Source organism: Bombina bombina, chromosome 1 (genome assembly GCF_027579735.1).
Source record: "Bombina bombina isolate aBomBom1 chromosome 1, aBomBom1.pri, whole genome shotgun sequence".
NCBI lineage: Eukaryota > Metazoa > Chordata > Amphibia > Anura > Bombinatoridae > Bombina > Bombina bombina.
This window is the reverse complement of record NC_069499.1, coordinates 1,451,772,882-1,451,917,060: the sequence shown is the minus strand read 5'-3', so window position 1 is coordinate 1,451,917,060 and position 144,179 is coordinate 1,451,772,882. Positions and strand designations below refer to the sequence as shown.

The following is a 144,179-nucleotide window of genomic DNA, read 5'->3' as shown; positions in this document are numbered from 1 at the left end:
CGGTGGTGCCTAGTTCTTAGGACTGTCTTCCCTCCCTATTCATTTCGTGTCCCCAACAGCTTGGGTATTAGTTTCCAAATAGGTAATGAATTAATTTGTGGACTCTCACTGCCAAGAAAGAAAATAATTTATCAGGTAAGAATAGATGATGATGATATGGTTTCCTGTCCCTTTAAAGAACCAATGATGATGGGCAGAAAACATCTGACAATATGCATTTCCAAAATATACTGTGACAAATTAAAAAAAAAATGTTTCTATGATGCATAAAGCTGTGCACATGAACCTAGTCACGCTCGTAGCAGGTATGTAGTGATGCAATCAACCTACTAGGTGTGTGCACAAACCTGCACTCATCACTCCATGCACTCCTGTCTCCTTAATACACCTTTCCACATCATCAAGGCACTGGATATTTCCATTTGCAAAAACAGGGATATTAACAGCATTCCTGTCAAAAAACAATATCACAAATATAACGAAGTAGCAGATGTAAAAACACTAAATTAGCAATGATTTACTTCCAGATCTAACTGACCAAAGATGCTTTGCAAAAAAACTTTCCATAAACATTATGATCGTGCCCCAAAAGCCACTCTGCAAGGCAGTGTTTGTCTGTATAATAAATATTCCCTGCCTTGACTCCTGCCTTAGATGATGTAGCAAAGTTTCTGGTTTACCTGTAACCTTTTGTGAAAATGACAAAAGGAATAATAAAGAGACAGGAATGTTATACATAAAAATAAGCTAAATTGCTTTACTTTAAAGTGATGGCAAATCTTACCATTTCATTTTTTTTTACTGAAGTGACGTGTCCACCTCTTAGCCATTAGTCATGCTAGCATACTGCACAGTGCCATACGGCTAGTGCGGCTATTGGCTTATACACCACTTTTTTTAAAACTTGTGAATGAAAGTCACTTATTTTTGTGCTGGTAAATCATAGCGTTTTTGAGATGCTAGGATTTATCATCACTTTAAAAAGGGACAGTTGTACACCATTTCTAGACAGATACCAATGGCACTACCTAATTTATTGCTAGGACCTAATAAATCCTTATCTGTACATACAGTACATATTTACAGCACATTCTGGGTCCTATAATTGGTGTAAACACGTCGTTCAATTAAAACTTAAACACAAATCTCTTACATCTAGCTGATGTTACAGTGTAAATAATACAACCTGAGCTGCGCTTGGGATACATTATCTCTAGTAAGAGGTGCTAAGATTGTTATATAGATATTAATATAAACCGAGTAAGCACTGGGGGTTAAAATCACAAACCCCAAATTGCCGGCTCCAAATATTGATAAATATGTTGCAATTGTTTTATTGAACTATGGAGTATTATTGCCAAAAATTAAATCTAAATAAAAATGTGCCTTTAGGCTATAGCATACATAGTAGATCAATGAAACAGTAATGTACTTCCCTGTACATCACTGTTTTATTGATCTACTATATGTAGGCTATAGCCTAAAGGAACATTTTATTTAGAGTATTATTGCAGTGGGCTGAGTATTTCCATTTAAATGTAACAGTCCATCGTTCTCCCCAGGACCTTTAAAATGGGCACACCATCCAGCTAATTTTACTGCCCAGAAGGCTAAAATGTAAGCAAAAATTAAGTTAAATTTAGCTAATACTAAAATGCTTTATTGCACAAATTATCATTAATAAATTTATATAAAGTTATGCAATAAATTTGTGATTTGGATACCAGAAAATGTTATATTACAAAGTATTACACTGCCCCACCTGGCTACTTCATAATGCCACCAGACTGGCAACATTTTCTGGGTAGAACGCTGCAGCCATTACTTAAAGTGAATGTCAACTTTCATGATAAAGTGCCCGGTTTTTAAAAAAACTATTAAAAACAGGGACACCTCCATTCATGAAAGTTTACATTGCACCGGATTTTACAAATACTTACCTTCTTCTCCTGAAACGCCGGATCGCTGATCTCCCTGCCTGCTTCTTCCTGCTGTACTTACACAGCATTGACGAAACCAGCTTCCTCCAATCACAGCGTGGCCTCACCAGATGGACGCTCCTGGTGGGGTAAACAGGATTGGAGGAAGCTGGTTTCGTCATTGCCGACGAACTACAGAGGACCTGCAGGCAAGGGGATCGGCGATCCGGCATTTCAGGAGAAGACGGTAAGTATTTGTAAAATCTGGTACAGTGTAAACTTTCATGAATGAAAGTGCCCCTGTTTTTAATAGTTTTTTTTTTTAAAAACGGCACTTTATCATGAAAGTTGACATTCACTTTAAATTTTGCTTGCACTGAGACAGGTGAAACATACATACTCACCTAACGGCTTTGATATGCTCCCAGGAAGCTACAGCAGTTAGAGGACCTTTTTGCTCTTTTGTACGGCCATGGACTGTGAGCAACTGAAAAACAAAGAAAGTCATTACGTTAGAATAGCGATAACTTCTTCTACAGTTGGACAATGGACAGGATGTAAAACACACACCTGACAACCGGCTTTCTCCAACATCTTTGCATACTTCACAGTTTTATCAATTTCAGGAAAAACTCGGATTTTGCACGTAATGGGGACAGACAGTTTCTCGTGTGCCAGCTGAACTAGGAATAAAGGGTCAGCGTTAAACACTGAACAAACAAATGGTACGAAAATAAATAACAATGACACATACCCATCCTTTCCAGTAGATCCCATTCATCCTGTAAGAAAGCTCCATAATGACCTGAGAAGACAATTACAAAAATAAATTAATTTTAGAAGTGCTTAAAGGGACAGTAAAGTCAAAATTAAACTTTCATGATTCAGATTGAGCATGCAATTTTAAACAACTTTCCGGTTTACTTCTGTTATGTTTGCTTTGTTCTCTTAGTGTCTTATATTGAAAAATGAAACTAGGTAGGCTCATAAGAGCTCAGGAGTGTGCACGTGTCTTTAGTACTCTATGGCAGCAGTGATTTGCAACATTGTATAACAAAGCTACAAATAATGTTGCAAAACACTGCTGCCATAGAGTACTAAAGACACGTGCACACTCCTGAGCTCTTATGAGCCTACTTTGTTCTCTTAGTATCTTTTATTGAAGAGTAAACTAAGCACATTTGATAACAGAAGTAAATTGGAAAGTTGTTTTAAAATTGCATGATCTATCCGAATCAGGAAAGTTTAATTTTGACTTTACTGTCCCTTTAAATTTGTCTCCATTGAGCATTACTTACCTCTTTTTGCAATCATTTGTGGGCAACCCAAATTTAAATCAATTGCATCACAGTAATCCTGAGCCAGCGACGCTGCTTGAACAAACACCTCAGGGTCATTTGCACAAAACTAAGAGATCAACAGAAAAAAAAAAAAAAGATAAATATATATTAGCATAACGGCTTTTCGAATGAATTAACACCATTTTACCATTGTTTTCACCATCTTGTTAAATTTAACATTCAATATGTCAGTAACCAGGGCACATATAGAAGTCAGGTGTCTTTGGAAAGGTATTAAAGAGCTCTTTCAGATGAGATAGGAAAAACATAATTTATGTAAGAACTTACCTGATAAATTCATTTCTTTCATATTAGCAAGAGTCCATGAGCTAGTGACGTATGGGATATACATTCCTACCAGGAGGGGCAAAGTTTCCCAAACCTTAAAATGCCTATAAATACACCCCTCACCACACCCACAATTCAGTTTAACGAATAGCCAAGAAGTGGGGTGATAAGAAAAAAGTGCAAAAGCATATAAAATAAGGAATTGGAATAATTGTGCTTTATACAAAAAAATCAAAACCACCACAAAAAAGGGCGGGCCTCATGGACTCTTGCTAATATGAAAGAAATGAATTTATCAGGTAAGTTCTTACATAAATTATGTTTTCTTTCATGTAATTAGCAAGAGTCCATGAGCTAGTGATGTATGGGATAATGATTACCCAAGATGTGGATCTTTCCACACAAGAGTCACTAGAGAGGGAGGGATAAAATAAAGACAGCCAATTCCTGCTGAAAATAATCCACACCCAGAATAAAATTTTAATGAAAAAACATAAGCAGAAGATTCAAACTGAAACCACTGCCTGAAGTACGTTTCTACCAAAAACTGCTTCAGAAGAGGAAAACACATCAAAATGGTAGAATTTAGTAAAAGTATGCAAAGAGGACAAAGTTGCTGTTTTGCAAATCTGATCAACCGAAGCATCATTCTTAAACGCCCAGGAAGTAGAAACTAACCTAGTAGAAGGAGCTGTAATCCTTTGAGGCGGAGTGTTACCCGACACAACATAGGCATGATGAAATAAAGATTTCAACCAAGATGCCAAAGAAATGGCAGAAGCTTTCTGGTCTTTTCTAGAACCGGAAAAGATGACAAATAGACTAGAAGTCTTTCGGAAAGACTTAGTAGCTTCAACATAATATTACAAAGCTCTAACAGCATCCAAAGAATGCAATGATTTCTCCTTAGAATTCATAGGATTAGGACATAATGGAGGAACCACAATTTCTCTACTAATGTTGTTAGAATTCACAACCTTAGGTAAAAAATTCAAAAGAAGTTCGCAGCACCGCCTTATCCTGATGCAAAATCAGAAAAGGAGACTCACAAAAAAGAGTAGATAATTCAGAGACTCTTCTGGCAGAAGAGATGGCCAAAAGAAACAAAAACTTTCCAAGAAAGTAATAAAACGACCAAAGAATGCATGGGTTCAAAAGGAGGAGCTTGAAGAGCCCCCAGAACCAAATTCAAACTCCAAGGAGGAGAAATTGACTTAATGACAAGTTTTATACGAACCAAAGGTTGTACAAAACAATGAATATCAGGAAGATTAGCAATCCTTCTGTGAAAAAGAACAGAAAGAGCAGAGATTTGTCTTTCAAGAAACTTGCGGACAAACCTTTATCTAAACCATCCTGAAGAAATATAAGTCTTCCAGACTCTATAATATATCTCTCTAGATACAGATTTACGAGCCTGTCACATAGTATCAATCACAGAGTCAGAGAAACCTCTTTGACCAAGAATCAAGCGTTCAAACTCCACACCTTAAAATTAAGGTTTTGAGATCCTGATGGAAAAACATAATTTATGTAAGAACTTACCTGATAAATTCATTTCTTTCATATTAACAAGAGTCCATGAGCTAGTGACGTATGGGATATACATTCCTACCAGGAGGGGCAAAGTTTCCCAAACCTTAAAATGCCTATAAATACACCCCTCACCACACCCACAAATCAGTTTAACGAATAGCCAAGAAGTGGGGTGATAAGAAAAAAGTGCGAAGCATATAAAATAAGGAATTGGAATAATTGTGCTTTATACAAAAAAATCATAACCACCACAAAAAAGGGTGGGCCTCATGGACTCTTGTTAATATGAAAGAAATGAATTTATCAGGTAAGTTCTTACATAAATTATGTTTTCTTTCATGTAATTAACAAGAGTCCATGAGCTAGTGACGTATGGGATAATGACTACCCAAGATGTGGATCTTTCCACACAAGAGTCACTAGAGAGGGAGGGATAAAATAAAGACAGCCAATTCCTGCTGAAAATAATCCACACCCAAATAAAAGTTTAACAAAAAACATAAGCAGAAGATTCAAACTGAAACCGCTGCCTGAAGAACTTTTCTACCAAAAACTGCTTCAGAAGAAGAAAATACATCAAAATGGTAGAATTTAGTAAAAGTATGCAAAGAGGACCAAGTTGCTGCTTTGCAGATCTGGTCAACCGAAGCTTCATTCCTAAACGCCCAGGAAGTAGAAACTGACCTAGTAGAATGAGCTGTAATTCTTTGAGGCGGAATTTTACCCGACTCAACATAGGCAAGATGAATTAAAGATTTCAACCAAGATGCCAAAGAAATGGCAGAAGCTTTCTGGCCTTTCCTAGAACCGGAAAAGATAACAAATAGACTAGAAGTCTTACGGAAAGATTTCGTAGCTTCAACATAATATTTCAAAGCTCTAACAACATCCAAAGAATGCAATGATTTCTCCTTAGAATTCTTAGGATTAGGACATAATGAAGGAACCACAATTTCTCTACTAATGTTGTTGGAATTCACAACTTTAGGTAAAAATTCAAAAGAAGTTCGCAACACCGCCTTATCCTGATGAAAAATCAGAAAAGGAGACTCACACGAAAGAGCAGATAATTCAGAAACTTCTTCTAGCAGAAGAGATGGCCAAAAGGAACAAAACTTTCCAAGAAAGTAATTTAATGTCCAATGAATGCATAGGTTCAAACGGAGGAGCTTGAAGAGCTCCCAAAACCAAATTCAAACTCCATGGAGGAGAAATTGACTTAATGACAGGTTTTATACGAACCAAAGCTTGTACAAAACAATGAATATCAGGAAGAATAGCAATCTTTCTGTGAAAAAGAACAGAAAGAGCAGAGATTTGTCCTTTCAAAGAACTTGCGGACAAACCCTTATCCAAACCATCCTGAAGAAATTGTAAAATTCTCGGTATTCTAAAAGAATGCCAAGAAAAATGATGAGAAAGACACCATGAAATATAAGTCTTCCAGACTCTATAATATATCTCTCTAGATACAGATTTACGAGCCTGTAACATAGTATTAATCACGGAGTCAGAGAAACCTCTATGACCAAGAATCAAGCGTTCAATCTCCATACCTTTAAATTTAAGGATTTCAGATCCGGATGGAAAAAAGGACCTTGTGACAGAAGGTCTGGTCTTAACGGAAGAGTCCATGGCTGGCAAGATGCCATCCGGACAAGATCCGCATACCAAAACCTGTGAGGCCATGCCGGAGCTATTAGCAGAACAAACGAGCATTCCCTCAGAATCTTGGAGATTACTCTTGGAAGAAGAACTAGAGGCGGAAAGATATAGGCAGGATGATACTTCCAAGGAAGTGATAATGCATCCACTGCCTCCGCCTGAGGATCCCGGGATCTGGACAGATACCTGGGAAGTTTCTTGTTTAGATGAGAGGCCATCAGATCTATCTCTGGGAGCCCCCACATTTGAACAATCTGAAGAAATACCTCTGGGTGAAGAGACCATTCGCCCGGATGCAACGTTTGGCGACTGAGATAATCCGCTTCCCAATTGTCTACACCTGGGATATGAACCGCAGAGATTAGACAGGAGCTGGATTCCGCCCAAACCAAAATTCGAGATACTTCTTTCATAGCCAGAGGACTGTGAGTCCCTCCTTGATGATTGATGTATGCCACAGTTGTGACATTGTCTGTCTGAAAACAAATGAACGATTCTCTCTTCAGAAGAGGCCAAAACTGAAGAGCTCTGAAAACTGCACGGAGTTCCAAGATATTGATCGGTAATCTCACCTCCTGAGATTCCCAAACTCCTTGTGCCGTCAGAGATCCCCACACAGCTCCCCAACCTGTGAGACTTGCATCTGTTGAAATTATAGTCCAGGTCGGAAGAACAAAAGAAGCCCCCTGAATTAAACGATGGTGATCTGTCCACCACGTTAGAGAGTGCCGAACAATCGGTTTTAAAGACATTAATTGATATATCTTCGTGTAATCCCTGCACCATTGGTTCAGCATACAGAGCTGAAGAGGTCGCATGTGAAAACGAGCAAAGGGGATCGCGTCCGATGCAGCAGTCATAAGACCTAGAATTTCCATGCATAAGGCTACCGAAGGGAATGATTGAGACTGAAGGTTTCGACAGGCTGTAATCAATTTTAGACGTCTCTTGTCTGTTAAAGACAAAGTCATGGACACTGAATCTATCTGGAAACCCAGAAAGGTTACCCTTGTTTGAGGAATCAAAGAACTTTTTGGTAAATTGATCCTCCAACCATGATCTTGAAGAAACAACACAAGTCGATTCGTATGAGACTCTGCTAAATGTAAAGACGGAGCAAGTACCAAGATATCGTCCAAATAAGGAAATACCACAATACCCTGTTCTCTGATTACAGACAGAAGGGCACCGAGAATCTTTGTGAAAATTCTTGGAGCTGTAGCAAGGCCAAACGGTAGAGCCACAAATTGGTAATGCTTGTCTAGAAAAGAGAATCTCAGGAACTGATAATGATCTGGATGAATCGGAATATGCAGATATGCATCCTGTAAATCTATTGTGGACATATAATTCCCTTGCTGAACAAAAGGCAATATAGTCCTTACAGTTACCATCTTGAACGTTGGTATCCTTACATAACGATTCAATAATTTTAGATCCAGAACTGGTCTGAAGAAATTCTCCTTCTTTGGTACAATGAAGAGATTTGAATAAAACCCCATCCCCTGTTCCGGAACTGGAACTGGCATAATTACTCCAGCCAACTCTAGATCTGAAACACAATTCAGAAATGCTTGAGCTTTCACTGGATTTACTGGGACATGGGAAAGAAAAAATCTCTTTGCAGGAGGTCTCATCTTGAAACCAATTCTGTACCCTTCTGAAACAATGTTCTGAATCCAAAGATTGTGAACAGAACTGATCCAAATTTCTTTGAAAAAACGTAACCTGCCCCCTACCAGCTGAACTGGAATGAGGGCCGTACCTTCATGTGAACTTAGAAGCAGGCTTTGCCTTTCTAGCAGGCTTGGATTTATTCCAGACTGGAGATGGTTTCCAAACTGAAACTGCTCCTGAGGACGAAGGATCAGGCTTTTGTTCTTTGTTGAAACGAAAGGAACGAAAACGATTGTTAGCCCTGTTTTTACCTTTAGACTTTTTATCCTGTGGTAAAAAAGTTCCTTTCCCACCAGTAACAGTTGAAATAATAGAATCCAACTGAGAACCAAATAATTTGTTTCCCTGGAAAGAAATGGAAAGTAGAGTTGATTTAGAAGCCATATCAGCATTCCAAGACTTAAGCCATAAAGCTCTTCTGGCTAAGATAGCCAGAGACATAAATCTAACATCAACTCTAATAATATCAAAAATGGCATCACAGATGAAATTATTAGCATGCTGGAGAAGAATAATAATATCATGAGAATCACGATTTGTTACTTGTTGCGCTAGAGTTTCCAACCAAAAAGTTGAAGCTGCAGCAACATCAGCCAATGATATAGCAGGTCTAAGAAGATTACCTGAACATAGATAAGCTTTTCTTAGAAAAGATTCAATTTTTCTATCTAAAGGATCCTTAAACGAGGTACCATCTGATGTAGGAATGGTAGTACGTTTAGCAAGAGTAGAAATAGCCCCATCAACTTTAGGGATTTTGTCCCAAAATTCTAATCTGTCAGGCGGAACAGGATATAATTGCTTAAAACGTTTAGAAGGAGTAAATGAATTACCCAATCTATCCCATTCCTTAGCAATTACTGCAGAAATAGCATTAGGAACAGGAAAGACTTCTGGAATAACCGCAGGAGCTTTAAAAACCTTATCCAAACGTATAGAATTAGTATCAAGAGGACTAGAATCCTCTATTTCTAAAGCAATTAGTACTTCTTTAAGTAAAGAGCGAATAAATTCCATCTTAAATAAATATGAAGATTTATCAGCATCAATCTCTGAGACAGAATCCTCTGAACCAGAAGAGTCCAAAGAATCAGAATGATGGTGTTCATTTAAAAATTCATCTGTAGAGAGAGAAGATTTAAAAGACTTTTTACGTTTACTAGAAGGAGAAATAACAGACAAAGCCTTCTTTATGGATTCAGAAACAAAATCTCTTATGTTATCAGGAACATTCTGCACCTTAGATGTTGAGGGAACTGCAACAGGCAATGGTACATCACTAAAGGAAATATTATCTGCATTAACAAGTTTGTCATGACATTTAATACAAACAACAGCTGGAGGAATAGCTACCAAAAGTTTACAGCAGATACACTTAGCTTTGGTAGATCCAGCAGGCAGAGGTTTTCCTGTAGTATCTTCTGGCTCAGATGCAACGTGAGACATCTTGCAATATGTAAGAGAAAAAACAACATATAAAGCAAAATAGATCAAATTCCTTATAAGACAGTTTCAGGAATGGGAAAAAAATGCCAAACATCAAGCTTCTAGCAACCAGAAGCAAATGAAAAATGATTCTGAAATAATGTGGAGACAAAAGCGACGCCCATATTTTTTGGCGCCAAATAAGACGCCAACATTATTTGGCGCCTAAATGCTTTTGGCGCCAAAAATGACGCCACATCCGGAACGCCGACATTTTTGGCGCAAAATAACGTCAAAAAAATGACGCAACTTCCGGCGACACGTATGACGCCGGAAACGGAAATGAATTTTTGCGCCAAAAAAATCCGCGCCAAGAATGACGCAATAAAATGAAGCATTTTCAGCCCCCGCGAGCCTAACAGCCCACAGGGAAAAAGTCAAATTTTTGAGGTAAGAAAAATATGATAATTAAAGCATAATCCCAAATATGAAACTGACTGTCTGGAAATAAGGAAAGTTGAACATTCTGAGTCAAGGCAAATAAATGTTTGAATACATATATTTAGAACTTTATAAATAAAGTGCCCAACCATAGCTTAGAGTGTCACAGAAAATAAGACTTACTTACCCCAGGACACTCATCTACATGTTTGTAGAAAGCCAAACCAGTACTGAAACGAGAATCAGTAGAGGAAATGGTAAATATAAGAGTATATCGTCGATCTGAAAAGGGAGGTAAGAGATGAATCTCTACGACCGATAACAGAGAACCTTATGAAATAGACCCCGTAGAAGGAGATCACTGCATTCAATAGGCAATACTCTCCTCACATCCCTCTGACATTCACTGCACGCTGAGAGGAAAACCGGGCTCCAACTTGCTGCGGAGCGCATATCAACGTAGAATCTAGCACAAACTTACTTCACCACCTCCCTTGGAGGCAAAGTTTGTAAAACTGATTTGTGGGTGTGGTGAGGGGTGTATTTATAGGCATTTTAAGGTTTGGGAAACTTTGCCCCTCCTGGTAGGAATGTATATCCCATACGTCACTAGCTCATGGACTCTTGTTAATTACATGAAAGAAAAAGAACCTTGAGACAGAAAGACTGGTCTTAACGGAAGAGTCCACAGCTGGCAAGAGGCCATCCGGACAAGATCCGCATACCAAAACCTGTGAGGCCATGCTGGAGCTACCAGCAGGACAAACGAGCATTCCTTTAGAATATTGGAGAATACCCTTGGAAGAAGAACTAGAGGCGGAAAGATATAGGCAGGATGACACTTGTAAGGAAGAGATAATGCATCCACTGCCTCCGCCCGAGGATCCCGGGATCCGGACAGATACCAGGGAAGTTTCTTGTTTAGATGAGAAGCCATCAGATCTATTTCTGGGAGTTCCCACATTTGAACAATCTGAGGAAATACCTCTGGGTGAAGACCATTCGCCCAGGTGCAACGTTTGGCGACTGAGATAATCCGCTTTCCAATTGTCCATACCTGGGATAAGAACCGCAGAGATTAGACAGGAGCTGGATTCCGCCCAAACCAAAATTCGAGATACTTCTTTCATAGCCAGAGGACTGTGAGTCCCTCCTTGATGTATGCCACAGTTGTGATATTGTCTATCTGAAAACAAATGAACAACTCTCTCTTCAGAAGAGGCCAAGACTGAAGAGCTCTGAAAATTGCACGGAGTTCCAAAATATTGATCGGAAATCTCACCTCCTGAGATTCCCAAACCCCTTGTGCCGTCAGATACCCCCACACAGCTCCCCAACCTGTAAGACTTGCATCTGTTGAGATTATAGTCCAGGTCAGAAGAACAAAGAAGCCCCCTGAACTAAACGATGGTGATCTGTCCACCATGTCAGAGAGTGTCGTATAATCGGTTTAAAGATATTAATTGAGATATCTTTGAGTAATCCCTGCACCATTGGTTCAGCATACAGAGCTGAAGAGGTCGCATGTGAAAACGAGCAAAGGAGATCGCATCTGATGCGGCAGTCCTAAGACCTAAAATTTCCATGCATAAGGCTACCAAAGGGAATGATTGTGACTGAAGGTTTTGACAAGCTGATATCAATGTTAAACTTCTCTTGTCTGACAAGGACATAGACACTGAATCTATCTAGAAACCTAAAAAGGTTACCCTTGTCTAAGGAATCAATGAACTGATTGGTAAATTGATCCTCCAACCATGAACTTGAAGAAACAACACAAGTCGATTCGTATGAGATTCTTCGAAAATGAGAAGACTGAGCAAGTACCCAGATATCGTCCAATAAGGAAATACCAAAACCCTGTTCTCTGATTACAGAAAGAAGGGCACCGAGAACCTTTGAAAAAAATTCTTGGAACTGAGGCTAGGCCAAACGGTAGAGCCACAAAACTGGTAATGCTTGTCTAAAAAGAGAATCTCAGACACTAAAAGTGATCTGGATGAATCGGAATATGCAGATACACATCCTGTAAATCTATTGTAGACATATAATGTCCTTGCTAAACAAAAGGCAGGATAGTCCTACAGTAACCATCTTGAATGTTGGTATCCTTACATAACGATTCAATATTGATAGATCCGGAACTGGTCTGAAGGAATTGACCTTCTTTGGTACAATGAAGAGATAAAATAAAACCCCAGCCCCTGTTCCAGAACTGGAACTGGCATAATTACTCCAGCCAACTCTAGATCTGAAACACATTTCAGAAATGCTGAGCCTTTGCTGTGTTAACTGGGACACGGGAAAGAAAAAAATCTCTTAGCAGGAGGCCTTAACTGAAGCCAATTCTGTACCTTTCTGAAACAATATTCTGAAACCAGAAATTGAGAACGGAATTGATCAAAATTTCTTTGAAGAAAACGTAATCTGCCCCATACCAGCTGAGCTGGAATAAGGTCCGCACCTTCATGGGTACTTAGGAGCTGGCTATAGGTTTTCTATAAGGCTTGGATATATTCCAAACTGGAAATAGTTTCCAAACTGATACCGCTCCTGAGGATGAAGGATCAGGCTTTTGTTCCTTATTGTGAGGAAAGGAACGAAAATGATTATTAGACCTAAATTTACCTTAGATTTTTTATCCTTTGGTAAAAAAGTTCCCTTCCTTCCAGAAACAGTTGAGATAATAATTTATTACCCTGGAAAGAAAGGGAAAGCAAAGTTGACTTAGAAGACATATAAGCATTCCAAGTTTAATCCATAAAGCTTTTCTAGCTAAAATAGCTAGAGACATATACCTGACATCAACTCTAATGATATCAAAAGATGGTATCACCAATAAAATTATTAGCATGTTATAGAATAATAATAATGCTATAAAATTATGATCTGTTACTTGTTGCGCTAAAGCTTCTAACCAAAAAGTTGAAGCTGCAGCAACATCCGCTAAAAATATAGCAGGTCTAAGAAGATTACCTGAACATAAGTAAGCTTTTCTTAGAAAGGATTCAATTTTCCTATCTAAAGGATCCTTAAATGAATTACTATCTGCCGTAGGAATAGTAGCACATTTAGCAGGAGTAGAGACAGCCCCATAACCTTAGGGATTTTGTCCCAAAAAAACTCTAATCTGTCAGATGGCACAGGATATAATTGCTTAAACGTTTAGAAGGAGTAAAAGAATTACCCAAATTATTCCATTCCCTGGAAATTACTTCAGAAATAGCATCACGGAGATTAAACACTTCTGGAATAACTACAGGAGATTTTAAAAACCTTATTTAAACGTTTAGATTTAGTATCAAGAGGACCAGAATCCTCTATTTCTAATGCAATTAATACTTCTTTAAATAAAGAACGAATAAATTCCATCTTGAACAAATACAAAGATTTATCAGCATCAACTTCTGAGACAGAAACCTCTGAACCAGAAGAACCATTATTAGTATCAGAATGATGATGTTCATTTAAAAATTCATCTGAAAAAAGAGAAGTTTTAAAAGACTTTTATGTAAACTAGAAGGAGAAATAACATAGCCTTCTTAATGGATTTAAAAATAAAATCTCTTATGTTTATCAGGAACACTCTGAAAATTAGATGTTGACGGAACAGCAACAGGTAATGTAACAGTACTAAAGGAAATTTTATCTGCATTAATAAGTTTGTCATGACATGCAATACAAACAACAGCTGGAGAAACAGATACCAAAAATTATAGCAGATACACTTAGCTTGGTAGTTCCAGCACTAGACAGCGATTTTTCTGTAGTATCTTCTGACTCAGATGCAACGCGAGACATCTTGCAATATGTAAGAGAAAAAACAACATATAAAGCAAAATTGATCAAATTCCTTAAATGACAGTTTCAGGAATGGGAAAAAATGCCAAAGAACAAGCTTCTAGCAACCAGAAGCAAAGAAAAAATAAGACTTAAATAATGTGGAGACAAAAGCGACGCCCTTATTTTTTAGCGCCAAATAAGACGCCCACATTATTTGGCGCCTAAATGCTTTTGGCGCCAAAAATGACGCCACATCCGGAACGCCGACATTTTTGGCGCAAAATAACTTCAAAAAATGACGCAACTTCCGGCGACACGTATGACGCCGGAAACGCAAAAGAATTTTTGCACCAAAAAAGTCCGCGCCAAGAATGACGCAATAAAATGAAGCATTTTCAGCCCCCGCGAGCCTAACAGCCCACAGGGAAAAAAGAGTCAAATTTTTGAAGGTAAGAAAAAATGATTAATTCAAATGCATTATCCCAAATATGAAACTGACTGGAAAGTTGAACATTCTGAGTCAAGGCAAATAAATGTTTGAATACATATATTTAGAACTTTATAAACAAAGTGCCCAACCATAGCTTAGAGTGTCACAGAAAATAAGATTTACTTACCCCAGGACACTCATCTACATGTTTGTAGAAAGCCAAACCAGTACTGAAACGAGAATCAGCAGAGGTAATGGTATATATAAGAGTATATCGTCGATCTGAAAAGGGAGGTAAGAGATGAATCTCTACGACCGATAACAGAGAACCTATGAAATAGACCCCGTAGAAGGAGATCACTGCATTCAAATAGGCAATACTCTCCTCACATCCCTCTGACATTCACTGCACGCTGAGAGGAAAACCGGGCTCCAACTTGCTGCGGAGCGCATATCAACGTAGAATCTAGCACAAACTTACTTCACCACCTCCATCGGAGGCAAAGTTTGTAAAACTGAATTGTGGGTGTGGTGAGGGGTGTATTTATAGGCATTTTAAGGTTTGGGAAACTTTGCCCCTCCTGGTAGGAATGTATATCCCATACGTCACTAGCTCATGGACTCTTGCTAATTACATGAAAGAAAAAGTATTTGTAAGCCGTTGTAATCAATATTTGGGTGGCCATTTTTTCAAAAGAAGGTCTTTAATTGTTTTACTTAAAAAAAAAAAAAATGTTGTACATATAAACTATTACTCATTAAAGGGACACTCAAGTCAAAATAATCTTTTATTATACAGAAAGAGCAGTAGTTTTAAGACACTTTCCAATTTTATTCCATTATCAAATGTTGCAGTCTTTTTATATTCACACTTTCTGGGGGAACAAGATCCTACTGAGCATGTGCACAAGCTCACAGGGTATACTTATACTAATCTGTGATTGGCTGATGTCTGTCACATGATACAAGGGGCTGGAAAATGGAGGAAAAAAAATACAATATTTCAGAAAAAAAAAAAAAAAAAAAACTACTGCTTATTTGAAATTTAGAGTAGGTGTTAAATCATTGTCTTTATTATGCACATCTACTGCATTGAGTGGTCCATTAACTGTACCAAATTTAAAGATGGGCTGCCAATGGGATCAGGAGTTATGTTAGATTCAGTAAAAAAGGAAATCCCATTTACAGTAATCTTCTTAACCCAGACAAGTTTAAACATGTTCTGACTTTCATGTCACATCACAAATGTAAATTCTATTGTGATCGTTGGAGGGTGAAGATTGCTCCAGTGCTCCTTGAAGTGAATTTAAGCAATATAAGGGCTTCATTACTGTTACTATATGTGCAAGTGACTCAGAAATTAGTAGATTTTCTAGTGTTATAATACATTATAGGAAAGTCAACATTCACCTTGCATGATTCAGATAAAGCATGTAATTTTAAGACATTTAAATTAACTTCTATTTTGAAATGTGCTTTCTTCTCTTGATATCCCTTGGTAAAAAGAATACGCAAATAGTGGGAGCTAGCTGCTGATTGGTGCCTGCACGCACATATTTGCCAGTAGTGCAATGCTGTTCCTTCAGGAAAGGATAACAAGATAATGAAACGAATTTGAAAATAGAAGTAAATTGGAAAGTTGCTTAAAATTGTATACTTTATCCAAATCATGAAAGAAAATATTGGGGTTTGCTATCCCTTTAAGTAGTAAAGGACATGGTAATGTAAGAAATAATCTTATATTTGTTACACCATGGAGAAGAGAACTTTTCCCACAGTTACATGAAAATGCTATGATGCTTAGTTACACAGTAGTGTATAGTTAGACAAGTTTAATCATGTTCTGACTTGCAAATCACATCACAAACTAACATTTTCATATAATTTTGTGAAAAGTTCTCTTATCTATGATGTAACAGATCTAAGATTCTTTCTTAAAAATACACCAGAATCACTTCTATATGTGCCCTGTTTACCAAAATAATTACATGTTAAAGTTAACAATACGGTGAAAAACAAATTGTCAAAATTGCAAATTTTGTACCCCTATAACTGTAAATACAGAAGATATGGACCTGCAATTTCGCATTGACTAGTACACCTCAGGTGGCCCTTTCAGTATACCAATATATATATATATATATATATATATATATATATATATATATATATATATATATTAAAAAAAAAAAAAAAAAAAAAAAAAAAGGATTCTGAGGTTGAGGACCTTGTTGATTTGACATGGAATGACCCCAATGATGACAATAAGGTTGACACACTGGTAATAGCAGTGTAAAGTACAGCACTGGGAATCTGCTTACCAGTGAGGAAAATAATAAACAGGAAAATGATCCTATTTTCTTGTGGCGTGGCAAAAGCTCAGACATAAGTTTGGAATTGCAATCTGAGTAATAACCATGAAACCCAATGTAAAAAATACATAGAAGAGATTTATCATGGATTTGTGGAGGTACTGGGATGGACCCTGACACCTTGGTGGGAGAGAAAAGACAGTTAAGGACATCAGAACATAGTTATGGGTCTCACAATGGGAGAGGAACAATGCTGGGGTAGAGATTAAATGGACATGAAACCCAACATTTTTCTCTTATGATTCAGATAGAGAATACACCTTTAAACAATATTCTAATTTACTATTATTATCATCATCTAATTTGCTTAATTCTTTAGGTATCATTTGTTGAGTCAATAACACGTGGCTTGTGCATCCACCAATCAGATATGATTTTCAACAAAGGATATCAACAGAATGAAGCAAATTAGATAATAGAAGTAAATTGGAAAGTTGTTTAAAATTGCATGCCATTTCTGAATCATTAAAAAGAAAAAAACTGTGTTTCATGTCCCTTTAACATCTTTGTAAGAGGTGTATGGCAAAAATGACAAAGAGGACAAAACATGTAGAAAGTGATAAGTAATAGAGGAATTGTGCGAGGAGAAAGAGGAGGGCTGGTGAGTTTGTCCTGGCAAATTTAACATAGGACAAGGGTTGTAAAAGACAGTAAAGGCATAGAATGGTTTCCTATACAGATAGTTACCTGAACAATCAAAGGCCGATCTTCAGCGCACAGCTCACAGTACAGGTTATCCTTGCGGTAGTTGGCATCACGCACAAACACCTGGGCATGTAGCATTGGAGTGTAACAAAGCTGGGCCCCATGCCGACGGCTGAAGAGTCGCCAGGCCAGCTCACTTTGATCCACCATAGGAGCCAGCACATATCGAGCTCCCCGGAGACTCTGCTTCCAGAAGTCCATCCCCTGCAGCTTGGGCACTGAGCTCTGGCTGCCAGCAAAGCCAACGAGCATTAGATATATTAGTTATTAATTCATTCGAAAAGCCAGTATGCTTCTGCAGCTAGATCTGTTTTATGATTCTTATAAATATCAATATAAACACACATGCAAGGGATTAATTCATAACGCTCAAACAAGATACGTTCCTCCTCAGTACACTTGCGAGACACGACGCCCTAGCTCCCCACATACACCAAGAGCATTTTATATAATTTACAGAACGGATTTCTTTTCCCCATATGAGACACGGCATGCCACCCATATGAGAGGTTCACAGCTTCCCCTGGCTACAAAGCACCCCCGTCTAATATCATACAGCTCACCGCTCCGGTACCACTCACCTCCCGCGGTCACACATTTCCTCAGGCGGCAGCTTCATACCGAGCCTACCAACTCAGTGCTTACTGCAGGGACTGACAGGCACTTCCGGTCCCAATGGCTAGACTTCCGTTTGGTCCATCCCTATTCTCACTCCCCTGTATCTCACTATAAGGATCCTGTTGAGAAACAGGCGATAACTTATGTCAGGTCTGTGTGTGTGAAATGCAGGGTGAGAGCCGGAACTGAATCGAAGCAGCCTAAATTAAACAGGCTGTTTCACTGTTTAAACTTAATAGAAATCATTCAATATGTATTTAAATGGATTTAACATCTTATTTTTTTCAAATTTCATTTGTGCAATGTCTGTTGCTTCCTGTCACAGCCCTACAATGAGGCTGTGGTCTCTAGGGTGACCACATATCCAAACTGCCATTCAGGGACCCCCCCCCCCCCTAAAAAAAGGTGATTTTGATACCTTTTTATTTTTGTGCCAAATTTTGAAAGGGAAAAAAAATGGTCACCACTTTAGACAGGTATACACAATGTGCACCTGCTTTAACTAAGTCACTTCCAGCAGAGTACTTTGTAAATTACCCATCCATCCCATCAGGGACACATAGTTAGATTTATACATAATGGGCCAGATTACAAGTGGAGGGCTAATGAACGCTCCTGCTCGAACGTTAACTGCGCTAGAAGTAAGCTATTTGCATGCGTAAGGTTGTGCTCATATTATGAGTTGAAAGTAAACTGTTTTCGTGCAAGCGTAAAAAGCCAGACTTACAATATCGCGTGTGTGTTCATGTATTCCCCCATAGAAGTCAATGGAGAAAATAAAGTAGAAAAAACACACAAACGCCCAAACCTGATCGCATATTCTCATGTGCGCTAAGCCAACATGAAAATATGAATATTTTTCATTCCAATATTCTTCACATAGCAGAATATGTTCTATTTATTCATATAATAAATATTTATACCTATAAAGTCCAGCACTCACAAGCTCTCAACTAAGATAAAAAGCAGCAATGGAAGAGTTAGTTACCGCATCTGGCCAAATGGGAAAAGCCCAGCTACCTCGTCAAGGTCTCTTCCAAAAACCTGGGTCCCTAAACAGCCACCCAATGCAGGCTGAGCCTTCACTGGGTTTACTGGAATGCGAGAGAGAAAAAATCTCACAGGCGGCCTTACCTTGAAACCTATTCTGTACCCTTGTGAAACAATGTTCTGAATCCAAAGGCTGTGAATCGAATTGATCCAAATATCTTTGAAAAATCGTAACCTGCCCCCTACCAGCTGTGCTGGAATGAGGGCCGCACCTTCATGCGGATTTGGGAGCTGGTTTTGACTTTCTAAAAGGCTTGGATTTATTCCAGACTGGAGAAGGCTTCCAAACGGAAACCGTTCCTTTAGGGGAAGGGTCAGGCTTCTGTTCCTTTTTCTGACGAAAGGAACGAAAACGATTAGCAGCCCTGTATTTACCTTTAGATTTTTTGTCCTGAGGCAAAAAGGTTCCTTTCTCCCCAGTAACAGTTGAAATAATAGAATCCAACTGTGAACCAAATAATTTATTACCTTGGAAAGAAAGAGAAAGCAAAGTTGACTTAGAAGTCATATCTGCATTCCAAGATTTAAGCCATAAAGCTCTTCTAGCTAAAATAGCTAAAGACATATACTTGACATCAATTCTAATGATATCAAAAATGGCATCACAAATAAAGTTATTAGCATGTTGAAGAAGTTTAACAATGCTATAAGCATTATGGTCTGACACTTGTTGCGCCAAAGCCTCCAACCAGAAAGTGGAAGCTGCAGCAACATCAGCCAAAGAAATAGCAGGTCTAAGAAGATTACCTGAACATAAATAAGCTCTCCTTAGAAAGGATTCAAGCTTCCTATCTAAAGGATCCTTAAAGGAAGTACTATCCGCTGTAGGAATAGTAGTACGTTTAGCAAGAGTAGAAATAGCCCCATCAACTTTAGGGATCTTGTCCCAAAATTCTAATCTATCAGATGGCACAGGGTACAATTTCTTAAACCTTGGAGAAGGAGTAAATGAAGTACCCAGACTATTCCATTCCCTAGAAATTATTTCTGAAATAGCATCATGAACTGGAAAAACTTCTGGAATAACTACATGAGGTTTAAAAACCGAATTTAAACACTTAGTAGATTTAGTATCAAGAGGATTAGACTCCTCCATATCTAATGCAATCAACACTTCTTTAAGTAAAGAATGAATAAACTCCATCTTAAATAAATATGAAGATTTATCAGTGTCAATATCTGAGGCAGAATCTTCTGAACCAGAAAGATCCTCGTCAGAAACAGATAAGTCAGAATGATGGCGGTCACTTAAAAATTCATCTGAAATATGAGAAGTTTTAAAAGACCTTTTACGTTTTCTGGAAGGAGGAATAACAGACAGAGCCTTCCTAATAGAATTAGAAACAAATTCTTTTACATTAACAGGGACATCCTGAACATTAGATGTTGAAGGAACAACAACAGGTAAAGGATTATTACTAATAGATACACTATCTGCGTTAGAAAGTTTATCATGACAACTAACACAAACTACAGCCGGAGGAATAGATACCAAAAGTTTACAACAAATGCACTTAACTTTGGTAGAACCAGCATCAGGCAGCGTCTTTCCAGAAGAAGATTCTGATCCAGGGTCAGGTTGAGACATCTTGCAATATGTAATAGAAAAAACAACATATAAAGCAAAATTATCAAATTTCTTAAATGACAGTTTCAGGAATGGGAAAAAATGCCAAATAAACAAGCTTCTAGCAACCAGAAGCAATGAAAAAGTGAGATTTAAATAATGTGGAAAGAGGTGGAGACAAAAATGACGCCCACATTTTTGGCGCCAAGTATGACGCCCACATTATTGGCGCCAAGAATGACGCCACATCCTGTGACGCCGAAAAAACGACGCCCACATTTTTTGGCGCAAAAAAACGTCTGTAACACGTATACGTGAAAAATGACACAACCACGAACAAACTTCCGGCGTCAATTAGGGCGCCGGAAATGACAAAATTTTGCGCCAAAAAAGTTTGCGCCAAGAATGACGCAATAAATTGAAGCATTTTCAGCCCCCGCAAGCCTAACAGCCCGCAGGGAAAAAAGTCAAATGAAAATTTTTAAGGTAAGAAAAAAAAAAAATATTTATTCATATGCATTATCCCAAATAATGAAACTGACAGTCTGAATGAAGGAATACTGATTATCCTGAATCATGGCAAATATAAGTTTAAACACATATATTTAGAACTTTACATATAAAGTGCCCAACCATAGCTTAGAGTGTCATAAATAAAATAAGACTTACTTACCCTAAGATACTCATCTACATATAGTAGATAGCCAAACCAGTACTGAAACGAGAATCAGTAGAGGTAATGGTATATAAGAGTATACAATATACACTATACTGTATTATTTTGTATTTAGTTTTGTATTTAGTTCTGTGTAACAATCAGATTTGACAGTTTTTTTTATACCAATTATCCAAATAAAGTATAGTCCTAGAAAACTATTATATGCAAAACAATAAGTCAAGTAATGAATTTAAACAGCAGCTCTAGGCTAGCATCAAATTTGAAACATGCTACAGAATAATTTTACCAAAAATAACAGGAAAAAAACGAAATAACCGAAAATACCATTTTTGGCCAAAACGTTTCTGCAGCCGAAATTTCGGTGCATCCCTAGTATGTTTTATCTTAATCATTAAATCATTTTTTTCTTTCCTCTAACTCTCTTCAGCAATAATAACTTCTGTGTACAGATCATCTAGCATTTCACAAATTCCTCTTCCAGATTTAACATGTAGTGAGATTTTTTTTTTTTACTTGAAACAAAAAAGTTGTCTGAACTTAATTTCGATGCTTTCTAGATTTTATATTTAGTGTATTCTTATTAGAATTTGCAGGTTAACCCCTTATTTAGGTTCTGTGGGATTTTAATATGTTAGAGTATTTTATTATTGCAATATTACTTTCATATACCTATCCTGAGCAACAGTAATGCAATACTGGGAGCTAGCTGGTGATTGGTAGCTACATACATTTGTCTCTTGTCATTTGCCCACCATATGTGTTCTGCTAGCTTCCAGTAGTGTATTGTTGTTCTGGAGCTGACTTTAACTATGTATTTAATTCCTTTGCATGGGGCTAAACACATACTTTAATTATGTACAAGCAATAGTGCATTAAAAATGCTCAACAGAGTATTTTCTTTTTGCACCTTTATCTGTTCCACTTATGTTGGAATGCTTTAAATATATACCATGTTTTATCACTAGAGGGAGCCATTACCTTAAGGTTTTTCATATTTCTCATGGGCAATGCATACACTCAAGAATATTCATCAAACACAACAAAAATGTATTATCTACAGATTATTAATCTACACATTTATGCTATAAATACACATTTAAGAAATGATACTGCATTTTAGGTTTTAAAACCTTTTTTTACTGAACACTCAAAGTATAAAAATATTTTGAACTTGTTGCAATCACACTGATATGCGCTATTGTGTGTGTGTATATATATATATATATATATATATATATATATATATAAATATATATATATTTATATAAGAAATAAATAAGAAAGGCACTCTCCGTGTAAATAGTAATTTAACTTTTACTTAGATGAACGTTTTCGGGGTTGCCCCCGTCCTCAGACCTTACAAAACAAATGAAACAGTTAACTATTTATGTGATTACCTGGTTGTGATCCTGCCAGAGCGTGTAGCGTCCCCATAGCGCAACTGCGCATGCGCCAGGGTATGTACAGAGGCCCTGGAGGTTCAAAAGAGTCACCAAGTCAAACCACAAACAGAAAAAGTAAAAACAAGAATTATACAATTAAAATAAAAGCCCGGTACATAGCAACTATAGGGGTTACTGATAGAAGCAAAAACGTTTGTAAATGTTGCGTGTTGCAGTGTTAAATTAGATTAAATCTGAGATAATGTATAGAGTGGCTGCGTGTGAGGGAAGCATCAGTGATCATGACACCTTACAGTAAATACCACAATCATTAGATATATATTCATTTAATATGCCCAAACCATCACTAAGCAAAAAACTCCATCTACTAACAGTTAATGTCACTGTTACAGAGTCTATCCACAGTTGCTAAGCAACAATAAACAATCTTAGTGCACCAATCCGGTGCCCGCCATAATACAACCCCAATCGATCTATCTGTAATATTACCACTCATATTTCATATGTCACACTGTTAACAAACATGTTTTTAACAAATTTATAACAGAATATTAAAACTATCTATCCTCAGGAGGATAGATAGTTTTAATATTCTGTTTTAATATTCTGTTATAAATTTGTTAAAAACTTGTTTGTTAACAGTGTGACATATGAAATATGAGTGGTAATATTACAGATAGATCGATTGGGGTTGTATTATGGCGGGCACCGGATTGGTGCACTAAGATTGTTTGTCTAATTTAACACTGCAACACGCAATATTTACAAACATTTTTGCTTCTATCAGTAACCCCTATATAGTTGCTATGTGCCGTGCTTTTATTTTAATTGTATAATTCTTGTTTTTACTTTTTCTGTTTGTGGTTTGACTTGGTGACTCTTTTGAACCTCCAGGGCCTCTGTACATACTCTGGCGCATGCGCAGTTGCGCTATGGGGATGCTACACGCTCTGGCAGGATCACAACCAGGTAATCACATAAATAGTTCACTGTTTCATTTGTTTTGTAAGGTCTGAGGACGGGGGCAACCCCGAAAACGTTCATCTAAGTAAAAGTTAAATTACTATTTAGCCAGGTATATAAATTTCCAAGATAAGAAAAGCACTCACTGGACTGTGGACATCAGTGTAAATAAAGAATTTATTGTGACGTTTCGGGACTAGCAGCGTCCCTTCCTCTGACAAATAACAAGTGAAAAAATAAAACATTTATAAGCCTACAAACCACTCCCCCAGGTGGGCTGCCAATCAAAATGAGCCGTGTGCAAAACAAGCCTAAGCCTGTGTAATTAGTGAATTACTGATCAAAACACTGTGAAATATATGTAATATTTAGATGATGAAAGTGTGTTTTAGTATAATAGCCTAACTATAAAGATAAGAGTGTAACTGATGGCCCCCAAGTACGACCAGATCATATTAGTAAACTAGATTCGTTACAATCACTCATGCACATATGTGTCAACAAAGACCCTGATAGGCTAGCCTCCAGCACGCCTCTGAACCCTCATTGGATAATAAAGCACCTCTCGGCATGACACGTATGTCAACACTCCCGACTCACGTCCCTGTCATCTCCCACAACGGATCAAGCACTATGTTCAATCCACACACATGTCTCAGCAATTGGGTGTCTTACACCGTATGGGTAACAATATGATGCCCATTTTCTTCTTATATTTCAGCCCCGTCGGCGATAAACTATTAGATCAAGAATGATCCGCCCCCGACTCTGATTGGTCGAGAAGCACCCGCCCCACATGCATAGCTAGCACACGCCCCACCTGGACGCCTAGCCTGTCATTACAACAGTAATGTCATAACCTGCAACAAGCATATGTTGTTTAAGCATCAAACACACCATCACAACAGTGCTATGTGCGCAGTGTGCAACCGATAGCAATCTGACTGCCACAACCTAATAAGTAGCCTGCCCGACATCAACAATCTCTCATAATGTTATCGGAAGGTTGCCATAGCAACATATATAAACAGACAATAGAAGCGGCTAAATGACAAGAATGTGAAATTTAAAACATATCCTTAGTGTGAACATCACGCTACGCAGTGTGCAACAGACCTCAATCTGGATTCCTCATCGTGATAGTTAGCCTGCCCGACATCGCCAATCTCACATTATGATGTCGGAGGGTTGTCATAGCAACATGTATACATACACAATATAGAGAATAGTCTAGGAGCAACTAAATATCCAAAACAAATTAATTAAACATATCCTTGATGTAAACATCACGCTATATATACTACCCCATGTCTCTAGGATGTATAGATAATCGATAAAAAATTCTAAAAATTGAAAAAGCTATATATATTATATCCAAACCACCAACAGCCCTAACCAGCTGTCATAACCACCCCAACATGGTGAATTGTGTGTAAATAACAAAAGAAACCAACCTATAAAACATAGGAACTGGGGAGTAACTGTACAAACAGCAAACCAACAACACTACTCCAAAATAAATAAAAATAAAAATAAACAATTGAAAAACAAGTGAAAAACAAAAAACATCCTCTGGGATTCCAACCCTGTGGAGCTACGTCAGTCAAAAAGGTATGTTACCTAAATCTAAGTGATTACTGCTACATCAAATTCCATCACCATCCTGGCACAATATTGGTGTGTATTCATCAAATCCACATGAGTACATCCTATCATTACAAACAGAAATCTCAAACCACCTATATGCTCCATACATACCATCCCGTCGCCACAGAAGAAACAGCAAACCACCCTGTATGCTCCATAAATCATCTGGAGCCATCAGGATGAACAAACCCAGAGAGTACCAACCCTCATATCCTAATGTAACCTCAACCCTATATATAAGAGAGATCATGTAGCTTTATAAAAATAGAGAGATCATGTAACTAAGGTCTTGGGGGCACATAGTTCACAATTATCCACAAAATGTGTATATGTGCAAAAAAAATGATACAAAGTGTTACATAAAAGACATAACATAGTTAAAAACAAATTAAAATTAAACACACCTCATATGTCTTCCGTAGGGAAGAAATGTAACATAATTGTTAAAAACAATAGGACAACAGGGAACACATCGTGTGGTGAAATATATCAAATATCAACATATAGACCCTAAAAAGATATAGTTTAGATAAACACTATAACCTAAGAGAGACATACATATCGAAAGAGAGAAATGGAAGCATGGACTCTCAATCATATTTACATCACAACATGTAACAGATCAGTAGACTCTCAGATATTGGATCAATGAACTCTCATGGACAATAGGATGTCTTCTGTACTTTATAGAAAGTTCTGTCAGCCTGTCTGGATATTCAAGCCTCTTGGTGCCAGTGTACACAGTTCATGTATCCAACGTGCTTCTATCTTGAGGAGTATTTTAGCTCTATTACCACCTCTTCTTAGAGCTGGCACATGGTCGATGATTCTGAATCGTAAGTCACTCACAGTGTGCCCCGCTTCAAGAAAGTGACGAGCCACTGGATGTTCTGCCTTTCCTGTTTTTAAAGCCAATCTGATGTTAGAACGATGATTAGCCATCCTGACTCTGGCGTCATCGGTCGTCTTACCTGTGTAAAATTTTCCACAGGGACAATTAAGCAAATACACAATGAACTGGGATGTGCCCGTGAGGAAGAATTTGATCTGGTATCTTTTGCGGCAATCAGGATGTTGAAATGTCGTGCCCGTATGCATACTGTTGCATGTGACGCAACTAATGCATTTAAAGCAACCCGCTTTCTTTTTTAGCCATGGTTGTTTTTCGTTCTTTAAGGGGATGTCCGTCTTTACCAACAAATCCCTTAGACTCCTACCTCGGCGGTAAGCCAATCTCGATGCCACCCATTCAGTGAATGGTAATGTGGGGTCACTTTGGATTATTTTCCATTCATCTTTGACCGCTTTTGCAATGTGGTATTGATCTGGGCTATATGTAGTGACAAACGTGAGCTGAGGGTTTCCCTTGATGTTCTGAGCAGTCTGCTCATCTTGGGATGACAGGGCCAGTACTTGTTGTTCACCAAGACTCTTCTTGTTGTAGCCACGTTGAATAAACCTCTGTGTCATTTCTGACAGCTGTGTCCACATCAAATTCTCATCAGTATTGTTTCTTATCACGCGTAGGTATTGGGCTTTTGGAATCTTGCGAATTAACGCTGGTTGGTGGCAGCTTTTTGCGTGTAATATCGTGTTGCGGTCAGTTTTCTTTCGAAAAAGAGTGGTACCTAATCCATCTGAGGACTTAAATACTCTAACATCCAGAAAATCTACTCTGTCAATACTTGCAGTATGTTGAAATTTAATTGTACTGTCCATCCCATTAAGGGTGTTAATCCAGTTATCCAGAGTATGTTCACCATCACGCCAGATCAAAAATACATAGTCTATATAACGACAATAGAACATAATGGCTTTGGTTTCATAAACTTTCATATGTGTGGATTCATACTCAGCCATAAACAGATTTGCCAATGAGGGGGCCATATTTGACCCCATTGCAGTCCCTTCTGTTTGTAGGTAAAAGGTGTTCTCAAAACAGAAGAAATTATTCTCCAGACACATGGTAAGAAGATCCACCATTACTTCCTCCGGAGGTCCTTGTGGATTTTTGGTAGCGTGTAGATAATTGGTGTTATTGGAAAATCCCTTTTGATGAATTGATACTCCTGTTTGGTAATTAACTCCATGTCGCACCATCTTTCAAGTTTTTGATCAATAGATCTCTTTAATTGGTGAGTTGAATCACTTTGTAAAATCCTATAGGTCTTTGTGTCTGTTATCTGTCTCAAAAGTTCAGATCTATACTGATGTAAGTCCATCACAACCACCGCACCACCCTTATCTGCTGGGCGTATCACTATGGTCGTCGTATCATCAGTGTTTTGATCAGTAATTCACTAATTACACAGGCTTAGGCTTGTTTTGCACACGGCTCATTTTGATTGGCAGCCCACCTGGGGGAGTGGTTTGTAGGCTTATAAATGTTTTGTTTTTTCACTTGTTATTTGTCAGAGGAAGGGACGCTGCTAGTCCCGAAACGTCACAATAAATTCTTTATTTACACTGATGTCCACAGTCCAGTGAGCGCTTATATATATATATATATATATATATATACATATATATATATATATTTTTTTTTTTCCCGTTAGTTATCTCATTGATATAAATACATGCATAATTATTAACTTGCTCATTTTTTTTTTCCTAACATAACTTCTGGGCTGGCCTTTACACATTGCAAAACCCTATTTAAACAGATCTAATAAATTTTTTGTTTTCATTTGACCTCCCAACATTGCCTGACACCTATTTGGGAATAGGAAGCTTAGGACGAGTGAGTGATATTTGCAGCATAGGATAAACATAGTTATAAGCAAGCAAAAATGCAATGATATAATACTCTGACACACTGGAACATTTTCATTTTTGCACTTTTAGGTCTTTTTTTTAAATAATAATAAAAAAACAAAATGTATGCTTACCTGCACCACTAGAAGGAGGCAAAAGACCCCCCCCGACACACCAGAGCTTTAAATTCTTTCCACTTTCTCAGTCATACATATAGCCAAGTAGATGAGGAAAAAAGAAAAAAAAGCAGGAATGATAAAGCGGCAGAGAAGTCAAAACAAGTACTGCCACCACCTAAACAAAAACATCATGAATTAAATGAATTTATCAGGTAAACATACATTTTTTTTTCTTTTATCAGATGATGAGAGTCCATGAGCCTTCACATGTGGGAATCAATACCCAAGCCGTGGCGTCTACAAGACCACTATGAATAGGTGGGGACAAACATTGAAGGCAGAACATTCCTATTCAGGCACTATGGCCCGCAGAACTTTCCTGCCAAAGGCAGCCTCAAAAGGAGCATACAAATCAAAGTGATAAAACGTAGAAAAAGTGTGAAAAGAAAAAGTAGCTGCCTTACAAATCTGATCAATAGAAGTGTCATTACAAAAGACTCAAGAAGTAGCAACTGCTCTAGTAAAATGAGCAGTACAAAGCTGAATAAATAGCTAAAATACAAAGTACCTTCCAAGCTAAAAAGCTGAAGGTCCAAACCATGCTTTGGCTCAAAAGGAGGAGTTTGAAGAACCCTCAAAACCAGATTCTAAATTCCAATGAGGAGAAACTGGACAAATAATGGATTTATCCTTGTCAGCCTGGAATTTTAGCAATCTTCTTATAAAACTGAACAGAAAAGTAAATTTATGCTTACCTGATAAATTAATTTATTTTACGATATGACGAGTGTCCACGGATTTCATCCTTACTTGTGGGATATTAACCTCCTGCTAACAGGAAGTGGCAAAGAGCACCACAGCAGAGCTGTATATATAGCCCCTCCCATCCCCTCCACCCTCAGTCATTCAGCCGAAGGTATAGGAAGAGAAAAGGAAAGGCCAAAAGGTGCAGAGGTGACTGAAGTTTACAAAAAATATAAAGAAAAACTGTCTTAAAAAGAACAGGGTGGGCCGTGGACTCGTCATATCGTAAAAGAAATTAATTTATCAGGTAAGCATAAATTTACTTTTCTTTTATAAAGATATGACGAGTCCACGGATTTCATCCTTACTTGTGGGAAACCAATACCAAAGCAATAGGACACGGATGAAAGGGAGGGACAAGACAGGAACCTAAAAGGAAGGCACCACTGCTTGAAGAACCTTTCTCTCAAAAATAGCCTCAGAAGAAGCAAAATTATCAAATTTGGAAAAAGTGTGAAGGGACGAACAAGTCGCAGCCTTACAAATCTGTTCAACAGATGCATTGTTTTTAAAAGCCCATGTAGAAGCCACAGCCCTAGTAGAATGAGCCGTAATTCTTCCAGGAGGCTGTTGTCCAGCAGTCTCATATGCCAGGCGGATGATACTTCTCAGCCAAAAAGAAAGAGAGGTAGCCGTAGATTTCTGATCCCTACGCTTTCCAGAATAAACAATGAAGATGATTGACGGAAATCCTTAGTTGCCTGTAAGTAAAACTTTAAGGCACGGAGCACATCCAAATTATGCAACATTCGCTCCTTCTTAGAAGAAAGGTTTGGACACAAGGAAGGAACAACAATTTCCTGATTAATATTCTTATTTGAAACAACCTTAGGAAGGAATCCAGGTTTGGTACGTAACACCACCTTATCAGAATGAAAAATGAGATAAGGGGAATCGCACTGTATTGCTGAAAGCTCAGAAACTCTTCGAGCAGAAGAAATAGCAACTAAAAACAGAACTTTCCAAGATAACAATTTGATATCCATGGAATGCATGGGTTCAAACGGAACCCCTTGAAGAACTCGAAGAACTAAATTCAAACTCCAGGGAGGAGTAATGGGTCTAAATACAGGCTTAATTCTAGATAGAGCCTGACAAAAAGACTGAACATCTGGCACATTTGCCAAACGTTTGTGAAACAGAATTGACAAAGCTCAAATTTGTCCCTTTAAGGAACTCGCTGATAACCCTTTCTCCAATCCTTCTTGGAGAAAAGACAGAATCCTAGGAATCCTAACTTTACTCCATGAGTAACCCTTGGATTCACACCAATAAAGATATTTACGCCATATCTTGTGATAGATTTTTCTAGTGACAGGCTTTCTAGCCTGTATCAAAGTATTTATAACCGAATCAGAGAATCCTCGCTTCGATAAAATCAAGCGTTCAATCTCCACGCAGTCAGCTGCAGAGAAATTAGATTTGGATGTTGGAAAGGACCTTGAATGAGGTCCTGTCTCAATGGAAGTTTCCACGGTGGCAGAGAGGACATGTCCACTAGATCCGCATACCAAGTCCTGCGTGGCCACGCAGGCGCTATCAGGATCACTGATGCTCTCTCCTGTTTGGTTCGAGCAATCACGCGTGGGAGGAGAGGAAACGGTGGAAACACATAAGCTAGGCTGAACAGCCAAGGCATCTATCAGTTTGGCCTGAGGATCCCTTGACCAAGATCCGTATCTTGGAAGCTTGGCATTTTGTCGAGATGCGATCAAATCCAACTAAGGTCTGCCCTATCTGAGAATCAATGAGGCAAATACCTCGGGTGAAGTTCCCACTCCCCCGGATGAAAAGTCTGTCGACTTAGAAAATCTGCTTCCCAGTACTCCTGGCATGTAGATCGCTGACAGATGGCAAGAGTGAGCCTCCGCCCAACGGATTATCTTGGATACTTCTATCATCGCTAAGGAACTCCTTGTTCCCCCCTGATGATTGATATATGCCACAGTCGTAATGTTGTCCGACTGGAATCTGATGAATTTGGCTGAAGCCAACTGAGGCCACGCCTGAAGCGCATTGAATATTGCTCTCAGTTCCAGAATATTGATTGGAAGAAGAGACTCCACTTGAGTCCAAACACCCTGAGCCTTCAGGGAGTTCCAAACTGCACCCCAGCCCAGAAGGCTGGCATCCGTTGTCACTATTACCCACGAGGGTCTGCGGAAACAAGTCCCTTGGGACAGATGATCCGGCGACAACCACCAAAGAAGAGAGTTTCTGGTCTCTTGATCCAGATTTATCTGAGGAGATAAGTCCACATAATCCCCATTCCACTGTCCGAGCATGCACAGCTGCAGTGGTCTGAGATGAAAGCGAGCAAACGGAACTATGTCCATTGCCGCTACCATTAATCCAATTACCTCCATACACTGAGCCACTGATGGCCGAGGAATGGACTGAAGTGCTTGGCAAGTATTTAGAATCTTTGATTTTCTGACCTCCGTCAGAAATATTTTCATGGCTACCGAGTCTATCAGAGTTCCCAAGAAGGGAACCCTTGTCTGTGGGATAAGTGAACTCTTCTCTATGTTCACCTTCCAGCTGTGAGTTCTCAGAAAAGACAACACTGTCTGTGTGAGATTTTGTCAGATGATATGTTGACGCCTGAATCAGAATGTCGTCCAGATAAGGCGCCACCGCTATTCCTCACGGTCTAAGAACCGCAAAAAGAGACCCTAGAACCTTTGTGAAGATTCTGGGTGCTGTGGCCAACCCGAAGGGAAGAGCCACGAACTGATAAGGTTTGTCCAAGAAGGCAAACCTTAGAAACCGATGATGATCTTTGTGGATTGGAATATGAAGGTAAGCATCCTTCAAATACACGGTAGTCATATATTGACCCTCCTGGATCATTGGTAAAATTGTTCGAATTGTCTCCATCTTGAATGATGGAACTCTTAGAAATTTGTTTAGACACTTGAGGTCTAAGATGGGTCTGAACGTTCCCTCTTTTTTGGGAACCACATATAGGTTTGAGTAAAACCCCTGTCTCAATTTTGGAACTGGACAAATTACTCCCATAGTAGAAAGGTCTTTTGCACAGCATAAGAACGCCTCTCTTATCTGGTTTGCAGATAATTTCGAAAGATGAAATCTCCCTCTTGGGAAAAAATCCTTGAATTCCAATTGATAACCGTGGGTCACTATTTCTAGTGCCCAGGAATCCTGAACATCTCTTGCCCAAGCCTGAGCAAAGAAAGAGTCTGCCCCCTACTAGATTTGGTCCCGGATCGGGGACCACCCCTTCATGCTGTCTTAGGAGCAGCTGTGGGCTTTTTGGATTGTTTACCCTTATTCCAGTTCTGATTGGGTCTCCAGACTGACTTATATTGGGAAAAATTCCCTTCCTGCTTTGTGGAAGAAGAAGCGGGGGGTCCTCCTTTAAAGTTCCGAAAGTAACGAAAATTATTCTGTTTACCCCTCATTTTAACCGACTTATCCTGAGGTAGGGCATGGCCTTTACCTCCTGTAATATCAGAAATGATTTCCTTCAATTCTGGCCCGAAAAGGGTCTTACCTTTAAAGGGAATAGCTAAAAGCTTATGTTTTGATGACACATCAGCAGACCAAGATTTGAGCCATAATGCTCTACGTGCTAAAATAGCAAATCCTGCATTTTTTGCCGCTAATTTAGCAATTTGAAAAGCGGCATCAGTAATAAAAGAAATAGCTAGCTTGAGAGCCTTAATTCTATCTAAAATGTCATCTAAAGGAGTCTCAACCTTAAGAGACTCTTCTAGAGCCTCAAACCAAAAAGCTGCTGCACTAGTTACTGGAACAATGCAAACCGTAGGTTGTAAAAGAAACCCCTGATTAAAAAATATTTTCTTTAGTAGACCGTCTAATTTCTTATCCATAGGGTCCTTGAAAGCACAACTATCCTCAATGGGTATAGTAGTATGCTTAGCTAGGGTAGATATAGCTCCCTCTACTTTAGGGACCGTTTGCCATGAGTCCCGAATGGTATCTGATATGGGAAACATTTTCTTAAAATTAGGAGGGGGAGAAAACTGTATACCTGGTCTATCCCATTCCTTTCTAATAATTTCCGAAATTCTCTTAGGAACCGGAAAAACATCAGTGTAAGTAGGTACTTCCAAATATTTATCCATTTTACACAATTTCTCTGGAGGAATCACAATAGGGTCACAATCATCCAGAGTCGCTAAAAACCTCCCTAAGTAACAGGCGGAGGTGTTCAAGCTTAAATTTAAATGACATAACATCTGAATCTGTCTGAGGTAAAACATTCCCTGAATCAGAAATTTCACCTTCAGACAATAATTCCCTGATCCCCAATTCAGAGCACTGTGAGGGAATATCGGAAATAGCCAATAAAGCATCAGAGGATTCAGTATTTACATTAATACCTGACCTACTGCGTTTACCCTGCAACACTGGTAATTTAGATAATACCTCTGTAAGGGTAGTTGACATAACTGCAGCCATCTCCTGCAGAGTAAAAGAATTAGACGCACTACAAGTACTTGGCGTCGCTTGTGTGGGCATTAAAGGTTGTGACACTTGGGGGGAATTGGATGGCATATCCTGATTCTCTTCAGACTGAGAATCATCCTTAGGCACACTTACTTTATTTAAAATATGCTTTTTACATTGTAAGGCCCTTTCAGTACAAGAGTTACACAATGTTAGAGGGGGTTGCACAAAAGCTTCTAAACACATAGAACAATGAGAATCCTCAATGTCAGACATGTTGAACAGACTAGTAATAACACAAAAGTCGTTTAAACACTTATTTATTGCAAAAAATAAACATTTGAAAAAACATGTACTGTGCCTTTAAGAAAAGAAAAAGTGATCAATTTTTCCAAAAAGCTCAATTAACGTTAAATTACCTCCAAATTTAACTAAGATCGTTGGTTAATCCAAAAATTACTGCACCCAAAAGCAAGGGCAGAAATAAAGTTTTAAAGTACTTATATTCAACAACTAGTCAAAATATAAACAAAAAATACCCTCTGCACCTCGCCACAGCTCTGCTGTGGTGCCTACCTGCCCCAGGGTACTTTGAAACAAGTTTCCAACCCTTCAGACCAGCTATACAGTCCAGGAGCCACCAGAGTTACTGTTTGCTGCTGCTGAGCCTGAAGGAAGTGCGCATCTGAGCGCTTGAAAATAAGCCCCACCCCTTAAGGTCAATGCCGGAGTAGGCCCAAACACAACCACATGGGAATGCGGTTTTGCACCAAAGTTCATGCACAACACAGAATACAACCCCTCAAACCAAAAAACAAATACGTTTAAATGCCAAGAATAAAAAAACGTAATACTTCGTTTTTTAATAGTCTTCCATGTCACATGACACAAAGTCAACCAATGATAAATGTAATATAGGGACTCCAGTAATACCCCTCTTATAAAATAGGATTACTGCTTACCCCATTCCCATACAGGGAAATAATGCCAGCCGGTTCTGATACACCAAGTCTCCTCAAACAAAAAGGCTGCACATACCTTAATGCTGCTTGTAGCATGAAACTGGTCTCCACACTGAAGATGTCTCATGGTTACCTTCAGAAGTCTTGTGGGAACCAGCATGGATCTTAGTTACAACTGCTAAGATCATCAACCTCAGGGCAGAAATCTTCTTCCATATCCCCCTGAGGAAAATAGTATGCACCGGTACCATTTAAAATAAAAAACTTCTTGATTGAAGAAACTAAAACTAACACCTCACTTTACCATGTCTTCCTAGTATAACACAGGCAAAGAGAATGACTGAGGGTGGAGGGGATGGGAGGGGCTATTATATACAGCTCTGCTGTGGTGCTCTTTGCCACTTCCTGTTAGCAGGAGGTTAATATCCCACAAGTAAGGATGAAATCCGTGGACTCGTCATATCTTTGTAAAGAAAGCTGAAATCTGACCCTTCAGATAACTGACAGATTAACCTTTATGTAAGCCTTCCTGCAGGAACACAAGAACTCTAAAATAATTTCAAAGGGAACCTTTCTGAGAACACACAAAAACAGGGAATCAAACTTTTCAGAAAAAACCTCTCTGAAACCAGAATTAAACTGTTCACCAGCCATGCCATCTAATTCAGAGATTTGAAATCTTGATAGGGCCTTGAGAGAAAAAGATCCCTTTATGAGAGGAAGCCTCAAAAGGCAGGCACAAGGACAACTGCACCAAATCTGCAAATCATCCTCCTGCGACGCCACGCTGGAGCAATCAGAAGTGCTGAGCCTTGTTCCTACTTGATCATGGCCATCCACCCCTGGATAGCATTACAAATGGAGGAAACGCCTAAATCAGGTTGAATGACGAAGGGATCACTAGGTCATCTATCAGACTTGACGAGGGTCTAGAGACCTGGCACACTGCTAAGGCAGTTTTGTGATTCAAATGGGAGGCCATGAGACCTCTCTCTGGCAGACCCGAACACTGCCTCACAATTCAGTCAAAAAGTTTGTAATTTAGAGACCATTCCCCTGGGTCACATAGTCTGCTTCCCAGTTGTCCACACCTGAATTTGGATGGCAGAAATCCTTGCAATGCAGTGTTTTGCCCAATGATGATGCAGGAAAATTCCCTCATTGCTAAGGAACTGTGAGTTCCATCCTGAGATTGACATAAGCCCACTGCCTTAACATTGTTGAATGGAATCTCAGAAAAGATTTGTATCTGCGGTCAGGCGAACTCTGGAGAGCCCAGAAGATTGCACACAGAGTTCCAGAATATTTATTGGTAACCTCACCTCCTGTGGAGACCCAAACTCCTGTGCTCTCCAAGCCCCCCAGACTGCACCAACAACCCATCAGGCTGGCATCAGTGGGAAAATTACAAACCACACTGGATGAAAGAAAAGAGGCTCCCTGAACCAGGGACTGCTGAGGCTGCCACCAATTCAATGACTGCCTTGTCTTGACATCTAACAGAATCCTCAGAGATAGGTCCTTGTTGTCCCCTATTCCATTGATACAGCATCTGCAATTTGAGGCCTCGAAGATGAACCGTGGCAAATGGAACTGCATCTGAAGCAGCACCATGAGACACCACAAATTTCATGCACTAAGCTACGTAGGGGAGAGGATTAAGCTGCAGAAGAGCCCAGGCCTGTTGCAGCTTCAGTCTGTGCTGATATGTCAGGATAATGACATTGTCACAGAATTGATTTTGTACCCCAGAAAAGACACTAGTTTGAGGGGTTAATGAACTCTTTTGAAGATTTATTTTCCAACCCTGACTCTGAAGCAACTGAAGAACCATCTGAGTCTGAGACACAGCCAGATGAAAATAAGGAGCATGAACCAGAATGTCATCTAAGTAAAGAACGATAGATATTCCTTGAGCTTAAAACTACATACAAACTGAGAGCCAGACCAAAAGGGAGGGCCACAAACTGATAATTCTTGTCTAGGAAAGCAAATCTCAGGAACTTGACGCAATCCCTGTGAATAGGGATATGCAAATAAGCATCCTTTAGGTCTATGGTAGAGATAAACTGACCAAACTGCACTAAAGGAAGAAAAAGTGTGAACTGTCTCCATCTTGAAAGTAGGAACTTCCAGGAATTTGTTCAATATTTTTAGATCCAAAAATAGGCTGAAATGTACCTTCTTTCTTTGGTACTATAAAGAGATTTGATATAAAACCCATGGTTTAAATTGTGGAAGTGGAAACTGGAGCAATCACCCCCCATTAGGTCCTAATCTCTTACACAAGCCAAAAAAGGTTTGGCCCTTTAAAGGATCTCAAGGGACTAGAGATAGGAAGAATATTCCCCAAGAGGACTTGAACAAAAACCTAGGCCTAGTTTCCATTGAGGTGTTAAAGTGTGAAAACTGGTGGTAACACAAAAAAAGTCTCCATAGACTTTAAAATGGAGATAAATGTTTTCATCACCAGTTTCCACAATTAACCACCTCAATGGAAACTAGCCCTTATTCAGTACCCCCTGTGAAATGTTTAATACCTAAAACAGATCTCTCCCAAGCCTCCTGAAAGAACCAGGAACTGTTCTGGTATGGGGACCACACCTTCATGCGGTCTTGAGAGCTGGGGTAGACTTCTTGGACTGTTTGTTTTTAGGCCAAGAAGAGTTGGACTTCCAGGATGATTTTAGAGTAGCTAGAACTCTGAGCAGGGGATGGCATATTTCTGAGACTTAGATTGTCGAAAGGTACCTGCAGATCTAGGCTTACCTTTAGATTTGTTATCCTGGGGTAGAAAAGTTTCCTTACTCCCTGTGACTGAGACAATAATAGCATCCAGTCCATATCCAAACAGAGAAATACCCTGGAAGGAGAAAGCAGTCTGCGTTTAGAAACTACATCAGCAGACAGACTTAAGTGACAAAGCTTGCCTAGCTAAAACAAATAATGCAGTATTCTTAACATTAATGCAAATAGTTTCCACTGCTCCATCACAAATAATGGATTTTGATATTATCACAAGTTTAATATGATACTGAATCTCATCCAGAATGGTTTCCACAGAGAGATTGTCTCACCAGAAAGCCGTGGCAGCAGCGACACAGGCTACACTGACTGCAGGCCTAAACATGTTTTCTAGCTAAAGGATCCTTAAAAGAGAAACTATCCTCCAAAAGGAGTACATCTGGCCTAAGTGGAAAAGCTTCATCTTACCCAAGAAACAAAGCCTCTCCAAGTTTTAACAGAGAGGAAACATAGATTTAAATTTGGAACATGGAACAAAAGGAATACCTGGCTTTTGCAATTCCTTTTTTCCTAATTTCCGAAATTGAATCAGGCACAGGAAAAGAGGAAGGCTGCTTTGTAACTGCCCTAAAACAAATGTATCAATCCTTTTGACAGGTTGGTTATGCATTATCTATCTTTTTAAACAATACAAATTCTGGAGTAGACTGTCCCTTTAAGGTAAGTAGTTTCACAACCCACTCTGAGAAGTGGTTGTGGACTATACTATACACCTTAATTGTACCATAAACAAACTGTGCCAATTTATGTCTGCTTCCATTCTATGTGTTTTCTTTTAAGAGACAGTCTCTGTTACTATATTACATTACAATGTGGATGCAATTTAGCAGTAGTAATGTAAGCTGACTGTCACTAATTATCTGCTTAAAGTGCCATAAAACATGTTGAGATCTGTGCATACCCTAAAAGGGCTAATTAAGTAAAATTGTTTGCATACATTTAAAAAAAAAAAATTGCTGGCAAGTATTTAAAAAAATAAATAAAAAATAATAAAAATTACTTAGATAGCCATTGCTGTCTGGAGTAGTCTGATCCACCCCCTTATCAGTGTTTAGCTTCAGAAACACAGGCATTGTATGTCAACTGAGTTTCACAGCTGCTTATATGCTTCTAGGCATGCTCCAGTAGATATGAGTATACAAGCCTGCATTCTACCAAAGCAAAGGTAGATATAGATACAGCCATAGAAGGAAAATGTGTGGGGTTAGAGCTGTACAATTCGAAACTTAAAAAGAAAGGGTTAATGGCGAGGCACTGCAGTTTAAATTTGCAGTAAAGTAATTAAAGTACATATTATATTTTTGGTCTCTATCCCAACTTGTTTTATGTCCCTTTAAAGATAAAAAAAACCACTTCTAATAATGACTGACCATAAAGATCAGAATGCTCAGAAGGCTGAATTATTTTATGTTAAATAAAAAAAAATAATAATTCTCGGTACCATCTAATAAATGATTCTAGAAAGCAACTTCCAGGTAACATTTCTTCCCCCAATCATTTTCCAGTCTGTCTTTGCACTATTTTCAGTAGTTATGCAAAGATTATGATTTCACTGTCCTTGAAGAGCACGTGGTTTATCTTTCTACTCAAGCCCAGAATTTATTAGGATTAATCAACCTGGAGTGAACATGGTGTTTATGCACCAAACCTTTAAACCCGTCTCATTCTTCCTTTGTTAACCTTTCATCAAAATGGCCCTTGATTTATCAGCTCAGGTTTCATTTTACTCCATATACCATGGCTAATGGTCTAGCACTCCTGCTTATTCATGCAGTAGATTCCATTGGCGCTTCTTATCAGCCGTGCTCAACTGCCACTGGCATTGCACTCTCATATCTTATCCATTTTAGTTCAAGGACAGTGTGAAAGGAAGTTTTCAATAATACAGAAGAGGGGTGAGGACTTTTATATTATCTTATTGATAGGAAAAGAAATGGTTCTAATGAATATTCTTGTGTATCTAGACAGCAGAGAATATCTCTAATGAGGCCAATTAGACACATATGTGGCAGTGTTAGGCTTGTGTATTAAAGTATTAGATAATCATCTAAATTAATCTTTTCTGCTTGGTTTTTGACACTTTATAAATACACAGTATAATGATAATTAAGAGGTTCCTTTCTCAAACAAGAACACTTCCATGCACTACAAACAGTGATATATACTGCAAACCTCCAGCCCACCACTGATATTACTGTTACACCTCACAACTTATGTATGTGACATAAATGGCACAAGCCTCAGGTGAAATAAACGTAACTTGTATACAAATACACTGTAAATTTACTACATACTTTTTGTTCATTGATTTTGATCTTAGAATCATGTAACCATTTTTTACAGATTCATTGGCTATATAGACATTATATACAGTGCAAACAGAAGCAATGAAACATAAACCAGTATAGACATTTTTATTATTGTGTGAAATTTAAACCGTACCAGCAAAGCAGAAAAACATGAAAAAACAGCACATTTCAATATCTTTATTTTAATAACAAAAACATCCTAAATAAAAGCCGTTGCTGTCGACAGAGGGTGACTGAGTCCCTGCAGATTTCATGATTTTGTTAGTTTCAAAAAATATTTTTCCAAGACATCTTGCACAAAAATATCCAGGTTAATTTCTCTCAACAATTTGGAACTGGAATTGTGAGAAAAAAACGGTGTCTTGATATCTGTAAAATATATTTTGGCCCTAATTTATTTTTTATTGAAATAAGAAGCAAAAACTAATCAAAAGCAGATCTTACTGCTTCTTTCTACCCTTTGAAAAATGATTTAATACTCTTGAAACTTTAGTTTTACTTTTTGGTAGATGATGTTTAAAGACTCTATATTGGGTTAGAAAAGATTTGGCTCATTTTTTTTTCATGATTCAGATATAGAGCATGCAATTTTAAACAACTTTCTAATTTACTCCGATTATCAATTCAATATCAGTTCAGCACCTGGGCAGCGCTTGCTACATTTAGACACCAATCAGCAAGCGGTTTCCAAGGTGCTGAACCAAAAATCAATCGGCTCCTAAGCTTACATTCCTGCCTTTCAAATAAAGGTACCAAGAGAATAAATAAAAATTGATGATAGGAGTAAATTAGATAGTTGCTTAAAATTGCACGCTCTGAATCATAAAAGAAAAAAAAAAAAAAGATTTTTTTACAACACACCTGAGAAAAAAAAAGTGACTGAAACTACGTAAAAAAAAATAAAATATATATAATATATATATTAAATATATATATATATATATATATATATTTTGTTTAACTTTTTAGCTTAAAGAAGACATTAAATGTAAGATTCAAAAGTGCATTATATTGGGCCAATATTGTTTTTTTTGTACAAAATGCAATATTTTCTATAACCAACAATATTAAGACCCTCTGATACCCAGGATTTGTCTTAGTTTACTTCATGTAACCGCAGAGAGTCATCAGATCCCATCTGTGTCATAAGTGCAACATAATCTTCAGATTTCCTCTAAGGAAAAATGTATTTAACACCTGATGCTAACACAGGTCACTCCCATATAGTGCAACAGTATATTGAGCTTTCTTAGTGCCTTATTTATCCATTCAAAATGTTCCAACATTCCCTCTCTTAGGTGAAAAGACAGGATATGTATAAATAAATTGTGTGTACAAATGTCTGGATAATTTATTGGACACAACCAATACTATTTAAAGTGATAGTAAATTTTACATGTTTTATAATCAGGTCTGGAATCTAAGAAATATTTTACAGGGACTTCAGTTGATCACTTCTAATGAAGATGTGCTGTAACTTACTTTTTAAATCTAGCCGTGCCATTCTAATACCTTACGCTCCAAACTAATTTTTTGTGAGCTAACGGTTTGAAATTATTCTCCAATCGGCACTGAGCTACAAAAAAAGTGCCATACGGCTAGGGCACTGACTGGAGAACAATTCAAATTGTTAGCTCACAAATAATATATGAGTTTTAAAGTGGGCGGCCGGAGTGCAGGGTATTAGAATGGCACGGCTACAACACATCTTCATTAGAAGTGATCAATTAAATATAATATCGCTTAGATTCCAGACCTTATTTTAAAACATGTAAAGTTTATCACTTTAATTCATTTTCTCATCAAGGGACACAGATAACACTGCAAAAACAGATTCTAAATTAGTATCATGCTATATTATGCTGTATGTATATGCAGCACTTTACAGTCTTGATATAACAAATACAAAGATTATATTAAATGTTTTTTAACATCGGTATGGAGTCACTGCTCCTAGGCGCTTACCATCACCCTCCATAATAGTATCTTTTTTTTATTACTACAATTTAAAATTTATTGGTTTATTATGCAAAAATATTTGTTTTTTCTAATGATGAAAAGTACATGGGGAGGGAGAGAATTTATTTTACCTTCTACTTGAATGTTCTCTTATGATATAAAGAGGGTCAATCCCATCTTTTAAATACTTCCCATCTTGGTGTAGATAACATGCTTTCTTCAAGAGGAATATATAAATGGTTAACCTCATGCTACTCTGTAGAACTGTCAATATCAATCAAAAGATGCAACTTGCATAATAAAAATCACTAATTTAAAATTGTTGCAGTAGGTTTTAAATCTTTTTTTTTTGCACTTACTGGAATCCCTTAATGCTTAAATAGGTTTATTCTTACATAAAATAAAATGGCACTAATTACACATTATACTTTTCCATATTATCCCGTGCATTTCAAACCACAATTGCCATAGATCACAGGTTTATGTCTTTAAGTTACTGATCTGGATTTAAGTTGGAAATGGAATTAAATTATTGAATAAATATCACATTTTAAATCAATCTCCCAATGAAAATATGCAGGAAATGAATCTTCATAAACTCACTATTCATATTCACACGTAAGTGAGGTATCAGCTTTGCTATCATTTGACCTTCTTATCAAAAGAACCCGAAAGATTAACTTTCAATAAGATAATCCCCCCTTTCTGCCATATGAGAGTGACCAAATACATATTTTACATGGATTTTTAGATGATTGATACAATAAATACTCAACATTCAGATAAAAAAATAAAATTACAAAGCCCCAATGACAGTTTGACACAGACTCCTGTACACAGGGACTGGTGTCATCACCAGACCTTCACAACCTCGTCACAGGCTTGAGGAAGCCTCAGAAGAAAAGTCCTTTTATGTCTATCTATGGGGGACATGTTCAGTAAGTGCTAATGCCTTGGTTTAGGAATACTGATAAAAACAAGTAACCAGCTACAAAATAAAAATATGTTCCTAACCTTTGTAGAAGGCATGAAATTGTGTGCAATGTTTGGTACAACATAGAGCAGGAATGATAAGTGACTGAAGTTCCTACGTATGAGCACTGGTGGGTGGCCTACGCTATATACCAGATGCACCTTGCAGGATTTAAGATGTGACTGTGGTGTGAGGCCATGTTCTCCTTCATTTGAAGAGTCCGAAAGCTCATCCGACAAGGAGAAGACGGCACCACTTCACACTGAATGGGGCATCAGCAATAAGTTTAACCCTCCCGAACACTGGTGCGCGGTTCTGCCAAGGAGCTGTGGATAATGCCTGTGATGGATTCAACCCCAACTCCTTCCAAAAAGGTGCGGTGATCCCCTTCTATGACGTGGACAGACACCTTACCGTCACACACCTGTGGAATTGCAAAGACGTTTGTTATTACATTTTATAGGACCAAAGGTTTTAAATGAGCACCTAGTAATGGTAAACTCAAAGTAATTACCCATAAAATATTTAGTTATGCATAGCAAAACAGCCGTGTAATGTATTTTTCGTTATTTATCTATCTGCTTTGCAGAAATGTAAAATTGAGATGCTGGAGTGGATCTTGCACAATTCTGAACTCTAATCCAATAACATTTTACACAGGTGATTGCTTCACCAGTACAGTATCTCATTAATATCCGTCCTTAATTGGCCGTGGTAAAGATAAGATAAACAACTTAAGGGGACATTAAACACTTAAGTTAACAATACATGGGGACAGTTTTTAACTCTGAAAATTGTGGGATCTCCACATTCCCTAGATTTTCTATAAAGTAATGCCACTGCCATGTTAAAACCCATGTTTGCTTTATTTCACACAACCATTGTCTTCAGCAGAAGAGATGAGATAAATCAATTATGGGATCACAGTTATTTCTTTAACACAGGCTTGTTCACTAATTGAGCATGTATTAAAATTACATTAAAAGGGGCATTATCTTCTTCACTACCAGGACTTTCAGGGAAGAACTTAGCAAAAATGCTAGAAATTATACGGTACATTGGGGCATCTCTATTTAAACAAAGTGTGTGTTTTTTTTACTTACCTGTCAAAAAAAAAATAAATAAATTTTTTTAAATGTATATTTAATCTTTCAGTTAAAACATCCAAAATTTATTAGAGTATTAAAAAGATATAAAAATCCAACATGAAAGGTACCATATATACCGCATGAGGAGGGACTTAAGGCAATAGAGTATTTTAACGACGAATGAGGTTAATATACGTATTAGGAATCATCTGTCAACTATTGGTGCGGGAGAGGCCCCTACCCCTCTTGTCCAGCATTTTGCCAAGAAACACCAAAAATCTCTGGCAACCTTTTGATGGCAAAGCCATTGAAAAGGTATATACCCCCACCTAGAGGGGTGACAGTGACAAGTTGCTGAGCAAGAGGGTGATGTTTTGAATTTTCACACTAGGCAACAGGGTTCCCCATGGAGATGAATTCAGAATTCGATTTGATAAATTATTGGAAGTAAATACAGACTTTGAGCTTTTTATATTGTTGTATCAATTGTTATACATTGTATATAATTTTAATATTTTTATACCCCTTACAATACACATGTATATGGATAATATATATATATATAGATATATATATATTTCTATATATATATATATATATTATTACTATATTTGTATCCATATACATGTGTATGTAAGGGGTATAAAAATATTAAAATTATATACAATGTATAACAATTGTTACAACAATATAAAAAGCTCAAAGTCTGTATTTACTTCCAATAATTTATCAAATCGAATTCTGAATTCATTCCATGGGGAACCCTGTTGCCTAGCGTGAAAATTCAAAACATCACCCTCTTGCTCAGCAACTTGTCACTGTCACCCCTCTAGGTGGGGGTATATACCTTTTCAATGGCTTGCCATCAAAAGGTTGCCAGAGATTTTTGGTGTTTCTTTGGCAAAATGCTGGACAAGAGGGGTAGGGCCTCTCCCGCACCAATAGTGACAATGATTCCTAATACGTATATTAACCTCATTCGTCGTTTAAAATACTCTATTGCCTTAAGTCCCTCCTCATTCGGTATATATGGTACCTTTCATGTTGGATTTTTTATATCTTTTTAATACTCTAATAAATTTGGAAGTTTTAACTGAAAGATTAAATATACATTTAAAAAAAAAAAGATTTTTTTTTTTTTTTTTTTGACAGGTAAGTGAAAAAAACACACACTTTGTTTAAATAGTGATGCCCAAAGTACCGTATAATTTCTAGCATTTTTTGCTAAGTTCTTCCCTGAAAGTCCTGGTAGTGAAGAAGATAATGCCCCTTTTAATGTAATTTTTAATACATGCTCATTAGTGAAAAGCCTGTGTTAAAGAATAACTGTGATCCATAATTGATTTATCTCCTCTCTTCTGCTGAAGACAATGGTTGTGTGAAATAAAGCAAACATGGGTTTTAACATGGCAGTGGCATACTTTATAGAAACTTAGGGAATTGGAGATCCCACAATTTTCAGAGTTAAAAACTGTCCCCATGTATTGTTAACTTAAGTGTTTAATGTCCCCTTAAGTTGTTTATCTTATCTTTACCACGGCCAATTAAGGACGGATATTAATGAGATACTGTACTGGTGAAGCAACTCACTGTGTAAAATGTTATTGGATTAGAGTTCAGAATTGTGCAAGATCCACTCCAGCATCTCAATTTTACATTTCTGACAAAGCAGATAGATAAAGCGAAAATACATTACACGGCTGTTTTGCTATGCATAACTAAATATTTTATGGGTAATTACTTTGAGTTTACCATTTACTAGGTGCTCATTTAAAACCTTTGGTCCTATAAAATGTAATAACAAACGTCTTTGCAATTCCACAGGTGTGTGACGGTAAGGTGTCTGTCCACGTCATAGAAGGGGATCACCGCTCCTTTTTTGGAAGGAGTTGGGGTTGAATCACATCACAGGCATTATCCACAGCTCCTTGGCAGAACCGCGCACCAGTGTTCGGGAGGGTTAAACTTATTGCTGATGCCCCCATTCAGTGTGAAGTGGTGCCGTCTTCTCCTTGTCGGATGAGCTTTCGGACTCTTCAAATGAAGGAGAACATGGCCTCACACCACAGTCACATCTTAAATCCTGCAAGGTGCATCTGGTATATAGCGTAGGCCACCCACCAGTGCTCATACGTAGGAACTTCAGTCACTTATCATTCCTGCTCTATGTTGTACCAAACATTGCACACAATTTCATGCCTTCTACAAAGGTTAGGAACATATTTTTATTTTGTAGCTGGTTACTTGTTTTTATCAGTATTCCTAAACCAGGCATTAGCACTTACTGAACATGTCCCCATAGATAGACATAAAAGGACTTTTCTTCTGAGGCTTCCTCAAGCCTGTGACGAGGTTGTGAAGTCTGGTGATGACACCAGTCCCTGTGTACAGGGAGTCTGTGTCAAACTATCATTGGGGCTTTTGTTAATTTTATTTTTTTATCTGAATGTTGAGTATTTATTGTATCAATCAATCTAAAATCCATGTAAAATTATGTATTTGGTCACTCTCATATGGCAGAAAGGGGGATTATCTTATTGAAAGTATAATCTTTCGGGTTCTTTTGATAGAAGGTCAAATGATAGCAAAGCTGATACCTCACTTACGTGTGAATATGAATAGTGAGTTTATGAAGATTCATTTCCTGCATATTTTCATTGGGAGATTGATTTTAAAATGTGATATTTATTCAATAATTTAATTCCATTTCCAACTTAAATCCAGATCAGTAACTTAAAGACATAAACCTGTGATCTATGGCAATTGTGGTTTGAAATGCACGGGATAATATGGAAAAGTATAATGTGTAATTAGTGCCATTTTTATTTTATGTAAGAATAAACCTATTTAAGCATTAAGGGATTCCAGTAAGTGCAAAAAAAAAGAGATTTAAAACCTACTGCAACAATTTTAAATTAGTGATTTTTATTATGCAAGTTGCATCTTTTGATTGATATTGACAGTTCTACAGAGTAGCATGAGGTTAACCATTTATATATTCCTCTTGAAGAAAGCATGTTATCTACACCAAGATGGGAAGTTATTTAAAAGATGGGATTGACCCTCTTTATATCATAAAGCGAACATTCAAGGTAGAAGGTAAAATAAATTCTCTCCCTCCCCATGTACTTTTCATCATTAGAAAAAACAAATATTTTTGCATAATAAACCAATAAATTTTAAATTGTAATAATAAAAAAAGATACTATTATGGAGGTGATGGTAAGCGCCTAGGAGCAGTGACTCCATACCGATGTTAAAAAACATTTAATATAATCTTTGTATTTGTTATATCAATGTAAAGTGCTGCATATACATACAGCATAATATAGCATGATACTAATTTAGAATCTGTTTTTGCAGTGTTATCTGTGTCCCTTGATGAGAAAATTAATTAAAGCGATACACTTTACATGTTTTAAAATAAGGTCTGGAATCTAAGCGATATTTTATATTATATTTAATTTATCACTTCTAATGAAGATGTGTTGTAGCCGTGCCATTCTAATACCCTGCACTCCGGCCGCCCCACTTTAAAACTCATATATTATTTGTGAGCTAACAATTTGAATTGTTCTCCAATCAGTGCCCTAGCCGTATATGGCACTTTTTTTGTAGCTCAAGTGCCGATTGGAGAATAATTTCAAACCGTTAGCTCACAAAAATGAGTTTTGAAGGTGGGCAGCTGGAGCGTATGGTATTAAAATGGCACGGCTAGATTTAAAAGTAAGTTATAGCGCATCTTCATTAGAAGTGATCAACTGAAGTCCCTGTAAAATATTTCTTAGATTCCAGACCTGATTATAAAACATGTAAAATTTACTATCACTTTAAATAGTATTGGTTGTGTCCAATAAATTATCCAGACATTTGTACACACATTTATTTATACATATTCCTGTCTTTTCACCTTAAGAGAGGGAATGTTGGAACATTTTTGAATGGATAAATAAGGCACTAAGAAAGCTCAATATACTGTTGCACTATATGGGAGTGACCTGTGTTAGCATCAGGTGTTAAATACATTTCTTCCTTAGAGGAAATCTGAAGATTATGTTGCACTTATGACACAGATGGGATCTGATGACTCTCTGCGGTTCATGAAGTAAACTAAGACAAATCCTGGGTATCAGAGGGTCTTAATATTGTTGGTTATAGAAAATATTGCATTTTGTACAAAAAAAACAATATTGGCCCAATATAATGCACTTTTGAATCTTACATTTAATGTCTTCTTAAAGCTAAAAAGTTAAACATATATATAAAATTTATTTTATTTTTTTTTTACGTAGTTTCAGTCACTTTTTTTTTCTCAGGTGTGTTGTAAAAAATCTTTTTTTTTTTTTTTCTTTTATGATTCAGAGCGTGCAATTTTAAGCAACTTTCTAATTTACTCCTATCATCAATTTTTATTTATTCTCTTGGTACCTTTATTTGAAAGGCAGGAATGGTAAGCTTAGGAGCCGATTGATTTTTGGTTCAGCACCTGGAAACCGCTTGCTGATTGGTGTCTAAATGTAGCAAGCGCTGCCCAGGTGCTGAACTGATATTGAATTGATAATCGGAGTAAATTAGAAAGTTGTTTAAAATTGCATGCTCTATATCTGAATCATGAAAAAAAATGAGCCAAATCTTTTCTAACCCAATATAGAGTTTTTAAACATCATCTACCAAAAAGTAAAAACTAAAGTTTCAAGAGTATTAAATCATTTTTCAAAGGGTAGAAAGAAGCAGTAAGATCTGCTTTTGATTAGTTTTGCTTCTTATTTCAATAAAAAATAAATTAGGGCCAAAATATATTTTACAGATATCAAGACACCGTTTTTTTCTCACAATTCCAGTTCCAAATTGTTGAGAGAAATTAACCTGGATATTTTTGTGCAAGATGTCTTGGAAAAATATTTTTTTGAAACTAACAAATCATGAAATCTGCAGGGACTCAGTCACCCTCTGTCGACAGCAACAGCTTTTATTTAGGATGTTTTTGTTATTAAAATAAAGATATTGAAATGTGCTGTTTTTTTCATGTTTTTCTGCTTTGCTGGTACGGTTTAATATTTCACACAATAATAAAAATGTCTATACTGGTTTATGTTTCACTTGCTTCTGTTTGCACTGTATATAATGTCTATATAGCCAATGAATCTGTAAAAATGGTTACATGATTCTAAGATCAAAATCAATGAACAAAAAGTATGTAGTAAATTTACAGTGTATTTGTATACAAGTTACGTTTATTTCACCTGAGGCTTGTGCCATTTATGTCACATACATAAGTTGTGAGGTGTACAGTATATATCAGTGGTGGGCTGGAGGTTTGCAGTATATATCACTGTTTGTAGTGCATGGAAGTGTTCTTGTTTGGAGAAAGGAACCTCTTAATTATCATTATACTGTGTATTTATAAAGTGTCAAAAACCAAGCAGAAAAGATTAATTTAGATGATTATCTAATACTTTAATACACAAGCCTAACACTGCCACATATGTGTCTAATTGGCCTCATTAGAGATATTCTCTGCTGTCTAGATACACAAGAATATTCATTAGAACCATTTCTTTTCCTATCAATAAGATAATATAAAAGTCTCACCCCTCTTCTGTATTAATGAAAACTTCCTTTCACACTGTCCTTGAACTAAAATGGATAAGATATGAGAGTGCAATGCAGTGGCAGTTTGAGAACGGCTGATAAGAAGCGCCAATGGAATCTACTGCATGAATGAGACCATTAGCCATGGTATATGGAGTAAAATGAAACCTGAGCTGATAAATCAAGGGCCATTTTGATGAAAGGTTAACAAAGGAAAATGAGACGGGTTTAAAGGTTTGGTGCATAAACACCATGTTCACTCCAGGTTGATTAATCCTAATAAATTCTGGCTTGAGTAGAAAGGATAAACCACGTGCTCACACGGACAGTGAAATCATAAGCTTTGCAGAACTACTGAAAATAGTGCAAAGACAGACTGGAAATGATTGGGGGAAGAAATGTTACCTGGAAGTTGCTTTCTAGAATCATTTATTAGATGGTACCTAGAATAAGTACCTACCTTATTTTTTTATTTAACATAAATAATTCAGCCTTCTGAGCATTCTGATCTTTATGGTCAGTCATTATTAGAAGTGGTATTTTTGATCTTTAAAAGGACATAAAACAAGTTGGGATAGAGACAAAATATAATATGTACTTTAATTACTGTACCTGCAAATTTAAACTGCAGTGCCTCACCATTAACCCTTTTTTTTTAAGTTTCCAAATTGTACAGCTCTAACCCCACACATTTCCTTCTATGGCTGTATCTATATCTACCTTTGCTTTGGTAGAATGCAGGCTTGTATACTCATTATCTACTGGAGCATGCCTAGAAGCATATAAGCAGCTGTGAACTCAGTTGAAATACAATGCCTGTGTTTCTGAAGCTAAACACTGATAAGGGGGTGGATCAGACTACTCCAGACAGCATGGCTATCTAAGTAATTTTTATTATTTTTTATTTATTTTTTTAAATACTTGCCAGCAATTTTTTTTTTAAATGTATGCAAACAATTTTTACTTAATTAGCCCTTTTAGGATATGCACAGATCTCAACATGTTTTATGGCACTTTAAGCAGATATAATTAGTGACAGTCAGCTTACATTACTACTGCTAAATTGCATCCTACATTGTAATGTAATATAGTAACAGAGACTGTCTCTTAAAAGAAAACACATAGAATGGAAGCAGACATAAATTGGCACAGTTTGTTTATGGTACAATTAAGGTGTATAGTATAGTCCACAACCACTTCTCAGAGTGGGTTGTGAAACTACTTACCTTAAAGGGACAGTCTACTCCAGAATTTGTATTGTTTAAAAAGATAGATAATGCATAACCAACCTGTCAAAAGGATTGATACATTTGTTTTAGGGCAGTTACAAAAGCAGCCTTCCTCTTTTCCTGTGCCTGATTCAATTTCGGAAATTAGGAAAAAGGAATTGCAAAAGCCAGGTATTCCTTTTGTTCCATGTTCCAAATTTAAATCTATGTTTCCTCTCTGTTAAAACTTGGGAGGCTTTGTTTCTTGGGTAAGATGAAGCTTTTTCCACTTAGGCCAGATGTACTCCTTTTGGAGGATAGTTTCTCTTTTAAGGATCCTTTTAGCTAGAAAACATGTTTAGGCCTGCAGTCAGTGTAGCCTGTGTCGCTGCTGCCACGGCTTTCTGGTGAGACAATCTCTCTGTGGAAACCATTCTGGATGAGATTCAGTATCATATTAAACTCGTGATAATATCAAAATCCATTATTTGTGATGGAGCAGTGGAAACTATTTGCATTAATGTTAAGAATACTGCATTATTTGTTTTAGCTAGCAAGCTTTGTCACTTAAGTCTGTCTGCTGATGTCGTTTCTAAACGCAGACTGCTTTCTCCTTCCAGGGTATTTCTCTGTTTGGATATGGACTGGATGCTATTATTGTCTCAGTCACAGGGAGTAAGGAAACTTTTCTACCCCAGGATAACAAATCTAAAGGTAAGCCTAGATCTGCAGGTACCTTTCGACAATCTAAGTCTCAGAAATATGCCTCCCTGCTCAGAGTTCTAGCTACTCTAAATCATCCTGGAAGTCCAACTCTTCTTGGCCTAAAAAACAAACAGTCCAAGAAGTACTACCCCAGCTCTCAAGACCGCATATGAAGGTGTGGTCCCCCATACCAGACAGTTCCTGGTTTCTTTCAGGAGGCTTGGGAGAGATATGTTTAGGTATTAAAACATTTCACAGGGGTACTGAATAAGGGCTAGTTTCCATTGAGGTGGTTAATTGTGGAAACGTGATGAAAACATTTTATCTCCATTTAAAGTCTATGGAGACTTTTTTTTGTGTTACCACCGTTTTCACACTTTAACACCTCAATGGAAACTAGGCCTAGGTTTTTGTTCAAGTCCTCTTGGGGAATATTCTTCCTATCTCTAGTCCCTTGAGATCCTTTAAAGGCCAAACCTTTTTTGGCTTGTGTAAGAGATTAGGACCTAATGGGGTGATTGCCTCCAGTTCCACCTTCACAATTTAACCATGGGTTTTATTCAAATCTCTTTATAGTACCAAAGAAAGAAGGTACATTTCAGCCTATTTTGGATCTAAAAATATTGAACAAATTCCTGGAAGTTCCTACTTTCAAGATGGAGACAGTTCATACTTTTCTTCCTTTAGTGCAGTTTGGTCAGTTTATCTCTACCATAGACCTAAAGGATGCTTATTTGCATATCCCTATTCACAGGGATTGTGTCAAGTTCCTGAGATTTGCTTTCCTAGACAAGCATTATCAGTTTGTGGCCCTCCCTTTTGGTCTGGCTCTCAGTTTGTATGTAGTTTAAGCTCAAGGAATATCTATCGTTCTTTACTTAGATGACATTCTGGTTCATGCTCCTTATTTTCATCTGGCTGTGTCTCAGACGGTTCTTCAGTTGCTTCAGAGTCAGGGTTGGAAAATAAATCTTCAAAAGAGTTCATTAACCCCTCAAACTAGTGCCTTTTCTGGGGTACAAAATCAATTCTGTGACAATGTCATTATCTGACATATCAGCACAGACTGAAGCTGCAACAGGCCTGGGCTCTTCTGCAGCTTAATCCTCTCCCCTACGTAGCTTAGTGCATGAAATTTGTGGTGTCTCATGGTGGCTGCTTCAGATGCAGTTCCATTTGCCACGTTTCATCTTCGAGGCCTCAAATTGCAGATGCTGTATCAATGGAATAGGGACAACAAGGACCTATCTCTGAGGATTCTGTTAGATGTCAAGACAAGGCAGTCATTGAATTGGTGGCAGCCTCAGCAGTCCCTGGTTCAGGGAGCCTCTTTTCTTCATCCAGTGTGGTTTGTAATTTCCACTGATGCCAGCCTGATGGGTTGTTGGTGCAGTCTGGGGGGCTTGGAGAGCACAGGGAGTTTGGTCTCCTCAGGAGGTGAGGTTACCAATAAATATTCTGGAACTCTGTGCAATCTTCTGGGCTCTCCAGAGTTAGCCTGACCGCAGATACAAATCTTTTCTGAGATTCCAGTCAGACAATGTTAAGGCAGTGGCTTATGTCAATCTTCAGGATGGAACTCACAGTTCCTTAGCAATGAGGGAATTTTCCTGCATCATCAGTTGGGCAAAACACTGCCATTGCAGGATTTCTGCCATCCAAATTTCAGGTGTGGACAACTGGGAAGCAGACTATTGACCCAGGGGAATGGTCTCTAAATTACAAACTTTTCGACTGAATTGTGAGGCAGTGTTCGGGTCTGCCAGAGAGAGGTCTCATGGCCTCCCATTTGAATCACAAACTGCCTTAGCATTGTGCCAGGTCTCTAGACCCTCGGTCAAGTCTGATAGATGACCTAGTGATCCCTTCGTCATTCAACCTGATTTAGGCGTTTCCCTCCATTTGTTATGCTATCCAGGGTGATGGCCATGATCAAGTAGGAACAAGGCTCAGCACTTCTGATTGCTCCAGCGTGGCGTCGCAGGATTTGATTTGCAGATTTGGTGCAGTTGTCCTTGTGCCTGCCTTTGAGGCTTCCTCTCAGAAAGGATCTTTTCTCTCAAGGCCTATCAAGATTTCAAATCTCTGAATTAGATGGCATGGCTGGTGAACAGTTCATTCTGTTTCAGAGAGGTTTTTTCTGAAAGTTTGATTCCCTGTTTTTGTGGTGTTCTCAGAAAGGTTCCCTTTGAAATTATTTTAGAGTTCGAGTTCCTGCAGGAAGGCTTACATAAAGGTTAATCTGTGAGTTATCTGAAGGGTCAGATTTCAGCTTTCTTTTACAAAGATATGACGAGTCCACGGATTTCATCCTTACTTGTGGGATATTAACCTCCTGCTAACAGGAAGTGGCAAAGAGTACCACAGCAGAGCTGTATATAATAGCCCCTCCCATCCCTCCACCCTCAGTCATTCTCTTTGCCTGTGTTATACTAGGAAGACATGGTAAAGTGAGGTGTTAGTTTTAGTTTCTTCAATCAAGAAGTTTTTTATTTTAAATGGTACCGGTGCATACTATTTTCCTCAGGGGGATATGGAAGAAGATTTCTGCCCTGAGGTTGATGATCTTAGCAGTTGTAACTAAGATCCATGCTGGTTCCCACAAGACTTCTGAAGGTAACCATGAGACATCTTCAGTGTGGAGACCAGTTTCATGCTACAAGCAGCATTAAGGTATGTGCAGCCTTTTTGTTTGAGGAGACTTGGTGTATCAGAACCGGCTGGCATTATTTCCCTGTATGGGAATGGGGGTAAGCAGTAATCCTATTTTATAAGAGGGGTATTACTGGAGTCCCTATATTACATTTATCATTGGTTGACTTTGTGTCATGTGACATGGGAGACTATTAAAAAACGATGTATTACGTTTTTTATTCTTGGCATTTAAACGTATTTGTTTTTTGGTTTGAGGGGTTGTATTCTGTGTTGTGCATTAACTTTGGTGCAAAACCGCATTCCCATGTGGTTGTGTTTGGGCCTACTCCGGCATTGACCTTAAGGGGTGGGGCTTATTTTCAAGCGCTCAGATGCGCACTTCCTTCAGGCTCAGCAGCAGCAAACAGTAACTCCGGTGGCTCCTGGACTGTATAGCTGGTCTGAAGGGTTGGAAACTTGTTTCAAAGTACCCTGGGGCAGGTAGGCACCACAGCAGAGCTGTGGCGAGGTGCAGAGGGTATTTTTTGTTTATATTTTGACTAGTTGTTGAATATAAGTACTTTAAAACTTTATTTCTGCCCTTGCTTTTGGGTGCAGTAATTTTTGGATTAACCAACGATCTTAGTTAAATTTGGAGGTAATTTAACGTTAATTGAGCTTTTTGGAAAAATTGATCACTTTTTCTTTTCTTAAAGGCACAGTACATGTTTTTTCAAATGTTTATTTTTTGCAATAAATAAGTGTTTAAACGACTTTTGTGTTATTACTAGTCTGTTCAACATGTCTGACATTGAGGATTCTCATTGTTCTATGTTTTTAGAAGCTTTTGTGCAACCCCCTCTAACATTGTGTAACTCTTGTACTGAAAGGGCCTTACAATGTAAAAAGCATATTTTAAATAAAGTAAGTGTGCCTAAGGATGATTCTCAGTCTGAAGAGAATCAGGATATGCCATCCAATTCCCCCCAAGTGTCACAACCTTTAATGCCCACACAAGCAACGCCAAGTACTTGTAGTGCGTCTAATTCTTTTACTCTGCAGGAGATGGCTGCAGTTATGTCAACTACCCTTACAGAGGTATTATCTAAATTACCAGTGTTGCAGGGTAAACGCAGTAGGTCAGGTATTAATGTAAATACTGAATCCTCTGATGCTTTATTGGCTATTTCCGATATTCCCTCACAGTGCTCTGAATTGGGGATCAGGGAATTATTGTTCTGAAGGTGAAATTTCTGATTCAGGGAATGTTTTACCTCAGACAGATTCGGATGTTATGTCATTTAAATTTAAGCTTGAACACCTCCGCCTGTTACTTAGGGAGGTTTTTAGCGACTCTGGATGATTGCGACCCTATTGTGATTCCTCCAGAGAAATTGTGTAAAATGGATAAATATTTGGAAGTACCTACTTACACTGATGTTTTTCCGGTTCCTAAGAGAATTTCGGAAATTATTAGAAAGGAATGGGATAGACCAGGTATACCGTTTTCTCCCCCTCCTAATTTTAAGAAAATGTTTCCCATATCAGATACCATTCGGGACTCATGGCAAACGGTCCCTAAAGTAGAGGGAGCTATATCTACCCTAGCTAAGCATACTACTATACCCATTGAGGATAGTTGTGCTTTCAAGGACCCTATGGATAAGAAATTAGACGGTCTACTAAAGAAAATATTTGTTAATCAGGGGTTTCTTTTACAAACCTACGGTTTGCATTGTTCCAGTAACTAGTGCAGCAGCTTTTTGGTTTGAGGCTCTAGAAGAGTACAGGAGGTAAAGGCCATGCCCTACCTCAGGATAAGTCGGTTAAAATGAGGGGTAAACAGAATAATTTCCGTTCCTTTCGGAACTTTAAAGGAGGACCCCCCGCTTCTTCTTCCACAAAGCAGGAAGGGAATTTTTCCCAATCTAAGTCAGTCTGGAGACCCAATCAGAACTGGAATAAGGGTAAACAATCCAAAAAGCCCACAGCTGCTCCTAAGACAGCATGAAGGGGTGGTCCCCGATCCGGGACCAAATCTAGTAGGGGGCAGACTCTCTTTCTTTGCTCAGGCTTGGGCAAGAGATGTTCAGGATTCCTGGGCACTAGAAATAGTGACCCACGGTTATCAATTGGAATTCAAGGATTTTTTCCCAAGAGGGAGATTTCATCTTTCGAAATTATCTGCAAACCAGATAAGAGAGGCGTTCTTATGCTGTGCAAAAGACCTTTCTACTATGGGAGTAATTTGTCCAGTTCCAAAATTGAGACAGGGGTTTTACTCAAACCTATATGTGGTTCCCAAAAAAGAGGGAACATTCAGACCCATCTTAGACCTCAAGTGTCTAAACAAATTTCTAAGAGTTCCATCATTCAAGATGGAGACAATTCGAACAATTTTACCAATGATCCAGGAGGGTCAATATATGACTACCGTGTATTTGAAGGATGCTTACCTTCATATTCCAATCCACAAAGATCATCATCGGTTTCTAAGGTTTGCCTTCTTGGACAAACCTTATCAGTTCGTGGCTCTTCCCTTCGGGTTGGCCACAGCACCCAGAATCTTCACAAAGGTTCTAGGGTCTCTTTTTGCGGTTCTTAGACCGCGAGGAATAGCGGTGGCGCCTTATCTGGACGACATTCTGATTCAGGCGTCAACATATCATCTGACAAAATCTCACACAGACACAGTGTTGTCTTTTCTGAGAACTCACAGCTGGAAGGTGAACATAGAGAAGAGTTCACTTATCCCACAGACAAGGGTTCCCTTCTTGGGAACTCTGATAGACTCGGTAGCCATGAAAATATTTCTGACGGAGGTCAGAAAATCAAAGATTCTAAATACTTGCCAAGCACTTCAGTCCATTCCTCGGCCATCAGTGGCTCAGTGTATGGAGGTAATTGGATTAATGGTAGCGGCAATGGACATAGTTCCGTTTGCTCGCTTTCATCTCAGACCACTGCAGCTGTGCATGCTCGGACAGTGGAATGGGGATTATGTGGACTTATCTCCTCAGATAAATCTGGATCAAGAGACCAGAAACTCTCTTCTTTGGTGGTTGTCGCCGGATCATCTGTCCTAAGGGACTTGTTTCCGCAGACCCTCGTGGGTAATAGTGACAACTGATGCCAGCCTTCTGGGCTGGGGTGCAGTTTGGAACTCCCTGAAGGCTCAGGGTGTTTGGACTCAAGTGGAGTCTCTTCTTCCAATCAATATTCTGGCACTGAGAGCAATATTCAATGCGCTTCAGGCGTGGCCTCAGTTGGCTTCAGCCAAATTCATCAGATTCCAGTCGGACAACATTACGACTGTGGCATATATCAATCATCAGGGGGGAACAAGGAGTTCCTTAGCGATGATAGAAGTATCCAAGATAATCCGTTGGGTGGAGGCCCACTCTTGCCATCTGTCAGCGATCTACATGCCAGGAGTACTGGGAAGCAGATTTTCTAAGTCGACAGACTTTTCATCCGGGGGAGTGGGAACTTCACCCGGAGGTATTTGCCTCATTGATTCTCAGATAGGGCAGACCTTAGTTGGATTTGATCGCATCTCGACAAAATGCCAAGCTTCCAAGATACGGATCTTGGTCAAGGGATCCTCAGGCCAAACTGATAGATGCCTTGGCTGTTCAGCCTAGCTTATGTGTTTCCACCGTTTCCTCTCCTCCCACGCGTGATTGCTCGAACCAAACAGGAGAGAGCATCAGTGATCCTGATAGCGCCTGCGTGGCCACGCAGGACTTGGTATGCGGATCTAGTGGACATGTCCTCTCTGCCACCGTGGAAACTTCCATTGAGACAGGACCTCATTCAAGGTCCTTTCCAACATCCAAATCTAATTTCTCTGCAGCTGACTGCGTGGAGATTGAACGCTTGATTTTATTGAAGCGAGGATTCTCTGATTCGGTTATAAATACTTTGATACAGGCTAGAAAGCCTGTCACTAGAAAAATCTATCACAAGATATGGCGTAAATATCTTTATTGGTGTGAATCCAAGGGTTACTCATGGAGTAAAGTTAGGATTCCTAGGATTCTGTCTTTCCTCCAAGAAGGATTGGAGAAAGGGTTATCAGCGAGTTCCTTAAAGGGACAAATTTCAGCTTTGTCAATTCTGTTTCACAAACGTTTGGCAAATGTGCCAGATGTTCAGTCTTTTTGTCAGGCTTTATCTAGAATTAAGCCTGTATTTAGACCCATTACTCCTCCCTGGAGTTTGAATTTAGTTCTTCGAGTTCTTCAAGGGGTTCCGTTTGAACCCATGCATTCCATGGATATCAAATTGTTATCTTGGAAAGTTCTGTTTTTTTTTTTAATTTTCAAAAGAGCTTTATTGATAAAGAAAAGAACATACATATCATAAACTGAATAGTCAGTGAGAATAATACAATATAACTTGACAATGTAGTGCTTCAATATAAAAGTTGTGAAAGGCACATGGTGTACATCGAATATATCAGCTTCAACATATTAGATTACTCTCTTATCATCAGTGTATGTCTTACAAGGCCCAGTTTTAAACTATATGTACCTCTTATAAGTCATTATTTAATCTATTTGGGCATATGCGATTCAAGGGGTAAAGGGTGTGGATAGGGAGTAAGGAATAAAGGGAAAGGAAAAAAGAAAAAGCCAAAACTGAACTTGCTTAAAACTGGGTTGCTTGTAGGTACCTTTTTATATTTTATAAGTTACTTGTGACAGCATTTGCAAGGGGCATAACACATGCTGCTGTATATGTTTGAGACATTATCATTTTGTCTATTGCTATGCTATCTTTATGGATCTGCACCCTATGGTGCCAGCAAATATAAGATACTGCTGCTTTTCAACCTGGAGATTAATATGTAAACAAATTACAGTCCACCCTTCTCAGGCCCCGGCCGCTGGCCATGAGGGTGAAACAACGTATGCGACTCTCCACTGCTTATGTGCCACTGTGCATTATCCAGAGATTCTGAAGCTAACAGTAAATTCTAACATTACAGTCTATACGCTTATATAACTGTTGGGTTTTTCAATCATCATCTGCGTATTCATTTTAAACATATTTACAATTATCAGCATTCACGGTCATAAAGTATCAAAGACCCCTACTGTGTTTGTAAAACACCAAAACGGCTTAGATAGTTGTTGATGGCAATATTAAAGACATAAATACAAAGTTAAACGGGGAACTTAGTATAACCACTAAAATAAGGCAAACATAAACAATATTTCTAGGAGAAAACCGGCATAATTCCCCTGGCGGGGGCCAATGGTTCATGTGATCAGTCTCCAGGTTTTACCTGCTGCAAAGCAATGTTCTTTGTGTTGGCTAGCTCTTTATTTGAGCGGGGCAACATCGTACTGTGAGTTTGTGCGTTACTATGCGAGGGCTTAATGAAAATGTTCATACTCGGTATGTTCCCTGTGCTAACCTCAGCTAATGTCCCTGTCGGAAAGTGTGAGGCCTGCACCTTGCTGCCCATGCTATGGAAGTCCTCCTGTTGAGAGCTGTTCGCGTTAAGAAGGTCGTCTAGGGTGATGGCGGTAGAACCGGTCTCCAGAGTATGAGACGTATTGTGAAAACATAAGGTGCGCATCACCGTCTCAGCCATGTATAGTTGTTGGATTGCTGTCATCGGAGTTGATGTTCCCCTGGGTCTGTTGGTGGGTTGGCGCCATCGTAGGGGTGTGGGGGGGTCCCAGCTGAGATTCCATTAAAAGCTTGTTTGCTGTTATAATCCGAGTCGGTCTTTTAATGCCTTCCTCCATTTTCTGTTGCGTCTTTGCCGGTTCAGCTGCTCTCGCAGGGTTTGTCAGAGCCAGGCGCTCCACAGATAGTGCATGATAAGCTGGGCTAGTGCGGTCTCTGATCTCTACAGGCCCCGCTATGTATATATCAGCATGTTCCGATGTGGCTAGTTTAGTTGTAAGTGGAAGATCCGATTTGTGCATCGGTTGCTGCCATAATGGATTCTTCTGAAGCGGCAGTGTTTGATGTTTGTCTTCTCTCCAAGTCTTATTAGGTAGTGTTGTTGCGTAATTTGGGGATGTGGTAGGGTGAAGCCCTAAGTGAGGTATGTGTGGGTCCCGATCTGAATCCAAAAGCTGAAGCAGTCGATCATATGGGGCTTTGTGAATAAGAGAGTGCATAAGATTCTCAAATCTCTCAAAGAACATGTCCCACCTTGTTAGCTGGATTCTCCCCTCCATTCTCACAGCTTCTGCGTGTGTAAAGGCAAGTCTTCACGCTGTCAGCTATACCAGCGGGTTCAGTGTTATCCAGTTAAGGCTGAGTACCTCGGAAAATACCGAGGGGGAAGCGCCACCTGTGATGAGCCGCCGCTCCAGGCCCTTAACGTCCGATTCCGAGGTCTGGCGTCAAAAATACAGTCCCAAATTTCTTATTAGGCTCTAATAAGAGCAGAGTATTGATTTAGAGTTCAATTTCTGTAGGTAAACTGTTGGATGTTGCTTATAATCGGCGGATACAAAGCTTATCAGCCGGAGCTCTAGAGAAGTGCGACCGCTCTGGATCACTGTACGGACACGCCCCCCCGGAAAGTTCTGTTTTTAGTTGCTATTTCTTCTGCTCGAAGAGTTTCTGAGCTTTCAGCAATACAGTGCGATTCCCCTTATCTCATTTTTCATTCTGATAAGGTGGTGTTATGTACCAAACCTGGATTCCTTCCTAAGGTTGTTTCAAATAAGTATATTAATCAGGAAATTGTTGTTCCTTCCTTGTGTCCTAACCCTTCTTCTAAGAAGGAGCGTATGTTGCATAATTTGGATGTGGTCCGTGCCTTAAAGTTTTACTTACAGGCAACTAAGGATTTCCGTCAATCATCTTCATTGTTTATTCTGGAAAGCGTAGGGATCAGAAAGCTACGGCTACCTCTCTTTCTTTTTGGCTGAGAAGTATCATCCGCTTGGCATATGAGACTGCTGGACAACAGCCTCCTGGAAGAATTACGGCTCATTCTACTAGGGCTGTGGCTTCTACATGGGCTTTTAAAAACAATGCATCTGTTGAACAGATTTGTAAGGCTGCGACTTGTTCGTCCCCTTCACACTTTTTCCAAATTTGATAATTTTGCTTCTTCTGAGGCTATTTTTGGGAGAAAGGTTCTTCAAGCAGTGGTGCCTTCCTTTTAGGTTCCTGTCTTGTCCCTCCCTTTCATCCGTGTCCTATTGCTTTGGTATTGGTTTCCCACAAGTAAGGATGAAATCCGTGGACTCGTCATATCTTTATAAAAGAAAAGTAAATTTATGCTTACCTGATAAATTAATTTATTTTACGATATGACGAGTCCACGGCCCACCCTGTTCTTTTTAAGACAGTTTTTCTTTATATTTTTTGTAAACTTCAGTCACCTCTGCACCTTTTGGCCTTTCCTTTTCTCTTCCTATACCTTCGGCTGAATGACTGAGGGTGGAGGGGGATGGGAGGGGCTATATATACAGCTCTGCTGTGGTGCTCTTTGCCACTTCCTGTTAGCAGGAGGTTAATATCCCACAAGTAAGGATGAAATCCGTGGACACTCGTCATATCGTAAAATAAATTAATTTATCAGGTAAGCATAAATTTACTTTTCTGTTCAGTTTTATAAGAAGATTGCTAAAATTCCAGGCTGACAAGGATAAATCCATTATTTGTCCAGTTTCTCCTCATTGGAATTTAGAATCTGGTTTTGAGGGTTCTTCAAACTCCTCCTTTTGAGCCAAAGCATGGTTTGGACCTTCAGCTTTTTAGCTTGGAAGGTACTTTGTATTTTAGCTATTTATTCAGCTTTGTACTGCTCATTTTACTAGAGCAGTTGCTACTTCTTGAGTCTTTTGTAATGACACTTCTATTGATCAGATTTGTAAGGCAGCTACTTTTTCTTTTCACACTTTTTCTACGTTTTATCACTTTGATTTGTATGCTTCTTTTGAGGCTGCCTTTGGCAGGAAAGTTCTGCGGGCCATAGTGCCTGAATAGGAATGTTCTGCCTTCAATGTTTGTCCCCACCTATTCATAGTGGTCTTGTAGACGCCACGGCTTGGGTATTGATTCCCACATGTGAAGGCTCATGGACTCTCATCATCTGATAAAAGAAAACAAAATGTATGTTTACCTGATAAATTCATTTAATTCATGATGTTTTTGTTTAGGTGGTGGCAGTACTTGTTTTGACCTCTCTGCCGCTTTATCTTTCCTGCTTTTTTTTTCTTTTTTCCTCATCTACTTGGCTATATGTATGACTGAGAAAGTGGAAAGAATTTAAAGCTCTGGTGTGTCGGGGGGTCTTTTGCCTCCTTCTAGTGGTGCAGGTAAGCATACATTTTGTTTTTTTATTATTATTTAAAAAAAAGACCTAAAAGTGCAAAAATGAAAATGTTCCAGTGTGTCAGAGTATTATATCATTGCCTTTTTGCTTGCTTATAACTATGTTTATCCTATGCTGCAAATATCACTCACTCGTCCTAAGCTTCCTATTAGTTATCTCATTGATATAAATACATGCATAATTATTAACTAACGGGAAAAAAAAAAAATATATATATATATATATATAAGCACTCACTGGACTGTGGACATCAGTGTAAATAAAGAATTTATTGTGACGTTTCGGGACTAGCAGCGTCCCCTTCCTCTGACAAATAACAAGTGAAAAAACAAAACATTTATAAGCCTACAAACCACTCCCCCCAGGTGGGCTGCCAATCAAAATGAGCCGTGTGCAAAACAAGCCTAAGCCTGTGTAATTAGTGAATTACTGATCAAAACACTGATGATGATACGACCATAGTGATACGCCCAGCAGATAAGGGTGGTGCGGTGGTTGTGATGGACTTACATCAGTATAGATCTGAACTTTTGAGACAGATAACAGACACAAAGACCTATAGGATTTTACAAAGTGATCCAACTTGAAAGATGGTGCGACATGGAGTTAATTACCAAACAGGAGTATCAATTCATCAAAAGGGATTTTCCAATAACACCAATTATCTACACGCTACCAAAAATCCACAAGGATCCCCCCCCCCCCTATTGTCTCGGCGAGGGGATCGCTCCTACAGCCATTGGCTGAATTTCTGGATTTTCATCTACAACCTATGGTAAAGAGAATGAAATCATACACACAAGATTCCAATGCCTTTATTCGGTCCATTACCTAGCTGAGGGATATCCAACCGAGTGATCTATTGGTGACGATGGATGTGTGTAGTTTATATACGGTGATTCCCCACAAGTTGGGGATTGCAGCAGTGGTCAACCACATGAGAAGTACTCCATATGTGGGACCTCCGGAGGAAGTAATGGTGGATCTTCTTACCATGTGTCTGGAGAATAATTTCTTCTGTTTTGAGAACACCTTTTACCTACAAACAGAAGGGACTGCAATGGGGTCAAATATGGCCCCCTCATTGGCAAATCTGTTTATGGCTGAGTATGAATCCACACAAATGAAAGTTTATGAAACCAAAGCCATTATGTTCTATTGTCGTTATATAGACGATGTATTTTTGATCTGGTGTGATGGTGAACATACCCTGGATAACTGGATTAACACCCTTAATGGGATGGACAGTACAATTAAATTTCAACATACTGCAAGTATTGACAGAGTAGATTTTCTGGATGTTAGAGTATTTAAGTCCTCAGATGGATTAGGTACCACTCTTTTTCGAAAGAAAACTGACCGCAACACGATATTACACGCAAAAAGCTGCCACCAACCAGCGTTAATTCGCAAGATTCCAAAAGCCCAATACCTACATGTGATAAGAAACAATACTGATGAGAATTTGATGTGGACACAGCTGTCAGAAATGACACAGAGGTTTATTCAACGTGGCTACAACAAGAAGAGTCTTGGTGAACAACAAGTACTGGCCCTGTCATCCCAAGATGAGCAGACTGCTCAGAACATCAAGGGAAACCCTCAGCTCACGTTTGTCACTACATATAGCCCAGATCAATACCACATTGCAAAAGCGGTCAAAGATGAATGGAAAATAATCCAAAGTGACCCCACATTACCATTCACTGAATGGGTGGCACCGAGATTGGCTTACCGCCGAGGTAGGAGTCTAAGGGATTTGTTGGTAAAGACGGACATCCCCTTAAAGAACGAAAAACAACCATGGCTAAAAAAGAAAGCGGGTTGCTTTAAATGCATTAGTTGCGTCACATGCAACAGTATGCATACGGGCACGACATTTCAACATCCCGATTGCCGCAAAAGATACAAGATCAAATTCTTCCTCACGTGCACAACCAAGTTCATTGTGTATTTGCTTAATTGTCCCTGTGGAAAATTTTACACAGGTAAGACGACCGATGACGCCAGAGTCAGGATGGCTAATCATCGTTCTAACATCAGATTGGCTTTAAAAACAGGAAAGGCAGAACATCCAGTGGCTCGTCACTTTCTTGAAGCGGGGCACACTGTGAGTGACTTACGATTCAGAATCATCGACCATGTGCCAGCTCTAAGAAGAGGTGGTAATAGAGCCAAAATACTCCTCAAGATAGAAGCACGTTGGATACATGAACTGTGTACACTGGCACCAAGAGGCTTGAATATCCAGACAGGCTGACAGAACTTTCTATAAAGTACAGAAGACATCCTATTGTCCATGAGAGTTCACTGATCCAATATCTGAGAGTCTACTGATCTGTTACATGTTGTGATGTAAATATGATTGAGAGTCCATGCTTCCATTTCTCTCTTTCGATATGTATGTCTCTCTTAGGTTATAGTGTTTATCTAAACTATATCTTTTTAGGGTCTATATGTTGATATTTGATATATTTCACCACACGATGTGTTCCCTGTTGTCCTATTGTTTTTAACAATTATGTTACATTTCTTCCCTACGGAAGACATATGAGGTGTGTTTAATTTTAATTTGTTTTTAACTATGTTATGTATTTTATGTAACACTTTGTATCATTTTTTTTTTTGCACATATACACATTTTGTGGATAATTGTGAACTATGTGCCCCCAAGACCTTAGTTACATGATCTCTCTATTTTTATAAAGCTACATGATCTCTCTTATATATAGGGTTGAGGTTACATTAGGATATGAGGGTTGGTACTCTCTGGGTTTGTTCATCCTGATGGCTCCAGATGATTTATGGAGCATACAGGGTGGTTTGCTGTTTCTTCTGTGGCGACGGGATGGTATGTATGGAGCATATAGGTGGTTTGAGATTTCTGTTTGTAATGATAGGATGTACTCATGTGGATTTGATGAATACACACCAATATTGTGCCAGGATGGTGATGGAATTTGATGTAGCATTAATCACTTAGATTTAGGTAACATACCTTTTTGACTGACGTAGCTCCACAGGGTTGGAATCCCAGAGGATGTTTTTTGTTTTTCACTTGTTTTTCAATTGTTTATTTTTATTTTTATTTATTTTGGAGTAGTGTTGTTGGTTTGCTGTTTGTACAGTTACTCCCCAGTTCCTATGTTTTATAGGTTGGTTTCTTTTGTTATTTACACACAATTCACCATGTTGGGGTGGTTATGACAGCTGGTTAGGGCTGTCGGTGGTTTGGATATAATATATATAGCTTTTTCAATTTTTAGAATTTTTTATCGATTATCTATACATCCTAGAGACATGGGGTAGTATATATAGCGTGATGTTTACATCAAGGATATGTTTAATTAATTTGTTTTGGATATTTAGTTGCTCCTAGACTATTCTCTATATTGTGTATGTATACATGTTGCTATCACAACCCTCCGACATCATAATGTGAGATTGGCGATGTCAGGCAGGCTAACTATCACGATGAGGAATCCAGATTGAGGTCTGTTGCACACTGCGTAGCGTGATGTTCACACTAAGGATATGTTTTAAATTTCACATTCTTGTCATTTAGCCGCTTCTATTGTCTGTTTATATATGTTGCTATGGCAACCTTCCGATAACATTATGAGAGATTGTTGATGTTGGGCAGGCTACTTATTAGGTTGTGGCAGTCAGATTGCTATCGGTTGCACACTGCGCACATAGCAATGTTGTGATGGTGTGTTTGATGCTTAAACAACATATGCTTGTTGCAGGTTATGACATTACTGTTGTAATGACAGGCTAGGCGTCCAGGTGGGGCGTGTGCTAGCTATGCATGTGGGGCGGGTGCTTCTCGACCAATCAGAGTCGGGGGCGGATCATTCTTGATCTAATAGTTTATCGTCGACGGGGCTGAAATATAAGAAGAAAATGGGCATCATATTGTTACCCATACGGTGTAAGACACCCAATTGCTGAGACATGTGTGTGGATTGAACATAGTGCTTGATCCGTTGTGGGAGATGACAGGGACGTGAGTCGGGAGTGTTGACATACGTGTCATGCCGAGAGGTGCTTTATTATCCAATGAGGGTTCAGAGGCGTGCTGGAGGCTAGCCTATCAGGGTCTTTGTTGACACATATGTGCATGAGTGATTGTAACGAATCTAGTTTACTAATATGATCTGGTCGTACTTGGGGGGCCATCAGTTACACTCTTATCTTTATAGTTAGGCTATTATACTAAAACACACTTTCATCATCTAAATATTACATATATTTCACAGTGTTTTGATCAGTAATTCACTAATTACACAGGCTTAGGCTTGTTTTGCACACGGCTCATTTTGATTGGCAGCCCACCTGGGGGAGTGGTTTGTAGGCTTATAAATGTTTTGTTTTTTCACTTGTTATTTGTCAGAGGAAGGGACGCTGCTAGTCCCGAAACGTCACAATAAATTCTTTATTTACACTGATGTCCACAGTCCAGTGAGTGCTTTTCTTATCTTGGAAATTTATATACCTGGCTAAATAGTAATTTAACTTTTACTTAGATGAACGTTTTCGGGGTTGCCCCCGTCCTCAGACCTTACAAAACAAATGAAACAGTGAACTATTTATGTGATTACCTGGTTGTGATCCTGCCAGAGCATGTAGCATCCCCATAGCGCAACTGCGCATGCGCCAGAGTATGTACAGAGGCCCTGGAGGTTCAAAAGAGTCACCAAGTCAAACCACAAACAGAAAAAGTAAAAACAAGAATTATACAATTAAAATAAAAGCACGGCACATAGCAACTATATAGGGGTTACTGATAGAAGCAAAAACGTTTGTAAATGTTGCGTGTTGCAGTGTTAAATTAGACAAACAATCTTAGTGCACCAATCCGGTGCCCGCCATAATACAACCCCAATCGATCTATCTGTAATATTACCACTCATATTTCATATGTCACACTGTTAACAAACAAGTTTTTAACAAATTTATAACAGAATATTAAAACAGAATATTAAAACTATCTATCCTCCTGAGGATAGATAGATTTAATATTCTGTTATAAATTTGTTAAAAACATGTTTGTTAACAGTGTGACATATGAAATATGAGTGGTAATATTACAGATAGATCGATTTGGGTTGTATTATGGCGGGCACCGGATTGGTGCACTAAGATTGTTTATTGTTGCTTAGCAACTGTGGATAGACTCTGTAACAGTGACATTAACTGTTAGTAGATGGAGTTTTTTGCTTAGTGATGGTTTGGGCATATTAAATGAATATATATCTAATGATTGTGGTATTTACTGTAAGGTGTCATGATCACTGATGCTTCCCTCACACGCAGCCACTCTATACATTATCTCAGATTTAATCTAATTTAACACTGCAACACGCAACATTTACAAACGTTTTTGCTTCTATCAGTAACCCCTATAGTTTCTATGTACCGGGCTTTTATTTTAATTGTATAATTCTTGTTTTTACTTTTTCTGTTTGTGGTTTGACTTGGTGACTCTTTTGAACCTCCAGGGCCTCTGTACATACCCTGGCGCATGCGCAGTTGCGCTATGGGGACGCTACACGCTCTGGCAGGATCACAACCAGGTAATCACATAAATAGTTCACTGTTTCATTTGTTTTGTAAGGTCTGAGGACGGGGGCAACCCCGAAAACGTTCATCTAAGTAAAAGTTAAATTACTATTTACACGGAGAGTGCCTTTCTTATTTATTTCTTATATAAATATATATATATTTTTATTTATATATATATATATATATATTATATATATATATATATATATATACACACACACACAATAGCGCATATCAGTGTGATTGCAACAAGTTCAAAATATTTTTATACTTTGAGTGTTCAGTAAAAAAAGGTTTTAAAACCTAAAATGCAGTATCATTTCTTAAATGTGTATTTATAGCATAAATGTGTAGATTAATAATCTGTAGATAATACATTTTTGTTGTGTTTGATGAATATTCTTGAGTGTATGCATTGCCCATGAGAAATATGAAAAACCTTAAGGTAATGGCTCCCTCTAGTGATAAAACATGGTATATATTTAAAGCATTCCAACATAAGTGGAACAGATAAAGGTGCAAAAAGAAAATACTCTGTTGAGCATGTTTAATGCACTATTGCTTGTACATAATTACAGTATGTGTTTAGCCCCATGCAAAGGAATTAAATACATAGTTAAAGTCAGCTCCAGAACAACAATACACTACTGGAAGCTAGCAGAACACATATGGTGGGCAAATGACAAGAGACAAATGTATGTAGCTACCAATCACCAGCTAGCTCCCAGTATTGCATTACTGTTGCTCAGGATAGGTATATGAAAGTAATATTGCAATAATAAAATACTCTAACGTATTAAAATCCCACAGAACCCAAATAAGGGGTTAACCTGCAAATTCTAATAAGAATACACTAAATATAAAATCTAGAAAGCATCGAAATTAAGTTCAGACAACTTTTTTGTTTCAAGTAAAAAAAAAAAAATCTCACTACATGTTAAATCTGGAAGAGGAATTTGTGAAATGCTAGATGATCTGTACACAGAAGTTATTATTGCTGAAGAGAGTTAGAGGAAAGAAAAAAATGATTTAATGATTAAGATAAAACATAATAGGGATGCACCGAAATTTCGGCTGCAGAAACGTTTTGGCCAAAAATGGTATTTTCGGTTATTTCGTTTTTTTCCTGTTATTTTTGGTAAAATTATTCTGTAGCATGTTTCAAATTTGATGCTAGCCTAGAGCTGCTGTTTAAATTCATTACTTGACTTATTGTTTTGCATATAATAGTTTTCTAGGACTATACTTTATTTGGATAATTGGTATAAAAAAAACTGTCAAATCTGATTGTTACACAGAACTAAATACAAAACTAAATACAAAATAATACAGTATAGTGTATATTGTATACTCTTATATACCATTACCTCTACTGATTCTCGTTTCAGTACTGGTTTGGCTATCTACTATATGTAGATGAGTATCTTAGGGTAAGTAAGTCTTATTTTATTTATGACACTCTAAGCTATGGTTGGGCACTTTATATGTACAGTTCTAAATATATGTGTTTAAACTTATATTTGCCATGATTCAGGATAATCCGTATTCCTTCATTCAGACTGTCAGTTTCATTATTTGGGATAATGCATATGAATAAATTTTTTTTTCTTTCTTACCTTAAAAAATTTCATTTGACTTTTTTCCCTGCGGGCTGTTAGGCTTGCGGGGGCTGAAAATGCTTCAATTTATTGCGTCATTCTTGGCGCAAACTTTTTTGGCGCAAAATTTTGTCATTTCCGGCGCCCTAATTGACGCCGGAAGTTTGTTCGTGGTTGCGTCATTTTTCACGTATACGTGTTACAGACGTTTATTTGCGCCAAAAAATGTGGGCGTCGTTTTTTCGGCGTCACAGGATGTGGCATCATTCTTGGCGCCAATAATGTGGGCGTCATACTTGGCGCCAAAAATGTGGGCGTCATTTTTGTCTCCACCTCTTTCCACATTATTTAAATCTCACTTTTTCATTGCTTCTGGTTGCTAGAAGCTTGTTTATTTGGCATTTTTTCCCATTCCTGAAACTGTCATTTAAGAAATTTGATAATTTTGCTTTATATGTTGTTTTTTCTATTACATATTGCAAGATGTCTCAACCTGACCCTGGATCAGAATCTTCTTCTGGAAAGACGCTGCCTGATGCTGGTTCTACCAAAGTTAAGTGCATTTGTTGTAAACTTTTGGTATCTATTCCTCCGGCTGTAGTTTGTGTTAGTTGTCATGATAAACTTTCTAACGCAGATAGTGTATCCATTAGTAATAATCCTTTACCTGTTGTTGTTCCTTCAACATCTAATGTTCAGGATGTCCCTGTTAATGTAAAAGAATTTGTTTCTAATTCTATTAGGAAGGCTCTGTCTGTTATTCCTCCTTCCAGAAAACGTAAAAGGTCTTTTAAAACTTCTCATATTTCAGATGAATTTTTAAGTGACCGCCATCATTCTGACTTATCTGTTTCTGACAAGGATCTTTCTGGTTCAGAAGATTCTGCCTCAGATATTGACACTGATAAATCTTCATATTTATTTAAGATGGAGTTTATTCATTCTTTACTTAAAGAAGTGTTGATTGCATTAGATATGGAGGAGTCTAATCCTCTTGATACTAAATCTACTAAGTGTTTAAATTCGGTTTTTAAACCTCATGTAGTTATTCCAGAAGTTTTTCCAGTTCCTGATGCTATTTCAGAAATAATTTCTAGGGAATGGAATAGTCTGGGTACTTCATTTACTCCTTCTCCAAGGTTTAAGAAATTGTACCCTGTGCCATCTGATAGATTAGAATTTTGGGACAAGATCCCTAAAGTTGATGGGGCTATTTCTACTCTTGCTAAACGTACTACTATTCCTACAGCGGATAGTACTTCCTTTAAGGATCCTTTAGATAGGAAGCTTGAATCCTTTCTAAGGAGAGCTTATTTATGTTCAGGTAATCTTCTTAGACCTGCTATTTCTTTGGCTGATGTTGCTGCAGCTTCCACTTTCTGGTTGGAGGCTTTGGCGCAACAAGTGTCAGACCATAATGCTTATAGCATTGTTAAACTTCTTCAACATGCTAATAACTTTATTTGTGATGCCATTTTTGATATCATTAGAATTGATGTCAAGTATATGTATTTAGCTATTTTAGCTAGAAGAGCTTTATGGCTTAAATCTTGGAATGCAGATATGACTTCTAAGTCAACTTTGCTTTCTCTTTCTTTCCAAGGTAATAAATTATTTGGTTCACAGTTGGATTCTATTATTTCAACTGTTACTGGGGGTAAAGGAACCTTTTTGCCTCAGGACAAAAAATCTAAAGGTAAATACAGGGCTGCTAATCGTTTTCGTTCCTTTCGTCAGAAAAAGGAACAGAAGCCTGACCCTTCCCCTAAAGGAACGGTTTCCGTTTGGAAGCCTTCTCCAGTCTGGAATAAATCCAAGCCTTTTAGAAAGTCAAAACCAGCTCCCAAATCCGCATGAAGGTGCGGCCCTCATTCCAGCACAGCTGGTAGGGGGCAGGTTACGATTTTTCAAAGATATTTGGATCAATTCGATTCACAGCCTTTGGATTCAGAACATTGTTTCACAAGGGTACAGAATAGGTTTCAAGGTAAGGCCGCCTGTGAGATTTTTTCTCTCTCGCATTCCAGTAAACCCAGTGAAGGCTCAGCCTGCATTGGGTGGCTGTTTAGGGACCCAGGTTTTTGGAAGAGACCTTGACGAGGTAGCTGGGCTTTTCCCATTTGGCCAGATGCGGTAACTAACTCTTCCATTGCTGCTTTTTATCTTAGTTGAGAGATTGTGAGTGCTGGACTTTGTGTGCTATACAACTATATAGGTATAAATATTTATTATATGAATAAATAGAACATATTCTGCTATGTGAAGAATATTGGAATGAAAAATATTTGTTGGCTTAGCGCACATGAGAATATGCGATCAGGTTTGGGCGTTTGTGTGTTTTTTCTACTTTATTTTCTCCATTGACTTCTATGGGGGTATACATGAACACACACGCAATATTGTAAGTCTGGCTTTTTGCGCTCGCACGAAAACAGTTTACTTTCAACTCATAATATGAGCACAACCTTACGCATGCAAATAGCTTACTTCTAGTGCAGTTAACGTTCGAGCAGGAGCGTTCATTAGCCCTCCACTTGTAATCTGGCCCATTATGTATAAATCTAACTATGTGTCCCTGATGGGATGGATGGGTAATTTACAAAGTACTCTGCTGGAAGTGACTTAGTTAAAGCAGGTGCACATTGTGTATACCTGTCTAAAGTGGTGACCATTTTTTTTCCCATTCAAAATTTGGCACAAAAATAAAAAGGTATCAAAATCACCTTTTTTTAGGGGGGGGGGGGTCCCTGAATGGCAGTTTGGATATGTGGTCACCCTAGAGACCACAGCCTCATTGTAGGGCTGTGACAGGAAGCAACAGACATTGCACAAATGAAATTTGAAAAAAATAAGATGTTAAATCCATTTAAATACATATTGAATGATTTCTATTAAGTTTAAACAGTGAAACAGCCTGTTTAATTTAGGCTGCTTCGATTCAGTTCCGGCTCTCACCCTGCATTTCACACACACAGACCTGACATAAGTTATCGCCTGTTTCTCAACAGGATCCTTATAGTGAGATACAGGGGAGTGAGAATAGGGATGGACCAAACGGAAGTCTAGCCATTGGGACCGGAAGTGCCTGTCAGTCCCTGCAGTAAGCACTGAGTTGGTAGGCTCGGTATGAAGCTGCCGCCTGAGGAAATGTGTGACCGCGGGAGGTGAGTGGTACCGGAGCGGTGAGCTGTATGATATTAGACGGGGGTGCTTTGTAGCCAGGGGAAGCTGTGAACCTCTCATATGGGTGGCACGCCGTGTCTCATATGGGGAAAAGAAATCCGTTCTGTAAATTATATAAAATGCTCTTGGTGTATGTGGGGAGCTAGGGCGTCGTGTCTCGCAAGTGTACTGAGGAGGAACGTATCTTGTTTGAGCGTTATGAATTAATCCCTTGCATGTGTGTTTATATTGATATTTATAAGAATCATAAAACAGATCTAGCTGCAGAAGCATACTGGCTTTTCGAATGAATTAATAACTAATATATCTAATGCTCGTTGGCTTTGCTGGCAGCCAGAGCTCAGTGCCCAAGCTGCAGGGGATGGACTTCTGGAAGCAGAGTCTCCGGGGAGCTCGATATGTGCTGGCTCCTATGGTGGATCAAAGTGAGCTGGCCTGGCGACTCTTCAGCCGTCGGCATGGGGCCCAGCTTTGTTACACTCCAATGCTACATGCCCAGGTGTTTGTGCGTGATGCCAACTACCGCAAGGATAACCTGTACTGTGAGCTGTGCGCTGAAGATCGGCCTTTGATTGTTCAGGTAACTATCTGTATAGGAAACCATTCTATGCCTTTACTGTCTTTTACAACCCTTGTCCTATGTTAAATTTGCCAGGACAAACTCACCAGCCCTCCTCTTTCTCCTCGCACAATTCCTCTATTACTTATCACTTTCTACATGTTTTGTCCTCTTTGTCATTTTTGCCATACACCTCTTACAAAGATGTTAAAGGGACATGAAACACAGTTTTTTTCTTTTTAATGATTCAGAAATGGCATGCAATTTTAAACAACTTTCCAATTTACTTCTATTATCTAATTTGCTTCATTCTGTTGATATCCTTTGTTGAAAATCATATCTGATTGGTGGATGCACAAGCCACGTGTTATTGACTCAACAAATGATACCTAAAGAATTAAGCAAATTAGATGATGATAATAATAGTAAATTAGAATATTGTTTAAAGGTGTATTCTCTATCTGAATCATAAGAGAAAAATGTTGGGTTTCATGTCCATTTAATCTCTACCCCAGCATTGTTCCTCTCCCATTGTGAGACCCATAACTATGTTCTGATGTCCTTAACTGTCTTTTCTCTCCCACCAAGGTGTCAGGGTCCATCCCAGTACCTCCACAAATCCATGATAAATCTCTTCTATGTATTTTTTACATTGGGTTTCATGGTTATTACTCAGATTGCAATTCCAAACTTATGTCTGAGCTTTTGCCACGCCACAAGAAAATAGGATAATTTTCCTGTTTATTATTTTCCTCACTGGTAAGCAGATTCCCAGTGCTGTACTTTACACTGCTATTACCAGTGTGTCAACCTTATTGTCATCATTGGGGTCATTCCATGTCAAATCAACAAGGTCCTCAACCTCAGAATCCTTTTTTTTTTTTTTATATATATATATTGGTATACTGAAAGGGCCACCTGAGGTGTACTAGTCAATGCGAAATTGCAGGTCCATATCTTCTGTATTTACAGTTATAGGGGTACAAAATTTGCAATTTTGACAATTTTTTTTTCACCGTATTGTTAACTTTAACATGTAATTATTTTGGTAAACAGGGCACATATAGAAGTGATTCTGGTGTATTTTTAAGAAAGAATCTTAGATCTGTTACATCATAGATAAGAGAACTTTTCACAAAATTATATGAAAATGTTAAACTTTGTGATGTGATTTGCAAGTCAGAACATGATTAAACTTGTCTAACTATACACTACTGTGTAACTAAGCATCATAGCATTTTCATGTAACTGTGGGAAAAGTTCTCTTCTCCATGGTGTAACAAATATAAGATTATTTCTTACATTACCATGTCCTTTACTACTTAAAGGGATAGCAAACCCCAATATTTTCTTTCATGATTTGGATAAAGTATACAATTTTAAGCAACTTTCCAATTTACTTCTATTGTCAAATTCGTTTCATTATCTTGTTATCCTTTCCTGAAGGAACAGCATTGCACTACTGGCAAATATGTGCGTGCAGGCACCAATCAGCAGCTAGCTCCCACTATTTGCGTATTCTTTTTACCAAGGGATATCAAGAGAAGAAAGCACATTTCAAAATAGAAGTTAATTTAAATGTCTTAAAATTACATGCTTTATCTGAATCATGCAAGGTGAATGTTGACTTTCCTATAATGTATTATAACACTAGAAAATCTACTAATTTCTGAGTCACTTGCACATATAGTAACAGTAATGAAGCCCTTATATTGCTTAAATTCACTTCAAGGAGCACTGGAGCAATCTTCACCCTCCAACGATCACAATAGAATTTACATTTGTGATGTGACATGAAAGTCAGAACATGTTTAACCCCTTAATGACCGGACCATTTTTCAGTTTTCTTACCCTTAATGACAATGGCTATTTTTACATTTCTGCAGTGTTTGTGTTTAGCTGTAATTTTCCTCTTACTCATTTACTGTACCCACACATATTATATACCGTTTTTCTCGCCATTAAATGGACTTTCTAAAGATACCATTTTTTTTCATCACATCTTATAATTTAATATAAAAAATATATAAAATATGAGGAAAAAATGGAAAAAAACACACTTTTTCTAACTTTGACCTCCAAAATCTTACACATCTACAACCACCAAAAAACACCCATGCTAAATAGTTTCTAAATTTTGTCCTGAGTTTAGAAATACCCAATGGTTACATGTTTGCTTTTTTTGCAAGTTATAGGGCAATAAGTACAAGTAGAACTTTGCTATTTCCAAACCACTTTTTTTCAAAATTAGCGCTAGTTACATTGGAACACTGATATCTGTCCGGAATCCCTGAATATCCCTTGACATGTATATATTTTTTTTTAGAAGACAACCCAAAGTATTGATTTATGCCCATTTTGGTATATTTCATGCCACCATTTCACTGCCAAATGCGAGCAAATAAAAAAAATTGTTCACTTTTTCACAAATGTTGTCACAAACTTTAGGTTTCTCACTGAAATTATTTACAAACTGTTTGTGCAATTATGGCACAAATGGTTGTAAATGCTTCTCTGGGATCCCCTTTGTTCAGAAATAGCAGACATATATGGCTTTGGCGTTGCTTTTTGGTAATTAGAAGGCCGCTAAATGCAGCTGCGCACCACACGTGTATTATGCCCAGCAGTGAAGGGGTTAATTAGGGAGCTTGTAGTGTTAATTTTAGCTTTAGTGTAGTGTAGTAGACAACCCAAAGTATTGATCTAGGCCCATTTTGGTATATTTCATGCCACCATTTCACCGCCAAATGCGAGCAAATAAAAAAAAAAAGTGACATTTTTCACAATTTTAGGTTTCTCACTTAAATTATTTACAAACAGCTTGTGCAATTATGGCACAAATGGTTGTAAATGCTTCTCTGGGATCTCCTTTGTTCATAAATAGCAGACATATATGGCTTTGGCGTTGCTTTTTGGCAATTAGGAGGCCGCTAAATGCTGCTGCGCACCACACTTGTATTAAGCCCAGCAGTGAAGGGGTTAATTAGGTAGCTTGTAGAGAGCTTGCAGGGTTAATTTTAGCTTTAGTGTAGAGATTAGCCTCCCACCTGACACATCCCACCCCCTGATCCCTCCCAGACAGCTCTCTTCCCTCCCCCACCCCACAATTGTCCCCGCCATCTTAAGTACTGGCAGAAAGTCTGCCAGTACTAAAATAAAAGGTGTTTTTTTTTGTTTTTTGTTTTTTTTAATTATTCAGCTGTGATGGACCCCTGCCTTAACCCCCAACCTCCCTGATCCCCCCCCAAACACCTCTCTAACCCTCCTCACCTACCTAATTGCCACCATCTTGGGTACTGGCAGCTGTCTGCCAGTACCCAGTTTTCCCCAAAAAGTAAAGTGTTTTTGCATGTTTTATTTTTATTTTTTCTGTAGTGTAGCTGCCCCAACACCCCACCCCCCCCCACCAGATCCTGATCCTTTGATCCTTTATTTAAAAAATTCTGCCCCCCTCCCTCTTACCAAAATTCATTGGTGGCAGTGATTGCTGCGCACGCGTGCACGCAGCCCCCCGCACGCTCCCGGCATCCGGCGTGCACAATGCACTTAAAGGAACCGGATGCCGGGTAGCGATGGGCCGCCCACCCTCCTCCCTGTAAGCTCCCACCCACCAACGAACGGCCGCATCGCTACCGGTGCAGAGAGGGCCACAGAGTGGCTCTCTCTGCATCGGATGCTTTCTAAAGGGTATTGCAGGATGCCTCAATATCGAGGCATCACTGCAATACCCTGAGAGCTGCTGGAAGCGATTGCGATCGCTTCCAGCACTCTCTAAGACAACTGACGTACCAGGTACGTCCATTGTCACTAACTGCAAGTTTTTGCAGGACGTACCTGGTACGTCAGTTGTCATTAAGGGGTTAAACTTGTCTGGGTTAAGAAGATTACTGTAAATGGGATTTCCTTTTTTACTGAATCTAACATAACTCCTGATCCCATTGGCAGCCCATCTTTAAATTTGGTACAGTTAATGGACCACTCAATGCAGTAGATGTGCATAATAAAGACAATGATTTAACACCTACTCTAAATTTCAAATAAGCAGTAGTTTGTTTTTTTTTCTGAAATATTGTATTTTTTTTCCTCCATTTTCCAGCCCCTTGTATCATGTGACAGACATCAGCCAATCACAGATTAGTATAAGTATACCCTGTGAGCTTGTGCACATGCTCAGTAGGATCTTGTTCCCCCAGAAAGTGTGAATATAAAAAGACTGCAACATTTGATAATGGAATAAAATTGGAAAGTGTCTTAAAACTACTGCTCTTTCTGTATAATAAAAGATTATTTTGACTTGAGTGTCCCTTTAATGAGTAATAGTTTATATGTACAACATTTTTTTTTTTTTTAAGTAAAACAATTAAAGACCTTCTTTTGAAAAAATGGCCACCCAAATATTGATTACAACGGCTTACAAATACTTTTTCTTTCATGTAATTAGCAAGAGTCCATGAGCTAGTGACGTATGGGATATACATTCCTACCAGGAGGGGCAAAGTTTCCCAAACCTTAAAATGCCTATAAATACACCCCTCACCACACCCACAATTCAGTTTTACAAACTTTGCCTCCGATGGAGGTGGTGAAGTAAGTTTGTGCTAGATTCTACGTTGATATGCGCTCCGCAGCAAGTTGGAGCCCGGTTTTCCTCTCAGCGTGCAGTGAATGTCAGAGGGATGTGAGGAGAGTATTGCCTATTTGAATGCAGTGATCTCCTTCTACGGGGTCTATTTCATAGGTTCTCTGTTATCGGTCGTAGAGATTCATCTCTTACCTCCCTTTTCAGATCGACGATATACTCTTATATATACCATTACCTCTGCTGATTCTCGTTTCAGTACTGGTTTGGCTTTCTACAAACATGTAGATGAGTGTCCTGGGGTAAGTAAATCTTATTTTCTGTGACACTCTAAGCTATGGTTGGGCACTTTGTTTATAAAGTTCTAAATATATGTATTCAAACATTTATTTGCCTTGACTCAGAATGTTCAACTTTCCTTATTTTTCAGACAGTCAGTTTCATATTTGGGATAATGCATTTGAATTAATCATTTTTTCTTACCTTCAAAAATTTGACTCTTTTTTTTCCCTGTGGGCTGTTAGGCTCGCGGGGGCTGAAAATGCTTCATTTTATTGCGTCATTCTTGGCGCGGACTTTTTTGGCGCAAAAATTCTTTTGCGTTTCCGGCGTCATACGTGTCGCCGGAAGTTGCGTCATTTTTTGACGTTATTTTGCGCCAAAAATGTCGGCGTTCCGGATGTGGCGTCATTTTTGGCGCCAAAAGCATTTAGGCGCCAAATAATGTGGGCGTCTTATTTGGCGCTAAAAAATAAGGGCGTCGCTTTTGTCTCCACATTATTTAAGTCTTATTTTTTCTTTGCTTCTGGTTGCTAGAAGCTTGTTCTTTGGCATTTTTTCCCATTCCTGAAACTGTCATTTAAGGAATTTGATCAATTTTGCTTTATATGTTGTTTTTTCTCTTACATATTGCAAGATGTCTCACGTTGCATCTGAGTCAGAAGATACTACAGGAAAATCGCTGTCTAGTGCTGGAACTACCAAGCTAAGTGTATCTGCTATAATTTTTGGTATCTGTTTTTCCAGCTGTTGTTTGTATTGCATGTCATGACAAACTTATTAATGCAGATAAAATTTCCTTTAGTACTGTTACATTACCTGTTGCTGTTCCGTCAACATCTAATTTTCAGAGTGTTCCTGATAAACATAAGAGATTTTATTTTTTAAATCCATTAAGAAGGCTATGTCTGTTATTTCTCCTTCTAGTTTACATAAAAGTCTTTTAAAACTTCTCTTTTTTCAGATGAATTTTTAAATGAACATCATCATTCTGATACTAATAATGGTTCTTCTGGTTCAGAGGTTTCTGTCTCAGAAGTTGATGCTGATAAATCTTTGTATTTGTTCAAGATGGAATTTATTCGTTCTTTATTTAAAGAAGTATTAATTGCATTAGAAATAGAGGATTCTGGTCCTCTTGATACTAAATCTAAACGTTTAAATAAGGTTTTTAAAATCTCCTGTAGTTATTCCAGAAGTGTTTAATCTCCCTGATGCTATTTCTGAAGTACCAGGGAATGGAATAATTTGGGTAATTCTTTTACTCCTTCTAAACTCCTTCTAAACGTTTAAGCAATTATATCCTGTGCCATCTGACAGATTAGAGTTTTTTTGGGACAAAATCCCTAAGGTTATGGGGCTGTCTCTACTCCTGCTAAATGTGCTACTATTCCTACGGCAGATAGTAATTCATTTAAGGATCCTTTAGATAGGAAAATTGAATCCTTTCTAAGAAAAGCTTACTTATGTTCAGGTAATCTTCTTAGACCTGCTATATTTTTAGCGGATGTTGCTGCAGCTTCAACTTTTTGGTTAGAAGCTTTAGCGCAACAAGTAACAGATCATAATTTTATAGCATTATTATTATTCTATAACATGCTAATAATTTTATTGGTGATACCATCTTTTGATATCATTAGAGTTGATGTCAGGTATATGTCTCTAGCTATTTTAGCTAGAAAAGCTTTATGGATTAAACTTGGAATGCTTATATGTCTTCTAAGTCAACTTTGCTTTCCCTTTCTTTCCAGGGTAATAAATTATTATCTCAACTGTTTCTGGAAGGAAGGGAACTTTTTTACCAAAGGATAAAAAATCTAAGGTAAATTTAGGTCTAATAATCATTTTCGTTCCTTTCCTCACAATAAGGAACAAAAGCCTGATCCTTCATCCTCAGGAGCGGTATCAGTTTGGAAACTATTTCCAGTTTGGAATATATCCAAGCCTTATAGAAAACCTATAGCCAGCTCCTAAGTACCCATGAAGGTGCGGACCTTATTCCAGCTCAGCTGGTATGGGGCAGATTACGTTTTCTTCAAAGAAATTTTGATCAATTCCGTTCTCAATTTCTGGTTTCAGAACATTGTTTCAGAAAGGTACAGAATTGGCTTCAGTTAAGGCCTCCTGCTAAGAGATTTTTTTCTTTCCCGTGTCCCAGTTAACACAGCAAAGGCTCAGCATTTCTGAAATGTGTTTCAGATCTAGAGTTGGCTGGAGTAATTATGCCAGTTCCAGTTCTGGAACAGGGGCTGGGGTTTTATTTTATCTCTTCATTGTACCAAAGAAGGTCAATTCCTTCAGACCAGTTCCGGATCTATCAATATTGAATCGTTATGTAAGGATACCAACATTCAAGATGGTTACTGTAGGACTATCCTGCCTTTTGTTTAGCAAGGACATTATATGTCTACAATAGATTTACAGGATGTGTATCTGCATATTCCGATTCATCCAGATCACTTTTAGTGTCTGAGATTCTCTTTTTAGACAAGCATTACCAGTTTTGTGGCTCTACCGTTTGGCCTAGCCTCAGTTCCAAGAATTTTTTTCAAAGGTTCTCGGTGCCCTTCTTTCTGTAATCAGAGAATAGGGTTTTGGTATTTCCTTATTGGACGATATCTGGGTACTTGCTCAGTCTTCTCATTTTCGAAGAATCTCATACGAATCGACTTGTGTTGTTTCTTCAAGTTCATGGTTGGAGGATCAATTTACCAATCAGTTCATTGATTCCTTAGACAAGGGTAACCTTTTTAGGTTTCTAGATAGATTCAGTGTCTATGACTCTGTCCTTGTCAGACAAGAGAAGTTTAACATTGATATCAGCTTGTCAAAACCTTCAGTCACAATCATTCCCTTTGGTAGCCTTATGCATGGAAATTTTAGGTCTTAGGACTGCCGCATCAGATGCGATCTCCTTTGCTCGTTTTCACATGCAACCTCTTCAGCTCTGTATGCTTAACCAATGGTGCAGGGATTACTCAAAGATATCTCAATTAATATCTTTAAACCGATTATACGACACTCTCTGACATGGTGGACAGATCACCATCGTTTAGTTCAGGGGGCTTCTTTGTTCTTCCGACCTGGACTATAATCTCAACAGATGCAAGTCTTACAGGTTGGGGAGCTGTGTGGGGGTATCTGACGGCACAAGGGGTTTGGGAATCTCAGGAGGTGAGATTTCCGATCAATATTTTGGAACTCCGTGCAATTTTCAGAGCTCTTCAGTCTTGGCCTCTTCTGAAGAGAGAGTTGTTCATTTGTTTTCAGATAGACAATATCACAACTGTGGCATACATCAATCATCAAGGAGGGACTCACAGTCCTCTGGCTATGAAAGAAGTATCTCGAATTTTGGTTTGGGCGGAATCCAGCTCCTGTCTAATCTCTGCGGTTCTTATCCCAGGTATGGACAATTGGAAAGCGGATTATCTCAGTCGCCAAACGTTGCACCTGGGCGAATGGTCTTCACCCAGAGGTATTTCCTCAGATTGTTCAAATGTGGGAACTCCCAGAAATAGATCTGATGGCTTCTCATCTAAACAAGAAACTTCCCTGGTATCTGTCCGGATCCCGGGATCCTCGGGCGGAGGCAGTGGATGCATTATCTCTTCCTTACAAGTGTCATCCTGCCTATATCTTTCCGCCTCTAGTTCTTCTTCCAAGGGTATTCTCCAATATTCTAAAGGAATGCTCGTTTGTCCTGCTGGTAGCTCCAGCATGGCCTCACAGGTTTTGGTATGCGGATCTTGTCCGGATGGCCTCTTGCCAGCTGTGGACTCTTCCGTTAAGACCAGTCTTTCTGTCTCAAGGTTCTTTTTTCCATCAGGATCTCAAAACCTTAATTTTAAGGTGTGGAGTTTGAACGCTTGATTCTTGGTCAAAGAGGTTTCTCTGACTCTGTGATTGATACTATGTGACAGGCTCGTAAATCTGTATCTAGAGAGATATATTATAGAGTCTGGAAGACTTATATTTCTTCAGGATGGGTTAGATAAAGGTTTGTCTGCAAGTTTCTTGAAAGACAAATCTCTGCTCTTTCTGTTCTTTTTCACAGAAGGATTGCTAATCTTCCTGATATTCATTGTTTTGTACAACCTTTGGTTCGTATAAAACTTGTCATTAAGTCAATTTCTCCTCCTTGGAGTTTGAATTTGGTTCTGGGGGCTCTTCAAGCTCCTCCTTTTGAACCCATGCATTCTTTGGTCGTTATATTACTTTCTTGGAAAGTTTTGTTTCTTTTGGCCATCTCTTCTGCCAGAAGAGTCTCTGAATTATCTACTCTTTTTTGTGAGTCTCCTTTTCTGATTTTGCATCAGGATAAGGCGGTGCTGCGAACTTCTTTTGAATTTTTTACCTAAGGTTGTGAATTCTAACAACATTAGTAGAGAAATTGTGGTTCCTTCATTATGTCCTAATCCTATGAATTCTAAGGAGAAATCATTGCATTCTTTGGATGCTGTTAGAGCTTTGTAATATTATGTTGAAGCTACTAAGTCTTTCCGAAAGACTTCTAGTCTATTTGTCATCTTTTCCGGTTCTAGAAAAGACCAGAAAGCTTCTGCCATTTCTTTGGCATCTTGGTTGAAATCTTTATTTCATCATGCCTATGTTGAGTCGGGTAACACTCCGCCTCAAAGGATTACAGCTCCTTCTACTAGGTTAGTTTCTACTTCCTGGGCGTTTAAGAATGATGCTTCGGTTGATCAGATTTGCAAAACAGCAACTTGGTCCTCTTTGCATACTTTTACTAAATTCTACCATTTTGATGTGTTTTCCTCTTCTGAAGCAGTTTTTGGTAGAAACGTACTTCAGGCAGTGGTTTCAGTTTGAATCTTCTGCTTATGTTTTTTCATTAAAATTTTATTCTGGGTGTGGATTATTTTCAGCAGGAATTGGCTGTCTTTATTTTATCCCTCCCTCTCTAGTGACTCTTGTGTGGAAAGATCCACATCTTGGGTAATCATTATCCCATACGTCACTAGCTCATGGACTCTTGCTAATTACATGAAAGAAAACATAATTTATGTAAGAACTTACCTGATAAATTCATTTCTTTCATATTAGCAAGAGTCCATGAGGCCCGCCCTTTTTTGTGGTGGTTTTGATTTTTTTGTATAAAGCACAATTATTCCAATTCCTTATTTTATATGCTTTCGCACTTTTTTATCACCCCACTTCTTGGCTATTCGTTAAACTGAATTGTGGGTGTGGTGAGGGGTGTATTTATAGGCATTTTGAGGTTTGGGAAACTTTGCCCCTCCTGGTAGGAATGTATATCCCATACGTCACTAGCTCATGGACTCTTGCTAATATGAAAGAAATGAATTTATCAGGTAAGTTCTTACATAAATTATGTTTTTCCTATCTCATCTGAAAGAGCTCTTTAATACCTTTCCAAAGACACCTGACTTCTATATGTGCCCTGGTTACTGACATATTGAATGTTAAATTTAACAAGATGGTGAAAACAATGGTAAAATGGTGTTAATTCATTCGAAAAGCCGTTATGCTAATATATATTTATCTTTTTTTTTTTTTTCTGTTGATCTCTTAGTTTTGTGCAAATGACCCTGAGGTGTTTGTTCAAGCAGCGTCGCTGGCTCAGGATTACTGTGATGCAATTGATTTAAATTTGGGTTGCCCACAAATGATTGCAAAAAGAGGTAAGTAATGCTCAATGGAGACAAATTTAAAGGGACAGTAAAGTCAAAATTAAACTTTCCTGATTCGGATAGATCATGCAATTTTAAAACAACTTTCCAATTTACTTCTGTTATCAAATGTGCTTAGTTTACTCTTCAATAAAAGATACTAAGAGAACAAAGTAGGCTCATAAGAGCTCAGGAGTGTGCACGTGTCTTTAGTACTCTATGGCAGCAGTGTTTTGCAACATTATTTGTAGCTTTGTTATACAATGTTGCAAATCACTGCTGCCATAGAGTACTAAAGACACGTGCACACTCCTGAGCTCTTATGAGCCTACCTAGTTTCATTTTTCAATATAAGACACCAAGAGAACAAAGCAAACATGATAACAGAAGTAAACCGGAAAGTTGTTTAAAATTGCATGCTCAATCTGAATCATGAAAGTTTAATTTTGACTTTACTGTCCCTTTACTGACTTGACTTTACTGTCCCTTTAAGCACTTCTAAAATTAATTTATTTTTGTAATTGTCTTCTCAGGTCATTATGGAGCTTTCTTACAGGATGAATGGGATCTACTGGAAAGGATGGGTATGTGTCATTGTTATTTATTTTCGTACCATTTGTTTGTTCAGTGTTTAACGCTGACCCTTTATTCCTAGTTCAGCTGGCACACGAGAAACTGTCTGTCCCCATTACATGCAAAATCCGAGTTTTTCCTGAAATTGATAAAACTGTGAAGTATGCAAAGATGTTGGAGAAAGCCGGTTGTCAGGTGTGTGTTTTACATCCTGTCCATTGTCCAACTGTAGAAGAAGTTATCGCTATTCTAACGTAATGACTTTCTTTGTTTTTCAGTTGCTCACAGTCCATGGCCGTACAAAAGAGCAAAAAGGTCCTCTAACTGCTGTAGCTTCCTGGGAGCATATCAAAGCCGTTAGGTGAGTATGTATGTTTCACCTGTCTCAGTGCAAGCAAAATTTAAAGTGAATGTCAACTTTCATGATAAAGTGCCGTTTTTAAAAAAAAAAAAACTATTAAAAACAGGGGCACTTTCATTCATGAAAGTTTACACTGTACCAGATTTTACAAATACTTACCGTCTTCTCCTGAAATGCCGGATCGCCGATCCCCTTGCCTGCAGGTCCTCTGTAGTTCGTCGGCAATGACGAAACCAGCTTCCTCCAATCCTGTTTACCCCACCAGGAGCGTCCATCTGGTGAGGCCACGCTGTGATTGGAGGAATCTGGTTTCGTCAATGCTGTGTAAGTACAGCAGGAAGAAGCAGGCAGGGAGATCAGCGATCCGGCGTTTCAGGAGAAGAAGGTAAGTATTTGTAAAATCCGGTGCAATGTAAACTTTCATGAATGGAGGTGTCCCTGTTTTTAATAGTTTTTTTAAAAACCTGGCACTTTATCATGAAAGTTGACATTCACTTTAAGTAATGGCTGCAGCGTTCTACCCAGAAAATGTTGCCAGTCTGGTGGCATTATGAAGTAGCCAGGTGGGGCAGTGTAATACTTTGTAATATAACATTTTCTGGTATCCAAATCACAAATTTATTGCATAACTTTATATAAATTTATTAATGATAATTTGTGCAATAAAGCATTTTAGTATTAGCTAAATTTAACTTAATTTTTGCTTTCATTTTAGCCTTCTGGGCAGTAAAATTAGCTGGATGGTGTGCCCATTTTAAAGGTCCTGGGGAGAACGATGGACTGTTACATTTAAATGGAAATACTCAGCCCACTGCAATAATACTCTAAATAAAATGTTCCTTTAGGCTATAGCCTACATATAGTAGATCAATAAAACAGTGATGTACAGGGAAGTACATTACTGTTTCATTGATCTACTATGTATGCTATAGCCTAAAGGCACATTTTTATTTAGATTTAATTTTTGGCAATAATACTCCATAGTTCAATAAAACAATTGCAACATATTTATCAATATTTGGAGCCGGCAATTTGGGGTTTGTGATTTTAACCCCCAGTGCTTACTCGGTTTATATTAATATCTATATAACAATCTTAGCACCTCTTACTAGAGATAATGTATCCCAAGCGCAGCTCAGGTTGTATTATTTACACTGTAACATCAGCTAGATGTAAGAGATTTGTTTTTAAGTTTTAATTGACCGACGTGTTTACACCAATTATAGGACCCAGAATGTGCTGTAAATATGTACTGTATGTACAGATAAGGATTTATTAGGTCCTAGCAATAAATTAGGTAGTGCCATTGGTATCTGTCTAGAAATGGTGTACAACTGTCCCTTTTTAAAGTGATGATAAATCCTAGCATCTCAAAAACGCTATGATTTACCAGCACAAAAATAAGTGACTTTCATTCACAAGTTTTAAAAAAAGTGGTGTATAAGCCAATAGCCGCACTAGCCGTATGGCACTGTGCAGTATGCTAGCATGACTAATGGCTAAGAGGTGGACACGTCACTTCAGTAAAAAAAAATGAAATGGTAAGATTTGCCATCACTTTAAAGTAAAGCAATTTAGCTTATTTTTATGTATAACATTCCTGTCTCTTTATTATTCCTTTTGTCATTTTCACAAAAGGTTACAGGTAAACCAGAAACTTTGCTACATCATCTAAGGCAGGAGTCAAGGCAGGGAATATTTATTATACAGACAAACACTGCCTTGCAGAGTGGCTTTTGGGGCACGATCATAATGTTTATGGAAAGTTTTTTTGCAAAGCATCTTTGGTCAGTTAGATCTGGAAGTAGATCATTGCTAATTTAGTGTTTTTACATCTGCTACTTCGTTATATTTGTGATATTGTTTTTTGACAGGAATGCTGTTAATATCCCTGTTTTTGCAAATGGAAATATCCAGTGCCTTGATGATGTGGAAAGGTGCATTAAGGAGACAGGAGTGCATGGAGTGATGAGTGCAGGTTTGTGCACACACCTAGTAGGTTGATTGCATCACTACATACCTGCTACGAGCGTGACTAGGTTCATGTGCACAGCTTTATGCATCATAGAAACAATTTTTTTTAATTTGTCACAGTATATTTTGGAAATACATATTGTCAGATGTTTTCTGCCCATCATCATTGGTTCTTTAAAGGGACAGGAAACCATATCATCATCATCTATTCTTACCTGATAAATTATTTTCTTTCTTGGCAGTGAGAGTCCACAAATTAATTCATTACCTATTTGGAAACTAATACCCAAGCTGTTGGGGACACAAAATGAATAGGGAGGGAAGACAGTCCTAAGAACTAGGCACCACGGCTTGAAGAACTTTTCTCCCAAACAATGCCTCTGCTGAGGCAAAAACGTCAAACTTGTAAAATTTCGTGAAAGTATGCAATGAGGACCAAGTAGACGCATTACAAATCTATTCAACTGACGCCTCATTCTTGAAGGCCCAAGAAGAGGACACTAAATGGGTAGACTGTGCTGTAATTTGAGATGGAGGCTGCTGGCCTACTTCTAAATACGCCATGCGAATCACACTTCTGAGCCAGAATGATAGAGTAACAGTAGTGACCTTCTGACCTTTGCGCTTATGCAAGACAAACAAAGAAGATGGTTGACGAAAATCTTTGATAGCATGAAGATAGAATTTTAGAGCTCGAGCTGACCCTTAATAGAACTAGCTGACAGGCCCTTCTCTAAACCATCCTAAAGAAATTGAACAATTTGTGGAATCTTTAACCTGTGCCAGGGTAACCCTCTGTCTGCACACCAAGACGGATACATTTTCCACACTTTATGATAAATACGCCTGGTGACAGGCTTTCTGACCTGAACCAAGGTATTAATTGCCGTCTCTGAGAATCCTCTCAGAGACCAAACTAAACTTTCATCTCCATGCAGCCATCCTCAGAGAATCTAGATTTTGATAAAATAAAGGACCCTGTGCCAGAAGGTCTGACCTCCTGAAGTAACCGAGGAGCAGATGACATTTTCACTAGATCCGCATACCAAGTCTGGCGTGGCCACACTGGAGCTAGCAGGATTGCTGAAATCCCCTCTTGTTTGATTCAAGCTATGACTCGACAAAGGACAATTGGAGGAAAAAGATATACTAGATTGTATTTCCATGGTGCTGCTAATGCGTCTATCAACTCTGCTTGAGGATCCTTTGACCTTGTGGGCTGCAGAGTACTGCTGGTGAACTAATTTGCTGTAGTACAGGCATATCAGGGCTGTTAGATATTTGAGAAGCTGCAATGTTAGATAATGCTGAATACAGGCACATAAGCATCTGAGTACTAGGCTCCCCAGAATGAGAGCGCAGGACAGATGTAAGGCATTAATTACATAACTGTGCAGGGGGACATACCATGCTCAATTTGCAGAGCATACATTTATTGGAATCAATTAATGGGGCAGGACCTATATCGTCCTGACTAAGTTCAGAATCCTCCATATTTCCAAGTATATGTAGCCCAATAACAATACAGTATAAACAAATATTGACTAATATAATATTTTATACATTTTTGCAATCCCCTCTACAGCCCTGTTAGAAGTGTCTCACCACCTCCAGACAGGCTATTTCTCTAGCTTCCAACACTTGTTGAAGTGTGCAAAGAAGACCACGTGCTCAGAGGAAGCACGCCAAAAAAGTGGGCGGGAGCGCCGGCAAAATGAACTAGTAGTGGGGCCTATCAAAGCCAAAAACGGCAGGCACCACAAGTATGATTTTTAGTGAAGTTGTGATTGTGGCAAATATACCCTCTTCTATTTGGCTCCTCACGTTCAGTGGCAATGTCAGGGGCTCCCCCAGAGCCATAATTGCCATTCTTAGTGTGTATTGGATTGCTATGTTCTGGCCTTTCTCAGTGTTAGGTAATGCTGGTGCATACTTGTTCTAGCGCCACTACTTCAGTCTAAGTTATAAGAGCCCAAATAAAATGTATTTCCCTTATACCTCCACTGGAGTATCTCAAGGAATTAACCTCTTACCAGGGATCCCATCCTCCTTACTATAAAGAGTTCCCCTTCTTAGAGTAATTTAGAACTCATCTAGTCCCCCAATGTAGGTGACAAGCCATGTAAGGTGTCCAAGGAAGGGTGAAGGACTTACCAGGTCTTCTTCTAACAAAACAAATAATACTGTGTGCTTACCCAGCTACTAATAACGGCGGTGTCTGTGGTATGTCTTAAGTATCACACATGTCAAACACTGACCAGAATTAATCCCTTGTACAGTGCCGGAAGTCTTCTGTGACGACACTAAAAGCACTATAGTGGAAACAAGGTAATCCCTCCACACTTGAGTAGAGATCCCAAATGTCCAATAAAGATGAAATACAGGCAGCCTTGAAAGCAAGTTGATTTATTCAATCACAGAAACACACATCCAGAAGACCAAACAAAAACAATCATGGCTGAGGAACAGACTTTCTTTGCATACACGTTTCGACAATGCAGTGATCAAGTGCGGTTGGTTCGCACAAACACGTATGCATAGAAGGTCTGTTCCTCCTTCACGATTACTTTTTGTTTGGTCTTCTGGGTGTGTTTTTATGTGATTGAATAAATCAACTTGCTTTCAAGGCTGCCTGTATTTCATCTATATTGGACATTTTGGGATCTCTACTCGAGTGTGGAGGTATTACCTTGTTTCCACAAAGTCTTCTTCTAGTCTGGGTCCTGTAGTACAGATTAACTCAGTGTTACCAACACAACATCCTTGCGACCACCAGCAGCCAACAGACACCATACTCTACTAAGTGAATTACATGGTCTCTACCAGCTCCCCTGCCCTCTTGTAGGAAACAATCCTTCATGATACAAGGCAACAAACTACTGAGAGGGTAGGGGAAGTGGGAGGGATATGTAAATCCTTGTTAGGGGGTGCTTCCTCCTGGTGGCCAGGTGAAGTATTTCCCAATAGGTAATATATGAATCTGTGGACTCTCACTGCCATTAGAAATACATTTTCTTTCATAATTGTTATAGAACAACAATTTTAAACAACTTTCCAATTTGCTTCTATTATCAAATTTGCTTATCCTTTGCTGAAGAAACCGTATTGCACTGCTGTCAGCTATATGAACACATTTAGTTACAAATGTGTGCAGGGACCAATCAGCAGTTAGCTCCCACTAGTGAATAATATGTGTGTTTTTTCTTTTTCAACAATGGATACCAAAAGAACGAAGCACAATTAAAAATAGAAGTGAATTTAATTGTCTTAAAATTACATTTTCTATCTAAATCATGCAAGTTTAATTTTTGATTTTCCTATCCCTTTAATGCATTATTGTTTTGTTTACACTTTGTAATACTATAAATTATCCCACAACTCATGTAAAAAAAAGTGCGGCTGGTGCAAAAGTACTGCCTTAATTAAATGTGCCATTTAAATCCATATTATATTTTCATATACATATAGTGGGTTGTTTTTGTTTTTAAATTCATGACAATTAAGGTCACAGTGCATAACACAGTAATACGTTGCAGCATCTTTTGGTACTTTAGGGTGCAAACTTTACACCAGTATAATTTGTTATACATGTAATCTCTCTTTCCCCTAAAATCAACTTTGTTTCAGAGGGAATGCTCCATAATCCTGCCTTGTTTGAAGGGAGGTCCCCAGTGGTTTGGGAGATGGCGGATGAATATCTGGAGATCGTACAGCAGTTCTCTTGTTCCCTGTCCTTTGTTCGTGCCCATCTATTTAAGCTTTGGCATCACAGGCAAGTATTTGGTTATGCAGATAACCTTTACAAGCTATATATTTGTTGTTCGGCCTCTGCACAGCTATTTTGATTATAAACAAACTGTTAAATTTCAAAGGAAATTCAGGATAGGATTTTAAGCAGTGATTTTATATGGGAAAATGATTACATATTTTATTGACTTTGTCCTGAATTAGTTCAGCTATTATGTGTTTAGGATTTAAGGAAAAAAACTAATTTTAGGAGACATTCATTTCAATTATCTATAAAATGTTCTATTAAATGAAGTAAAACATTTTTGGATGGAACCTTTATTATTTAGTTTGCTCTTTTTTCCTGTAATTTAACTCTGAAATGTGTTGGTTATTTCACTGCCTCTGAGAAGGAAAATTGCATCCTTCAAGATTGAGGATTCTGACCATGCTACACGATTGCTTGCTTTCTAATTCACTAGAGCGTGCAGTTTTTGCATCGCTGACCCTAGATAATTATGGGGTTAATCATAATACTTTGGAAACGTTTGTTTTCTACAAAATTCATCATTAAAACCTATAAGGATTTTTGTTGCTAAATGATTTTAACCCCATAACGACCAAAAAAAGGTCCTTAACGACCAAGGAGGTACCCTGTACGTTGTTGATGTTTTAAAGCGGTGGAAGCAATCCTGATTGATATTGAGGCATCCTTCAATAACATATTTTAGCCATCCGATGCAAAGAGAGCCACTCTGTGGCCCTCTCTGCATCGATGATCATTGGTGGGTGGGCGGCCATCGATGGGAGGAAGGAGTCGGAGGGGGCTGGATCGCGGGCAGGTGTCACAGGGGCGCGGGGGAGGGAGTGGGTGGGAACGCTACACTATGGCACATTTCATTTAGTGCATACAGTGGGAGAAAGGACTGGGGAGTGTGGGCATTTCTAGCTAAGGGATTTGGTGGGGTTGGATATTGAGGGGGGCAGCTACACTACAGAAAATATTTAATTAGTTTGAGATAAAATATTTAATTAGTTTGAGATAAAATATGTTATTTTTTTTATAAACTGGGTACTGGCAGACATCTGCCAGTACCCAAGATGGCGCACAATAAGGTAGAGGGGGAGGGTTAGAGAGCTGTTTCGGGGAGGGGATCAGGGAGGTTGGGGGCTAAGGGGGGATCCTACACAGCAGAATATTTTTTTTGAATTTTTTTTTAAAACACACAAACAAAAAAAACTTTTATTTTAGTACTGGCAAACTCTGCCAGTACTTAAGATGGCGGGGACAATTGTGGGGTGGGGGAGGGAAGAGAGCTGTTTGGGAGGGATCAGGGGGTGGGATGTGTCAGGTGGGAGGCTGATCTCTACACTAAAGCTACAATTTAACCCTGCAAGCTCCCTACAAGTCACCTAATTAACCCCTTCACTGCTGGGCATAATACACGTGTGGTGCGCAGCTGCATTTAGCGGCCTTCTAATTACCAAAAAGCAACGCCAAAGCCATATGTCTGCTATTTCTGAACAAAGGGGATCCCAGAGAAGCTTTTGCAACAATTTGTGCCATAATTGCACAAGCTGTTTGTAAATAATTTCAGTGAGAAACCTAAAATTGTGAAAAATTTAAAGTTTTTTTTTATTTGATCGCATTTGGCGGTGAAATGGTGGCATGAAATATACCAAAATGGGCCTAGATCAATACTTGGGGTTGTCTACTACACTAAAGCTAAAATTAACCCTACAAGCTCCCTACATGCTCCCTAATTAACCCCTTCACTGCTAGGCATAATACACGTGTGGTGCGCAGCTGCATTTAGCGGCCTTCTAATTACCAAAAAGCAACGCCAAAGCCATATGTCTGCTATTTCTGAACAAAGGGGATCCCAGAGAAGCATTTACAACCATTTGTGCCGTAATTGCAAAAGCTGTTTGTAAATAATTTCAGTGAGAAACCTAAAGTTTGTGAAAAAGTGAACGATTTTTTTTATTTGTTCGCATTTGGCGGTTAAATAGTGGCATGAAATATACCAAAATGGGCCTAGATCAATACTATCGGTGGTCTTCTAAAAAAAAATATATACATGTCAAGGGGTATTCAAGGATTCCAGACAGATTGGTGTTCCAATGTAACTATCGCTAAATTTAAATAAAAAAAAAGTGGTTTGGAAATAGCAACATGCTACTTGTATTTATTGCCCTATAACTTGTAAACATTGGGTATTTCTGAACTCAGGACAAAATTTAGAAACTATTGAGCATAGGTGTTTTTTGATGGCTGTAGATGGGGGTCAAAGTTAGAAAAAGTGTGTGGTTTTTTTTTTCATCATATTTTATAATTGGTTTTTTTTTAGTAAATTATAAGATATGATGAAAATAATGGTATCTTTAGAAAGTCCATTTAATGGCGAGAAAAACTTAATATAATGTGTGTGGGTACAGTAAATGACTAGAAGTAAAATTACAGCTAAACACAAACACAGCAGAAATGTAAAAATACCACTGGTCCCAAACGGACAGAAAATGGAAAAGTGTTGTGGTCCTTAAGGGGTTAAAAGCTTTTCTAAATGATTGTGATCAACCTCTATGTGCTTCTCTTTTGAACAGGTGTTAAAGGGACATTAAACAGCTTTACGTTAACCCCTAGATGCCGTTAGGATGTTCCATGCCGTCCTTAAAGTGCTGGGCTTTTAACGCCTTTAGGATGGCATGGAACGTCTTAAAGGGACAGTCAACACCCAGAATTTTTGTTGTTTAAAAAGATAGATAATCCTTTTATTACCCATTCCTCAATTTTGCATAACCAACAGGGCTATATTAATATACTTTTTACCTCTGTGATTAACTTGTATCTAAGCCTCTGCAGACTGCTCCCTTACTTCAGTTCTTTTGACAGACTTGCATGTTAGCCAATCAGTGCTTACTCCTAGGTAACTTCACATGTGTGAGTACAATGTTATCTATATGACACACATGAACGAACGCCCTCTGGTGAAAAACTGTCAAAATGCATTCACATAAGACACTGCCTTCAATGTATAAGAAATTAGCATAGGAGCCTACCTAGGTTTAGCTTTTAACTAAGAATACCAAGTGAACAAAGCAAAATTGGTGATAAAAGTAAATTGGAAAGTAGTTTAAAATTACATTCCCTATCTGAATCATGAAAGTTTATTTTGGACTTGACTGTCCCTTTAACTTTTGCAGCATCCTGCCCCCCTCCTTGTGAAACTCTGGTGTATCCAACTAGGGGATGTGCCTAGCAACGCAGGCAGTCTCCCGGGAGCCAATTAGCACCGTTTGAAGTCACGTGATTGCAAAAGAGACTTAATCTGAAGGGGTTAAGTTTCTTTTGGATATTAACAATGGATATATACTACAATCCTTTATTTATAAAACAATTTATTTATCACTGTGTTAGATGAAGTCTTAAATTCAAGGACTCCAAAAATTCTTGTTAGCTCTTTATTAGATTTCTTCTGGAAAGATGTTATAGTGAGCGTCACCACTCTGGTTTCCCACACCTATTGACATTTACATAGTTTTGAAATGGTAATCACATTTTTTTCATGTTGATGTTATGATAAGAATCTTTCATCTTGTTCAGTCCTCTTCTCTGATTAATTTTCATTCCGTTTCCTAAGGACAGATCTCTGGAGACTGAATGTGATGTTTTTATGCTCTTCATATGAAGGTTTAAATAGATTCTGACTGAAGTTGAGTGTGCATATGTCTCCTTCCTGCTGTTGCTCTTGATGTCACAAGCTTGTTAAGCTGTGTGCTGTGCGGTTGAGCATTGTACATCCCGCTGTGTTTTCATAGACCTGTGTGTGCTGATTCCCCATCAATAAGGTGCTGTGTGTGACTTCTCTTTAGAGAGAAGAGGGACTCCCATACACGCCAAAATGTGATTCAGAAGGAAGGCAGCAAAATGCTGGGACTTTGTGCTTGACAACTCATTAGCAGAGTAGAGGACAGTGGGGGAAAATGCGTAAAAGTTAAACTCCAGAAAGTTCATCAGTTATGTAATGTGTTGCATCCCTGTTTGGCAGTCAGTGGTTTAAATGAGCTGTAACATTGCAGAGGTCTTTATTGCGCTTCTTTCTTTCCCAGATAGACTATACATTTGTACAAAAATTCTTGCTTTACTACATCACTCTGAATGGAGGGTGAGACAAGATTAGGTTGCCCTCTCCGATCTCTAGTTTCCAGAGACAATCAAGTTCTCTGTAGCTTGCTGCTTGGAGAGGCGCACCGGTGCACACAAATTTATCAAAACATTTCAAGTATTAATTTGCGCTGTTTAGAAGGATGAGCTGGGGTGGACTATGATGAATTTATCCACGAGAAAAAAGGAAGTTCTCTTGATTTATTATTTCAAACCCGTTTTTTTTTTTTTTTTTTTAAAGGTATTTCTCCAACATTGGTGTGTCCGGTCCACGGCGTCATCCATTACTTGTGGGATATTCTCCTCCCCTACAGGGAAAGGCAAGGAGAGCACACAGCAGAGCTGTCCATATAGCTCCCTCTCTAGCTCCGCCCCCCCAGTCATTCTCCTTGCCGCTCTGAACAAGTAGCATCTCCTCAGGGATGGTGAGGAGTTTGTGGTGTTAGTTGTAGTTTTTTATATCTTCTATCAAGAGTTTGTTATTTTAAAATAGTGCTGGCTTGTACTATTTACTCTACAACAGAAAAGTGATGAAGATTTCTGTTAAGAGGAATATGATTTTAGCACAAGTAACTAGAATCCATTGCTGTTACCACGCAGGACTGTTGAAACCAGAGAACTTCAGTTGGGGGTAACAGTTTGCAGACTCATCTGCTTCAGGTATGACTAGTCTCCTTCTAACAAACACAGGCTAATGCTAGATGACAGTCATTTTTCCCCTCAGGGAAAATGGTAAGCCATTTTTCTTTCACCTCAGCAAAAATGATAACAGGCTTCCCCTTTTTGATTTTTATGCTGGTAGACACTGTTAGGGGCAAAATCGATTGGTTTTTATTACAATATCATGGCATTTGAACTGTTTTATAAGCTCATATACACTTGGGAACGTTTTTTATTGATCTGGCATGTTTTAGACACCTAAATCTAGTCAGGAAGGCCCCTTCACTCTAGTGTGCTGAGGGAGGAAGCCTCATTTTGGTGCTTCAGCTGTGCAGTTGATTTCAAGGCAGTGCATGCAGTTTTCATGTGAGAGGGTCCTGTGACTCAGAAAGTGACTCCAGAAGGCTTATTTCTGTGGATGATTGACCCCTAAGGAAGGTAAAATGCTGCAGCAATACTGTAGCAGGGATTGTAGTGTATAAAAACGGTTAAATCCAACAATTAGCTCTGGTTTGCTTGTTTTAAGAGCTAGAGTCTCCATATTTGCTGTGCAATACTTTCTAAGCATTAAGACACTGGGGTCCAAATTTCATAAAAATCGGATATTGCCTTCATAGTTTTTTGAACATTCAGAAATAATAGATTCTATGGAAATGAAGATCTTCCTGACAGAAGTCAGAAAGTTAAAGCTTCTAAACGCTTGTCGAGTTCTTCATTCTATTCCTCAACCCTCCATAGCTCGGTGCATGGAAGTAATAGGACTAATGGTCGCAGCAATGGACGTGGTTCCTTTTTTGCTCGAATTCATCTAAGACCATTACAGCTGTTAATGCTCAATCAGTGGAATGGGGACTATACAGACTTGTCTCCCCAAATTCAAGTAGACCAGGTAACCAGGGACTCACTTCTCTGGTGGTTGACCCAGGATCACCTGTCTCAGGGAATGAGTTTCCGCAGACCGGAGTGGGTCATTGTCACGACCGACGCCAGCCTCTTGGGGTGGGGCGCGGTCTGGGACTCCCTGAAAGCTCAGGGCCTATGGTCTCGGGAAGAGTCGCTTCTCCCGATAAACATTTTGGAACTAAGAGCAATATTCAATGCGCTCCTGGCTTGACCTCAGCTAGCGAAAGCCAGGTTCATAAGATTTCAGTCGGACAACATAGCGACTGTTGCGTACATCAATCATCAGGGGGGAATAAAGAGTTCCCTAGCGATGAAGGAAGTAACCAAGATCATCCAATGGGCAGAGAATCACTCCTGCCATCTATCTGCTATTCACATCCCAGGAGTAGACAACTGGGAGGCGGACTATTTGAGTCGTCAGACTTTCCATCCGGGGGAGTGGGAACTCCACCCGGAGGTCTTTGCTCAGTTAACCCAATTGTGGGGCATTCCAGACATGGATCTAATGGCGTCCCGTCAGAACTTCAAGATTCCTTGTTACGGGTCCAGATCCAGGGATCCCAAGGCGATTCTAGTGGATGCATTAGTGGCGCCTTGGTCGTTCAACCTAGCGTATGTGTTTCCACCGTTTCCTCTCCTTCCCAGGCTCATAGCCAGGATCAAACAGGAAAAGGCCTCGGTGATTCTGATAGCTCCTGCGTGGCCACGCAGGACTTGGTATGCAGACCTGGTGAATATGTCATCGGCTCCACCATGGAAGCTACCTTTGAGACAGGATCTTCTAGTACAAGGTCCATTCGAACATCCAAATCTAGTTTCTATGCAGCTGACTGCTTGGAAATTGAACGCTTGATTTTATCCAAACGTGGGTTTTCGAATTCTGTGATAGATACTCTGGTCCAAGCCAGAAAACCTGTGACTAGAAAGATTTACCATAAAATATGGCGTAGATATATCTGTTGGTGTGAATCCAAGGGATTCTCCTGGAGTAAAATAAAAATTCCAAGGATTCTCTCCTTTCTCCAAGAAGGTTTGGATAAAGGGTTGTCCGCTAGTTCTCTAAAGGGACAGATTTCTGCTTTATCTGTATTGTTACACAAACGACTGGCAGCTGTGCCAGATGTACAAGCTTTTGTTCAGGCTTTGGTTAGAATCAAGCCTGTTTACAGAACCATGACTCCTCCTTGGAGTCTAAATTTAGTTCTTTCAGTTCTTCAAGGGGTTCCGTTTGAACCTTTACATTCCATAAATATTAAGTTATTATCTTGGAAAGTACTGTTTTTGGGTGCTATTTCTTCTGCTAGAAGAGTTTCTGAATTATCTGCTTTGCAGTGTAATCCACCCAATCTGGTTTTCCATTCAGATAAGGTTGTTTTGCGTACTAAGCCTGGTTTTCTTCCAAAAGTTGTTTCCAACAAGAATATTAACCAGGAAATAGTTGTTCCTTCTCTGTGTCCGAAACCAGTTTCAAAGAAGGAACGTTTATTACACAATTTAGATTTTGTTCGTGCTTTAAAGTTCTATTTAGAAGCAACAAAAGATTTTAGACAAACCTCATCTTTGTTTGTCGTTTACTCTGGTAAGAGGAGAGATCAAAAAGCTACTGCTACCTCTCTCTCTTTCTGGCTAAAAAGCATTATCCGATTGGCCTATGAGACTGCCGGACGACAGCCTCCTGACCGAATCACAGCTCACTCTACTAGGGCTGTGGCTTCCACATGGGCCTACAAGAACGAGGCTTCTGTTGATCAGATATGTAAGGCAGCGACTTGGTATTCTCTGCACACTTTTGCCAAATTCTACAAATTTGATACTTATGCTTCTTCGGAGGCTATTTTTGGGAGAAAGGTTTTGCAAGCCGTGGTGCCTTCCATTTAGGTAACCTGATTTGCTCCCTCCCTTCATCCGTGTCCTAAAGCTTTGGTATTGGTTCCCACAAGTAATGGATGACGCCGTGGACCGGACACACCAATGTTGGAGAAAACAGAATTTATGCTTACCTGATAAATTACTTTCTCCAACGGTGTGTCCGGTCCACGGCCCGCCCTGGTTTTCCTAATCAGGTTGAAATTTTTTTTTGTCTTTATACACTACAGTCACCACGGCACCCTATAGTTTCTCCTTTTTCTCCTAACCGTCGGTCGAATGACTGGGGGGCAGAGCTAGAGGGGGAGCTATATGGACAGCTCTGCTGTGTGCTCTCCTTGCCTTTCCCTGTAGGGGAGGAGAATATCCCACAAGTAATGGATGACGCCGTGGACCGGACACACCGTTGGAGAAAGTAATTTATCAGGTAAGCATAAATTCTGTTTTTTTGTCATCTTCTAGAAATCTATTACATTTGCGTTTTACATGGGGTAAATTTGCACATTACTTTTGGTGTGTTACTACAATACATTTTTACTTTAACTTTGTTATAATAATGACCCTATATAACTGTAGCACATTCAAATTGTTAATATAATTTTTGTTCTTTGAGGGGCATTTTTGCATTCTATATTTGGCATATGTATCTAGCTAGTACTCCATCAGAAATAGATGTGAACATGACACAAGCTCAAAGACATAATGATTTATAATGCTGTTCTCCACAGTACCTATGGAGAACTATAATACCTGAATTTGACAACTTTGCGCTTTTCAAAAATGATAAATTGGTAACTGGGCGTAATGCTAAGATGGGCTCTAGGAAATGCGACTAAAATGAGCAAATGTAACCCTTTTTAAGTGCACACAGTGAGAGGGATGTATAGTTGCACTTTGCATTAACAAATCAGGGGATTCAGTTGTATGCAGATTTACAGGTGTTTTGCTTTTTAATTTAAGTATAGGAAAAATTACAATCTAAATAAACATCGTGAAAGTTAAGAGGCAAAATAATGAAATTTACATTGGTGCATTGCGAATCACCTAGTGCTGCATCTACATTAAATCATTAATATAGATATTTGTTAGAACTGGTTTGTAGATCTATTGATTGTGAGTTTATATGGGTGTTGGAAGTGTAATCCGTTACATTTTGATAAGATAACAGATAAGAACATAATATGGTTCAGGATAACAGCAGATTTTGCTTCTTTACCAACTGTAATCTGTGACACTTATCATACTGCTTTTTTTCCCTTTTTAAATTCTTAATTTTCTTTACTTTTTAATTAATTTGCCAGTTAATTACTGATTAAAGGGTTAGTAGATCATTCTCTATAAAATGTTTGTGTAGTGAAACAACTTTGCAATTCTTTTGATTTCGGACTGAATTTGCTTTTTTCCTTCTGCTTCAAAGCCACTAGAGAAGCTGGAGTGCAGTCTGTGGAATGCAGAATCCTGACCCTCGTTTAGGCTGTACAGTGATTGGTGGATATGTGCAGGAGCTCATTTATATCTGTCCCAAAGTGGCCACAGTAAAAGAGTGGAGAATACAATATTCATGAAGCTTTTAAATTGGAAGGTGTCCATAGATTGCAAAACAATGCACATTTTGCTTGCAAAAGATAGTATTAAATGTGTTTTAAACCTTTGTTTTGCATACAGATCTTTTGCAATATAGTGATTGATTTCTGATGCGTTTATAAAAATGACTTTACTGACCCTTTAAAGGGACTCCTTTACTAAAAGAGTACTCCTTTAGTAAAAACAAATATGCTAAACCTAAAAAGAAACAGATTTTGTGAAAAAACATTAAACAAATTACTTGTTTCTTTGATGTAAGTGGTAAGAGTCCATGAGCTAGTGACATGGGATATACATTCCTACCAGGAGGGGGCAAAGTTTTCCAAACCTCAAAATGCCTTTAAATACACCTCCCACCTCACTCATACCTTAGTTTTACAAACGTTGCCTTCGTTGGAGGATGGTGAAGATAGTTGTGCTTGATTTTCTTCTGTGAAAGTCGCTTCTAAGCATTTTGAAGCCCAATTCCTCTCAAAGGACAGTGTTTGTCTGAGGGGTGTGAAGGGAGTATTGCCTGATGATGACATGTTTTCACCTATGGGAAATCTATTCTAAGGCTCTCTGTAAATTCGGTCGTGGGGATTCATCTGCCACCTCCCTTTACAGATCGACATTCTACTCCTCTACCATTACCTCTGCTGATATGTTTCAGTTTTGGTTGGCTGTCTGCTATATGGATGGGTGTCTTCAGGTAAGTATATATTATTTTTTAAGACACTCTCAGCTATGTTTGGCACTTTATATTTTAAAGTTTTAATATATATTGGATATATTTGCCATGAGTCAGGTCTATGTTTGTTAATTTCCCTTTGCAGCCTAACAGTTTCAGCATGGGAATTATGTTTTTGGGAGAAATTTAGTAATTTTTTTTCTTACCTGGGGTTCCAGCTAGTTCGGACTTTGTTTTTTTCAAATTTTCGCAGGCAAATTAGACCCGCGATGGCACAAAATGCTTCTACTTATTGCTTCATTCTTGGAGCAAATATTTTCGGCGTGGAGGTTGTGACGCGCGTCACGTCATCACTTGCGTCTTTGTTGAAGCAAATTTCTTTGCCGCAAAGTCGCACTTGTCACGCTAGTCGTGTCATTTCTTGTTAACTTTTGCGCCAAAAGTTTTCTCTGCATTTGTATTCTCCAATTTGTTTAGTCTAAAACGGTTGCTTCAAAGGCATCAAAGCACACCATATATAATACCTTGGGGTGTCAACATTTCAAAATAAATAAAAAATGTGGTATACGATAGGCTCCAAACTAATGATAGGCCTATCAGAAGAAATACTCTCACTTGATTTGAATGGAATTTTTTTTGGCTAAAACGGTTGCATCAAAGCACACATATACAATACCTTGGGGTGTCAGCATTTCAAAAATATACACTTTCATGGCAATAAATAAAAATGGGGTATGTGATAGGCCCCAAACCAAAGATAGGCCTATTAGAAGAAATACTCTCACTTTTAACTAAATTTACAAGTCATAAAATTGGAACAGAACCTTCCCAAAATCCTGGCAAACCTATGCATGGGGGGCATAGGTGTACTCAGGAGGTCTTGCAGAAAACAACCTGGAGTGTTTTTTTGCAATAACTTACAACAGGCTCTCCTAAATCATAGCCAAAAAGCAATGTGTGTGTAAAAATGAAAAAAATACCACCACACAATTTCTCCAATTTTTTTGGCTAAAACAGTTGCATCAAAGACATCTAAACACACCATATACAATACCTTGGGGTCTCAACTTCTGAAATATATGCACATTCATGGTGAACAAATAAATTGGAGCATGTAAAAAAAAAAAAGCTCCCCAAAAGAAGATAGTCAAAGAAGATATGTTAAATTTGAAAAAATCACAAACATGTCAGAAGTTTGGCATTGCAAACCCCAAGAAACCTATGCATAGGTGGTATCAATGTAATCAAGAGATCTTGCTGAACAAATATTGGGGTGTCCTTTGGCAGTAACACATAACAGGAACTGAGAATTCATGCCTAAAGTACAATTTGTGTGAAAAATAACACAAAATAATGACTACCCAAAAGTTTGACAAAGACTGGTGGTTGAATTAGTTAAAATACCAGCATTTGAAATACCCTAGGGTGTCTACTTTAAAAAAATGTTTTCATGGGGGTAAATTACATTGGCCTTCTTCAGAAATGACCTAAATAGAACATGGGTGCATGATGACAAATGTGAAAATTCCAAGTTGGAAAACTGGAATTTGCCCGCTAAAAAATAAGGCCTTTTTGCCCCCTGAGAACCTAACAAACCTATTCATGGGTGGCATCACTGTACTCAGGAGATGTTGTTGAACACATATTGAGGTGTTTTTTTTTTTGCAGTAACACATAACAGGAACTAAGAATTCATGCCTAAAGTATAATGTGTGTGAAAAATAACACAAAACAATGACTACCCAAAAGTTTGACAAAGACTGGTGGTTGAATTAGTGCATGGAAAGTGTTAAAATATCAGCATTTGAAATACCCTAGGGTGTCTACTTTTTCAAAAATATATGGTTTGATGGGGGTAAATTACATTGGCCGGCTTCAGAAATGACCTAAATAGGACATGGGGGTATGATGACAAATGTGAAAATTCCAAGTTGAAAAACTGGAATGCGCCCCCTAAAAATAAAGCCTTTTAGCCCACAGAGAACCCAACACACACATACATGGGTGGTATCACTGTACTCGGAAGATGTTGCTGAACACATATTGGGGTGTTATTTGGCAGTAACCCTTAACATTCTCAGTAAATGTATTCTTAAATTGCTATTTTGTCAAAAAATCACTTTTTTATTTTCTTCTTTCAAACTTTGGCATAGATTGGTGGTAAAATGGTTGCATGAAAAGAGTCAAAATACCCCAAGTTTAATACCTTAGGTTGTCTTCTTTTTTAAAATATATACATGTGAAGGGTTTTTCATCGATTCCTGACAGATATCAGTGTTCCAATGTAACGCTAATTTTGAATTTTGAAAAATGGTTTTGAAATAGCAAAGTGCTACTTGTACTTATTGCCCTATAACTTGCCAAAGAAACAAAGAACATGTAAAGATTGGGTATTTCTAAACTCAGGACAAAATTTAGAAACTATTTAGCATGGGAGTTTTTTGGTGGTTGTAGAAGTGTAGCAGATTTTGGGGGTCAAATATAGAAAAAGTGTGTGCGTTTTCCATTCTTTCCTCATATTTTATAAAAAAATTTACAGCAAATTATAAGATATGATGAAAATAATGGTATTGTTAGAAAGTCCATTTAATGGCAAGAAAAACGGTATATAATATGTGGGTACAGTAAATGAGTAAGAAAATAATTACAGCTAAACACAAACACAGCAGAAATGTAAAAATAGCCTTGGCCCCAAACGGACAGAAAATGAAAAAGTGTTGTGGTCATTAAGGGGTTAAGCACTTCAGTTACCTTTTTTGTATAAAGATTAAGCAACTTTAAAATAAATAACATTTAAAAAAAAAATTGTTATGAAGAAAGGGGCCCACAAAAGTCATAAAGCGGCCCTGGGGAGCACAAATAGGCTGCTCATTGCTAGGTGTTGGGAACATAGCTGTTTTATCAGTGGGCAAGATATATCATATTTTCAAATATTGTAAATTGTAACAGGTTTTTCACCTTTGTTTTCCATTAGTCTCCAGATTTATCAAGACCTACGTGAGGATCTGGCAAAAGTAAAAACTCTGGAAGGAGTCATTGCGGTTAACCAAGAATTGAAGCGTAGGTGTCAGGTATGTGAATCGTGCAGTATCGTAGTATTTACACAAGGAGATGGAATATTTCACATGAGATATATACACACACTCAATGTACTGTACAATTCTACTATTTTTGCTAGAATTAGAACCATTGTAAGAAATTATGACCCATGCATATTTTTACTTGTAATATTTCAGTAATCATATGTATTTGCTCTCTTCCAGGAAGAACAGCCCAATCAGAACAAAGGTGAAGAGGCCAAAGGAGCATTGCCTTTCCCCCATTGGATCTGCCAACCTTATGTTCGCCCACCGTAAGTGTCCAATCATTAATATAGATCTTATGCATGTGTAAATAGAATAAATACATTTTATACATTGCTAAATGTTTAGATCAGTAATGTAGAACTGGAAGCCACATATGGCCTTTGAACATTCACCTTTTGGCTACCATATGCTTTTTTATAACCGTTGCACTTCCTTTTGATTAGGAAGATAGATTTGGGGAGACTAAATGAGGTTGATGAGCTTACGTGATTCTTCTATTAATTATTTTATATATAAAGCACAAACCTATTGCACATGGCTATGATGATAGGTATGTAATAGCAAAGTACAATAAAGACTTATTATATGAACTGTGAAGTGTAGAGGACTGCATGAGTCACTGTTTATAGTAAATTACTTTTACGTTAGATCGTCTACAGGACAGATGGACTTAAAGGACCAGTAAATCAACAAGTGCATGATAAAAAGAAAATGCAATAGCACTTAGTCTGATTTTCAAATAAGTTGTAGATTTTTTTTTTTCCAGACTAATTTCATAGTTATGTCTATTTCCTCTCCTGTATCATGTGACAGCCATCAGCCAATCACAAATGCATATACGTGTATTATGTGAATTCTTGCACATGCTCAGTTGGAGCTTGTGACTCGGTGTAAATCTAAAAAGACTGTGCACATTTTTGTTAATGGAAGTAAATTTGAAAGTTGTTTTAAAATTGCATGCTTTATCTGAATCATGAAAGTTTAATTTTAACTTGAGTGTCCCTTTAAATGCTTTATTAGAAGACTTTATATAACTTCCCTGCTTGTTATATACTATAAGAATCCTTAATTCCTAAAATGTTTCCATATCTTAGATTCCTCTGACTTTATATTTGTGTCTCAAGGCCAAAGGATGTTATGAATGAGGAGAACAATGTGCGAGGGAAGCGAGTGCTGGATGAGGAGGAAGAAGGGAACACAGAGCTATCAAAGAACAAACTGAAAAAGAAACTGCGCAACCCAAATAAAAGCTTTGACCCATCTGTAAAACGTGAGTAATGTTCCTGTTATTTACTTTTGTAAATCAGTAATAGTTTGAAGCCGTAGACTTAAAGGAATAGTCTAGTCAAAATTAAACTTTCATGATTCAGATAGAGCTTGCGATTTTAAGCAACTTTCTAATTTAATCCTCTTAATTTCTTTCATGTAATTAGCAAGAGTCCATGAGCTAGTGACGTATGGGATATACATTCCTACCAGGAGGGGCAAAGTTTCCCAAACCTTAAAATGCCTATAAATACACCCCTCACCACACCCACAAATCAGTTTTACAAACTTTGCCTCCAAGGGAGGTGGTGAAGTAAGTTTGTGCTAGATTCTACGTTGATATGCGCTCCGCAGCAAGTTGGAGCCCGGTTTTCCTCTCAGCGTGCAGTGAATGTCAGAGGGATGTGAAGAGAGTATTGCCTATTGAATGCAGTGATCTCCTTCTACGGGGTCTATTTCATAAGGTTCTCTGTTATCGGTCGTAGAGATTCATCTCTTACCTCCCTTTTCAGATCGACGATATACTCTTATATTTACCATTTCCTCTACTGATTCTCGTTTCAGTACTGGTTTGGCTTTCTACAAACATGTAGATGAGTGTCCTGGGGTAAGTAAGTCTTATTTTCTGTGACACTCTAAGCTATGGTTGGGCACTTTATTTATAAAGTTCTAAATATATGTATTCAAACATTTATTTGCCTTGACTCAGAATGTTCAACTTTCCTTATTTCCAGACAGTCAGTTTCATATTTGGGATTATGCTTTAAATTATCATATTTTTTCTTACCTCAAAAATTTGACTTTTTTCCCTGTGGGCTGTTAGGCTCGCGGGGGCTGAAAATGCTTCATTTTATTGCGTCATTCTTGGCGCGGACTTTTTTGGCGCAAAAATTCTTTTCCGTTTCCGGCGTCATACGTGTCGCCGGAAGTTGCGTCATTTTTGACGTTATTTTGCGCCAAAAATGTCGGCGTTCCGGATGTGGCGTCATTTTTGGCGCCAAGAGCATTTAGGCGCCAAATAATGTGGGCGTCTTATTTGGCGCCAAAAAATATGGGCGTCGCTTTTGTCTCCACATTATTTCAGTCTCATTTTTCATTTGCTTCTGGTTGCTAGAAGCTTGATGTTTGGCATTTTTTTCCCATTCCTGAAACTGTCTTATAAGGAATTTGATCTATTTTGCTTTATATGTTGTTTTTCTCTTACATATTGCAAGATGTCTCACGTTGCATCTGAGCCAGAAGATACTACAGGAAAACCACTGCCTGCTGGATCTACCAAAGCTAAGTGTATCTGCTGTAAACTTTTGGTAGCTATTCCTCCAGCTGTTGTTTGTAATAATTGTCATGACAAACTTGTTAAAGCAGATAATATTTCCTTTAGTGATGTACCATTGCCTGTTGCAGTTCCTTCAACATCTAAGGTACAGAATGTTCCTGATAACATAAGAGATTTTGTTTCTGAATCCATAAAGAAGGCTTTGTCTGTTATTTCTCCTTCTAGTAAACGTAAAAAGTCTTTTAAATCTTCTCTCTCTACAGATGAATTTTTAAATGAACACCATCATTCTGATTCTTTGGACTCTTCTGGTTCAGAGGATTCTATCTCAGAGATTGATGCTGATAAATCTTCATATTTATTTAAGATGGAATTTATTCGCTCTTTACTTAAAGAAGTACTAATTGCTTTAGAAATAGAGGATTCTAGTCCTCTTGATACTAATTCTATACGTTTGGATAAGGTTTTTAAAGCTCCTGCGGTTATTCCAGAAGTCTTTCCTGTTCCTAATGCTATTTCTGCAGTAATTGCTAAGGAATGGGATAAATTGGGTAATTTATTTACTCCTTCTAAACGTTTTAAACAATTATATCCTGTTCCGCTTGACAGGTTAGAATTTTGGGACAAAATCCCTAAAGTTGATGGGGCTATTTCTACCCTTGCTAAACGTACTACCATTCCTACATCAGATGTTACCTCGTTTAAGGATCCTTTAGATAGAAAAATGGAATCTTTTCTAAGAAAAGCTTATCTATGTTCAGGTAATCTTCTTAGACCTGCTATATCATTGGCTGATGTTGCTGCAGCTTCAACTTTTTGGTTGGAAACTCTAGCGCAACAAGTAACAAATCGTGATTCTCATGATATTATTATTCTTCTCCAGCATGCTAATAATTTCATCTGTGATGCCATTTTTGATATTATTAGAGTTGATGTTAGATTTATGTCTCTGGCTATCTTAGCCAGAAGAGCTTTATGGCTTAAGACCTGGAATGCTGATATGGCTTCTAAATCAACTCTACTTTCCATTTCTTTCCAGGGAAACAAATTATTTGGTTCTCAGTTGGATTCTATTATTTCAACTGTTACTGGTGGGAAAGGAACTTTTTTACCACAGGATAAAAAGTCTAAAGGTAAAAACAGGGCTAACAATCGTTTTCGTTCCTTTCGTTTCAACAAAGACCAAAAGCCTGATCCTTCGTCCTCAGGAGCAGTTTCAGTTTGGAAACCATCTCCAGTCTGGAATAAATCCAAGCCTGCTAGAAAGGCAAAGCCTGCTTCTAAGTTCACATGAAGGTACGGCCCTCATTCCAGTTCAGCTGGTAGGGGGCAGGTTACGTTTTTTCAAAGAAATTTGGATCAATTCTGTTCACAATCTTTGGATTCAGAACATTGTTTCAGAAGGGTACAGAATTGGTTTCAAGATGAGACCTCCTGCAAAGAGATTTTTTCTTTCCCATGTCCCAGTAAATCCAGTGAAAGCTCAAGCATTTCTGAATTGTGTTTCAGATCTAGAGTTGGCTGGAGTAATTATGCCAGTTCCAGTTCCGGAACAGGGGATGGGGTTTTATTCAAATCTCTTCATTGTACCAAAGAAGGAGAATTCCTTCAGACCAGTTCTGGATCTAAAATTATTGAATAGTTATGTAAGGATACCAACGTTCAAGATGGTAACTGTAAGGACTATATTGCCTTTTGTTCAGCAAGGGAATTATATGTCCACAATAGATTTACAGGATGCATATCTGCATATTCCGATTCATCCAGATCATTATCAGTTCCTGAGATTCTCTTTTCTAGACAAGCATTACCAATTTGTGGCTCTACCGTTTGGCCTTGCTACAGCTCCAAGAATTTTCACAAAGATTCTCGGTGCCCTTCTGTCTGTAATCAGAGAACAGGGTATTGTGGTATTTCCTTATTTGGACGATATCTTGGTACTTGCTCAGTCTTTACATTTAGCAGAGTCTCATACGAATCGACTTGTGTTGTTTCTTCAAGATCATGGTTGGAGGATCAATTTACCAAAAAGTTCTTTGATTCCTCAAACAAGGGTCACCTTTCTGGGTTTCCAGATAGATTCAGTGTCCATGACTCTGTCTTTAACAGACAAGAGACGTCTAAAATTGATTACAGCCTGTCGAAACCTTCAGTCTCAATCATTCCCTTCGGTAGCCTTATGCATGGAAATTCTAGGTCTTATGACTGCTGCATCGGACGCGATTCCCTTTGCTCGTTTTCACATGCGACCTCTTCAGCTCTGTATGCTGAATCAATGGTGCAGGGATTACACGAAGATAAATCAATTAATATCTTTAAAACCGATTGTTCGGCACTCTCTAACGTGGTGGACAGATCACCTTCGTTTAATTCAGGGGGCTTCTTTTGTTCTTCCGACCTGGACTGTAATTTCAACAGATGCAAGTCTCACAGGTTGGGGAGCTGTGTGGGGATCTCTGACGGCACAAGGAGTTTGGGAATCTCAGGAGGTGAGATTACCGATCAATATCTTGGAACTCCGTGCAGTTTTCAGAGCTCTTCAGTTTTGGCCTCTTCTGAAGAGAGAATCGTTCATTTGTTTTCAGACAGACAATGTCACAACTGTGGCATACATCAATCATCAAGGAGGGACTCACAGTCCTCTGGCTATGAAAGAAGTATCTCGAATTTTGGTTTGGGCGGAATCCAGCTCCTGTCTAATCTCTGCGGTTCATATCCCAGGTGTAGACAATTGGGAAGCGGATTATCTCAGTCGCCAAACGTTGCATCCGGGAGAATGGTCTCTTCACCCAGAGGTATTTCTTCAGATTGTTCAAATGTGGGGGCTCCCAGAGATAGATCTGATGGCCTCTCATCTAAACAAGAAACTTCCCAGGTATCTGTCCAGATCCCGGGATCCTCAGGCGGAGGCAGTGGATGCATTATCACTTCCTTGGAAGTATCATCCTGCCTATATCTTTCCGCCTCTAGTTCTTCTTCCAAGAGTAATCTCCAAGATTCTGAGGGAATGCTCGTTTGTTCTGCTAATAGCTCCGGCATGGCCTCACAGGTTTTGGTATGCGGATCTTGTCCGGATGGCATCTTGCCAACCATGGACTCTTCCGTTAAGACCAGACCTTCTGTCACAAGGTCCTTTTTTCCATCCGGATCTGAAATCCTTAAATTTAAAGGTATGGAGATTGAACGCTTGATTCTTGGTCATAGAGGTTTCTCTGACTCCGTGATTAATACTATGTTACAGGCTCGTAAATCTGTATCTCGAGAGATATATTATAGAGTCTGGAAGACTTATATTTCTTGGTGTCTTTCTCATCATTTTTCTTGGCATTCTTTTAGAATACCGAGAATTTTACAGTTTCTTCAGGATGGTTTAGATAAGGGTTTGTCCGCGAGTTCTTTGAAAGGACAAATCTCCGCTCTTTCTGTTCTTTTTCACAGAAAGATTGCTATTCTTCCTGATATTCATTGTTTTGTACAAGCTTTGGTTCGTATAAAACCTGTCATTAAGTCAATTTCTCCTCCTTGGAGTTTGAATTTGGTTCTGGGAGCTCTTCAAGCTCCTCCGTTTGAACCTATGCATTCATTGGACATTAAATTACTTTCTTGGAAAGTTTTGTTCCTTTTGGCCATCTCTTCTGCTAGAAGAGTTTCTGAATTATCTGCTCTTTCGTGTGAGTCTCCTTTTCTGATTTTTCATCAGGATAAGGCGGTGTTGCGAACTTCTTTTGAATTTTTACCTAAAGTTGTGAATTCCAACAACATTAGTAGAGAAATTGTGGTTCCTTCATTATGTCCTAATCCTAAGAATTCTAAGGAGAAATCATTGCATTCTTTGGATGTTGTTAGAGCTTTGAAATATTATGTTGAAGCTACGAAATCTTTCCGTAAGACTTCTAGTCTATTTGTTATCTTTTCCGGTTCTAGGAAAGGCCAGAAAGCTTCTGCCATTTCTTTGGCATCTTGGTTGAAATCTTTAATTCATCTTGCCTATGTTGAGTCGGGTAAAATTCCGCCTCAGAGAATTACAGCTCATTCTACTAGGTCAGTATCTACTTCCTGGGCGTTTAGGAATGAAGCTTCGGTTGACCAGATCTGCAAAGCAGCAACTTGGTCCTCTTTGCATACTTTTACTAAATTCTACCATTTTGATGTATTTTCTTCTTCTGAAGCAGTTTTTGGTAGAAAAGTTCTTCAGGCAGCGGTTTCAGTTTGAATCTTCTGCTTATGTTTTTTGTTAAACTTTATTTTGGGTGTGGATTATTTTCAGCAGGAATTGGCTGTCTTTATTTTATCCCTCCCTCTCTAGTGACTCTTGTGTGGAAAGATCCACATCTTGGGTAGTCATTATCCCATACGTCACTAGCTCATGGACTCTTGTTAATTACATGAAAGAAAACATAATTTATGTAAGAACTTACCTGATAAATTCATTTCTTTCATATTAACAAGAGTCCATGAGGCCCACCCTTTTTTGTGGTGGTTATGACTTTTTTGTATAAAGCACAATTATTCCAATTCCTTATTTTATATGCTTCGCACTTTTTTTCTTATCACCCCACTTCTTGGCTATTCGTTAAACTGATTTGTGGGTGTGGTGAGGGGTGTATTTATAGGCATTTTAAGGTTTGGGAAACTTTGCCCCTCCTGGTAGGAATGTATATCCCATACGTCACTAGCTCATGGACTCTTGTTAATATGAAAGAAATGAATTTATCAGGTAAGTTCTTACATAAATTATGTTTTTCTTTGTTCTCTTGACATCTTTATTTAAAAAGCAGGAATGTAAGATTAGGAACTGAGCCAAAAATGGGGACGGCTCCTAAGCTTAAATTCTTGATTTTTTTAAATAAAGATACCAAGAGAACAAAGAAATTTATAATATGAGTTAATTAGAAAGTTGCTTAAAATTGCATGCTCTAAGTCATGAAAGTTTAAGTAGACATACAGGTTTAAAACTTGTGTAGCTCTAAATAAATTTTAAAGGCCAGACAAAATTATTGTTATATCAGCTGCCAACCTCATTTGTTAAAATTCTGAGAATTATGTTAATTGCACCTTCAACATTTAGCATCCAACTTGCAAGTAACTACCACAATAGATCATGTATGTTACACGAGAAGCCATGAAACATTGTTTGATTTCTTTCTTTATATTTCAGCTAAATATGCAAAATGTGACCAGTGTGGAAATCCCAAGGTACGTGTGCGTCTGTCTGTTGTTTTTCTCCTATTTTATATAATGTGCATAGAAAATGAGAGGAGTGCATCTACCACATAGCATACATTTAAAAGGGATTTTGAACTGGAAATAAATGCAAGAAAGAATCATTTATTTAGCCTGACAATAATATGTAATTTAAAAAAAAAAATATATTGGGTGTTTTAATATTGAAAATAGAAGGGTAATTTTTATAGTGTCCATAATGTAGTGCACACAGCAATGTTTTAAGCTTACTTTCCTTCTCTGCTGAGGCCAATTAACCCCTTAATGACAACTGACGTACCAGGTACGTCATGCATTAACAAGCAGTTAATGACAATGGACGTACCTGGTACGTCAGTTGTCTAACAGAGTGCTGGAAGTGATCACAATCACTTCCAGCAGCTCTGAGGGTATTGCAGTGATGCCTCGATATGGAGGCATCCTGCAATACCCCTTTACAAGCCTCCGATGCAGAGAGAGCCACTCTGTGGCCCTCTCTGCATCGGTAGTGATGGTGCCTTTGCCCAGTGGGAGGAGGGAGCGTATGCGCGCGCGTGCACGATGCGCACGCACACATGCACGATGCGCGTGCACGGGTGCGCGCGTGTATGCGCGTGCACGTGCACACATTACCACACTGACACCAATGAAGGAAGTGGGAAAAAAAAGTTAAATTTTTTTTTTTTTTTTTTTTACATATAAAAGGATCTGGGAGGGGGAGGGGGTGGGGGTATTGTGGGGGGGCTGCTACACTACAGAAATAAATTTGTATAAAAAATACAAATAAAAGTTATAAATAAAATTTAAATAGTTTGGCCAGTGGGGCCAAACTGGGTACTGGCAGACAGCTGCCAGTACCCAAGATGGCGGTAATTAGGTAGGGGAGAGGGTTAGAGAGCTGGAGGGGGGGATCAGGGAGGTTGGTGCTAAGGCAGGGGTCCATCACAACTAAAATATTTTATAATTTTTATTTAAAAAAAAAAAAAAAAACTCTTTTATTTAGTACTGGCAGACTTTCTGCCAGTACTTAAGATGGCGGTAACAATTGTGGGGCGGGGGAGGGAAGAGAGCTGTTTGGGAGGGATCAGGGGGTGGGATGTGTCAGGTGGGAGGCTGATCTCTAAAATTAACCCTGCAAGCTCCCTACAAGCTACCTAATTTAACCCCTTCACTGCTGGGCATAATTCACGTGTGGTGCGCAGCAGCATTTAGCGGCCTTCTAATTACCAAAAAGCAACGCCAAAGCCATATAAGTCTGCTATTTCTGAACAAAGGGGATCCCAGAGAAGCTTTTACAACAATTTCTGCCATAATAGCACAAGCTGTTTGTAAATAATTTCAGTGAGAAACCTAAAATTGTGAAAAATGTAACGTTTTTTTTTTTTATTTGCTCGCATTTGGCGGTGAAATGGTGGCATAAAATATACCAAAATGGGCCTAGATCAATACTTGGAGTTGTCTACTACACTACACTAAAGCTAAAATTAACCCTACAAGCTCCCTAATTAACCCCTTCACTCCTGGGCATAAAACATGTGTGGTGCGCAGCGGCATTTAGCGGCCTTCTAATTACCAAAAAGCAACGCCAAAGCCATATAAGTCTGCTATTTCTGAACAAAGGGGATCCCAGAGAAGCTTTTACAACAATTTCTGCCATAATAGCACAAGCTGTTTGTAAATAATTTCAGTGAGAAACCTAAAATTGTGAAAAATGTAACGTTTTTTTTTTTATTTGCTCGCATTTGGCGGTGAAATGGTGGCATAAAATATACCAAAATGGGCCTAGATCAATACTTGGAGTTGTCTACTACACTACACTAAAGCTAAAATTAACCCTACAAGCTCCCTAATTAACCCCTTCACTCCTGGGCATAAAACATGTGTGGTGCGCAGCGGCATTTAGCGGCCTTCTAATTACCAAAAAGCAACCACAAAGCCATATAAGTCTGTTATTTCTGAACAAAGGGGATCCCAGAGAAGCATTTACAACCATTTGTGCCATAATTGCAGAAGCTGTTTGTAAATAATTTCAGTGGGAAACCTAAAGTTTGTGACAAAATTTGTGAAAAAGTGAACTTTTTTTTTTTTTTTTTATCGTATTTGGCGGTGAAATGGTGGCATGAAATATACCAAAATGGGCCTAGATCAATACTTGGGATGTCTTCTAAAACAAAATATATACATGTCAAGGGATATTCAGGTATTCCTGACAGATATCAGGGTTCCAAAGTAACTAGCGCTCATTTTGAAAAAAAGTGGTTTGGAAATAGCAAAGTGCTACTTGTATTTATTGCCCCATAAATTGCAAAAAAAGCAAAGAAAATGTAAACATTGGGTATTTCTAAACTCAGGACAAAATTTAGAAACTATTTAGCATGGGTGTTTTTTGGTGGGTGTAGATGTGTAACAGATTTTGGGGGTCAAAGTTAGAAAAAGTGTGTTTTTTTCCATTTTTTCCTCATATTTTATCATTTTTTTTTTAGTAAATTATAAGATATGATGAAAATAATGGTATCTTTAGAAAGTCCATTTAATGACGAGAAAAACGGTATATAATATGTGTGGGTACAGTAAACGAGTAAGAGGAAAATTACAGCTAAACGCAAACACTGCAGAAATGTAAAAATAGCCATTGTCATTAAGGGTAAGAAAATTGAAAAATGGTCCGGTCATTAAGGGGTTAAAGGGACACTGAATCCCAACATTTTTTCTTTCATGATTCAGATAGACAATGAAATTTTAAGCAACTTTCTAATTTACTCCTATTACCAATTTGTCTTTGTTCTCTTGCTATCTTTATTTTAAAAGCAGGAATATAAATCTTAGCAGCCAGACCATTTTAGGTTCAGCACCATGGATATAGCTTGCTTATTGGAGTCTTACATTTACCCACCAATAAGCAAGTATAACCCAGGTTCTCAACCAAAAATGGTCCAGCTCCTTTGCATCACATTGCTGCTTTTTAAATAAAGATAGCAAGAGAACAAAGAAAATTTGATAATAGGAGTAAATTAGAAAGAATTGCTAAAGAACTGCATAACTGCATGCTCTATCTGGATCATGAAAGAAAAAAAATGGGTTTAGTGTCCCTTTAAAGGCAGCTATAAATGGGTCACTGGAATGTACAACCAAGAGCTGGAATATAGCAGTGTTAAAGGGGCATCAAATAAAACAAAATATTTTCTTTCATGATTCAGATAGAGCGTTCGGTTTTAAACAACTTTCTAATTTACTTCTAATATCAATTATTCTTCATTCTCTTTATCTTTTGTTGAAAAGCAGGTACATAAGCTCAAGAGCGTGCACGTGTCTGGAGCACTATATTGCAGGAGTTTTGTAAGAAAGCAATAACTTGCAAGAGCACTAGATGTCAGCACTATTTCCTGACCTGTAGTGCTCCAGACACCTACCTAGGTATCTCTTCAACAAAGAAGTAAATTGGTAACTTATGTAAAATAGTTTGTTCTGTCTGAATTACTAAAGAAAAATATTGGGTTTCATGTCCCTATTCTGGAGTTGGCCTTTCCACTTTTAACTGGAATTGTAAAGCCCACAATGTTCAGTATCACAGAGTAAGAGGACACAATAATAAATAAGTGTATTGCAATGTTTTTACTAAAAAGAACTAAACCTGTTATATTACAGTCCAAATTGTGTATTGTCCCTTTAAAGAGCCGGTGATGGCGAGCTAGAATATTGCCAGGTTGTAGTACCGTAACAAGTTTATGTGAGATGTCAAGCTGCCAGTCTGAAATCAGGGATACAGTGTTGTGCTGCAATGGTTTATATAGTGTACAATTAAAGAAATTGTATCCTTGGTATAAACTTCACATCTTTCCATGAAAGCATACTGATGTAGGGTCATAATTGTGCACGTTTCTTAAGCACTATATAGCAACAGTGTCTGGAGTACTGTTTTAGCCATGTTGAACATACAATGCGACACACGCTTGCTATCTGTAAATATTGATTATATTGCATATTTCTCCTCTGTCTTGGCATAGGGCCAGTATTTTTGTATCCAGAAATAAAGCCATGTGACTATATACTTAGATTTTGCAAAGGCATTTGATACAGTGCCACATGAGAGATTAATGCACAAAATTAAGGGACTGGGAATAGCTGAAAATGTTAGCTCATGGATAAATAACTGGATAAAAGATAGGGAGCAACGAGTAGTAGTAAATGGATCATACTCAGATTGGACAAAGGTAATTGGTGGCGTCCCCCAGGGATCAGTACTGGGCCCTGTTCTTTTTAATATTTTTATAAATGACTTGGAGCAAGGATTAAATAGCGACATCTCTATTTTTGCAGATGATACTAAGTTAAGTAAGGTCATTAGGTCAGAGCAGGACGAACTCTCTTTACAAAGGGATTTGCTAAAATTAGAACTATGGGCAAGTGAATGGAAAATGAGATTTAATACGGAAAAATGTAAGGTTCTACATTTTGGAAGTAAAAATAAGCAGGCTACGTATTTTTTAAATGGGACAAGACTTAGCCAAACACAGAAGGAAAGGGATTTGGGAGTAGTAATAGATAACAAGCTAAAGATGGGTGCACAATGCAGGGCAGCGCCTTCAAAGGCTAATAAGATACTAGCATGTATTAAAAGAGGCATTGATTCAAGGGAGGAAAGCATAATTCTGTCATTATATAAAGCCCTGGTAAGACCTCACCTTGAGTTTGGAGTGCAGTTCTGGGGACCGATTGCTAAAAAAGATATTGCAGAACTAGAAAAAGTTCAGAGAAGGGCCACAAAGCTAATAAGGGGATTGGAGAAATTAACCTATGAGGAGAGGCTAGCCAAACTGGGTCTGTTTTCTCTAGAAAAAAGGCGCTTGAGAGGTGACATGATTACTTTATATAAGTATATTCAAGGCCCATATACAGAGATGGCAGAAGCTCTGTTTATTCCAAGAAAATTGTTTCTGACAAGAGGTCATAATTTAAGGTTGGAGGAAAGGAGATTTAATCTCCTGCAACGGAAACGTTTTTTCACTGAAAGAGCAATAAAATTGTGGAACTCATTACCAAAGGAGGTAGTGAATGCCAATACCATAGATACATTTAAAAATAGTCTGGATAAATTTCTGTATATAAACGAAATTCATGGATATGATTGCTAGTATTAAATGGGTCACATTTTAATGGGGTTATTTAAGCTTAACTGGAGATTTTTGAAAGTATTTTAGATTTGTATAGGTTGAACTCGATGGACTTCAGTCTTTTTTCAACCTTATCTACTATGTTACTATGTTTAGTGCAGAAATAGAGTGTTCTCTTGAACATAAATATCTGGATTATTCTACGTATACAGCTGTGAAACAATCAGGTGCCATGTTGTGTTGCACCTTCGCACACAATGCATATGAATATATTGTCCCAAATGAAATCCGAACAAAAAGAGACCTGAAACCAGTACAGGTACTAAGGCCTCAGAGTACCCTAGTAAACTCAAACCTCTAGTCTGGGGTTTCATCTGAAGAGCAGCCACTACAAAGAATTTGTAGATATCAAAGAAATGTTCAAATGGTATTGGAAATTTTTAATGATACCCTGTGCTTCTGTATATAACAGAGAAAGGTGTACTGCATTCATATATCTGGTTGTTTACATTCATTCAGTACAGAGGTGGGAGTGCTTCTACCTATTATTATTTTTTTTCTTTTTTCTTTTCATTATTGTAAATATAGCTATTTACAAACACCCTTGTCTGGCTCCTAAATAATTCATAGCTTGCTCCTCAATACTCTCATATTAATGTTTATTAACGTTAAATACCTCTGTGTTAATGGATTAAAGGCCATGCCGTTTGGAACTTTTCTTGTGAACTGTGAGCTAAATTAGTAGCTTTCTATTAGCGTTTGTGCTAACCAATACTTTACGTCTTTATTCAAGTCCTTTATTTCACTAGTTTTAATTGGATACTCTGCTACGACCTGTGTACTAGAACACTATATGGTATGTTATATAATCTGCTAGGATGTGTGCTACTACACTATATGATATGTTATTATTATGAACATATTTGGTATACAAAATAACATTTACAGGGGTCAAGTGGGTTCAGGGCCCTGCCAAGAGTTGCACTGTTGTAGTCGGCTCTTATGAATGTGAACTAGGATCAGCTTGGCTCATAGGCTTACATGCTATGGGGTTTAAGGGGATAACAGTGGAGATAGGAAGGTTTGTGGAGGTTGTATGCATCCCTGAATAGTAGAGTCTTCAGGGAGCGCTTGAAGCTTTCAAAACTAGGGGAGAGTCTTGTGGAGCGAGGCAGAGAGTGCCATAAAATGTGAGCCAGTTGGGAAAAATCTTGTAAACGGGAATGTGAGGAGGTAACAAGAGAGGAGGAGAATAAGAGATCATGAGCGGAGCGAAGGGGACGGGAGGGAGGGAGAGTATCTGTAGACAAGGTTTGAGATGTAGGGGGGGTGCAGTGCAGTTTAGGGCTTTGTGTGCCAGAGTAAGAATTTTGTGTTTAATACTGGAGGCAAGAGGAAGCCAGTGAAGGGATTGGCAGAGAGGTGCAGTAGATAAAGAGTGACATGTAATGAAGATGAGCCTGACAGAGGCATTCATTAAGGATTATAAAGGGGCTAGGCGGTAGCTAGGGAGACCAGAGAGGACGCAGTTGCAGTAGTCGAGGTGGGAAAGGATGAGAGAGTGGATTAAAATATTAGTTGTCTTGTGTAAAGAAATGTCTAATTTTAGAAATGTTTTTAAGGTGGAAGGGGCAGGCTTTAGCCAAGGACTGAATGTGAGGTGTGAAAGATAGATCTGAGTCAAGTGTGACCCCAAGACATCGGGCATGTGGGGTTGGGGTAATGATGGAGTTATCAACAGTTATAGAGAAATGGGGGGGGATGGAGATTTTGGAAGAAGGGGGGAAAATAAGGAGCTCAGTTTTGGAGAGATTTAGCTTGAGGTAGTAAGAGGACATCCAAGATGAGGTATGAGAGAGACAGTGACAGGGGTTAGCAAGGAAGGAGATAGTTATGGTGCAGAGAGGTAGATTTTGGTGTCGTTGGCATACAAATGATAATGAAACCCGTGGAACTTTATTAAGTAACCTAATGAGGACGTGTAGATTGAGAAGAGGAGGGGACCGAGGACAGAGCCTTGCGGTACCCCAACAGAAAGAGGTAACGGGACAGAGGATACCACAGAGAAGGCTACACAAAGGTACGGTTAGACAGATAGGAAGAGAACCACGAGAGAGCTGTGTCGCAGATGCCAAAGGAATGGAGGGTTTGGAGCAAAAAAGAGGGTGGTCGACAGTATCAAAGACTGCAGACAGATCAAGGAGGATAAGTAGAGAGAAGTGGCCTTTGGATTTTGCTGTTGGTGACCTTAACAATTGCTGTCTCTGTGGAGTGTAGGGGACGAAATCCAGATTGCAGTGGGTCAAGGAGGGAGTTTAATGTAAGGAAATGGGATAGACGTGCATATACTAGCTTTTCAAGAAGCTTTGAGGCAAGAGGGAGTAGGGAAATTGGGCGATAGTTGGATGGGGAGGTTGGATCGAGAGAAGTTTTTTTTGAGGATAGGTGTGACCAGTGCATGTTTAAGAGATGAGGGAAATATACCAGTGCTGAGGGAGAGGTTGAAGATGTGTGTGAGTATAGGAGTAAGGGTACAAGAGAAGGAGGGGAGTAGCTGTGAGGGGATGGGGTCGAGTGGACAGGTAGTAAGGTGAGAGGACAGTATAAGGGCAGAAACTTCTTCCTCTGTAACAGGGGCAAAAGAGCTAAATTTTTGGCTTTGTAAGTTTTGGATGATTGTGAGCCTTTGGGGGGGGGGGGGACTGGTAGTATGTTGTGAGCCGATTTAATTTCTGATGGAGTAGATTTTGTTGAAGTAGCTGGCAAAATCTTGAGCTGAGAGAGAAGTTGTAGTGGGAGGTGGGGGTGGGCGGAGAAGAGTATGGAATGTGGAGAACTGACGTTTTGGGTTTGAAGAAAGAGTAGAGATAATAGTAGAAAAGTAATGTTGTTTATATAGATTAAGGGCAGAATAGTAAGAGTTCAAGATGAACTTGTAATGATGAAAGTTAGCTGAACTCAGAGATTTCCTCCAGTGTCGCTCTTCAGTACGGGAACATCTGCGTAGGTACCGTTTCAGATGAGTATGCCAGGGCTGAGGATGAGTGTAGGATTTCCAAGCTGTGGTAGGTGGGGCCAGATTGTCAAGGACCGATGTAAGGGTGGAGTTGTAGTGGCAGATTCATTAGGGCAGGAAAAGCAGAAGAGAGCTCGAGAGAACTAGTGAGCTGTTGCTGATCTAATGACTTAATTCTTCTGTAAAGTTTGGTGTGAGGGGTAGAAGGAGAGAGAGTTGTAGGGAGGGAAGTGATGTTACAAATGAGGAGGTGATGGTCAGAAAGAGGAAAAGGTGAGTTTGTGAAGTGTGAGAGAGTGCATCGATAGCTGAAAATCAGATCAAGGGAGTAACCATCTTTGTGAGTGGGAGAGTCAGTCCATTGTGACAGGCTGAAAGAGGAAGTGAGTTTCAGAAGCTGTTTTGCAGAGGAAGCAGCGGGATTATCAGCAAGGAGGTTGTTGTCACAAAGAATGAGGGCAGGGGTATCTGAGGAGAGAAAATAAGGTAGCCAGGGATCTAGAAATTGAGTTGAGGAGCCAGGGGGGCGGTATATGACTGCAACACGTATAGAGAGGGGAGAGAATAATGTGTGTTTCGAATTAAGAAAATGTGAGGGAAGAGAAGGGCTGTATTTGTTAAAAGGTGCAATGAGAGGAAAGTAAAATACCCACACCACCTCCTTGTCTATTGTCAGACCTAGGAGTGTGGCTGAAGTGAAGACCCTCATGTGACAGTGCGGCAGAGGAAGCTGTGTCTGAAGGAGAGAGAGCCAGGTTTCTGTGAGAGCCAGAAGATTGAGTGCGAGTTAAAGAGGGAATGGATAGAAGTGAGCTTGTTACAAACAGAGCAAGAGTTCCGTAGTGCACAAGTGAAGGGGGTGGCGGCTTTAGATGCAAGAGGAATAAGATTAAAGGGACATAAAACCCTTTTTTTTTTTCATTCATGATTTAGATAGAACATAAAATTTTAAACAACTTTCTAATTTACTTCTATTTTCTTCGTTTTCTTGTTATCCTTATTTGAAAAGCAGAAATGTAAGCAAGAGTGTGCACGTGTCTGCAGCACTATATAGCAGCAGTTTTGCAGCAATGTTATACATTAGCAGGAGCACTAGATGGCAGCACTATTTCCTGTCATGTAGTGCTTCAGGCATGTGCACGCTATCTACCTAGGTATCTCTTCAACAAAGAATAACATGAGAATGAAACATTTTTGAAAATAGAAGTAAATTGGAAACTTTTTAAAAATTGTATTGTCTATCTGAATAATGAAAAAAAGACAATTTTGGGGTTTAATGTCCCTTTAAGGTTACCAGAGTTTTGTTTTTGAAGTCTATTGCTGGACACACTTGGGTGTGCAGGGCAAGGAAGTTGTGGGGGGCCAGGATTAGGGGAGATGCCACCAGCAGTTAGTATGCGCAAGAGGAAGAGTGACATGAGATCCAGATTTGTAGTAATGTTTTTGTGATGAGGTGCAAGGGGGAGAGAGAGTCTTTCGGAATGTGTGAGGTTCATGAATTCAAAAGCAAGGTGAGGTTAAGAGAGATGGGCTAATGACCAGTGCAGGTGGTGAGGGTGAAGGAGTAATTGAGTAAAGTAGACAAAAGGTGGCAAAGAGGAATATAAAGATATTGGGCATTTTTACAAAATAGTCAAACAGTGGATAAAATTCAGTATTAAAACAGAACTTGCCTTATCCCTTGTCCAATCCTTGTTCAATTCTTGTATAATTCTTTGTGCCTCACTTATAAATGTTCACTTAAGAGATGTGAACAGATGATCTTACAATACTGCTATGTAAACCTGCATTGCTTCCCCTTAGCAGTGTTAAATTTATAGGCCAGAGCATTCAGCTGAATGCAATAAATTAGGTAATGACATGATCAAAGGCAGTCAAAAGGCCAATTGGGAAAGTTTGTTTCAGGGTGAGATAAGTAAAAAATAACAGACAATAGAATTTGGGGGAAGCTGGGGTTATACCATTAGTGAAATTAAAAATTTAGGAATTATAAAAAAGTATTGAAAAGGTTTGAACATCATATAGATAAAGACAAGATATCAGCAGAGTAAATACATAACTTATTACACAGACTACAGACACATACCAAAAGAGAGACTTGCAATACAAATGACACCAAACAGCGTTGGCAGGAGTTAAATGCAGGCACCCAATTCACATACCAAAGAGAGACTGTGTGTTAGATATTCTGCTAGGATCTGTGTGCTACTACACTATATGATATGTAAGATATTCTGCTAGGATCTGTGTGCTACTACACTATATGATATGTAAGATATTCTGCTAGGATCTGTGCTCAGGTTATCTAGATAGATTGGGGGCATAAGATACTCCAGTAGTTGTGTTCAGTTATGAAATTGCTATACACAGTATGGTGTCCACTATTTACTGGTATAAATGGTGGCAATTGCTTGATAAGTGCTGCTATTTTTGGTTCATAGCTGCAGCATTAATAAGAAATCTTCTGGGCATTTAAGAAAAATATTAAAATACTTTGTATGGAAAGAAAAATGTTCCTTTAAACACGGAGATTATTAAAGAAAAAAAACATTTTAAATAATCTGTGACTGCAATGATTATAAAGGCATCTAGTGATAATCTGACATAAGAATAATTTGCTTATCGATAATAAAAAATACACTGACCATTAGGTACAATTACAATGCACAATTACAATTCCTGTGTAGATTACAATGCCATATGCTATTGTAAGCTGAAAGAACATATCTGTGCAAATAAATCTAAGTAGGAATGCTTTGTGTGTCATTGTGTGCTTTACTTGCTGAACTTTATTCTGGATCTAGGAGAAAATCAAAAGATAGTCGTAATGTAAACGGCTGTAAAGGGAATTCTGTCAATATTGTACCCTGCAAAGCTATTTATAATGCTATTTTTTTCCTTTTTTAAAAAATATTAAACCCACTTATTTTTCAGTCATTTGTACATTTTAGTTCTATATTTTGCCTGGCTACAGTTGCACACTCTATAAATGATTCTGGAAATGCCCTACATAAATACAGATTTTGTGGGGGGGGTTTCTATTTACGTATGAGAAAATTATTTAGAAAATATTGGTAACAAGATTTATGATCACATTCCACAAAAACAAGCTAAACGGCTGTAGAAAAAAAAACGAATGGTGTTCCTTAGGGGTCAGTTCTAGGGCCTGTTTTGTTTAACATATTTATCAGGGCTATAGGGAAAAGTATGTCTGCTTGCAGATGATACAAACATTTGTAATAGAGTAGATGTCCACGGAGGGGGGCGGGTAGACAAAATGAGAAGTTTTATATACAACAATTGGAGGATTGGACAAATTACTGAAATTTAAAGTTTAACACAGCAAAGTGTAAAATTATGCATTTAAGGAAGAAAAATCCAAACGTTAATTACAGACTCAATGACACTTTACTGACTGTTACAAATGAGGAACAGGACTTGGGAATTATTATTTCAGATGATTTAAAATTTAGTAAACAATATAGTACTGCAGCGAGTAAGGCCAGCAGAATGCTTGGTTGTATTAGTAGATTTATTTGAAGCAGAAATAGTAAGGTTCTTATGCACTTTACAGGTCATTAGTTAGGCCTCATCTTGAGTATTGTGTGCAGTTCTGGAGATCAAATCTCCAGAAGAATATAAACAAACTTGAATCTGTGCAAAGGAGGGCTACCAAAATGGTCCAAAAATAAAAACGTATGAGGAGAGGCTCAATGACCTAAATATGTATAGCTTAGATTAGAGAAGAGAAAGAGGTGATATGATAGCAAATTTTAGGCTGGTGTTCCCCTCTTTAGTGAGCGGTGAGGGACCGACTGTTGGGCAACAGTGTCTCCTGGAGGATTGTTGGCTTAGTTGAGTCTGATTTTGCGGTCTCTAGCTAGGTTTCTGGACTATCTGCTGGTCAGTGTCCTTGGGGCCATTTTAGTTTGCATTTTCCATCTAAAGAGGAGGAGAGTCCACGGCTTCATACATTACTGTTGGGAATTAAGAACCTGGCCACCAGGAGGCGGCAAAGACACCAAAGGCTTAAATACCTCCCCCACTTCCCTCATCCCCCAGTCATTCTTTGCCTTTTGTCACAGGAGGACGGCAGAGAAGTGCTGAAGATCGGAGTAGTCTCTTATGGTGGGTAGTACTCTTCGCATTGGGACTAGAGTTTTGAATCGTCCTGTCAGCCTCTTAGTGAGAGCCTGGGCATGCAGGGAGAGTCTTGCTGCGAAACCATCCCGACTCATATTAACAGCTCTACAAGCAATCGGCGTTTCTCTGTCTGCTTTTTACACTCAAGTTTATGTCAGGAGCGAGGCTGCTAACCTGTCGCACTTGAAGGGCCGTGTTCCTGTTCCACAGCATAAATTCTGGTAAGATTGTTTCATTTTTTATTACATAATTATAACACGGAAGACAGGGTCACAGTGTGGCGCCTCTTATCTTTAAAGAATCAAGGTTTAATATTCATGGAAAGGGGATTATTGATCGGGGGGGGGGTTATACATGATATTGTTTGTGTCATTGCTGCGTTTTCTGGGAGATGAGGCTCTGGCAATGTGTGGAACTTTCAGGTGACTTACGGGAGTATTGTGCAGCCTTTTTTTGGCGCATTTTCTCCTTAGGCAGGGACGGTCCTGCCAGGCATTCCATGTGACAATGTGAGGCTATCTCTCTTCCTCTGTTGATCAGCTGCGCAGCAGACGAAACTGTTTCTGTAGTCTGGGTTATAGGAGGTGGTGAGTGCCACGGCCATTGGAGGTTATAAAGGTGCCTATTTATTAAGTTAATCTAGTCCGTAATAACAACGCAAGCTATGGAGGACTCTGACGCGTTAGAGGGTCCTTCCTCTTTAACAAGGTCTCATTCTTGTGTTTATTGTGAGGAGGTTCTGGTATAACAGCCTGCTCAACTATGCTCCACATGTCTTAATAAAATTACGACATCTAAAAGTATGTCTTACTACTGAGCCGTCCACCTCTGAGGGTTCCCCGTCCCGTGAGGTGCGTTCCCTGCATTCATCTCCAATTGCACATAAAGCGCCCCAGAGTCCAACCATTACTCCTGCGAGATTCGTTGGCCTTCAGAATTTGCGGATCAACTGTAAACGGCGGTATCAAGTGATCCATGCCTTACCATGTTCTGCTAAGCGCAAGCGTAGGGCATATCAAGGCGGCACGGCCCAGGGGTTGTCTACGCCTATGGAAATATCAGAGGCGTTATACAATGACGAGGCCCACTCCGACTCTTTGGAGGAGGCCCCTTCTGGGTCTAAGTCCGTCTCATCTAAACCTCCGGATTCACAGGAACCTGACTTTAGGTTTAGGATAGAGAATTTGAGCTAAGAATGAATGGAAGTGATTATGTTCTACCTTTTCCCCTTCTTCTTCCTTTAAGAAACTGTTCCCTGTTCCAGACTCTCAGCTTGAGCTGTGGGGTACTGTCCCTAAGGTGGATGGTGCTATCTCCATGCTCGCGAATTGGACAACTATTCCCCTCGAGGATAGTTTGTAGTATAAAGAGCCCATGGATAAAAAGTTGGAAAACCTGTTAAGGAAGATGTTTAAACACACAGGGTTTGTTTTTCAGCCGGCAGCAGCCATAGCTGCGGTGGCCGGAGCTGCAACATATTGGTGTGAATCCCTGTGTGAAATGGTCGAGGGGGAGACTTCCATAGACGAGATACAGGATAAGATTAAGGTGCTGAAGGTCGCCAATTCTTTCATCTGTGATGCCAATATGCAAATTATTCACCTGAACGCTAAGGTGTCAGGTTTTTCCATTTTAACTCACAGGGCTCTGTGGCTAAAGTCTTGGTCTGCGGACATGACCTCTAAATCGAGGCCATTGTCCCTGCCTTTTCAAGGAAAGATTCTGTTCGGTCCAGGATTGGATTCGATCATGTCCACGGTTATGGGAGGCAAGGGAGCTTTCCTACCACAGGATAAGAAGGCTAAGCCTAAAGGTTCTACTTTTCGTCCCTTTTGTGTGGACAAGGCCCAGCACCAACAGCCCGCCGCAAAACCGGACCAGTCCAAGGGAACTTGGAAGCCTGCTCGTTCTTGGAACAAGTCTAAGTAGAGCAAGAAGCTTGCTGAGACAAAATCGGCATGAGGGGGGCGGCCCCCGACTAATCAAATCTTTTTGTGGTTCCAAAGGAAGAGGGCATGTTCCGTCTGATTCTGGACCTAAAGTGTTTAAACAAGTTTCTGAGTGTTCCATTGTTCAAAATGGAAAAGATCAGATCTATTCTGCCCCTAGTTCAAGAGGGACAGTTCATGACAACTATAGACTTGAAGGACGCTTACCTTCATGTGCCAATTCACAGGGACCACTTCACGTTCCTAAGATTTGCGTTTCTGGACCAACATTTCCATTTTGCGGCCCTCCCATTTGGTCTGGCGACGGCCCCGAGTCTTCACGAAGGTTCTGGGGACGCTACTTGCAATGTCCAGAAGCATTGCTTTGGTGCCCTATCTGGACGACATCCTAGTCCAGGCGCCGTCGCTCAAACTCGCAGAGGATCATTCGAGGGCTCTTCTTCTTTTGCTCCAATCTCACGGTTGGAAGATCAACTCGGGAAAGAGTTCCCTGGTTCCCAGCAACAGGGTGGAGTTCCTGGGCACGATAATAGATTATGTCCATGAAAATATTTCTCACAGGAAGATTGCGTCCTCTTGTCTTACCCTTCAGTCCTCCTCAAGCCCCTCGGTGGCTCAGTGTATGGAGGTGATCAGACTCATGGTTTCCAGCATAGACATCATTCCATTCGCCAGGTTCCATCTCAGACCTCTTCAATTGTGCATGTTGAGACTGGAACGACAATCATTCAAATCTATCTCAGCAAATATCCATGGATGCACGGACTCGGAAGGATCCACCAAGAGGGAGATCCGGAGTAACTGTCCATGGGGACATCCTTCTTGAGACCATCCTGGGATATTGTGACCACGGACGCGAGTCTGGCAGGATGGGGAGCTGTTTGGGGTGCCAGGATGGCACAAGGAAAATGGCCCCGGAAGGAGTCTATCCTTCTGATTTAAATATTCTGGAACTCTGAGCAATCTACAATGCTCTGAAGGCATGGCCTCCTTTGGGGTCGTTCAGCTTCATCAGATTCCAGATTGACAGCATAACCTCGGTGGCTTACATCAACCACCAGGGGGTATGAGGAGCTCCCTAGCCATGAGGGAGGTGTCTCAGATCTTGGAGTGGGCGGAGTCCCACAGCTGCTGGCTCTTAGTGATTCACATTCCAGGTGTGGACAATTGGGAAGCAGATTTTCTCAGCAGGCAATCCTTCCATCCGGGGGAATGGTCTCTCCACCCCGTGTTTGCGGAGATTTGTCTCATGTGGGGATCGCCGGAGATAGATTTCATGGCGTCCAGATTCAATTGCAAGCTACCCCGATATGGGTCGAGGTCCAGGGATCCCCAGGCAGAGCTGATAGATGCCTTGGGGGTTCAGCCTAGCTTACATTTTTCCACCGTTACCACTTCTATCTCGTGTAGTGGCACGGATTAACAAGAGCGAGCTTCGGCCATTCTGATTGCTCCATCATGGCTGCGGAGAATGTGGTTTGCGGATTTGGTGGGGATGTCATCCTCTCTGCCGTGGAGGTTACCCTGTTGCAGTGATCTGCTGGAACAGGGTCCTTTTCAACATCAAAATCTCCAATCTCCACGCAGTCAACCTCAGAGAATAAACTCCTTGTCTTGGCCAAGAGAGGCTTTTCTGAAAGTGTGATTGATACGCTAATTCAGGCAAGGAAGCAAGTCACTTGTCGCATCTACCATAAGGTGTGAAGGACCTGCTTGTCCTGGTGTGAGAAGCATGGATATCCTTGGCATAAGGTGAAGGTATCCAGGATTCTGTCCTTTCTCCAAGAGGATTTGGAGAAGGGTCTTGCCGCCAGTTCTTTAAAGTGACAGATTTCGGCATTATCAGTTTTGTTGCATAGTAGACTCGTTGAGCTCCCTGACATACAATATTTTGTTCATGCTCTGTCTAGAATCAGGCCTGTATTTTTAGACTGCTCATATATGGAGCTTAATCTTGGTCCTTAAGAATTGCAGAAGGTTCCGTTTGAGCTTATGCACTCCATTGACATTAAGATTCTGTCCTGGAAGGTTCTTTTCCTGTTGGCCATTGCATCGGCATGCAGAGTATCTGAACTAGCTGCCTTGCACTGTTAGCATTCTTAGCTGGTTTTTCATGCGGATAAGGCTGTACTTCGCACTGGTTTGGGGTTTCTTCCCAGGGTGGTGTCTAACCGTAACATCAATTAGAAAATAGTTGTTCCTTTATGTCCTAACCCTTCTTCTTCTAAGGAGAGGTTACTTCATAACATGGATGTGGTTCGTTCCTTAAAGTTCTATCTTCAGGCTACAAAGGATTTCAGACAGTCTACATCTCTTTTTGTGGTGTATTCTGGGAAGCGCAAGGGGCAGAAAGCCTCTTCTATTTCTTTGTCCTTTTGGTTGAGGAGCTTGATTCGCTTGGCCTATGAGACAGCGGGACCTAAGCCTCCTCAGAGGATCACGGTTCATTCAACTAGAGCTGTGACTTCGTCTTGGGCCTTCAAGAATGAGGCCTCTATGGAGCAAATTTGTAAGGCGGCTACCTGGTCCTCCTTACACACTTTTACAAAGTTTTAAATTTTACGTTTTGAAGTTTTTGCTTCTGCGGAAGCTGTTTTTGGGAGAGAGGTTTTGCAGGCTGTGGTGCTTTTAGGTTAGGGTCCGCCTTTTACCCTTCCGGTTTCATTTAGTGTCCTCTAGAGCTTGGGTATATATTCCCAACAGTAATGAATGAAGCCGTGGACTCTCCTCCCCTTTAGATGGAAAACATAAATTATGCTTTCATTTCCATCGAGGGGAGGAGAGTCCACGGCTCCCGCCCGTATCTCTGATGGGTGGACCTAAATTTAATTAATCTTCTTGCACCATTTATACCCTGATGTTTCTTCTACTGTTCCTTGTTCCCTCTGCAGAATGACTGGGGGATGAGGGAAGTGGGGGAGGTATTTAAGCCTTTGGCTGGGGTGTCTTTGCCTCCTCCTGGTGGCCAGGTTCTTAATTCCCAACAGTAATGAATGAAGCCATGGAATCTCCTCCCCTCGATGGAAATGAAATTATCAAGTAAGCATAATTTATGTTTTATGTCACCAGTAGGCTGTAAGATTTATGTATAAAGAGTGTAGAATATACAATTTAATACTATTAAAACTATATGAAAGTACATTACAATTTTTTTTTAGAATCTGTTTAAGGGACACTGAACCCAAATGTTCATGATTCAGATAGAGTATGCAATTTTAAGCAACTTTGTAATTTACTCCTATTATCAATTTTTCTTCGTTCTCTTGCTATCTTTGTTTGAAAACGGCATCTAAGCTAAGGAGCCAGCTAATTTTTGGTTCAGCACTTGTTTATTGGTGGGTGAATTTATCCACCGATCATCATCAACAACAACACAGGTTGTTAACCAAAAAGGGGACAGCATCTAAACTTACATTCTTGCTTTTAGAATAAAGATACCAAGTAAATGAAGAAAATTTGATAATAGGAGTAAATTAGAAAGTTGCTTAAAATGTCATGCTCTATCTGAATCCCAAAAGAAAAAAATTGGGTTCAGTGTCCCTTTAAGAACCCAGAGTCAACATTTAGTCCAGAATTTAGTGAGTTGAAATGCATTATTATTTTCATTTCAAATGTTTTTCTTTCCATGAAATTTTTGAAGTTGCCTCTGAGAATCTTGATTTTGAGGTTTTGGATGGAGTGGTCAGGTTGGGTGAAATGATGACCAACGGGTACAGTATTTTGTTTCACAGGGATTTTTGATTGTGTAAGTTCATCCGAAGGTGCAATTCTGTAACTCTGGGGGAAAAGTTCTTATAAGGTCTCCCCATTTTTGACAGAAAGTGGAAAACTCGGTCTCCTATATTATATGGAGCATTAAACAGTTCTATTATAATTTTGTTCTTGAAAAGTTCCTTGAATTTTTTTAAACTTGGATATCTCTTAGATTTCCAACTTGAGAAAATTACATTACGACCGCATAAAATAACAAAATTAAAACATTTTACATTAGTGAGTCCTTTTTCATGGCCCTTTAAAAATATGTCAGATAGATTAATCTGAATTGGGGAATTCATTATTTTAGAGATACAATGCTTGATCATGACCCAGAATTTCTTGATTTTTGCACACAATCCAAAACAATGTGAGGGTTACATCTATAGCATGCGACTGTTCTAGCCTGATTCCATTTTGTGAGTTTGTCTGGAGTAATGTATGCAAAATTGATAAATTTCGAATGTGATTCACGCCATGCAGAGATAGCAGGGTGGCTTTATGGACTCTTTCTATGCTTCTAGAGAGTAATTATTCTCCTACTATGAGGGCCTCTTTTGCCCATTTTTCAGATCATATTTTGATTTTACTTTTTCCTTCTTTATTTAATATTAACCTATACCAGTAAAAAAATAAGAGGTAATACCCTGTTTAAAGAGGTTTATTTCCGTTTCAATATCCTTCCATTGCTCTGGCGTGGATTTCCTTTTAATAGAGAAGCAGTAATGTCTAGCTTGTAGATAGGCAAAGATATTTTTATTATGGATATTACATTGTTGTTTGATCTGATCAAAGATTTTTATTGTTCCCCAATTGGTCTCAAATAGCTGAGCAACATATTCTAACCGATGTCTCTTCCATAAAAGGAAGATATTGGAGTTCATTCCTTCTGTAAAGTCTGGGTTACCTGTTGGTGAAAGTAATTTAGAGAAATTGGGGGAAGACATCTAGTGATTTGCATACCTTATGCCATGCAATGATTTGGATTTTTAAAAACTATCTTTTTTATATTATCTGGCATTTTTTTCACAGTTCAATGTATTAATGCCTTTAAAGAAAGAGGGGGTATCATTTTCTCTTCAATGCTTTTGACTGCAAAATAATCCATCTCCAATATCCAGTTTGTCACCAGCTTAATCATACGCACCCAATTATATTTTTGTTTTGCAGGGAAGTTAAATCCAGCCTTATCCTGTGCTTGACTTACCAATATATTGATATTTTAGCCTTACCTTTTCCCCATAGTAATTCACAGAATCCTTTATGGAGATTTTTAATATGATATTTTAAAAATAATGGAAGATTTTGCATAACATATAAAAGTTTTGGGAAAGCTAGCATTTTTATCAGATTTATTTTGGCTGTAAGGGATAAGGGAAGAATCGCCCATCTCTTAAGATCCCCACAGATTTTATTGACAATTACTGGATAATTGAGTGCATACCAATTTTTTGGTGACCTGGAAATATTAATACCTAAGTACTTAATGTGGGATTTTCCTTATTTAAATATGCTACTGGAATCGGGTTGGTTGTTTATCCAGAGGACCTCTGACTTTTCTGTGTTTACTCGATACCCTGAGAAGGAACCAAAGTTTATAGAAGATTTTTGTAAGTAAAGGCATATTTATTCTTGAATTACTAGTGAATACCAGCAAATCATCAGCAAGGAGTGCTACTTGAAACTCTTTGTCCCCAATTTTAATTCCTTCTATATTTTCTCTGGTTGTAATCGCTAAATTAAAAAGGAGAGGGTATAATGGACATCCCTGCCTGGGACACTCAAAAAGAAATCCAATGTGAGAAGGACTTTTCTTATATTAGAGAGAGACTATCGTCTGGCCATGAATCCCGTTTGATCCACATGAATTAGTTCACTCATAAAGGTTTTCATTCTCCTAGCTATAATACCTGTTAATAGTTTATAATCTGTATTGAGGAGAATAATAGGGCAAAATGCACCAAGAGTTTCTGGATCTTTATTCTTTTTACAAATTATGATTTTGTGATGTATGATTTTGTGAATTCCTGCAATTTATTTTACCTTTTAATATAATACAAATTAAATAAGTCAAGTAATGCGACATTAATATGGTCTGCAAGAATTTTATAATATTCGGAGGGCCGTCTGGACCAGGCCTTTTTGCTTTTTGATTGCTTTATCAACTTCGTCTATCTCTATTGGTCTGTTTAAGTATTGTAACTTGTCTGAATCTGAGGAAGAGAACAGTTACCCCAGAACTTTCTTTTTTTTTGTTAATCTATTTTGTCTTCTTTATAGACATTTTTATAATAATCCAGAAATTGCATGGTGATTTGTTCGTTCTTTATATATATCTTGTTGCTTTATTAACAATAGCCTCTATTATGTTAGATCCTCTTACCTGCATTTGCTAAATATTTGCCCACTTTACCCCCAAATCTATAAAACTTAGCACTAGCCCGAAGTGAATATTGGTTCTAGATAAATTTCTCTTTCTTTTTTTGCCTGAACATATCTGTCCCAATTTTAATGGATTAGCTAAATATGTGTTTTATAAGCATTCCGTAAATGATTTGCTAATTTAGAATTTCGGTAGTTTTTTCCATTTACTTAAATAAGCTTTTATTTCCCCTCTTAGCACTGCTTTTGATGCTTCCCAATATATATATATATAATTTTTTTTTACTGAATACAGATTGAAATTTTTGTATTGCTGCCAGGCAGAAACTAGCCAATTTGTAAGCTTAATATTATTGAAAAGATATTTTGGGAAGAAAAAGCAGGGGATTGATTTATTGTGCGTAGAGAGATATTTAATGATAAGGGCAGTGGTCCGATATTATAATGGAATTAATGTTTGTTTTCAGGTCATGACCAAGCATTTTTTCATTAACCAGGAGCATGTCAATCCTGGAGAAAGATTTATAAGACTTAGATTTACATGTGTATTCTCTTTGATCTGGATTTTGGATCCTCCAGATATCTTTTAAATTAAGGCATGTTCTAAGTTTTCTAAAAATTGATTCCTCTATAGTGATTTCAATGACATTTTTTATTTTTATCTAATCTATTGGTAGCTGTGAAATTAAATTAAAATATCCTCCTATTATCAATTTATCATTCGTATAATCTGAAATTTCTTTTAATGATTTTATCCCAGAATAATTTATCTGGTGTATTTGGTCCATAAATATTGCATATACAATAAATTTGGCTTCCTATTTTAATAGATAATAAGCTATATCTGCTGTCTGGATCTATATCTTTTTTTTTTAATTATTTCATAGGTAAGTTCCTTGTGTAGGAGAATAGCTTCAGCTCTTAAGTAAGTTTCCTGCAGTAGTGCCACATGGGTTTTCAAGCTACCTAAGTGTTTTAAAATAAGTTTCCTCTTTATTGGTGTTACAATACCCCTAACATTCCATGAAATCAAATTTTAGTAATCAATATTCCACTTATGCCTATGATGAGCACACAAAAGTATATTTCCACTGCATATAGATAGTGACAGAGGGAGAGGAGGAAAATAGGAAAACACACAAGTAACTTGTAACCAGGCAACATATCTAATCTTTTATAGGTTTTTAAGAAAACATTTTGCTTCATCCACAGTGTTGAATGTGAGGGTCTCACCCTCTTTATTTTAACCTTAAGTATTGCAGGATATATTATATATGCTTTTAAACCTGCTTCTATTACATTGGAACAAATGCCAGCCATTTCTTTTTACAGAAGTCTTGTATAAAAAGTCTTTAAATATTATATAAGAATGTTGTTCTCTCCCAGTTTTTTTTTTCTTTTTTTTTTTTTTTTAATGGAACAGAATATCTAACTTATCCTGATAACTTAACAATTTTGATATTACTGGTCTTGAGACTTGGTTTGCTGTTTGGACCTTACCTATCTGCCCAATCCTATGAGCTCTTTCCACTCTTATTGAGGTTTATGCGCTTGGCATTTCTAACAGTTCAGGCAATGTCTCAGATATAAAATCACATAGGCCAGAAGAGTCAATCGATTCAGGGATACCAATAAAGCCTAAATTGTTTCTTCTTGATCGATCCTCAAGTTAAATTTTTGCCTGTAATTTCAATACTAGAGAATCTTGTTATGAATGTTCTTTATCACGTTTATTAACTCTATCTTCTATTTCTGAAACTTGTGATTCAACCTCATTGAGTCTCTTATTGAATTTATCTATATCACCAGCTAACAGAGACAGATTTGGAGTCAAATTATCAAGTTGGGCACGAATGCATTCCAATTCTTGTTTTAAAAAATCAAATTGTGGAGCTATTAGATCTGAGATTTCCCTTGCCAAGTTTTCTGAACCAGGTGCTGAATAGGAAGAATCCGTAAGGTCGGGTCTTCACCATTTACTTGTTGTAAAATGTTTGTGATATTTAATCTTTAAGAAGTCAGTTTCCTTACAATTAAGCTTCATCAAACAGCAGATCAAACCTACTATTTTGAAATATCCTGGAGTCAGGGTTTTCTTGCTGATCTTTTGGCTGGAGACTTCTTTGTATCCTCAGATGGACTGGTAATAACTCCTCCAGGAAGAAGGTTTCCCTTATGGAACAAGAGTTATACTGCAAAACTACTTTATCATTAACTTCTCTGAGATTGCTATAAAGTCCCCAGTGAAAAGGCCTGTAAGGCAATATAATTTCCTAGCTGTTATAAACTACACATTTGCACTTCTGATGGTGAAGCTTAAAGGGCCACTAAACCCAAAATCTTTCTTTCATGATTCAGATAGAACATACACATTTAAACAACATTACAATTTACTTCTATTATTTATTTTGCTTCATTTTTTAGATATCCTTATTTGAAGAAAAAGCAATGTACATGGGTGAGCCAATCCCATGAGGCTTCTATGTGCAGCAACCAATCAGCAGCAACTGATCATATCTAGATATGCTTTTCAGCAATGAATATCAAGAGAATAAAACAAATTAGATAATAGAAGTAAATTAGAAAGATGTTTAAAATTGCATTCTCTTTCTAAATCGTGAAAGAAAAAATGTGGGTATCATGGCCCTTTAATTCTAGGACAAACACAATATTAATTTAATTTGTGGTGAGATTACAGTGAATCATAGAACGCTGGGTAAAATATGCAGATGTGAGATGTATATCTCATTTGAATATATTACCCAGCATTCTCTTCTTCACTGTAATCTCATAAGTTATATTTAATATTATGTTTGCCCTGGAATTAAGTTACAATTATCAGCAAATTAAACCTATCCATAAAATGTGCAGTTTTAAAATGGCTGGAAGCTATGGTTTCCTGATGGCTTTTTTCCCCTGGGACTTTAAGGTGGCCTCTGAGGAACAAGTAGCAGCTTCTTTTCAAAGTGATTAATGTCATGGGGGATGGTGGTAACTCCTTTAGGGTAGAGCTACTTTTTCCTTTCTTGAATTCCTGTGCTTAATGTAGATCAGTGTTTATCAACTGCGGTCCTCTAGTACCCCCAAAAGGCCAGGTTTTCATTATAGCTTAACCTGTGCACAGGTGAATGAATCAGCTGATCAGTAACGCCATGGTTACTAACCTGCTCTCGCCCATCGGCTGATTATTTCCCCTGTGTACTGGTTCAGCTATAATGAAAACCTGGCCTGTTGGGGGTACTTGAGGGACCACGGTTAAGAAACAATGATGTAGAGGATGGTCCTCTGTATGTGCTGTCAGCAGAGCAGCAGGAGAAATTACACAGACGTTTATTTGTCATAGGGTACTTTTTAGGTACGTTGGGCAAAGTGATGGAACCGGTTAAACAATGTTCCAATTTACTTCTATTAAAAAAATTGCTTTATTATCTTGGAATCCTTTGTAGGAGAAACATCAATGCACTACTGGGAGCTAGCTAAAAACATTGGGTAAGCCAAGGACAAGAGGCATATGTGTGCATCCACCAACCAGCAATTTGCTTTCTGAAGTGCCTACCTAGGTATGCTTTTCAACAAAGGATATCAAGAGCACAAAGCAAATTAAATAACAGAAGTAAATTGGAAAGTTATTTTAAAATCATGGAAGTTTAATTTTGACTTTACTGTGCTTAATGCTGCCTTTTTGTTCTTCCTTTCTACTAATAGACTTGTTATGTAACCTGGACCCGGACCAGTGATCATGTTTTCTAGGCCATTAGGTGTGTAACATACTTGTCCTGGTGCATTTGTCATGCTCTGTTGTGTTCCCTAGGGGATTAAGTGTGTGTTCCATCTGTGTCGAAGCTGTTGCAAGAAAAAGGCATTCCGGGAGTTGGCTGACTGTGCAGGTGAGATGCCGGATCTGATCATATAGGGTGTGCCTGGGCATGCTGAGGGCAGAGGTAAATACGCGTTACATATTGCTGAGTGATACTAACTTTTTGTGCTTCTTTCTTGAGGTCATGGGCTTCTTTTTAAAACCAAATATGAGAAATCTCTTCAGTATAAAGGAGTCCTTAACACGGAGACCCCAGAGACAGAATCACAGCTTCTTCCTCCTCCACCACCAGAGCTCAAAGCTTGACAGCTCCGGAAAGAGATGACTTTTTGTTATTCCATAGGCTGCTCTTGCTGAATACTCAGGGAAATGGTCTCCAGGACTATAACAAAGCACGATACAAAACTTTGCACCTATGAACTGACAGATGTTTTCTGATTTTAAGAGTGATGGTTAAAGTTGTCTTCTCATTTTATTGTGCTCACAAAGAACTACTGGATTCTGACCGGTTTAACACTTGCCCATCAAGCAGCACTAAGTATAAACTGATCTGAGAGATGTGTATGGGTTTTATGGGCTTAAAGGGCCTGTTACCAATAAAGATGTCTGCTTTTTCTGGCATTGCACTGGGGATGCTGGAGGTGATGATTTTATTGTGCATGTTAACTTTTAAAGCTTCATGTTCCAGTCTAGTTGGTATATTGCACAATGTGATTACAGATATTGACGCTGCCTTACACTGTTTTATTAGGGGTTTGCTTTTAAATGAGGGCATTCAGCTATGTTTTAATAAAAAATAAAAAGTGACAGAAAGATGCTTCTCTGCTTATAAAAAAATTCAGAATATCAACAAAGAAAACACCTATTGAACATTATATCTCATTCAAAACATGACACTGCTAGATTATGTATGTGTGTGTGTGTGTGTGTATATATGTGTATATATATATATATATATATATATATATATATATATGTGTGTACAGTGTGTGTATATATGTATGTGTATATGTAGAGTGTGTATGTATATATATATATATATGTATGTATGTGTATATGTACAGTGTGTGTATGTATGTGTATATATATATATATATATGTATATGTATGTGTGTATAAATATATATATGTATGTGTATGTGTCTATGTACAGTGTGTGTATATATGTATGTATATACATCTTATATATATCCCCCATCTTGTGAAACTCCCTGCCTCGCTCCACAAGACTCTCCCCTATTTTTAACAGCTTCAAGCGCTCCCTAAAAACTCTACTATTCACAGGGATGCTTACAACCAACACTAACCTTTCCTAACTCCATTGCTTTCCCCTTGAACCCCTTAGAATGTAAGCCTATGAGCCCAGCTGTTTGCAGATCGCCTTCATAAGAGCCGACTACAACAGTGAAACTCTCGGCAGGGCCCTCTACCCACTTGATCCCTGCAAAAGCTATCCTGTATATTGACTATGTTTACAGCGCTGCGGAATCTGTTGGCGCTCTACAATAATGTATGTGTATATGTACAGTGTATGTGGGTGTGTATATGTACAGTGTGTGTATGTTATTATATATATATGTGTGTGTGTGTGTGTGTGTGTATATATATGTATATATATATATATATATATATATAAATACCTATATTAAGCAACTCCCTTTAAATAAATAACAGCCTGCCATCTAACAGCATTATATAAGCGTCAGTCTGTTGGAATATACAATATGTAGCTGCCGATGAGCCAGGCAACACCCTACTCATGAAAACGGGAAAAAACCTTAATACCCTACCACGAGCCACTAGCTTAATAACCCCTAATCAGCCATCCCTCACATCACAAACCACATAAATATTATCCTGTATACTGCCATTCCCCCACAATGCAAAGTAATAAACTATCATCTAAACCCCCTAACCTAACACCCCAAAACTTATCCCATATTAAAATACCCATAAATTAACTAAAAAAAATCCTACCTACCTTAAAACAAAAACTTACCTGTAAAATTAAATTAAAACCAAATCTTACCTAAAAAAAAAAATACATTTATAAAAAATCCTATTTACAAAAAAAAAAAATAATGAAATTATCGAATCAAAAATTTACTATTCTAACACCCCTTAATCTTAGTGGCAGCAGCCTCGGTCCTCCTCTTCAGACCTTCAACAGGGAGGTCCCCTAAATGCGGTCTACAGCCGCACACTTAATTGTGAATGCAAGGTACCCCTTTTATATAGGGGTACCTTTGCATTCCTATAGGCTGATTTGTATCTTCAAATTAGCCTATAGGATGAAAGCTTTTTCCTTTCATCCTATTGGCTGATTTGCATTTGAATATTTAAATCCGCCTATAGGAATGCAAGAATACCACTATATAAAAGCGGTACCTTGCATTCACTATTTAGTGTGTAGCTGGAGACTTCATGAAGGGACCTCATTGTTGGAGGTCTGAAGAGGAGAACCAATGATGCTGACAACTTCGCCGCCGCCACCGGGATGAAGATAGAGGATGGACTGCGTCCAGGATGAAGATGGAGCGCCACCCATCATCACCGGTGAGTACCAACTTTGGAGGTTAGAGTTATGTTTTTGGGGGGTGGGTAATTTTTTTTTTTATTAGGGTTTTTTTTTGGGCAGCAAGAGAGCTAAATGGGCTTTTCAGGGCAATGGGTAGTTTTTAGGATTTTTTTTTTTTTTTTTTGGTAGGGGGTTTCAATGTTAGGGGGTTAGTGGGTTTTTTTTTTGGTTTTTTTTTTAATTAAAGGCCTACAAAAGGCCCTTTTAAGTGCTATTGGTAGTTTATTTTTAGAATAGGTTTTTTTAAATATATTTTTATTGAGGTTATAAACAATAACAGGCAGATTGCAATATACAGGCGTAAATCATCAAGAGCGCAGGGTAAGAAGACATTTTTCAGATCAGAAAAACAGTTGTCATTTAAAGTTAGATTCAAATCATACATATTGTTTTTGCAAGGCACTTTGAGTAAAAACTTCATTTGTCTAAAAGAAAACTAAGCAAACCTCATTATTTTATATAAATAACACTCTGTGTCTCCTTGTCTATAGTGTTGATTTAAGTATATATCTTATGCTTGATGACAATTGGTGGCTACTTTTGGACCATCTAAACAGAGTTTGAGCAATAGGGGGTTACGAGGGGATAGTATATCAGTGTTAATTACATGCTGGTCAATAATAGGCACAGTTTTATATATCTCCTCAAAATATAATTAAACCTCTAGTGAGTTGTTATCCCCTAATAGTATATAAAGATCTCTCATTGGTGCATGTATTTGGGGGAGATGAGCAAAAATAAGTTTCTTTCATGTGATTGGCAAGAGTCCATGAGCTAGTGACATACAATCCTACCAGGAGGGGCAAAGTTTCCCAAACCTCAAAATGCCTATAAATACACCCCTCACCACACCCACAATTCAGTTTTGCAAACTTTGCCTCCCTATGGAGGTGGTGAAGTAAGTTTGCTTGATTTTCTTCTGTGATATGCGCTTCTCAGCATTTTGAAGCCCGATTCCTCTAAGAGTACAATGAATGTCAGAGGGATGTGAAGAGAGTACTGTATTGCCTATTGATTTTATGGTTTTCCTCGCGGGAAATCTTTTCAAAGGTTCTTTGTTATCGGTCGTAGAGATTCATCTCCTACCTCCCTTTTCAGATCGACGATATACTCTCATATTCCATTACCTCTACTGTTACTGTTTCAGTACTGGTTTGGCTATCTGCTATATGTGGATGGGTGTCTTTCTGTAAGTATGTTTTCATTACTTAGACACTCTCAGTGTCACACTCACACAAATTCGTAATTTCCAGCGTCTTAGTTGACGCCAGGTTTCCTTGCACAAGGTTGCGTCTGCCATGACGCGAGTTGCGTCATTTCTGGATGTTTCATTTTGCGTTGTGCACCATACTTGGCGCCAAATAATTTAATTTTTTTAACCCCACTTCCTATATGCCTATTGCTTTTTTTTCTATGCTCAGAGGGCTATGCAGTTTGCATTTTTTTCCCATTCCTGAAACTGCCGTATAAGGACATTAATAATTATGCTTTATATGTTGTTTTTTTCTCTTACATTTGCAAGATGTCTCAATCTGATCCTGTCTCAGAAACCACTGTTGGAACCCTGCTGCCTGATAACAGTTCAACCAAAGATAAGTGTATTTGTTGTAAGTTAGTGGAGATTATATCTCCAGCTGTGGTATGTAACAGTTGTTATGATAAGCTTTTACATGCAGAGAGTGTATCCATCAGTACTAGTACAATGCCTGTTGTTCCTACAAAATCTTATGTACATGATATCCCTGTGAATATAAAAGATTTTATTGCAATTTAGAAGGCTTTGTCTGCTATTTCACCTTCTAATAAACGTAAAAGGTCTTTTAAAACTTCTCATAAAGTTGATGAAATTTCAAATGACCGACGACATACTGTATTATCCTCCTCTGATGAGGATCTATCTGATTCAGAAGATCCTACCTCAGATATTGACACTGACAAATCTACTTTTCTCTTTAAGATGGAGTATATTTGTTCCTTGTTAAAGAGGTGTTGATTAATTTGGATATTGAGGAAACTAGTCCTCTTGATACTTAAACTAGTAAACGTTTAAATTCTGTTTATAAACCTCCTGTGGTTACTTCAGAGGTTTTTCCAGTGCCTGATGTTATTTCTGATATGATTTCAAAGGAATGGAATAGGCCTGGTACTTCTTTTTCCTTCTAAGTTTAAAAAGTTGTAGACTTTGCCAACAGTTAGATTGGAGTTTTTGGAAAAAATCCCCAACGTTGATGGGGCTATTTCTGCTCTTACCTAACATGCTACTATCCCTATGGAAGATAGTACTTCCTTTAAGGATCCTTTAGATAGGAAACTTGAATCTTATCTAAGGAAAACTTATTTATATTATGGCTATCTTCTCAGGACAGCCATTTCTATGGCTGATGTTGCAGCTGCATCAACTTTTTGGTTGGAAAGCTTAGCACAACAGGAAACAGATCCTGATCGTCTAGCATTGTTCGCTTGCTTCAACATGCTAATCATTTTATCTGTGATGCCATTTTTTGATATCGTCAAAACTTATGTTAGGGCTTTGTGGCTCAGATATTGGAATACTGACATGGTATCTAAGTCTAGATTACTATCTCTTTCTTTCCAAGGTAACAATTTATTTGGTCCAAGCCGTTTAAGAAACCAAAGCCAGTCCCCAAGTTTGCATGAAGGTGCAGGCCTCATTCCAGCTCAGCTGGTGAGGGCAGATTAAAGTTTTTTTCAAAACATTTGGGCAGATTTTTTCCAAAATCAATGGATTCAGAGTTTTGTTTCTCAAGGGCATCGAATTTGATTCAGAATAAGACCTCCTGTGAGAAGATTCTTTCTCTCACACGTCCCAGCAAATCCAGTGAAGGTTCAGGTTTTTCTGAAGTGTGTTTCAGATCTAGAGCTTTCAGCGGTAATCATACCAGTTCCGTTCAGGAACAGGCTTTGTGATTTTATTCAAATCTATTCATTGTCCCAAAGAGAATTCATTCAGGCCAGTTCTGGATCTGAAAAATTTGAATCTCACAAATTCACTAGTGTTGTTTCTTCAACAACACTAGTTGTTGAATTTACCAAAAAGTTTCTTGATTCCTCAGACAATGATCACCTTTTTAGGTTTCCCCAGATAGATTCAGTGTCTATGACTCTGTCTCTAATAGACAAGAGATAAATTAAATTGGTTTCAGCTTGTCGAAACCTTCAGTCTCAATTTTTCCCTTCAGTAGCTATGTGCATGGAAGTTTTAGGTCTCATGACTGCTGCATCGGACATGATCTCCTTTGCTCGTCTTCATATGAGACCTTTCAAGCTTTGTATGCTGATTCAATGGTGCAGGGATTATATAAAGATATCATATTTAATATCCTTAAATCCCAATGTTCGACTCTCTCTGTCTTGGTGGTTAGATCACCATTGTATAGTTCAAGGGGCCTCCTTTGTTCGTCCAACCTGGACTGTAATCACAACAGATGCAAGTCTTTCAAGTTGGGGAGCTGTCTGGGGATCTCTGACAGCACAAGGGGTTTGGAAATCTCAAGAGGCGAGATTACCAATCAATATTTTAGAACTCCATGCTATTTTCAGGGCACTTCAGGTTTGGCCTCTGAAAACAAATGAACAGTTCTCTCTTCAACAGACAGACAATATCACAACTGTGGCATATGTCCCCTAGCTATGAAATAAGTATTGTGGATACTTTCTTGGGCGGAATCCAGCTCTTGTCTAATTCCTGTGGTACATATCCCAGGTGTAGACAATTGGGAAGTGGATTATCTCAGCCATTAGACTATACATCCGGGGGTGTGGCCGCTCCATCCAGATGTGTTTTTTCATCTAAACAAGAGACTTCCCAGGCACCTATCCAGGTCCAGGGATTCTCAGGTGGAGTCGGTGGATGCGTTAGCAGTTCCTTGGTTTTACCAACCTGCTTATATCTTCCCGCCTCTAGTTCTTCCAAGAGTGATTTCCAAGATCATCATGGAACGATCGTTTGTGTTTCTGGTAGCACCAGCATGGCCTCACAGATTCTGGTATGCGGATCTTGTCCGGATGTCCAGTTGCCAACCTTGGCCACTTCCTTTAAGACCAGACCTTTTCTCAAGGGCCGATTTTTCCATCAGGATCTCAAATCATTAAATTTGAGGGTATGGAAATTGAACGCTTAGTCATAGAGGTTTCTCTGACTCAGTGAATGATACTATGTTACAGGCTCGTAAATCTGTCTCTAGGAAGATTTATTATTGAGTCTGGAAGACTTATATTTCATGGTGTTCTTCTCATAAATTCTCCTGGCATTCTTTTAGAATTCCTAGTATTTTGCAGTTTCTTCAGGATGGTTTGGATAAAGGTTTGTCTGCAAGTTCCTTGAAGGGACAAATCTCTGCTATTTCTGTTTTGTTTCAAAGAAAGATTGCTACGCTTCCTGATATTCACTGTTTGGTACAGACTTTGGTCCATATCAAGCCTGTCATAAATAAATTTCTCCTCCTTGGAGTCTTAATTTGATTTTGAAGGCTTTACAGGCTCCTCCTTTTGACCCTATGCATTCCTTGGATATTAAACTACTTTCTTGGAAAGTGTTGTTCCTTTTGGCTCTCTCTTCTGCTTGAAGAGTTTCTGAATTATCTGCTCTTTCTTGTGAGTCATCTTTTCTGATTTTTCCATCAAGATAAGGCAGTTTTGTGTACTTCATTTAAATTTTTACCTAAAGTTGTGAATTCTAACAACATTAATTGGGAAATTGTTGTCCCATCTTTGTGTCCTAATCCTAAGAATTCTTTGGAGAGATCCTTACATTCTCTGGATGTTGTAAGATCTTTGAAATATTATGTTGAAGCTACTAGTCTATTTGTTGTCTTTTCTGGTTCTAGGAAAGGTCAGAAAGCTTCTGCCATTTCCTTGGCATCTTGGTTAAAGCTTTTGATTCATCAGGCTTATTTGGAGTCGGGGGAAAAAAATCCACAATGAGTAGCAGCAAAATATTTATTTCTATAGATAACACAACAATTAACAGCAACAACGTTTCGGTATTACTACCTTAATCATGCATGATTAAGGTAGTAATAACAAAACAATTAACAGCAGCGAAGTTTCAGTATTACTACCTTAATCATGCATGATTAAGGTAGTAATACCGAAACGTTGTTGCTGTTAATTGTTGTGTTATCTATAGAAATAAATATTTTGCTGCTACTCATTGTGGATTTTTGCTACTGGATTTAGAGGCTGAAGTGGGTCTCTAGAGTAGCGTGCAGGGACCGTTGTGTGCTGGATTGAACAGTTTGCTATTATTTGGAGTCGGGTCAGGCCCCGCCTCAGAGAATCACAGCTCATTCTACTAGATCAGTCTCCACTTTGTGGGCTTTTAAGAATGAAGCTTCAGTTGATCAGATTTGCAAAGCAGCAACTTGGTCTTCTTTGCATACATTTACTAAATTCTACCGTTTTGATGTATTTGCCTCTTTGGAAGCAGTTTTTGGTAGAAAAGTTCTTCAGGCAGCTGTTTCAGTTTGATTCCTCTGCTTATGATTTAAGTTTTTTCTTTGTATTTATGAGAAAAACTTATTCTTTTGGGTGTGGATTTAATTTTTTCAGCGGAAAATGGCTGTTTTTATTTGTATCCCTCCCTCTCTAGTGACTCTTCTGTGGAGTTCCACATCTTGGGAATTGCTATCCCATACATCACTAGCTCATGGACTCTTGCCAATTACATGAAAGAAAACATAATTTATGTAAGAACTTACCTGATAAATGAATTTCATATTGGCAAGAGTCCATGAGACCCACACTTTTTATGGTGGTTATGATTTTTTTGTATAAAGCACAATTGTATTCCCAGTTCATTTTTGTTGCTTTCTACTCCTTTTTCTATCACCCCACTACTTGGCTATTCGTTAAACTGAATTGTGGGTGTGGTCAGGGGTGTATTTATAGGCATTTTGAGGTTTGGGAAACGTTGCCCCTCCTGGTAGGATTGTATATCCCATACATCACTAGCTCATGGACTCTTGCCAATATGAAATTAATTTATCAGGTAAGTTCTTACATAAATTGTTTTGTTAGATGCATTTTCCAAAGCTCAGCTAATGAGCAATATGGGGGGGGGGTTATTAGGTTGGTAAATTAAGACTATGGGAGCTATACTGACTGTATAAACCCTGTATTATATTATGTAAAACAGATAGAAGTGTTTGCCAAAACTTACCTGAGGAAGCCAAAATCCTTTTGAGAGAATGTGCTGTGGACAGACAAAACAAAATTACAGCTTTTTGGTAAAGCCTATCATTCTACTGTTTTCAGTAAAAGAAATAAGGCTTTTAAAGAAAATAATACAGTCCCTACAGTCAAACATGGTGGAGGTTTACGGATGTTTTGGGGTTGCTTTGCTGCTTCAGGCACTGGATGTCTTGACTGTGTGCATGGCATTATGAAATCTGAAGACTACCAAAGAATTCTGTGGTGCAATGTAGGGCCCGGTGTCAGAAAGTTGGATATCCATCAGAGGTCTTACAGCAGGACAATGACTCACAGCACCCAGAAATGGT

General features: G+C 38.5%; 2 protein-coding genes across 2 annotated transcripts in view; one reads left to right on the top strand and one right to left on the bottom strand.

Annotated features, from left to right (window-relative positions):
* Nucleotides 1-18,261, bottom strand: part of LOC128666426 (tRNA-dihydrouridine(16/17) synthase [NAD(P)(+)]-like) — a 19,670-nt gene extending 1,409 nt beyond the window's left edge. The window contains exons 1-7 of the mRNA XM_053721028.1: nt 18,163-18,261; nt 17,564-17,810; nt 3,218-3,326; nt 2,674-2,724; nt 2,490-2,602; nt 2,324-2,406; nt 348-451 (exon numbers count right to left, since the gene is read on the bottom strand). Coding sequence (XP_053577003.1) covers nt 348-451; nt 2,324-2,406; nt 2,490-2,602; nt 2,674-2,724; nt 3,218-3,326; nt 17,564-17,810; nt 18,163-18,200 — 745 coding nt within the window. The 5' untranslated portion in view covers nt 18,201-18,261. The remainder of the gene's footprint in view (nt 1-347; nt 452-2,323; nt 2,407-2,489; nt 2,603-2,673; nt 2,725-3,217; nt 3,327-17,563; nt 17,811-18,162) is intronic.
* Nucleotides 18,262-72,408: 54,147 nt separating this feature from the next.
* DUS1L (dihydrouridine synthase 1 like) lies at nt 72,409-135,893 on the top strand. Its single transcript, XM_053705700.1, has 14 exons — nt 72,409-72,507; nt 72,860-73,106; nt 83,501-83,609; nt 84,131-84,181; nt 84,253-84,365; nt 84,449-84,531; nt 86,406-86,509; nt 90,133-90,277; nt 103,054-103,150; nt 103,343-103,431; nt 104,290-104,435; nt 110,866-110,903; nt 135,075-135,150; nt 135,262-135,893. Exons 1-14 carry the CDS (start codon nt 72,470-72,472, stop codon nt 135,384-135,386), a joined length of 1,461 nt encoding a protein of 486 aa, XP_053561675.1. The 5' UTR covers nt 72,409-72,469; the 3' UTR covers nt 135,387-135,893.
* The last annotated feature ends 8,286 nt before the right edge of the window (nt 135,894-144,179 follow it).

Bases quoted from the DNA above. Each gene is read 5' to 3' on its own strand.
- DUS1L (XM_053705700.1), top strand. From the start codon at position 72,470: ATGAAGCTGCCGCCTGAGGAAATGTGTGACCGCGGGAG. The intron at 84,366-84,448 runs GTGTGTGTTTTA...TTTGTTTTTCAG, and splicing joins TGGAGAAAGCCGGTTGTCAG to TTGCTCACAGTCCATGGCCG. The intron at 90,278-103,053 runs GCAAGTATTTGG...GTTTTCCATTAG, and splicing joins TTTAAGCTTTGGCATCACAG to TCTCCAGATTTATCAAGACC.